Source organism: Furipterus horrens, unplaced genomic scaffold, assembly GCF_987537825.1.
Source record: "Furipterus horrens unplaced genomic scaffold, mFurHor1.1.pri manual_scaffold_4, whole genome shotgun sequence".
NCBI lineage: Eukaryota > Metazoa > Chordata > Mammalia > Chiroptera > Furipteridae > Furipterus > Furipterus horrens.
In genome coordinates this window covers 81,424,940-81,569,118 of record NW_028327174.1, presented here as the reverse complement: position 1 = coordinate 81,569,118, position 144,179 = coordinate 81,424,940, and the positions used below count along the sequence as shown (strand labels likewise).

The window sequence follows — 144,179 nt, the reverse complement described above, 5'->3', positions numbered from 1 at the left end:
ACATAGTCATTAACTCAAAAAGTAAATGTTTCTTCTCTTCTCCTCTAAAGCATATATTTTTCAAGTTGAAAGTGACATATAAATTATCTAGTCCAAACCTTAATTTGTAAATATGAAAACAGTGAAGTCAGAAATGTTAATGTTTTCAGTTAGAAAATTCCAAGGTCGGAACTGGAATCCAAATTTCCTGACATGCAATATATGTTCATTCTTGGAAACTATACTTAGGATATTAACAAATCCCCTAAGCTTGCAGAAACCCTATGAGTATGCTTGAAAGCAGTAGCTATGGTCTACTTTTTTTTACTCCTTTGGTTTCTCCCTTTCTTGAGCGGTTTTAAAGGTGAGATTTATTACCATTTGGTAGCCTCTGGCAGTGTGAGAGGAAGATGAGCTGCCATAGTAAAATGAAAAATGAAAAGTGTAATAACATGTAATGAAGTAAAATAAATGCTCTGCTCAACACCCAAATAAAACTATCACTGTTTGGGTGCTGAAGCCTGTTAGGCTGTGCTCAGAAGACAGCAAGTGGGACCAATGCAGTGCCACGTGATTGTGCTGTTATTTAAGTTTCTGAAGTTATGCATATCCATGAGTTGATGTAAAGAGTGAATGACAACACAATGTGCTTCTCATTATGACATTTAATCTTGGTTAAAGTCAGGTTAAAGCAAATACGTGAAGTAATGTTTGCATCTGCCTTGTAATTACATATGTATTTAAATAATACATCTGAACTAATTTATTATAGAGTTCATCAAAAAGTTACAAAATGCTCTCACAAGACAATAACTACAATATGCTCATTGAAAATTGAAAGTAGGTTATTTTATGGTCTTGGGTAGAAAAACCTTTCTTACTTAAAATTCTTAACATCAGAAATCGTAAGTCTTCTGTTAAGTTTTGACTTGTATAAGAGTTGAAATAGCTCTGACATCCCCCATTACCTGTGGAATGTAAAATTCAGCCATTCAGTGGCCGAATGACAGTGATAAAGTGCAAACTAATGATGTTGATTCTCTGCACTAACCCTGATGTGCCTGGCCTTTTCAAAACAGGGAGGCTAATGTCTAACAAGTCATGTAAAAGTCAGAGTGAATGAACCTTAAAGTAAATGCAACATAACATCCTTTGCATTTCAGCTTTCCTTGAAATATCATCACTTTAAGTTCAGTGTCAAAGCCAAAAGGCCATGATTCTGGGTGAGATTTGAATTGTGTGTTAACTTAAGCAGAAAACAATCCAGTAAAAAGAAGGTTGAATCACTTGCTGTCACTTGATAGTTTTAGCACTCAATTTTTATTTTAGTAATCAAGATGCTAGTATTGGATTCAAGATGGTTTCTTGAAATTAAAATTAAATGAGTTTCAGCCAAAAGCTAAAATAGCAATTTATAAAAATATAAATAGTTTCATCATAGAAAATGCTGGTAACGGGTGACTAACTTTCTAATTACTACTATGTACAGATATTTTTGCATATATTATATACAAGATGAGCATATGCAAACTTCTTTGTAAACATATGTTTTCACATTTTACTGACATGGCAACTAAAGTTCAGAAGAGTAAAAGAACTGTTCAAAGTTATTAACTCAGTAAGTGGTGTGTACTATAATAAAACCATAAATTTGTTCACAATTTTTTGTTTTACATATATAACAATTTCTGGTGAAAATGAGATGTTCTGTCGATAACTGTATTTGGAGCAGTAAAATAACAAGTTCAGTATTACACGATTGGTTGGCTGGTTTAACCTGCAGGCATCTCCTTTGTAATAGAATACTGGTCTGTATCACACTGCTAAATCTGGAAATAGGGGTTGGGGGCAGGGTGGACAAAGTAATCAGAGGTGATTTACTAGAGAAGAAAAAGTAAATGGGAAAAAATGACATATAAGATTAGCAAACCAGAATTTAGGCATTCTGAAGTTTAAGGCGTATCGCTGTTAAAAAATAAAACTAGTAGAAAAAGATTAAGACTTCAGAGAGAAAATAAAATGCTTCCTCAGCTTTGACTTAATCAGCCTTGGGGGTTTATAGTTGTGATTTGTGTCTCTGCTTTCTTTTAGAGGTGTCTTAAATATTTAAAGCCTTTGTGCATACTCGTTTAAACAGAAACTTCAGTAGAGAAAAGGTTAGGACTTGATTTTTCGATAATTGTAAGTTACAGTTTGTGGCCCATATTTTTTTCAAGCTTTAGTAATATACAATTGAAAAGTAAAAATATATATATTTATGGTGTACGATGTAATGTTTTGATATATATGTGCATTGTGAAATAATCACCATAATCAAGGTAATTAACATATGCATCATCTCACTCTTGTTTCCTTTATTGGTGTGTGAGAACATGGGATCTAATCTCAAAGCAAATTTTAAGCATGCAATTTTAATACAGTATCGTTAACTATAATCATGATGCTGTGCATTAACGCTCCAGAAGGCTCTGTCCCCACAGGAAAACGCGTCACGGAATTGCCTAGAAAACAGTTTGACTTAAATAAGTGCTAAATCTTGAGGCTCCTAGTCCTAACAATGAAATTTAACTAATTAAACAAACAAGCAAAACTAGGAATAAGAACTAAGAAGGTAATTGGTGTAATTTACAGGTATATATCAGCAGGGGCCAGCTAACGGTCAGAGAGATCATATAGATTCAGAATACGGTCTTCAATTTAATTGCAGGATGAGAGCCTCTTAAAAAGCTACCTTCCTCTTGCTACTTCTCTAATATAAAAAACAAAATTGCTTTCTTATTGTAATTATTTTGTACAATAAAATATGTAGTCTGAGTTGTATAAATATACACTTTCTTTTGGGGCCTCAATTAAGTAAAATAAAATAAATGTCTTTGTTACCTTTTGAATGTCACCGTCTGTGTGTTGCTATTTTTTAATACAATGTTTGAATATTTTAAAATGTCCATATATCAGTTTTTAGAAGACATATTTTAATAACTATTTTTATTGTTAAATGTCACTTGAAGTACCTTTATTTTCAATAAATTGGTTCTCATGCAAAATAAAATTCAGATTAAGGGTACAATATCTATGAGTCATGGAATAAGTATTTCTCTCTTAAGTGAACAATTATGGAGGCCAGGACACTCCAGGTTTGGATAATAAACTTATCCAATGTAGTGATGGTAATAAATTAACATTTCCTGGAAAGTTTCAACATCTCCATAACATGTTTTGTAATGTTTTCTAACACTTGATTAATGTTATTATTATTATTATTATTTAGAATTATAGATACTGGCATGGAGGGAATGTTTTTGTTTACAACATGATACACAAGTAAATGGACCAAGGTGTTTTGGTTTGGGTGGGGAGTGTTTATATTGTTTAGTTTAGTTTAAGTTTGTTTTGTTTTGTTTTCACCCAAGGAAAAAGAAACTGAAGAGATGCCATCCCAAATTGCATAGGAAAAAATCCAGAAATAATAAGAAGTGCCCTTCAAATGGAGGTGTGAGTGATCAACCCCAGCAGAATATATTTTCTTCCACTCTGACAGTAGTAGACAAAGTATTAGTGAAAAGAATCACACAGTTATACGAAGGTTGTTGATACCTCTTTGAGAAATAAAAACAAAACATACTTGTTCTTTCTTTCTTCACTTAATCATTTTCAGTTTGATGTATGTATAGGTTTTCAAACACATAGAAGTCCACTGGGAACCAGTTTCTACAGGTTATTTTCTAAAGGGAGAAAGATCTTGAGCTCAGCCTCTTTTAGGTAGACAATTATTCTTTCAAAGTTTAGGACAAACCTGTAGCACAAAATATTGTTATAGAAAAATTTTCTTAAAACAAAATTATTTCTAAATACATTTTTTATAACTGTCTATAGAGAACATCTGTCTTGTCAACTAAGAAGCCATGTTTAGAACATGTGTGGCGGAGTAATGACTCAGAGGAACGGAGCAACCCCCGGAGCAGGTGAAGTACAATGTGGTAGGTAGTACGTTTATCCAAGGGAAATACCACCCTACCAGAACAGAGTGGAACAACATAATCAATATGTACTTATGGAGGTGGCAGAAGAAAACATGTGTTAATCCTCGTAGAAGAATATAAAAGCAAAAGCTGACTTCCAGTCAAGATGGAGGCCTAGACAGACATGCTGCATCTCCTCCACGACTAAAAGGAATACAACTACCTCAAAACTAGAGAAAACCAGAAGTTCCAGAAAACTGAGCTGCATGGAAGTCCAACAAACAATGAGATAAAGAAGAAATACTCATCCACACAAGTAGGGGCAACAGGGCTGGGGCAGAGAAGACACAGTGTGATGGCGGCAGCAGTGGCAGTAGCAGTGACAGGTCAGCAGAAAGTACAGCCAGACATATTAAAATATCAGGAGGGACAGCTGAGGAGTGCTCCCAGCACCAGACCATCAGTTCACCGTCCCAGTGCCAGGGAAAATAGAGCCTCATCGCTTCTGACTGTACAAACCAGTGGGGTTTGGGGCGGAGGAGAACACTGACAGTCTCTCAGCAAAGTCTGCTTGTTTAAAGGGCCCCACAGTCCTAGAATGTCCACAGACCTACCCACTCTGGGAACAACAGCCAGGGCAACAGTTAGAGATGTGTCAGTCCCATACGGAAGTGAGAGAAGTGCCTGGAAAAAGGACTAGTGCTGAGCAAGTGGCATTGTTCCCTTTCAGACCCTTCACTCACATACAGCGCAACAACATGGTGAAACAGGTCACCCTATAGTAATTAATACCTAAGGCTTCGCCCCTTACAACATGACAGGAGTGACAGCTCTACCTAAGACACAGAGGCAAAAAAAAAACACAGGAGCCTGTCAAGATGAGGAGACAGAGAAGTATGGCCCCAAAGGGGGAACAGATCAAGGTTCCAGTGGGAGAACTAAGTGACGAGGAGATAGCCAACCTCACAGATGAGGAGATAGCCAACTTAACAGACACAGAGTTTAAAACACTGGTGATAAAGATGCTCACCAGCTTGACAGATATGCTTGAGTATGGCAAATGCATAAGGGAAGAAGTGAAGGCTATGCTAAATAAAATGAAGAATAATCTACACAAAACCAATGGTGGAGAGAAGGAAATCAGGGTTCATTCAAATCAATGATTTGGAACATAAGGAAGAAAAAACCAGTCAATCAGTACAGAAATGAGGAAACAAGAATTGAAAAAAATGAGGAGAGGCTTAGGAACCTCTGGGACAACTTTAAATGTGCCAACATCCTAACCATAAGGGTTTGCATCCTACAATCTCTCAAGCAAGAAGCATGGCCATGGATGTGAGTATAAGACAATAATCTTAGAGTTAGTGAATACATCGGAGCAATAGTAATCTTTATCAGTAGTGCTAGAGAAATTATAGAGATTGTTATGTGACATTTGTAGGAAATAATGTCTATATAATTGTATAAAGTTTAGCAATTTTTAAAGAAGCAAGCTATATCAAATCCAAGGCAATTCATATGGATATAGAAAAGCAAATGTGTAATAAATAATATTTGGTGAGCCATCTTTACAAATAGGACACAGATAGGACTTTAATCAAGTGGGTCTTGCTAGGTTCCTCCCAATCACACACTAGTTCATATTAAACTATAGTTATCTATGATGATATCTCCAATCCTGGTGCAGGTATTCTATTTAAATTATTTTAGGTGTTAAGGGGGGAGGTCAAAGGTTTTCTGAGTCTTTATTTCTTAGAAATGATCAGATTAAAGTAGCCAATATCTCAAAAGGCATATTTGAGGTGGCAAGCTCTGCCTCTCCTCAAAACTATCATCTGTATCCTGTGTTCATCATTCTCTTGTTCTCTAGTTTATATAAAGTTTTAAAATTATTATATGTTTTCACAGAGTATCTCATCTTAGTTGTTGCAATTTTAATAAGGAGAATATTGTGTTATATTTAATAATTTAGGATATTTATTTACTAAATAATATGCTATTTGACATTTATATACAGTGTTGCTATACTTTGTTCAATTTGATTATTGTTGTATATTTTATTACATAGGTACACAATTAATTCATCTGCTCTCCAATAAATTATCATGGGAGTTTTTTTTGTGGGGTTTTGCTATTGTGTGCAGTATTGTTACAAACATTCTTTTACATGACTCTATATATGCATATGTGATATAAATTTCTCTTGAGTAATATATGTAGAATTAATATTACTGTTTCACAGGGTATGTCAATGTCTAAACCTACAAAATAATACCATAATGATTTTAGCATTTCACACTTCCACTAGCAATGTATGAAAGATATAAATTGTATATTACTTCCAAAATAGGGTACATTCCAGCTTTTTAAAAATGTTGCTAATATAATGAGAGCACAATGATATCTTATAGTAGTTTTGAATTGCATTGCCTTGATGATGAATGAATTTCAAACATCTAATATATTCACTAGCCTATGTATTTTCTCTGCTATGAAATGCCTTCTCATATCTTTTCCCCTTGTGTTTCTTTTTTTTTTGAGTTGATGCTTTACTTTCTTCTTTTTAAGAAAGAGTTCTTTAGCTAGTGTTGATAAAAAAACAAAAACAATTTTGTCTGAGTTTAATGTTGATAACATATTTCTTTTTATAACTTACGTTTTCACTTGGGATTATTTTTTGAAGAGCCAATTTCTTAATTCTAATATTGTTAAATATCATCAGTAATGTTTGTGCCTAAAATATGTTCATCAATATGTTCTACTAAGATATTCACAGTTTTTTCTTTAATGTTGAAAATGTAATTTCTCTGGAGATGATTTTATTTTTGTGAATAGCCAGTTTTTCAGTTTCACTTACTGAATTATCCCACCTTTCTTACTGATGAGACAGGACATCTCTGATGTACCTCAAATCCTCTGGATGCATGAATCTAATTCTTGGTTCTCTGTTTTATTTCATTGACCAGTTTTCTATACCTGTGCCAGTTACATAATATCATTGTTATTATCATTTATACAAAGTCCTGATAATTGATATAAATAACCATACAATAAATTGTTTATTTATACAGTGAAATGTAACAACAGTCAAAATGAATGAATTACAAATATATGCAGTAACATGCATAAATTTTAACAATATATTATTAGTAGAAAAGTGCCCAATTATTACATATACTTTAAGTATTAGCATGATATACTTTTCAGTAAAATTTAAAGCAACTGCAAAACATAGCTTTTATGAATATGCATAACAATAAAAATAAATTAAAGAAAACTGCTCTTTCTCAGGTTTATGATTACAAAATTCATAGTTTTAATTTTCTACATTAAGATATTAAAAGATAAAAACAATATGGTTATTTCAGTTAGGCACAAGGAAAGCATTTGATAAAAATTTTAACCTATATTAATGACAAAATAAAAATCTCTTAGATATTCATTAATAAATGAGAATTCATTAATCTGATACAAGTGTTTTGAAAACAAAGTCAATGATTGTTGAGCTCCTGTTTTTCTTCTATCATCTACTCCAGACACAACACATCCACGCATTGATAATAAAATAACCTGGAACAGCAGCCAAACTGGCCGAGCAAGCTAAGCAATATCATGACATGGCAGCCTGCATGAAGTTTGTAACTGAGCAAGGAGTTGGATTATCCAATGAGAAGAGTGCTCTTCCCAGTTACTTATAAAAACTGTTGTAAGTAGTAGTAGGTCATTTTGGAGGGACATCTCAAGTACCAAGCAAAAGACAGAAGATGCTGAGCAAAAATGATAGATGACTTGTTACTACTGAGAGAAAATTGAGAGCAAGATTAGAGCACATCTGCAATGATGTACTACCATTTTGAAATTTTCGTGGTCCCAATGTTTCACAAGCAGAGAGCAAAGCCTTCTACTTGAAAATAAAAGGAGTTTACCATTCCTACTTGCTGAGGTTGCTCTTGGTACTAAGGGTGGAATTGTGTGTGGATTCATCAAAACAAGCACACCATGAATCTTTTCAAATCAGGAGAGAAAAAAAAAATAGTAATGGGCTTACCCTAGCAGACTGGGTCTTGTTCTTACCTTTCCTGTGTTCTGAGACCTGGACTCTAAGCCTGATCTCTTGCAAAGATGACTTATGAGGAAACCATTATTGAACTTGATGTAATAAGTAAAAAGTAATATTGAAACAACACTCTGACAATGTCCCCCGGCCAGGTGGTTCAGTTAGTTTGAGTGTCCTCCCAGACACCAAAAGATTGTGGGTTTGATTCCCAGTCAGGGCACATACCAAGGTTGCGGGTTCGATATCCAGTCAGGACATGTGTGTGTGGGGGGGAGGGTAAACAATTGATCTCTCTCTCTCTCTCTTTCTCTCTCTCTCAAAGCAATGGAAAAATGTCCTTAGGTGAGTTGTTTTTTGTTGTTTTTTTTAAAGCACACTAGCACTGCAATGACCAAGAGGTCATTGTAGATATCAGATGCAGAGGAGATGGAGCTAAAGCAGAAGAAAGAGGAGAAAATTAACCAGTCTTCCAACTTCTATCTGTCTCATTCCAAAATTTACACAATTTACCACTTTTCATTTAAGCTATCTCATAGATAGGTTTTGTTTATGGTCTCCATAGGTTTACGTTACTTCTATTTGAATTTCTATCTTTCCCATGTGAGTTTTATGTTTAATACTAGAAGAGTAGGGAGTTATCTGTTTTCAATTTGAAGTACTTGATATGGGAATGTAGACTTTTATACATTATAAATGTTTGGAATAGTATTTTTGGTAGTTTGTGGTTTCCCAAGATTCAGTGCTGAAACTGCTTTCGTGTCTAAACAAAGAAAATGACTTGGTGGGGGATAAAAGGGGTGATTGGTTCTAGTCAGAAGTATAGTTATTGTGGGTTCTTTACAGTTTTGAGTTTAAGGCTGTAGTAAAAATAGTTATCATGGTGGATGTTACCTATTCACCTAGTGTATCTTTGGAATAATACAATAAAACTCAATTTGCACACTTCTGACTCCAGCTGTAAAAGTGTTCCTTTAGAGAAAATTGCATCCCCGTTTGCTCTGGATAAGAGCGAAAATAGTTCACATTCCATAATTTTTAAAGTTACCTAATGTTTACTTTTGTTATTTTAGCTACACTAATTTTCATCTCAATATTTTAGGCAATCTAAGTACAAATGTATAAGGTGCAATAAAAAGTTATTTTCTGATTTCCATTACATGATATATATCCATTACACCAGTAAAACAAACAAAACATGTGGTTAACTTTTCTTAGGTGTTTTTCTTTTGTACTCTGCATGCATGATTGTAAAAGGAGTTTACAGAGAAATAATGTAAGATGATGGATAGGCTTTTTTAATGTAATTTTCAATACCACTCCAAGAATAATTGTTAAGAACATGTGTATTAAGTTAATATAAGTGAAATAACAGTTTCATGAATGGACTTAAAAAAATTACACCTCTCATCTCTTAATTCACTTTTACTTGACATCATAGCCAATATAATAAGGTGAACAGTTAGAAATATCAGGATTAGAAAAAAAGGAATAAAACTCTCATTACAGATGATATTACCATGTACACAGAAAACTCAAACCAATCTACAGTTATTAGAAAGTAGAAAAATATTTTAAAGGCTTTTTAAAGAATACAAAAGCCAATTGCTTTTTCAGACACCTCCAACAAATAAATAGAATGTGTAATTTAATATTTTTGTACAATAGTATTGGAAAATAGCTACTGCATTAGAGATAATGTTTAGTAAGTCCAGGCAGGCCTTTGACTATGAAAAGTTTACAGCAAGAAATATCAAAAAGAAGCCTACAAAAATGGAGAAATACTTCATATTCATTGATAGGAAGGCAAATTGATTTGTAGGTTTTAGTGTAACTTCAATAAAAATTAAATTTTTTTTCAGGAAACTAGATATATTTATTCCAACATTTACTTGGAAAAGTAAAGGTCCAAGAATAGCCTCAGCACTGAGATTATTTCTACCCTTCCTTCCCCAGAATTTAACCCTAGGAAGGGTGGAGGATCAATTAGCTAAAAAAGAAGACACTTGCATTTCTCTCCCTTGCTTATTCCACCTCCTCCAATTTCTTACCCCAGCACAGAAAAGTATTCTATTTCCCCCTTTTATTTTTTTCTGGTAAAACTTGCTCTTATGTCTTATTTTTTATACCATCTTGGTAGTATCTTGTCTTCCCATTGCTGAGGTAAGAAGTCTGAACCTTACAAAAAGTCATCATGGCAGAAGAAAAATAAAGGGAAAAGTTTATACTATATGAAAATTTTATCCCACTGCATAGGGAACAAAGTTCTTTTTATAATCACTTATTGTGTGCCACTATGCAGAGATCTTATGGCTGAAAATCACTAAACAAGCCCAACACTTTCATTTTCTAATGAGTTAATTGGGACCCTCAGTCAGAATGATTTTCCTGACTTCTTCAATTGATTTTGTATTGCCTCTTCTCCCCTGTTTTGCATTCCAGATTCCCAAGTGGTGTGTACAGGTATGTGTTTTCACGGCTAATTAGATGCAAAACAATAAAATAGATAAAAGAAAATATAAAATGACCCATGTTCCGACTCCATATTCTCTCTCTCCCTTCTGTTTTTCTCATCTCTATTAGCGATCTATGCCCCCAACCTCCAACAAACACATTGCTTGTCACCAAATTGCCTTCAAATCTTTAAACTATGGTTAATTCGATCTTATAATATGATATATTACTTTCTCAAACTAGAATAGTTTTTGTCAACACCCTGTATCTTAAAAATTCAAAGACAGTGCTAAAACAGCACATATATTTCTGCATCATTCACCATAGCTTATCCTAATACAACAGGAGATTTTGTTATATATTTAATTATAATATTACTTAAATTTATACTGTCAAATTAAAATAATAATACTCTTGAAATATGATAAAAGTTTAGTTAGATAACAATATGATTGATTTTGAGATAATAGGAAGTACTACAAAGCTTATAAATTATTTTAAATTAATATATCTATAAACAACAAATAAAGTGGATCTGATTTTACCATAATTACACTTATGACAAAGTATCTCTACTCGTATACATCCACATGTTTAGGAAATAATTGCTTTGTGAAAGCCTGATTATTAATTAGGGAATCACAGTGTAATGCCTTATAAACGTATGTTTCAATTTCTTCTTTTCTCATTTTGTCATGTCAATATTAATATGACAATAACCAGAAATAGTCACATAAAAAGCTGAGTGTAAGAGCCAAAGTCAGGTTAGTCTAAATCAATCAATATATCCTGATTTTTTAACAAAAATATGATTTCTGCTGCCTTGTATTTAAAAACATAAGTTAAAAATATTTGTCCATTGCTTTTTTACCTGTTGCCTTTCTCTTCTAATCATTAGATATCAAGGCTAGTTACTGTGATTTTCTGATTGCTCTTCTTAAAGTTGCAAGGGATAAAAGCACTTGACCTACATTTTCCTTTAGGTTCTTCCTTTTGTAACCTAAAAAAAGAAAAGAAATGAAAAAATAAAAGTTCACAGTTAGAACAATAATCTTTCCTGTACCACCTACACCTTTATTCTCAGGTGCAATCAACTGTGGCAGCATCTGAAGATGCTAATCAGACTCTGAAATTATTGATCCTAGAGAAAAGTACATGAATGGTTTTCTTTCCATTTCTTCAAATCTGTGGTTAGCTCCAAATAGAAAACTCAGTAACATCAATGACTCAAAACCTCCTACAAATTGATATTTTTAGTTATAGTACATTAAAAAAGTAAAAGGTATGATAAAATTTGTGTGAGACTATTAACATTTTTATGTTTGGTTTGAAGAGAGGTTCTGGTTTGAGGCAATGATGCACAACTGCTCTTTCCTATGAAGAACTAAGGAGATGCAGAGTGAAGGGGATTTGGCTATAAACACTCCCATGGTTCTCTTCTGGTTAGACACTTTGATATGTCATAGCTTAAGCCCTAAGAGTACCAACTAGTCTTTAGATTTACAAAAACAATAAGGATTCATGTTTGATCATGTATACAAGGATAATGTAGACATATTAGCATAATATATAGAGAATCCAGATAACTGAACTGAACAAAAGTTGAGTTCAAAAAGCTGAACTGAAAAAACAGGGGCACTTTCACATGCTATTGAATCATAAAGAGTTAATGTTTCTTTATTATAAAATGCCATCCAATCAATGAAATAATTTCATTTATAAAACTCAATGTAAACATTCTTGACTCGAATATCCTCCATAAAGGGAGAATAGTTATGATTTTTGAGATACCTGGAAATAAATATAAAAGAACTTATCCCTTATTTTATATAAAATAATAATATATAAATTAAAAAAATAAATAAAACAATAATATACAGCATCTGACACTGAAGTCTAAAATAGAAAAAAAAAACATAGAAATTCATAAAGTCCACCATTTGAAGTCAATTTATTTTGCTTCTTCATTTTCTCTGCACAAATCTGTGTTGCAATTGGTAGGGCTGTTACTATCTTTATGGCAGGAACTTAGTGGCATCCTTACAAGAAGGTTTATTTCTAGGCATTCTGAGTGCATGGCTTGCCAAGATGGTTGACCAAACAATAAAACTCTGGTAAATTACATCCACAATATGTTTAGCCATATAATTCTCTTGGTCTTCAGAAAGGAAAAATAAGTGCTTTCAGAACAGCTTTTCAAAAAGTTGCTTTCTTCAATATAGCATCATTTTACCCCAACACAGTATTGAAATAAAAGTTTATAAAGAGATTTTTAAATTTTCTTTATTCTCACAGTACCCTTCATGATCCTGGGATCTGTCTCTTGCTTCAACACAGTTTGGATGGAACAGACCTAGGGTCATGCTTTCTTTCCAAGTATCCTCCATCTTTTTTAGTCACCATCTTTGGAACCACCTCAGCGATCCTCAGCCTCCAAGATCAGCCAACATCGTTTTTTTTTTTTTGCCTTAAATCTTCAGTGCCAAACGACCATGACCTCCCAAGTTCATCAGAATTATTCCACCGAGGTGGAGGCCGCTGTCAACTGCCTGGTCCACCTGCATCTGCGGGCCTCCTACACCTATCTCTCTCTGGGCTTCTTTTTCCACCAGGACAATGTGGCTCCTCAGGGAGTGGGCTACATTTTTCTGAGAGTTGGCCAAGGAGAAGTGCAAGGGCGCCGAGCGTCCCTTAAAGCTGCAAAACCAGCGCGGTGGCTGCATTCTCTTCCAGGACGTGGTGAAACCTCCCCAAAATGAGTGGGGTAAAACCCAGGATGCCATGGAAGCTGCCTTGGCCTTGGAAAGAACATGAACCAGGCCCTTTTGGATCTTCATGCCCTGGGTTCTGCCCACATAACCCTCATCTCTGTGACTTCCTGAAGAACCATTTCCTGGATGAGGAGGTGAAGATCATCAAGAAGATGGGCGACCACCTGACTAACATCCGCAGGCTGGCCGGCCCCCAGGCTGGGATGGGCGAGTATCTCTTTGAAAGGCTCACCCTCAAGCACGACTAGGAAGGAAGCCTTTGGAACCCAGAAGCTTTTGAGGGGCCCCTCTGCATTTTCCTGGCATCTGCCTTTTGCCTGAGCCTCTCCCTGAAACGACTAGACACCCCCTTAACCACCCTGGAGCCCTCTCCCCTGCATTGGACCAAATGGAAACAATAAAGCTTTTTGCAGCAAATAAATAAATAAATAAATAAATAAATAAATTTTTCTTTATAGGGTCCTTTAGAGTTAAGATAGTATCTTATCTCTCTTCTTTTCATAAAGATAAAAAGAAAATGTAATATTTCCTGTACATAATTTTTATACCCCTGTGGCAGATATAAAGTTGCACCACTCCATACGCCTTTCAAGGTAACTTATTTTCTAGAAACAGAGAATGTAGCTGACAAATGGCTTCCAGCTATCTACTTCAGGATCTACTTCGGACGCAGTGAATCACTTCAGTCAGAGGTGGAACAACTCATACACCCACTACACACTCCTGAGCTCTTCACAGTGATAGCAAAGGCTTTTGTAGACCCACATCACAACTTCTCCATCTGTCTAATACAATGACTTTGTCCTTCTTTTCACAGGTATTAGTCACCAAAATAATTGCATCCTAAATAGTCTCAGCATCCACTTCAAAGGCACCCAAACAGAGAGAGTAGATACTAGAATTGGTCCAAGAATGTGGGCAATAAAATGGAATTTTAAGTTACTCACTGTCTTGTTAGATGAGGGTCCCATCACTTGTAGTGTTGAGGGGGAGGGGGCATAAATCATTCTTGACACATGGTAACACTCCAATTGTTACAACTTTTATCATGGTTGAGAGGGTATGGCAAACCTGTAGAAAGATACGCACTACTGAGTTTGAGTTTCGGATGATTATTTCTAAAGGCCATTGATACCCTACAGAAAGATAAAGAACAGCTGAGGATAAGTAACAGGCAATTGAAAAACAAGAGTGAAAACATGATGGTTTCTTTGGTTGTATTATAAAAGCTCTCATCTCCTACAGCAGAAGGAAAGAAAAAGTTGCAGGCTAGTCCAATGACTGAATTGTTGAGTAACTGAACTACAAAGAAAATTACATGCAAGATCAGGGCAAGTCTTCTCTGGCAAGGACAAAGGACAGGGCATTGGCTGGAAAAATGAGATATCAGATGCCCCCAAATGAGGAAGATGATGGTATCTGAGTGGATGTCCCTATGTATTTTCACTTGCTAGCATTCTCTCAAACTTCTGGACCTTAAGAAGTGCCCTGTCTTGCCATTACACAGATCACTATCTCCTATCACCATGCTAGAAGAAAATGTAAGTTGTCTATATTAAAATGTAATAGAGGACATGAAAATGGCCAATAGACATGAAAACTGTTTAGTGTCACTAATCATCAGACAGATACAAATTAAAACCACAATGAGGTATCACCTCACACCTACAAGAATGGCTACCAGCAATAAATTAACAAACAACAAGTTTTGGTGAGGATATGCAGAACAGGCAACCTTCATGCACTATTGGTGGGAATGAAGACTGGTGCAGCCACCGTGGAAAACAGTATGGAGTTTCCTCAAAAAATTAAAAACAGAACTGCCTTTTTACCCTAGATATCCTACTTCTGGATATATATACTAAGAACCCCAACACACCAATTTGAAAGAATATATGCACCCCTGTGTTTATAGGAGCATCATTTACAATAGCCAAGATCTAGAAAAAGCCTAGGTGCCCATGACTAAATAAGTGAGTAAGAAAGCTGTGATACATTTACACAGTGGAATATTACATGGCCATAAAAAGGAAGGAAATCTTATCTTTTGTGACAGCATGGACAGACCTGGAGGTAAAATGAGCTAGTCAGAAAAAGGCAAATACCATATGATCTCACTTATATGTGGAATCTAATGAATAAAATAAACTGACAAACAAAATAGAAACAGGGGCATGGATGAATGGAACAGACTGAGAGCTGTCAGAGGGGAAGGAGAGGAGGACTGGATGAAAGAAGGGAAAGGGATTAACCAAAGAATATATATGCATAACCCATAGATACTGACAACAGTGTGGTGAGGGCCAGAGGGAAGAGGAGGTGGGGGTTGGGTATGAGTGAGCAAGTGGTTCAAAATGGGGACACTTGTAATAGTGTTAACAAGAAAAGAAAGAGTACAAATAGTTTAAAAGACATAAAAAATAAAAATAACTGGGGTTAAGTTACAATGTTATCTTTCTAGAGCAGTACTAGGCCTCATACATCAAAAGCAGATGACATCACAAAGTAGCTGTGAAATCTAGCCCGCACATAATGGCAGCAGCCAATTGAATCAAGACAGGACTGAATTCTGAAAGTGCTTGATAAAAGTTATTAGAACATACAATTGTACAGGAAAAAATTTGGCAGTCAATTCTCAAGAGCCTAGATTTAACATACTGACAAGGACTGGGAAATGCTCATTTCTACTAGGAAGAATCTTAAGAGCATAAAAAAAGTGGTACCCGTACTGAAGAAACTTAAAAGGACAGAATTGCAATGGCAAATGGTGAATGAAGGGAATAAAAAGTTTAGAGAAGTGTCATTTGGAAATGGATATACAATATATGTCTTAAAAATCCTGCAGATGACTGTATTCCACAGAAAAAGCCAGAGAATGTACCACAAACCAAAGTGATAAGGAATGCAATGTTGAGAGAATCATCAGTATCACTACAAATTTTAGAAGTCGCTTCCTCTCTGGGCCAATGTTAACCATAGTGAGAGAGGCTACTATAGAGCTTGGATCTTTGATATCAATAAGGATTCTTTAACTCTTAGAAAGTAGAGGCCAAATGGTGTTTAAATACCAGAAAGTGAGGGGTTGCTATTATTGTAACAACCTGGAATTTGGGAATTGTAGCCAAGAAGCCTGAACAAACATGGCCAGAAGTAAACGTTTTTTGTGTGTGGGGCAAAATAGATGGGTACCTTTACCATCTGAGGAAATAAAAATGTATTACTAAGAATCTGATGGCATTTACCTCAATAGAATGTTATTATTCCTTGTCTTATTTTTTAAAACAAAACAAATTTTTATATTTGGAACTCTGAATGAAAATGTGTCCATGTCCCTTGGAAGGAAGGCTCTGAAACATCATGGCAAATATATATGTTAATAATTGTGGATTGAGCGTCGGCCTGCGAGCTAAGTGTCGCTGGTTCGATCTTCCAGTCAGGGCACATCAGAGAAGGAAAACTCTGATTCCAAAAAACCTCCGCTGCCTTGCGGCATACCTCTTCAGGGGAAAGGCTAAGGGAGTAAACTCCGACAGAAAATCCGGAGCCGGAGTCCCTAAGGTGGTTCGACGTTGTAGTCAACACCGGCAACTCCTGCGGCGCACCTGAAATCAAGCTGTATTGACTCCGTCTTTCCCTTGGACCCTTCAGCTGCGAAGAGAGGGGGGGTCTGCTGCATGGGCAACAGCAGACCCTCCATATCACCCTGCCCAGGCTCTGTAGCTTCAGCTTCACTGGAGAGGACACTCCAGCGTCATCGCAAGATGTCGATTCAACACGGGAGGAGACAGATACCGCGTCACTCCCGAGTCGGACTGCACAGCCATTCTCGGCGGTGCAGATAGACTCTTAAGAAGCTACACCATCGTCTCTCGAGACGGACGGCTGCCAACGATAATAAAATACCATTTATATGAACTGCAAATAAATGCTCATACATAGAATATATATATTCTTTTTTTTTTCCCCAGAAACAAAAACCACAAATGACATGGGTGGAAATAGGATTGGGGATAAAGAAAGAAGAGAAGAGAATAAATGAACAAATGGGCAAATAAATAAATAGATAATAATTTGCCAACTAAGTATATGCTGTCCTCTGTAAAAATTAGTTCATAATAAGGTCAATATAATTATAGCAGAGGGTATAAATGAACTATGTTTCCATTTATTCAAATGGAAACAAGAAAAAACAAAATGTTAAAATAAAGAAGTATAATATATATATTAGGCGCTGTTATGGACTGAATTGTGTCCCCCTCTCAAAATACATACATTGAAGCCCTAATCCTCAATGTGACAATACTTGGAGCCAGGACCTTTAAAGAAGTAATTAAGGTTAAATAAAATTATATGAGTGGGACCCATACTATAACAAAATACCATAAGCTATGTGCCTTTCAACCAGATTAATTTATTTTCCACATTTTGGGAGGCTGGGAGATCCAAGATCAAGGTGCCAGTAGTTTTGGTATATAGCATGCTTTCTGGTTCATAGATGATGTCTTCTCACTATGTCCTCACAAGTTGGAAGGGACCAGAGAGCTCTCCGGGACCTTGCTTTTAAGGGCCCTCATACCATTTGTTGAGGGCTCTGCCTTCGTGACCTATCACTTCCCTAAAATCCTTCCACCTAATGCCATCATCTTAGAGGTTAGTACTTCAACATATGAATTTAGGTCCAGAAACAAACATTCACTTTGTAAAAAATATATATGGCTGTTGCCCTTATAAAAAGAGAGACACCAGGGATGCATGCACACAGAGGCAAATCCATGTGAGGATACAGTGAAGGTAAGGTGGCCATCTGCAAGCCAGGGGAGAGACTGGAGAACTTCAAGCTTCTAGAACTGTGAGAAAATAAAGTTCTATTGTTTAAGCTGCTAGATCAGCAGCTTAGTTTGCAGCCTTAGCAAACTAATATGCTCACCATCAATTTGTGATGTTTCATAGGAAGAAGGAAGCCCATTGCCTTCATGGCATGAGCTGCTATTTCCTGAGGACCCAGGAGACATGGTATTATAGTTTGAAGAAATGTCCCACATGCTGGTTCTTCAGAGTGGAGTCAGAGCACTAAGACTGACAGCCAGGGCTGGTGGGCACAGAATGTTTTTTGAATCAAGAAATTAAAATAAAAATCAGGACTTCCAGTCAAGGTGAAGGTGAAAGTAGACGTGCTTTGCCCCCTTGCGCAACTACAAAAAGAATTACAAATAAATTTCAAAACAAATAATACCCAGGACCATCAGAAAAGTGAGCTCTATGGAAGTACTACAACCGAGGATTTAAAGAAGCCACACTTATCCAGATGGGTAGGGGCACAGTCATGGAGACAGGCAGAGAGGCAAGGAGATGTGGTGTGGTGTAGAGAGGCAGCGGAGGCATAATGGGCACAGGTAATGTCACATTTACATGTGGTGGATAAAAATTGGGAGGGATACCTTGGGACTGAGTGATCTCAGTGCTAGGCCAGATTCCACAGCCCAGGGTCTCAGTGCTGGGAAGATAAATCCCCATAACTTCTTATTTTAAAACCAGTGGGGTTGTGGTGGCAGAAGAAACTGCTGGATTTTCAGGAAACTGCTTAAAGGACCTACGTGGTCTTTGAATGTACACAAACCCACCCACTCTGGGTTTCAATACCAGGGCAACATCTGGAAGGGTGTCAATTGCATATAGGGTGTGGGTGAAGTGACTGGAAATAAGGCGAGAGCCAGCCAAACCTCAAGAAGCCAGGAAGCAACACAGTCCCCTCGCCAAGCCCTTCCCCAACACAGAACCAGAAAGTGGTGAAGTGTGTTGCCCTTCTGTCGTTATTACCCCACACAATTTACAGGTGCCTTTTTGACAATAGGTCACATTACTAAGACAGGGAGTCAATGCAGCTCTACCCAATAAACAGAAACAAATACAGGGAGGCTGCCAAACTGAGGAGACAAAAAATATGGTCCAAATGAAAGAATAGAACAAAGCCCCAGAAAAAGAACTAAACAAAATGGAGATAGCCAACCTATCAGATGCTGAAATCAAAACACTGGTGATCAGGATGCTCAGAGAACTTGTTAAGTATGGCAACAACATGAAGGAAGAAATAAAGTTTACAATAAATAAATAAAGAAAGAAAAACCTACAGAGAACCAACAGTAAAGGGAAGGAAGCTGGGATTCAGATTAACAATTTGGACATAAGAAAGAAATAAACATTCAACCAGAACAGAAAAAGAAACAAGATTTAAAAAAAATGAGGATAGCATAAGAAGACTCTAAGACATTTCCAAATCTGCCAACATCTGAATCATAGGAATGCCAGAAGGAGAGCAGGAAGAGCAAGAAATTGAAAACTTATTTGAAAAAATAATTAAAGAAAACTTTCTTAATTTGGTTAAGGAAATAGACATACAAGTCTAGGAAGCACAGAGAGTCCCCAAAAGTTGGACCCAAAGAGGACTACACCAAGACACATCATAATTAAAATGCCAAAGTGAGAGAGACTCTGGGTCCCTTGGAATGGATGAAGAAACTACTCAGACACTCTCCATCTGAGGAAGGAAGGGAGGGGGTTTGCTCTAGTGGAAAATAGTCCTCATTTCTGTATGAGCCAGGGTTTTTGTCCACTTTCCACATGTGGAAGTACTTAAGGAAATTATGCAGCCCTTCCCCAAATGGTAGGGAATGAAAGGGAAATGCAGATCAATAGAGGGTTGAAACATCCAGGTATTTTACACAAGGTCAAAAGCATTTCCTCTTACTTAATTGTTCTGTTCTTCACATTTTAATGACAAGGATTTGAGGCTTTACAGAGAAAAACAGAGCAGGTTCCCTTTTCCTTAAAAGCCACTTTGTATTTCTATTTTATCTTTTAAATCACCTGGAGGGTGGGATTCAGAGCAGGCCTGGAAGACAACCTGCTGGCTAAGGGCCCAGCTGGGGGCGGCTCCGCACAGTGGTGAGAGTCTTTTAAACCAAACCTGTCTGCTTCCCACATCTCCCCATGCAGGTCTGTTCCCGACACCAAAGGTTAAAGATAAAGAGAGAATCTTAAAAGCAAATGGAGAAAAGCAGAGAGTTACCTACAAAGAAGTTCCCATAAGACTCTCAATTGATTTTTTAAAAGAAACTTTGCAGGCAAGAAGGGACTGACAAGAAGTATTAAAAGTGATGAAAAGCAAGGACCTACAACCTAGATTATTCTATCCAGAATGGAAAGACAGATAAAGTGCTTCCAGATAAGGTAAAGCTAAAGGAGTTTATCATCATCAAGCCATTATTACATGAAATGTTAAAGGGCTTTATTTAAGAGAAAGAAGAAGATCAAAGCTACAAACATTAAAAAGGCAACAAATGCACAATTATCAACAACTGAATCTAAAAAACAAACTAAGCAAACTACCAGAACAGGAACAGAATCATAGATATGGAGATTCTTTGGAGAGTTATCAGCTGGGAGGGGGAAGGAGAAGAATGGGGGTAAAAGGTGCAGAGATTAAGAAGCATAATTGGTAGGTACAAAATAGACAGGGAAATATTAAGAATAGTATAGGAAAGGGAGAAGCCAAAAAACGTATATGCATGACCCATGGACATGAACTAAGGCCTGGGGTGGGGAGACTGCTGGTGGAAAGTGGGTTATATGGAAGAGGCAAATGGGGAAATACTGGGACAACTGTAATAACATAATCAATAAAATATACTTAAAAAAGAAAAAATAAATTAAAATAAAAATCAACTATGCAATTATTGGTAACATCTATGTCCCAAAGCATCAGGATATCTTTCAAAAAGGCAATAGACTTTGAACATTCTTTTCAAAAGCACCATGATCTTTAATTATTTTTTCCTTGAAATTGGAGAGATAAAAGGGTTTGCATTTTCCTCATGATAAAAACTCTATATATTACTTGCATACTATACTTTTCACTGTCCATATTTTTGCACCTTTTTCACCTGTATTATATTTTTTGCTGTATTTCTCTTGGCACGTTACTGTGTCATGCACAACACATTCTTTCTGAATTATTATCAATAATTATCAATTATTTCCAATTTTCTTGTCACTAACCTTACAGTAACATCTTGCTGTTCCTGCCTAGGGCCCTTCCTGGACTGAATCCGCAAACTGAGCTTTGTTTATGTTTTATTCCCACTTTACAATGAAAGCCTTGTATCTGGCATCAAAACATGTATGAAAGTAGAAACTCCAAAATAGTTTTTCTCAGAATAATTATTCATCATTCTGTGCATAAACATAGTTTTCAGAATAAGTAAAGGAGATTGACCAACAGCTACAGATGATCACCAGCTTTAGAAGGTATAGATTCAAGTAGATCGGGCTTTGGCACACAGTGGTAAAGACAAACATTTGTGCCTCTAATTCCTCTCCTCTGCTTCCATATAAGACTTAGCTGGACTAATGTTCTCCCACCTAAAACTAAATGTCTTCACCTCTCTTGCAGCTAAAAAGGCGATGTAAATAATTTCTGAGCAGCTAGGCCATGCCCATAAAAATTAAAGTTCACATCATCCTATGTCCCCTTTCCCCTTCCAAGGCTGAAATGTAAATGTGGTTGTCTGTGGATGAGGGTGATATTTTAGGGATGGCAGAGCAACAGAATTAAAAGTACCCAAGCATCTTACATAGTAGAGATGGCAAGCCAACCCTGAAAGATCAATCCAGAATACCAGGTAAAAGAAAGAAGTAATGGCCGAGACTTCCAGCCAAGATGGAGGCGTAGATAGACATGCTGTATCTCCCTCCGGAACTAAGAATAAATACAACTACGTCAAACTAGAAACAACCATAAGTTCCAGAAAATCAAACTTCATGGAAGTCCAACAAACAAAGCTATAAAGAAGAAATACTCATCCAGACAGATAAAAGGAGCAGAGCTGGGGTGGAGAGGACACGGTGTGGTAGTGGCAGCAGCGGCGGCAGCAGCAGGCTGGCAGAAAGCACAGTTACACATTTTAAAATGTCAGGAGGGAAACCTGGGGAGCATTCCCAGCTCCTTACCAGACTGCACAGCTCACTGTTCCAACACTGGAGAAAATCAAGCCTCATTGCTTTTGACTGTGCAAACCAGTGGGAGTTGGGCAGAGGCAGAAACTGCCAGTCTCTCAGCGGAGTCTGCTTGTTTAAAGGGCCCTCACAGTCCTAGAACATCCGCAGACACATCCACTCTGGGAACAACAGCCAGGGCAACAGCTAGAGGGGCACCAGTCCCATACAGAAGTGGGAGAAGTGCCTGGAAAAGGAGGGAGTGCTGGGCAAGTGGAATTGTTCTTTTTCAGACCCCTCCCCCACATATAGCTCCACAACATGGTGAAACAGGTCACCCTATACTGATGAATCGCTAAGGCTCCGCCCCTTACAACATAACAGAAGTGACAGCTCTACCTAAGACACAAAGGTAAACACACACAGGAGACTTCCGGCCAAGATGGAGTCCTAGACTGACATGCTCCATCTCCTTCCACAACTAAGAAGGAATACAACTACCACAAAACCAAAATTAACCAGAAGTTCCAGAAAATAAATGGAAGTCCAATGTATGAAGTTATAAAGAAGTGGTGCTCATCCGGATGGGTGAGAAGGGTGAAGACAGGGCAGAGAGGTCAAGCTGTGCTGGTGGTGGCAACAGTGGTGATGGCGGCAGGATGGCGGTAAGCACAAACACCCATATTTAGGGGTAGGCAAGAAACACCTGGAGAGCACCTCTGGCTGCAGACTGGACCCATCAGCTCGTGACTCCAATGCCGGGGAAGGCAGACCCCCATTGCCTTGGACTGTGAGGGCTAGGGGGTTGGAGATAGAGGAGGAGGCTCCCAGTCTCTCAGCGAAGAGGGAGTGGCAGGAATCCATCTTGGACCACTGCCCCCACACAAAATGCCACAGAGTGGTGAGAAGGGTTGCCAGCTAGTGACAAGAGCATGGGGCTCCATCCCCGATAGCGTAGGAGGTGTGACAGCCCTGCCCAGGAAACAAAGGTAAACACAAAAGTGTCAGGATGGCAGAGTTCATGATAGAGATTTCAGTAATGCAGCTGATAAGATAGCAAATATCTAAAATAACAAAACAACAGATAGGAAATCTTTCTGAGGCACAGTTCAGAGCTTTGGTTATACAAATGCTTACAGACCTAACAGCAGATCTTAAACAAGATGGGGAAGAAATGAAGGCTAGTCCTGCCTAATTGAACAAAAACACATGCAAAACTAGTGGTGAGGGAAAGAAAATCAGGGATCAAATCAACAAATCGGAACATAGGGAAGGAACAAACAGTCAGCCAGTGCAGAAACAGGAAACAAAAAGTGAGGAAAATGAGGAGAGGTTCAGAAACCTATGGGACAGCTATAAGCAGGCCAACATTTGAATCATAGGGTTGCTAAAAGGTGAAGAAGAAGAACCAGAAATTGAAAAATTATGTGAAAAAAATAATGAAACAGAACTTCCCTAACTTCGGGAAGGAAATAGACCTACAGATCCAGGAAGCATAGAGAGTTCCAAAAAAACTGGACCCAAGGAGAACTACACCAAGACACATTATAATCAAAATGTCAAAAATTAATGATAAAGAGAGAATCTTAAAAGCAGCAAGAGAGAAGAAGAGAATTACATACAAAGAGGTCCCAATAAGACTATCAGCTGATTTCTCAAAAGAAACTCTGCAGGCAAGAAGGAACTGGCAAGAAATATTCAAAGTAATGCAAAGCAAAAACCTACAAGCCACAACTACTCTATCCAGTGAAGCTGTCCTTCAGAATAGAAGGGCAGAGAAAGTGCTTCCAGGACAAAGTAAAACTGAAGGAATTCATCAGATCCAAACCACTGTTATATGAAACGTTAAAGGGATTTGTTTAGAAGAAAGAGGATCAAAACTATGAACATTAAATTGAAAACTATATCACAACAACCAACAACAGAAGCTAGGGAATCGAATGAAGACAAACTAAGTAGGCAATGAGAGTGGGAAAAGAATTATAGGTATGGGGAACATTTTGGAGAGAGGTCAGTGGGGAGGGGAAGTGGGGAAAGGAAGGGATATGGTACAGGAATTAAGAAGCATAGTAGGAGACTTCCAAACAAGATAGACACTTAGACGGACATGCTCAGTCTTCCTACAACGAGAAAGAAATACAACTACCTCAAAACAAAAGATAACCAGAAATTCCAGAAAGCAAAACTACATGGAAGCCCAATGTATGAAGTTATAAAGCAGCGGTGCTCATCTGGATGGGTAAGAGGGGTGAAATTGGAATCGGAATGGAAAGGCCAGGCTGAGCTGTCCGTGGTAGCCTCTGGAATAGCAGCAGGACTGCGAGAAATGCCAGGGGAGCAATCCCAGCACTTGTCGAGCCCCAGCAGCTCACGACACCAACGTGGGAAAAGGCAGCCCCCCCATTGCATCGGACGGTGAGGCCCAGAGGGTGGGAGGACGGATCCCGGTCTCCTAGTGGAGAATAATGGCAGGAATCCATCTTGGACCCCTGCCCCCACACAAAGTGCCACAGCGCCTCAAAAAATGTCGGGATCACCACTGGTCACAGGGTAGTGATGAGTACACAGGGCTCGGCCCCCCCCACAGCCTGCCCAGGAAGCAAAGCAAAACACAAATATGTCAAAATGAAGGAGACAACAATTGAAATCCCGGTGACGGAGCTCACCAGCCAGCAGATGAAGAAACTGACAGATGAATAAATAAGAAACCTTTCAGAGGCTCACTTCAGAGCTATTGTTATAAGGTGGCTTACAGAATTAACAAAAAATTTGGAAAAGGACAGGGAAGGAAAGAAAGCCACTCATACTGAAAAAACGAAAACACATATGAGTCAGGTGGTGAGGAAATAAAACCCAGAGATTAAATCAACAAACCAAAACATAGAGAAGGAACAAACAGTCAACCAGTGCAGAAAGAAGAAACAAAAAGAAAAGAAAGTGAGGAGAGGATCAGAAACCTCTGGGACAGCTATAAAAGATCAAACATTCAAATTATAGGATTTCCAGAGGGCAAAGAAGAAGAACTAGAAATTGAAAAATTATGTGAAAAAATAATGAAGTAGAACTTCCTGAACTTGGGGAAGGAAATAGACTTACAGGTCCAGGAAGCACAGAGAGTTCCAGAAAAACTGGACCCAGGGAGAACCACTCTAAGACACATTATAATCAAATTGTCAAAAATTAAAGATAAAGAGAGAATCTTAAAAGCAGCAAGAGAGGAGAAAAGAATCATGTACAAATGGGTCCCAATTATACTATCAGCTGACTTCTCAAGGGAGATCCTGCAGGCAAGAAGGACTGGCAAGAAATATTCAAAGTAATGAAAATCAAAAACCTACAACCATGAATACTCTATACAGCAAAACTGTCATTCAGAATAGAAGGGCAGAGAAAGTGCTTCCAGGACAAAGTAAAACTTAAGTTCATTAGATTTAAACCACTATTAAATGAGATGTTAAAGGGACTCATTTAGAAGAAGGATCAAAACTATGAACATTAAAATGAAAACTCATCACAACAACCAACAACAGAAGCTAGGGAATCAAAACAAAGGCGAACTAAATAGGCAACGAGAGTGGAAAAAGAACTATAGGTATGGGGAACATATTGGGGGGAGGTCAGCAGGGGGGAATGGAGGGAGATGGTACAGAAATTAAGAAGCATAGTAGGAGGGAATGGAGTAGACAGGAAGAGGTTGAGAAGAACTATATGCACAACCAATAGACATGGACTAAAAGGAGGGGACAGCTGGAGGGAGGGGTGCCACCAGGTGGAGGGGAGCAGAGGGAAGGGAAATTGGGACAACCGTAACAGCATAATTAATAAAACATATTTTTAAAAAATTAAAATTAAAAAAAAAGAAGCAGCATAGTAGGAGGGAATGGAGTAGACAGGGAGATGTTGAGAAGAACTATATGCACAACCACTGGGCATGGACTAAGGATGCGGGGAAAAGAAGAGGGAGGGGGATCACTGAGTGAAGGGGATCAAAGGGAAAAGAAATTGGGACAACTGTAGCAGCATAATCAATAAAGCATACTGGAAAAAGTAAAGGAGAAGTACTTTTTTAAGCTCCTGTCTGTTTCAGTTTCCTTTTACAGAACTTAGTCTTTATTTTATCATGCACTATGTAACTTCTAAATTGGTGTTTTAAGATTTATTTGGAAGCAATGACATTATGAAATTGCACATGTAAGCACCGTTTCACACTTGAACAGCAATGAGTGATGTCAATGGACATAATTGAGCACTGAACTAAAACTCCAGTTTTATTCACGCTTTGCGCGAACCTTTGTTTTATATCAAAACTGTCTACTTTTTCATCCCTTATATTTGTAGTTCCTAATACACACAGAGGAGGTATTGAATAAATATCTGTTAAAATTAGAGAATTACAACTGATTGTGTATTTATTTTATTGGTTTGACTTTTTGAAAGCTCGGAGTTAAAATGTGCTGCCCACCATTTATAATTGTAGAAGACCTTATGATATGAAATGGCATGCACACAGACTTCCTTCTCAGTGCCTTAATGGCAAGCAAGGGTCTGGTATAATGTTGGGGTGTAAACATGGATTTGTCTTTTAAGGAACAGTCCTGGGAGGTTCATTTAAGCTATTAAAGTTTCGAGCTTGTCATCTGTAAAATCAGGATAACACCACGCACTTCATGCTTTTGCAATGAAATCACATAAAGGAACTTAAATATCACAAGAGTTCAGTGTTTGTTGGTTCTGTTAATTATTGTTATGTGTCAAGTAGCATGTATTTCCTCTCTGCTTTACAAGAGTAAACATAAGATAGTAAAAGTGAGGATATTTTCCTGTTTGAGATTCATTCTCTCCACAGTATCATCTTCTTTGTCATAGACTATTAAAGGCATTGAAACCTTCATGGAAGATGATGTGCCACAGGATCTTGTCTACATGATATGCATCTATCCCAGTTCCTTATTTGTTACCTTACGTTTTTTCTCTCTGCTTGAACATAGTCAGAGTTTCTTAATAGAGTAAATGGAGTTTGTTCATATGTGTTCTATAGAATCTTCCCTCTCACAACTTCATTACTTTTTCCCAAATTAAAAAAAATATATATTACATTTGAATAAATTCATGGTTTTGCATTAGCATGACTGTATATTATTCTATATATGTGATCTCCTAATTCCATTAAATTTAAGCTGTTTCATGAACTTCAGAAAAGTAATCTCCTCTGAAAATGTATTTCTCTAGCTCTTTAAAAATGAGCATAATGATAACTAATAGAATCTTCAATCTTGTTCTTGATTGTGATGGTAACAGAGGAAGGTGTTTGTGATTCTAGAACTACTACTTCTCATAACAAGAAGCAGAATAGAGTTTAACCTTATTTACAAAAATATAAATTATAAAATGATGAAGACAAATGAATAAAATGACCACATCTATTCTACCTGAACATAATTAAAGTTCAGTTTCACAATAACCTCTGGAAAATGTAATCCTTTACGTTACCATAGTTTCTCACTTCAATTTTCTCTGCTCCTTGCTTTTCTTCCCTTAATTATCTGCATTATGATTGCAACACACTTGAACACTCCAGTAATCTGGACCAATATTTCTGTCTGTTTCATTTTGCTTAAATCCATCTACAGACTGTTGCAGGCCAGCAGAGTCACGTAAGCACTGTCACATGCTTTTCTGTTGCTAAGGGTAACACTACAGATGGCAAAAACTGGCTATTGTACGTCACATGTTACACACACAAACACATGATGGTTTGAAACAGCTTAAACTATTCAAGGGCGCTTTGCCTCTAAGTGTTACAATTTTATATGCCATGTGCTTACATGACCTTTAAAGTACTGTGCTGAATCCAGCTAAATAAAATAATTTTCTTCGTTATTATATGAAATAAATTAATTGCTTTTATGAGAAGGCTAACTCTCATTTCAAAAACATTAAAAATATAAAAATACATAAAATAAAAGGTCATGTATAAAAATACATGGTCAAGTTTATATTACATTTGAATTTCTAATTTCTATATCTCTGTATAGTCCTTTGTACAGGCTGTCTTTGTCCTAATTTTATTTCAAGTAAATGTGTTTCAAACTTGGGGATCCCACACATCATTTTAAAAATGCTATGTAAGATCTAGAAATAGTTATATATGAAAATATGAATATAATTAAGTAGATTAATTTATGATATAAATATATAAAAATACAAATAATGTAAAATTTTTTAGAGTTATTAAAAACATTTTTTTTTACAGACAAGTGATTCTCAGTGCTTGGCTTTGTTTATATTTTCTTCTTTCTGAACAGCTGTCAATCTTTTTAGTGAACAAAATTGAACAGATCATCCTGGAAAAATCTGAATGTGATTTTTCTGCCATGAAAGCTGAGTCTCAGGTAGTCTCTATGAACAAAGAGAATTGAAAAGCTGAAGTAATTATTTGTCTAATTAAAGTGAGAGTGATGGAGTGCATTACCTAATCTAACTCATTGAGGTTACTTGGTTTTCACGGTGCTATTGCAGATATGAATTAATAATACTATTAAAAATAGAATAATCTGAAACTTCAAAACATGTGGGGGCAAAAAATGATTTTGAATTTTGAGTAACACTTATCTATATCTATATTTACTCTGTGACTCCATTCTTTTCTGGTGAAGTTGAAAGATGGGTTTAATGCAGAAGCTGGTATCTGAATTCTTCTCATCCCACTGGTGGCAATATGATATTGGACCTCAGTTAACCTTGCTGAGTCTCAATTTCCTTGTATGTAAAACAATAAAAACAATAATACATGGGTTTGAAATATTTATATGTAAATATATTTTAAAATCATATACTTTTATATAAATATGTGTTATTGTTAAGTACCAGTTAACTGTTTTAAGAATTTACCAGAGATAGTGCCCTTTCAGAAAAATATGAGATCATATCAAAATGAAAAAAAAGAAACAAAAATAAACAAACGAGGAATTAACAACATTAACTAAGTTTTAAAATAAAAATATTGCCTAATAGCAGTATTTGAAATATTATCTAAATGTGTATATTTACTTGGTTTCTACATATAATTGAAGGACTTATATCAAAATATACCAAAAAAGGGCATTTAAAATAAGGGTAGAATACATTTTTAATTAATTATTTATTTATGAGGAATAATAATGTCATTCGAAATTGTCTTAGAGATATGCTTTTATTTTACTTTGTTTGCCCATGTACTATTTTCCATTAGAGTACTTTACTAAAGTTAAAAAAATTGAACTATTTAATGACATCCATTTTACTAATCAGTATGGGTTTGTTTCAGCTAATTAAATTACAAGTAATGGGGAAATAGATATGTATTTAAATAATCAATTTAGTTTGCAGGCATAAAATCATATAATGTTCTCAGGAGATCATTGTGGGAGACCGGTATGTATGGTACAGAGGGCTGTAGCCACTGTGTGAAGCTAGGACTGAAACACACCCATAAGCCTTAACCGGCTGGCAAATGTGCCCCACATACCATACTGCTGGTCCCACACTCTGAGGGGATTTAGCAGTAAAATAGAAATGCAATGTACTCTATGAAGCTAATGAAGGCTGCTTGCTCTGTGTAGCCCCAAAATCTTATCAGTAGGATATGAAAACAAAATGTTTAAGTAAAAAGAGACATCTGGATTTCTATGATATGCCTTGGCACCTCACAGTCTTGCTACCTGCCTCCCTATGCTGATTTATGCTTCCCTTTGTTATTACTCCCAACCATTTGGTGGAGGTCTGCATGCTTACCCTGTGCATTTCTGCATGTAACAAACTCAATAAAAACCCTCACTGAGAAAAGAGTGATTAGTGATCTCCTCTGAGAGACACGCACTCTTCTCTCTCTTCAGACAATTCATTTCTGAGTCAGTTCTTTCATTCACACTGAGGGAGCTGCGGGGCATGGAACCTCTCAGATCATCCAGCCCTGTCACATGCTGCACATATTATCAATCACATGTTATAAATAACACAATCTAAATAAGATTGTAAAGTATCTTGCTTCAAGATAAAACCTTTGATATAAGGAATAGAATTAAAGTTTGTATTTGTCAATGAATCACTGATTTACATTTTAGGATTGTTTTCCCTTAAAAATAATTTAGATAATTCTAACTTGCTTCTCTTATTTAGCTTCTTTGTTATTTTAAGTAATGTATTCATAATTCCTCTGAACTTCACTGTGTTTTCCTTAAGTGCTCTTGATTCTCTCGAAGGATATGAAATGCAGATTTTAGTTGGGGATGTTAGTTTAGTTTATCTAAACTTAGTGTAAACTGTGGCAGTTCAAAGATCTTAACACATTCTCTTCTTTGGGAATTACTTTTTAGAGATTGTTGCTTCTGCCAGTGACCCTCTGTCTTTTGCCTTCTGTGCCATCTTGGGTTAACTTAGATTTGAATCTAAGTCCCTTCAATAGTTTGCACAAGTAGTCCACTTGGACTTCATGGGCTTTAGTGCACTCATCTGGAGATTTTGGAGGAAACATTTTGAGGGCTGGCTCAGCTTAGTATGTCCCCCCTTTGTTACAGAAACAGGGGAGTCCAAAAACAAACCCCAGAGTTTGCGGCTGGGAGATAGGAAAAAGGAAGCAGCTTTCAGGATGCCCTTGCATGCCTGGGACTAGTGGCTGGAAACATTGTTGCACAAAGATCCGCTTTACTTCCTATGCTCAGGAGGATGGGAGGGATCTTGGACTGTGGGATGGTATGGAAGAAGCCTACAGAGCCTACGTAGGGTTCTGTGAATGGTCAGAACTGTTTGCAACACCCACTGCATGAGAGGACGCAGTCAGAGAGATAGATAAGCAGCTGCGGACATTTTAGGTCTGGCTCTCTCACTCTGGCTCTGGCTCTTGTGTGCTCTCTCCATGTGGCTTGGAGAAGGGGTCTCCAGGCTGCTTTAAGAAGAGGCTCTCACCATGCAGTTTTGAGAAGGAGAGGAGATCCGTGCAGATTACAGGAAGAAGGCAGTTTACAAGGAGGCTGAGAATCAAGGCGGTTCTGCATTGAGAGCTGGAGGGCACCACAGCACAGAAAGAACCTCCCCAATCACAATTAAGTGATTGGCAGCTACTGGTAAAACTGAACTGTGTCTAGGAAGTAGGGAAATGGTGTTTCTGATTTTCCTAAGACTGGCCAGGTCTGGGGTGGGGAGGCAGAACTATGTGTAAATAAACAACTTTTTTTTTCCACCAAACTCTGCTATTGAGAGTTATAATTCTGGCGGCGGGCAATCGGGCCCCTAACTAAACAGCCCGTGGGTTCTGTTTCAATCGGAGCAGCCCAGGGGTTCTGTTACACCTTCACCACATGCATTTTTTTTCCCTCTGGGCTCCTAGCTTGGCCCCTAAACTTCCTTTCTAGAATGCTTAACACTTCTTCCATTCTGAATAGAAATCCCTTTGGCCCCTAAACTCAAATTTGCATTCTTAAACCCACCAAGGAACTCAAAGATTGGGACCAAGGGTATATATGACTATATTCTTTCAAAAGAAGTATTTACATGGCATCCATATATAATTTTTGTTTTTTTAAGGATTTTATTTATTTACTTTTAGAGAGAGGAAAAGGGATGGAGAAAGAGGAGAGAAACATCAATGTGTGAGAGATACATTGATCTATTGTCTCTTGCATGCCCCCAACTGGGGACCCAGCTGCAATCCAGGGATGTGTCCTGACTGGGAATCAAACCGGTGACCTTTGACTTCAGAGGTTGGTGCTCAATAGACTGTGCCACATCAGCCAGACTGTGTCCATATTTTTAAACAGAAGGGAAGAAAGGAAGAAAGGAATGGTTATGGGTTGCATATATAAAGAAAATAAAATTATCAGCAATGTCTCCCAGATTCCACCAGGAGAGATTCATATGAGCTAGAGAAACCAGGTAAGGTTTATATCAAGTATGGCTCACAAGGAAAGATAAATTTTAGATGGAAAATAAAGAAAGGAGCTGTTAAGGAAGGATATCTTTACACACACTTGGTAAGTGTGAAAACATTGGTAATAAGGATGGTGATACTTATTGACAGGCTTAGACAGAGAATTAGAATTCCTGATTTTAAAGTGATGATTTTGTATGGGAATGAAGAACCATTTACAGTTTGGACAAATAAATGTCATATTAGCTATATTCCTCTTGAAATGGGAACACAGAATATATTAGAATTGGGAGAAGCTGGAGATAAACATACTGACTGCAAAACTATGGCTAAACAAATAAGCAAAGTACAAAGTCTCCAATATAAAAATTGACTAAGGCATGAGTTGGTAAAACAGGAGAAACTCAAAAGTTAAAATTTTTAGACTTCAGGTCAAGATGGAGGCATAGAATGACATGCTCTGTCTCCCTCCACAAATAAGAAGGACTACAACTACTGCAAAACCAAAAATAATAAGAAGTTCCAGAAAATAAAGCTACGTGGAAGTCCAGCGTATGAAGTCATAAACAAGTGGTGCTTGTCCGAATGGGTAGGAAGGGCGAAACCATGGCTGAGAAAGATCGAACTGTACTGGAGTCAGCAGCCATAGCAGCGAACAGCAGAACACGGAAGCAGACACCCAGATTTGGGGGGAGGAGAGAAACACCTGGGAGACGGCCCTTGTTGCAGACCAGACCCGTCGGCTCATAATTCCAACACCAGGGAAGGCAGACCCCATTGTCTCAGACTGTGGGGATGGGGAAGGCTCCCGGTTCCTCAGTGGAGAGTAACAGCAGGAATCCATCTTGGACTCTCGCCCCCATGCAAAGTGCCACAGTGTGGTGAGAAAGGTCCCCAGGTTGTAACGAGCACATAGGGCTCCGCCCAATATAGCGTAGGAGGTGTGACAGTGCCCTACCCAAGAAGGAAAGATAAGCAAAATGGCAGAATTAATGATTGTAATACCAATCACACAGCTAACAAAAAAAACAAATAAAGACCTTGATTGATGAACAAATAGTGAATCTTTCTGAGGCTCAGTTCAGAACTATAGTCATAAGGCATCTTACAGATCTAACAGTGGGGCTAAATCAAAATGGGGAAAGAATGAAGGCTAGCCCTGCTGAAATGAACAAAAATGCATACAAGACAAGTGGTGAGGAAGGGAAAGCCATGGATCAAATCAACAAATCAGAACACAGGGAGGGAACAAACAGTCAACCAGTGCAGAAAGAGAAAACAAAAAGGGAGGAATATGAGGAGAGGTTCAGAAACCTATGGGACAGCTATAAGTGAATGAACATTCAAATTATAGGATTGCCAAAGGGTGAAGAAGAAGAACTAGAAATTGAAAAATTATGTGAAAAAATAATGAAGTAGTACTTCCTGAACTTGGGGAAGGACATGAACTTACAGGTCCAGGAAGCACAGAGAGTTCCAGATAGGCTAAACCCAGGGAGGACCACACCAAGACACATTATCATCAAAATGTCAAAAATTAATGATAAAGAGAGAATCTTAAAAGCAGCAAGAGAGAAGAGAAGAATTATGTACAAAGGGGTCCTAATTAGACTATCAGAGGATTTCTCAAAGGAGACTTTACAGACAAGAAGGGACTGGCAAGAAATATTCAAAGTAATGAAAATCAAAAACCTACAGCCACGATTACTCTATCCAGCGAAGCTGTCATTCAGGATAATAGGGCAGAGAAAGTGTTTCCAGGACAAAGTAAAACTGAAGGAATTCATTAGATCCAAACCACTGTTATATGAGATGTTAAAGGGACTTGTTTAGAAGAAGGAGGATCAAAACTATGAACATTAAAATGAAAACTGTATCACAACAACCAACAGCAGAAGCTAGGGAATTGAAACAAAGGCAAACTAAGTAGGCAATGAAAGGGGAAAAAAAATTATAACTACGGGGAACATAATGGGGGGAGGTCAACGCGGAGGGGGGAGGGAAAAGGGAGGGAGACGATGCAGGAATTAAGAAGCATAGTAGGAGGAAGTGGAGTAGGCAGAAAGATGTTGAAAGAACTATATGCGCAGCCAATGGATATGGACTAAAAGGGGGGGACAACTGGAGGAAGGCGGGGAGCAGAGGGAAAAGAAATTGGGACAACTGTAACAGCATAATCAATAAAATAATATTTAAAAAAAATTTAGCTGTAGTTGATAAGCTAAAGTGATTGATGTATGTGGAAAGCTATTATTCCAAGACCTAGAATGCATAACTTGGGTGACTCCAGGAGGTCAACAAGCAAGTGAACCTTTCTACCCCAGGGGTCTGTAAGCCATCTGTGGAGATGATATCTGAGCCATTGTGTTCCAGAGAGGGAATGAAAGAATTGTTGATAAGCAGAAATACTAGGAAAATGCCAGACTGTAACTCTTATCTGGTTAACCTTTTATCGAAACCCCTTACCTACCCTTTTCCTCTTATAAAAAGGCCTGCTTGAAATGAGATGATAAAATGGATTTTAGGGTACATAACCTACCATCTTCTCAGATCATCAGCATCTGAATAAAGAGCACATAAAGATTCAATCCTTGTCTCTATTTATTGGTTCTGGTAGTGACAGCACAAATGCCAACTCTTCCAGTTTCAGTAACTCACACACAAAATATCATAAATGACCAGTCAACTTATGAAAAAAAATGCTTAACTTTATCAGTAATTACCATATATAGCATTGAGAATTAAAATATTATTTTAAGCTATAATATTAAGAACTATTTTAAAAATTATAACGTTAATTTATTTTAAAGGATGACAAAACAGATACTGCTGGAAGTAGTTTTGGAAAGAACATTGGCAAGATAATTATTAAAGTTTTGATAATTCATACCATTCAACTATTTCCACCTCTTGTCATTTGTCCTAGGAAATAATCAGAAATTCACATATATCCATATCAGTGTTATTTATAATAAAAATAAATCATTAATAAAATTAATACGCAAATGTGGTGATTAAATACCTAAATTTTGATGTATTTGTGAGAAAATAATATATAATTAAAAATCATGTTTTCAAAGGAAAGTGAGATGCCACTAAAAGCGTATATAAAAAATATGAATAGTTGTTTTTAACTAGCTCATAGAAATATCAAAAATTATTTTAAAAAATAATTTTAAAATTTTCTATTATCTTATTTTTTTAATAGTTGAAGAAAGAGCAATAAATTCTGCTTATAAAAGCTATTGCAATAGTTCAGTGCAGTATTATTGAACTAGGCTGGTAGCAACAAGACTACAGAAAGAGAGACATGAGAAACTTTTTTGAGTAAAAAGCTAACAAAATTCGGTAGCTTACTACATTAGATTTAGAGAAGAATGGGTCAGATTTAGCATCTGGATGAAGAGAAAAATAGTAGAGCTATGAATACAAAAGGAAAGTTACATGACTCTTTGGGGAAGAAGATGAAAAGTTCAGTGCTGGAAATGTTTGAAGAAAAATATTCATTATTCTATAGGAGAAATAAGACTAGAGCTTAGTGAAAATGTCAGGTCAGAAAATTCACAGAAGAAAAGAAGACAGAGAAAGAAAACAAGATAACTGGACCTAAGGTCCTAATAGTTCAAAGTTTGCTTTTTGCATTTTCAGTAACAGAGTTAATAGGATTTTTATTTAAAGTCAGTAACTAGAAGGTTAATGTTTTTTGACAGCTACATGTACACTCACTGGATGAGATTATAAAGCTATTTTATGTTAGTCTGGGCTTTGTGGATTTAGTGAGGAGACATGCTAGATATAATTTACATTACGAAGGTATTAGAGACAAGTCTTGTGATGTTGCTGGCTTACACTTCAGAAAAAAAAAGAGAGAATTTGATATTTTTAAAAAATTTCTTCATTGTGCTTCTTAATGGTTGCTTATTCAACTAGTTTGATTTTGATTAACTTATTTTAGAAACTAATATCTTATGACTGTACTTTACATCAAAGATATAAAGAATGTTAATTGGAGATAATTTGCTAACTACTGGATCAATGTAAGAAGGACTATAAAACCTACTCCTCAAATTTCCTTTCATAATAATTCATTAATCTTCATTGAAATAATTTTCAAGCAAGTATATGTAAAAATATCCAAGCTGTGTTAGGGATTTTGAAGAAAAATTATTTTGTTTAAATTTTTTTCCAGTGTAAATAGCATATCATTTATTAGCAGAATAGTTAAAAATAAAGACCTTTCTTCCTCCATTTTTATTGGAGACTGATAATGAGTTGCTCAATAAATTGAGTGAATGAATGTATGTTTTATCATCTCCATTATCTCAATAAAAGGTACATAACAAAGTTGTGAGATTTTTTGTTTAAATTTTTACAATTTGAAAGGCATGATAACAAAAGATCATATTCCCACCTCAAAATTCTAGGCTCTTGTCCTGAAATTTTATTTTTAAACTCATCACGCTTAAATAAAATATTTTTATAGTAAATAAATAGGTACCTGCCACCTAGATTCTACGATTTTACTATACTTACTGATAAGATAATTGTCAATCCATCCCACTATTCATTTATCATTTCATCTTAATTTATGATGCTTTTACAAATAACTCTTCTACATCAATACATTCCTCCAATGGTTAAGCATGCATAGCATTACCTAGAATTTAATATTTTACAGAATTACTTTTTCACTTGACATAAGATTTACATACAATGAAATGCAAAAGCATTAAGTGTATACTCAGTACGTTTAGGTAGTATTCATAGGACATAGGCTTGTGCAACCTGATTCCTATCAAGATCCAGAAGAGTACTGTAACCCCAGAAATTTCCTTTAGGCTCCTTCTCAGTCAATTCTTGTTCCCACCACCCCAGAAACAGCCACTATTTTTTTTTTTCATGGATTGCTTTTCCTGTTCTCTTATTTTATATAGAAGAAACAACATTGACTCTTTTGTGTAAGATTTCTTTCACACAGAACTATGTGTTTGAGATTCCATGTTGTTGCATTCCTTTTTGTTGCTGAGTTGCATTCCATTGCATCAATAAGCACAGTTTATTTATCCTTTCTCCTATTAGTGGGTATCTAGGTTGTTTCTAGTTTTGAGCCATTATAAATAAGCAGCTATGAACATTCTTGTTTTTCATTTTTGTATGTATGCATGTGTGAACATATGTTTTCATTTCTCCTGAATGAATTCTGGGCCACAGGGTAGGTAGATGTATGCATAATTTTATAAATATTGCCAGGCATTTTTCAAAGTGGTTGTACCACTTTCCACTTCCACCAATAATGTATGAGAGCTCAGCTTGCTCTTAATCCTCACCCACATTTGATACAGTCAGTTTGTGTAATGTTAGGTAGACATTCTGGTAGATGTTGACTTTTAAAATCACCAAAACAGTGTTACATTTCAGTTAAAAGGAATTCCAAAACACATGTAACCTAAACAAACAAATATTGTTTTTCCTCTTTCTTTAGGTCTCCATCTGCAGAATATCACAGCAGTATTAAAGATGCCTTCCTCTGAGAATCACAAAGAAGCATAGGATAAGAAGCTCTAGGTAAGGCTTCCCTTCCTTAGCTTCTAGACTCCATCAGGAGCAAGAGAGAGCCCCAAAGATCTGTGTGCTCTAAGTAGGACCATCTTTGTTTGGTCTCAACATCATCTGTGTCCAACAAAACAGGAGGACCCCAGAACTATGCAACCTTCTGGTGAAAGCATCCTTCTTCCCTTTCCCGAACACTATTCACAGCCTCACCTCTACTCTTTGCCTGGAGATGATCAAAAATTATTTTATTATGTGTAAAACATGGGATTACTTCTGTCACAAGTTGGTTAGGATGTTGTTCCACTGCTCTCCTGAGCTCACGTCCCCATGTGGCAGTGGGGCAATTCTAAGACATAGCACATATTTTCTTTGTTGGTTGGGTCCTGTCCCTAGTATCTGGCCTCCATGATGGCAGAGATAATCTCTCAGTGTTTGTTTACTGCCATACCCTCAGAGGCCTAGGCTTTTCTACACTTAGTACATGCTCATGTGTACTTATTGAATGAATAAATTTCTTTTGTCAAAGAAGCTTTATGTCCTGGAATGAAAAAAAAGTACCTTTGAATCTTACATATAAATGAGAAAAACTAAACATGCAAGTTATTAAGAAACCTACCTTAGATCACACAAGTTACTCAGCAGCAGTACTGACCCTCTGGCTAACTGAATCTTAGTTTCAAAGTCAGTGTCTGTAGAAATTCACCCTCCTACTTCATGTAGAGCTAACTCTTCTAACATGTTTCATATTCCAGCTTTTAATGGAAATTTCCAGGGATAATGATAATGTCAAAATGTTAAAACAAGATTTTTCTTGTCTTGACTTCCAGTCCACTCTGTTCAGTGTCCTATACTAGTTACTACCTTATTTAATCAGCTCAATAAACTTAATAAATAGGCATTATTAATACCACTCAGGTTAATACAGAAGAGGAAACAGAACCTGGGAAGGTTAATTAAGTTAGAACTTGAAGCTGGGAAATTCAGCTCCAGTCTGTGCTTTTAACTATTATACTATTCTCTACCCAGATACCAAAGACAGCTGTGTTGAAGAACTTCAAAAGGGATGTAACTAAAAACCATTTGTATGAATCTTTTTTTAAGTATATTTTATTGATTCCTACAGGAGTCTCAATTTTTTCCCCTTTGTTCCCCTCTGCCCAGTACCTCCCTTCTCTCCAGCAATTCCACCCCTCTTTGTTCATGTCCATGGATCGTGCGTATAAATTCTTTGGCTTCACCCTTTCCTATACTATTCTTAACTTCCCCCCTGTCTATTTTGTAACAACTGATTATGCTTCTTTATGCCTACAACATTTCCACATTCTCCCCCTTTTCCCTCCCAGCTGATAACCCTCCAAATTATCCCCATATCTATGATTCCATTTCTACTCTGGTTTGCTTAGTTGGATTTTGTTCTTATTTTTTAGATTCAGTCGTTGATAGTTGTGAATTTGTTGTCATTTTAGTGTTCATAATTTTGATCTTTTTTTTCTTAAGTAAGTCCCTTTGATATTTTATATAATAATGGCTTGGTGATGATGAGCTCCTTTAGCTTCACCTTGTCTGGGAAACACTTTCTCTGCCCTTCCATTCTAAATGATAGCTCTGCTGGATAGAGTGATCTTGGTTGTAGGTTTTTGCTTTTTTCATCACATTGAATACTTCTTGCCAGTCCCTTCTTGCCTGTAAAGTTTCTTTTGAGAAACCTGCTGACAGTCTTACAGGCACCCCTTTGTAGGTAACTCTCTGCCTTTCTCTTTCTGCTTTAAAGATTATCTCTTTATCTTTCACCTTTGGCATTTTAATTATGATGTGTCTTGGTGTGGTCCTCCACAGGTCTAGCTTTTTCGGGACTCTCTGTGCTTCCTGGACTTGTATGTCTATTTCTTTCACCAAATTTGGGAAGTTTTCCTTATTATTTTTTTCACACAGGCTTTCAATTTCTCACTCTTCCTCTTCTCTTTCTGGCACCCCTATCATTCGGATGTTGGTATATTTAAAGTTGTCCCAGAGATTTCCAAGCCTCTCCTCATTTTTTTCAATTCCTGTTTCCTTATTCTGTACTGGTTGACTGTTTTTTTCTTTCTTATGTTTCAGATCATTGATTTGAACCCTGGTTTCCTTCTCTTCACCATTCGTTTTGTGTGGATTATCCTTTGTTTCATTTAGTGTAGCCCTCACTTCTTGTCTTATGCATTTGCCATACTTAAGTATATCTGTCAAGCCTATGAACATCTTTATTACCAGTGTTTTGAACTCTACGTCTGTTAGGTTTGCTATCTCCTTGTCGCTTAGTTCTTCCACTGGAACCTTGATTCATTCCTTCTTTTGGGTCATATCTGTCTGTCTCCTGTGTTTGTTTGCCTCTGTGTCTTAGGTAGAGCTTTCAGACCTGTTACATTGGAGGGGGTGGAGCCTTAGGTATTCATCAGTAGGGGTGACTCATTTCACCAGAGCGTAGCACTGTGTGGGGGCGAGGAGTCTGAGGGGGAACAATGTCACTTGCTCAGCACTCGCCTCTTTTCCAGGCACTTCTCCTACTTACTGTATTGCACTGGCACCACTCTAGCTGTCGCCCTGGCTGTCATTCCCAGAGTGGGTGGGTCTTCAAACATTCCAGGACCTTGGGAGCCCTTTAAACAAGTGGACTCTACTGAGGAGCTCGCAGTTTTTTCCTCAACCCCAACCCCCAGTGGTTTGCACAGTCAGAAGCAATGAGGCTTTATTGTCCCTAGTGCTGGAACTGTGAGCTGTGTGGTCTGATCTTTTACTGGGAGTACTCCCCAAGTGTCCCTCTCAACTTTAAAATGTTTGACTGTGCTTTCCGCCAGCCTGACGCTGCTGCCACCACACCATGTCCTCTTCGCCCCTCCTACCTATCCAGATGAGTATTTCTCTTTTATATCTTTGTTTGTTGGACTTCCATGCAGCTTGATTTTCTGGAACTTCTCGTTGTCTCTAGTTTTGAGGTAGTTGTATTCCTTTTTAGTTGTGGATGGAGACACAGCATTGTCTCTCTAGACATCCATCTTAGCTGGAAGTCTCCAGTTGTATGAATCTTAAACACCCTTCCTCACCTGGGCACATAAATATAAAAGAATGAAGGGACTAGATATTGACTAGAAACTTACCCAGAGGAGTAGGGTGGGATATTACCTCTTCCTCTCAAGTCAGGACAGAGAGAAACTTCAGTGGGTGGCTCAGAAAACTTGATATCTGTCCTCTAAGATTAAGAAGTATAGTGGATTTATTCCAGACTCTCAGGTGTGAATCTAAATGGCAGATGTGGGCTGGGCAGTGGCTCCAAATGTTAGAGTAAAAGGATTTTGCCATCGAGTAAGGATCAACTTTTCCTCTCACTACTTATATGAACAAAGGATGTGTGAGTGTTTCTTAAGGGCCATGTGTAGGCTGCATGTAAAAGAGATAACCTTAGGCCTTAGCCAAAAGATAGTTTTAGAGCAGCAAAAGAACCTCAGCATTAAGCGGTAGATATTACTATATTTTAGGGGTTGCCAGATTAAGCAGGAAGCTAAAGGGGAGAAGAAAGAAGCATTTGCTCAGATTGAGAGAACAGTATGTGAACAAGGGAGCCTCTAAAGCAGTGGTTCTCAACCTTCCTAATGCCGCAACCCTTTAATACAATTCCTCATGCTGTGGTGACCCCCAACCATGAAATTATTTTTGTTGCTACTTCATAACTGTAATTTTGCTACTATTATAATTTGTAATGTAAATATCTGATATGCAGAATGTATTTTCAGTGTTACAAATTGAACATAATTAAAGCACAGTGATTAATCAAAAAACAATATGTAATTATATATGTGTTTTCCGATGGTCTTAGGCGACCCCTGTGAAAGGGTTTTTTGACCCCCAAAGCTAATAAGGAAGATGGTTTTCAGCTGTCAATACCTGGTATGTGCTTTAAGAATGAAGACAGGATATAAAAATACCAGCCAAGTAAGACCTGACTTTCCTCTCTCACCCTCTTGCTTTTGTCTGTTCCAACTCTGAGGAATCAAAGCAGTAATTAAAGAGTTGGAAGCCTACAACAAAAGGAGATTGGATATAACCTTAAATGAATCGACAGCTTTGATCAGCACACAAGACCAAAAGTTCTAAATTTTAATTACCTAAGAGTAAGGTGCACTGCCCACATTTTCACCTAGAGGCAAGAAAGAACCCCACAGAGGCAAAACCAAATATGCTGTCCGATTACATTAATGACACTCCCTTGTTCAATTTACTAGTTGTAGGAAGGACCTCCAATATTCAGGGATTACCAAGGTCATGATCCAGTCCTTTGTCCTCATCATGTGGTGGAGCTGTATCACAGCACGGAGGTTTCAGAGCAGATTCAGGTTTTGCTTACCTTTCTGCAATAAGTATTTAAGCTTTCTATTTTCTTCTATGATTCAAAGAGGGGATAATGCTCAGGCGTATGTGGACTGGCACCTTATTTCTAAAGTACTTTTTGGATTATGTATTCTTTGTGGTTAGGTTTTTTGTTTGTTTGTTTTTAAAGTAAAGCAGTTGTCAGCCTGTGCTTTAAGGAATTTTTCTCTATACAAATATTTGCTATCTTTAGAAAATAGAGGTAAAATTTATTACTGATGATTAGATATTAGATAATAAACATGATTTATTTCAAAATGTGTTTTATTTTATTTTTAAGTATATTTTATTATGTTGTTACTACAGTCCCAATTTTTCTCCCTTTGCTCCCCTCTGCCCAGTACCCCCCTTCCCTCCAGTAATTCCGGCCCCCTTAGTCCATGTCCATGGGTCGTGCATAAGTTCTTTGGTTTCACCCTTTCCTCTATTATTCTTAACATTCCTCTGTCTATTTTGTACCAACCAATTATGCTTTTTAGTCCCTGCACCATTTCCCCATTTATCCCCCTCCCCGCTCCCAGCTGATAACCCTCCAAATGATCCCCAGACCTATGATTCTGTTCCTATTCTGGTTTGCTTAGTTGGATTTTTTTTTTTTTTTTTTTTACTTTTTAGATTCAGTTGTTGATAGTTGTGAGTTTGTTGTCATCTTAATGTTCATAGTTTTGATCTTCTTTTTTTAAGTAAGTCCCTTTGACATTTCATATAATAATGCTTGGTGATGGTGAACTCCCTTAGCTTCACCTTGTCTGGGAAGCATTTCACCTGCCCTTCCATTCCAAAGGATAGCTTTGCTGGATAGAGTAATCCTGGTTTTAGGTTGCCTTTCATCACATTGAATACTGCTTGCCAGTCCATTCCTGCCTGCAAAGTGTCCTCTAAGAAATCAACTGATAGTCCTATAGGCAACTCTCTGCCTCTCTCTTATTGCCCCAAGGACTCTGTCTTTATCTTTCACCTTTGGCATCTCAGTCATGATGTGTCCTGGTGTGGTCCCCTCACCTGGGACCCTGCATGCTTCCTGGACCTGTATGCCCATCTCCTTCACAAAATTTGGGAAGTTTCCCTCATTTTTTTCAATTCTTGTTTCCTCATTCTGCACTGGTTGACTGTGTCTTTCTTCTTTATGTTCCAAATCATTGATTTGAACCCCAGTTTCCCTCCCTTCACTATTGGTTTGGTGTGGATTTTCTTTTATTTCACTTAGCATAACCTTCACTTCTCCTCTTATGCATTTGCCATATTTAAGCATATCTGTCAAGCCTGTAAGCATCTTTATCACCAATGTTTGGAATTCTTCATCTGTTAGGTTGTCTATCTTATCTGTTAGGTTGGCCATCTCCTTGTCGCTTAGTTCTCCCCACTGGAACCTTGATCCGTTTCCCCTTTTGGGCCATACTTCTTTCTCTGTCTCCTCATTCTGATAGGCTCTTATGTTTGTTTGCCTCTGTGTCTTAGGTAGAGCTGTCGCTCCTGTTATGTTGTAAGGGGTGGAACTTTAGGGACTCGTCAGTACAGGGTGACCTGTTTCACCACATTGTGGCGCTGTATGTGGGGAAGGGATCCGAGAAAAAACAATGCCTCCTTCCCAGCACTCGCTCCTTTTCCAGGCACCTCTCCCACTTCTGCACTGGACTGGCGCCCTTCTAGCTGCTGCCCTGGTTGTTGTTCCCAGAGTGGGTGGGTCTGCGGGGGTCCTAGGACCGTGGGGGCCCTTTAAACAAGCAAACTCTGCTAAGACCGGCAGTTTCTGCATCCACCCCAACCCACACTGGTCTGCACAGTCAGAAGCAATGAGGCTTGATTTTCCCCGGTGCTGGGCCTGTGTGCTGCAAGATCTGGTGAGGAGCTGGGAAGGCTCCCCAGGTTTCCCTTCTGACTTTTTAAAATGTGTGACAGCACTTTCTGCTGACCTGCCGCTGCTGCCGCAGCTGCCGCCACCACACCACATCCTCTCCACACTGGATTTGCCCCTCCTACCTGTCAGGATGAGTATTTCTTCTTTATATCTTTGTTTGATGGACTTCCATGTAGTTTGATTTTCTGGAAATTCTGGTTGTTTCTAATTTTGAGGTAGTTGTATTCCTTCTTAGTTGTGGAGGGAGACACAGCGTGTGTCTGTCTATGCCTCCATCTTAGCCAGAAGTCTCAAAATGTGTTTTAAATAAGACAATTTTGTCAACTAAATCTCACCGAAAGATTGTTATTATTTATTAAACTTACTTCTTTGTGTATAAAGTCTGAGTTAAGAAAATATAAAATATATGCAACATCTCCAAATTAGTCTCAAAAAGAAGTAAACCTTTGAAAGATGATAGAGAGCTAGACAGATAATAGAGGTACTCAGTTTTGATGGCCTCACATTGATAAAGGAAGGCCATTTAGAGTAGGATTGATTTGATTAACAAGAACTGCCAAGAGCTGGGGGAAAACCCTTAAAATTTATAACCTCCCATTACATATTAGGGCTGCTCTAGTTGATCTTCCATTTATCAGGGATTAAATATGTCTTAATCGCTACCCTATTTCTCTAACTCTCCCTGGGATGAAAAAGATCATGACCTGAATAAGCATTCTTTTCACATTGCATCTCTGTCAGGAATGTCAGTTCAGAGAGGAAGAGTGCCTGTACCCACAAGAATCTTTCACTGTGGGATTGAACAAGTTTAGCAAGGTTGGTGTTTGTTATATGGGTGCTAATAGGATACCTAGCATTTCTTTTTCATCTTCTCCACACAATCAGTGCATGCTATTCTCTATTTCTTATAAAAGTACATAGATAATACTGAATAACATAGTTTTCCTGTATAAGTGGGCCACAGAGAATTGCAATAGCTTGTTCAAAAATCACAGAAATAGTTTTAGAAAGCATTCAACAACTATCCCCAAAGAGCACAATCATTAGAAATCTGGATGTATCAATATTTAACTAGAAGAACAATGAGTGTGGTAGCTAGTTTGCAAAGATAACACAAAACATTTCCACCCGTCTCTCCCACCTGCTGCTGTTCCCTTAAAGAGATATGGATGTTCTGTCTCTCTCACTGAATCTGGTCTGGGCTTGTCATTGCTTTGACCTTCAGAGTGAGAAGAAGGGTACTCGAGGATTTGTGAATCCCAGTTTTAAAAGTCTGCCCTGCAACTTCTCTTCCTTGTCTTAGAACACTGAACGAAGCTTAGGCAGATCTGCTGGAGAGACGGAGCCATGCATTGGAACAAGAAGAAGCCAGACATCCAGTTCCAGCTGCCATTCAACTGTAACTGTGTGAAGAGTCCAAGCAAGACGAGTAGAGAAAGTGCATATCTGGGCTTCAGCAACCTCCATAATCTGAGCTATAACAAAATGCTTGTTGTTTTAAGCCACCACACTTCGGGTGGTTTGTTACACAGCAATAGGTAACTGAAACAACAAGGATCCCCTAAATCTTATCTCCTCTTGAATATATTAAATTTCAAGTTTTGTTTTGCTTTTTTTTTTTTAAGTCAAACATAAATGAATCTAACTCTGCTGAGTCCTTAAGTAGCAGTTACTTTTAAAATTTGCTCCTGACTTTTAACCTCACAAATGACATAGCATCCACTGAAAATAAAGCATATCACATGAAAAAATCTCATTCCCTATACACTATGACAAAATAGACTATGATATCTCCTTTTCCTCAGAAACAAGTGACTAAATTAAGTAACTAAATATCACTCCAGTACTCCTGATGCTATCAGACAAGGCCACATAGGAAACTAGTGCAGTGACAACAGACAGCCTAAGGAGCCATAGCCCCTTTTGAGACTCTGTGCCAGAATTTACATGATGATACTGTGTGGTTGCACTTTGTAAAGATTTCAAGCATACAGATTTGAGCTGGTATGATGTAAATACCAAGCCTCACTTTGTGATACAATTCCCACAAATAAATAAATATAACTCTTAAGAATGACGTGATTTCACTGGCTATGGTCCATTATTGCCACATGATGGAGCTACATTAGCTGGTAACCAGAGAGAATAATCTAGAATTATCTAGATTTCCAATTGTACAGTTTGTAAGGATTAAGACTTTTTACATAAAATGTCAGTACCTTGAGTATTTCACGCTATTTTGCCCAAGATGAAAGTGGAAATGAGTGAAGAGAAGAAGCAACTTTCAACACATTTTTTGAAAATTTAAGAGCTCTTTGTCTACAGAAGCAGCACAAATGTTTAAAAGCCTTTCTTGGATCCAAGAAATCTGAATGGACTCTAAACCTAGATCTGCTACTTACCAAATAAATGATGTCAAGTACCTTAATTAGCCTCTCTGTAACTACTTCAGTGATGAGATCCATTTATTCCATTTCTACTCATATATTTGCTCATTCACTAGTGAACTCTTTTGAGTGTCTACAATGAGCCAGGTACTGTGCAACGTGGGAACAAACATCAATACCTTATGACTGTTGGTAAATTAGGGCTGATAGCACCTTATAGGTAACAGAAATGTATGAAGTAAGCTCTAGAGTATAATTTAGGTCTAAACCTTAGTAATTTTGATTCCTTTTGATGTTCCAACACAAATTAAAATTCAAAATGAAAAGGCAAGCTACATATTAATTTTAGTTCTGCTATAATCCTGAGGCTATTAAGAGATCAACACAGTTTCAAAAAAGGCTGCTTGCATAGTTTTATAATATTCAGTGAAATGATCCATAAGCTACAATATAATCACTGTGCAAAGATATATTTCTCTTGCAAAACTGTGTTGACTTATAGAATTACCTCCACATCAGTGTTAAAAACCTGAATGGATGAATTTGAGCACTTTAATAATATTGAAATTCTTTGCACTTCACCTTTATATGCCAGAAAAATCACTTTTCATTCTTTTTATGGAATCTAAAGGAAAAAATATCTTAGGGATTTATGAGAGGTGGGAGGAATCTTTCAGAGGATTTGCCTTATTTTTAGGTTTTCATGGAGTCTGCAGACCACCTGCTTAAAAAATCTCAAAGGGCTTATTTAAAAAAAGCAAATTCAGAGGCTTACCCAGTCTTAGCAAATTAGAATTTTTGAGGCAAATCTTGGGAATCTTCATTATAATAAGCTCCTCAATTTGGGTTCTTACAAACCCCAAGCTTTGTGGATCACATATTCTAATCTTGATGCCCCACTTATTTTGCAGATGAAGAAACTGAGGTAATGAGAGGTTGACTTGTTAAGAAAGCCAATACATTTCTTTCTAAACATGAAAGCAACAGATCAAGAGAGGTAATTTTGAATAAGCTTTAAAGTGGAAAGAAAAATCAAAAGGTATGAAAAAGATAGAGGACATTTTTCACAGCCTGCTTTCTCCATGTTTAGCCCTGTGATGAGCATTTTCATTCCTTTCCATTCTCTTTAGAAAATTCAACTGTAATTTTAAATGCTGTTGACCTAAAGTCGACTTCAAATCATTTGACAAGTAAGACAAGTAATGTCACAATAACTCTATTCTCTCATCAAGTACCATCTTAGGGTGAGTACACAATCAAAACAGAGTCAAAGGAGAAAAAACACTTTGGTACAAACAACTGAATATATTTAAAGTCACCTGTCTCATGGATAAGCTAAGTGACAAAGCATGCACTTATTAGAACAATACTGACACTAATAGTTTTAGTTCATAATTATTTATCTCAAGATAAACTTTTTTAAAAAAGTGATTATATAATTGAGGAAAACACTTTATCTTTAAAACATTAATCTAAGAAATTACCATCTACAACAAACAAACATACTAGGCTCTCTTTTAGTCTGTACTATCCTTATTTTTGTTTTAAGAGGACGGTGATATGCACTTCACATACTAGATACACAACTTGTGTTTAAGCCATAAACATACTTTGTTGAAGGAGATTTTAAATAGGTACTAAATTTGTCTAAATTAAAACGTGTTTAATGTTCCTAATATACCTGTACTTACATTCCTACTATTAATTATTAATGGCTAGAGATATTTTGTAGCTACATGTGTGTATGTTTTACTATCTTGAATTTTTTTTCTAAGAAAATAGAATTTAAAAGTCTGATCCTTTATAAAACAATCTCCGGAGAATATGGTGCCGGTTATTTTTGATTCCTTATTCAAGGGGAATAAAGAAAATAGCAGCACATTTTAAAATTAGCTTGGGAATAGCTGTGAATTGGATAAAGAATGTAGGTGTTAGTAATATCAGTCTGTCTGAACTAGGGTTTCATGCAACGTTGCTGGTAGAAATTAATTTTTATTTGATGTTGAATTCTTGATGATGTTTTAACTTGTTCAGATTTGGAAGCTTATAAATGTGTATATATGGTGAAATGTTATTCAACTAAGTCTCATAATGCTCTAGGTATTTTACTGTTCTGAACAGGAGATCTCTTGAACATGTTGTTTCCTGTTCCCACAGGCTAATCCTCAAAGTGTACATTCATAACTGAACATTAGTCTACAATTTTGTAGTAAATCCTGTGACATTTACTGGTTAAACATGTATTATTTCCTATACAGCACTGCTTTTTTACTGATTTTTTTTTAGTGTAAAATGGAATTAAGGGCTTTTATGTCCTTTTTCTTAACTTAGAGATATGAAGAAATTTGTTAAGTAACATTACCAGTGGAAATAAAACTTGAAGTGCACTGTTGATGCATATGTACCTGCAAGAGCCAATGTAATGGTCTAATATACCCAGCATTATGCAGTCATGTAACTATTTTTTATTTAAGGACAAACTTACTTAGAAGTCTTTTATTCACCTCCCTGTAATCAAAGTGTATCATTGCATTTAAATAATAAAGCAACAGGTCAAATCTTTCTAGGGTGCTCAGTTATTTAACCATGAGATTTAACAACAGGTTACTCAAGATATTAAATCATGAACTTTAACTAAATATAGGATGATATTTGTCACAAATATGGCAAAAAATAATTCTGTTACAATCCTTATGGGAATGGATATTAATTCATGCTGGGAACATTTTCCCTACTTAGTGATATAAAATTACTGTTGATGAAGTTTTAAAGAAGTATTCTTATTACTTATATTTATTAAAAGGTGGCTATATTTCACACACTATGCTAGTACTTCAAAACATTTTTGTTTGTCTTAACTTAGCCATCTCACAGATAAAAAAAAAATTGTGCTAAAAAAAGTAAAAATAAGTAACTTACTGAGACAGGCATTATTGATATGAAACAAATCTAAAACTTGGATCTGAATGTGATTCTAAATTTTGTAAAAAATATATATATAACTTTAAACTAAAACCATTAACTAACAAGGTAACTAATTTGAAATATGAATATCAGTTCTTTATGTTTACATGTACATGGCCTGTCCAGAAAGTATCCAGAATGTGCTATGAAAAATAGAGAGATTTATTAAAGAAGATACAAGAAACATAGTACATAGGACAATGACACTTCAGTTCCTATCAAAGTAGGCACATTGAGGTCTTGCACAATTCTCCCAATTGCCATCAGCTGCCCTGTCATATTTTCCTTAATCTCACCAACAGTCTGAAATCTCTTCCCTTTCATAGGTGATTTTAGTTTTAGGAAAAGCCAGAAGCCACAGGGTGCCAAATCTGGGCTTTAAGAGGGCTGAGTCACCTGGATGATTCGATGTTTCACCAAAAACTCCCCATGAGTGGATGTGTTGTTGTGATGAAGCTACCAATCACCAGTTTCCCAGAGCTGCTGCCTTCTGAAGATTCTTAATAGTTTCCATGGAGGGATGTTCAAGCTAAACACAAAATTTAATGCAGATGCGTTGCTCTGCTCAGTCATTTTGAATATGAGGGCCACACAGTACACAAGCTCACTCAACAGCGTCTACTGCCCCCACTGACTAGTACTGTGAAGTCGTCATTGTAGATCAGGAAGACAAGAGAAAAATTAGTTTCATTGTTTGGATTTTAGATTGTGAAAGTCTGGCAGAGACTGTCATTTTCATCAAATATCCAGGTGTTCCCCTATATTTCAGAGACCCCACATGTTTAGCTGGTCGAAGATGGTGAATTACCATCAATTTATTGTGAGGGGAAGTGAAGTGATGGATCACTCTGCTTCAAAGCAGCCCAGGATATGTGGGGTCTCTTCACTTCATTCATTTTTTCTCTTCTGTAGCTGGAAACAAGTTGAAGAAGGTAGAGTTCCAAGATAGAAACAACCTAGATTCTTCTGTCATTACTCAAAACAAAGTTCTTGTAGAAAAGCCACCTGAGCTACACTAAGTGTAATATAAATGAAAAATGAAACTTTTATGTTGAATCTCTATAATGGTGTGTGTGTGTGTGGAAGGGGGTAGGTTGTTTGTTGCAAAGCTGGCATCCCTTCATTAAAAATGGTACTATTATCATTTATTTTAGTCCACATCCCTGGGGAAAGTTTTTACACCTTACTGATTATAACTACCTTCCTAGTCTTTAGATTATATTACTACTGCTGCATGATTCCTTTACATTTTTGTTAAACAGCAGGTATATCTCAGCCATCTATTCCTGATGATTGATGCAAAGTGGCTTCCTCTCCCCATAAATTTCCATGCTCTTCCTCAGAAATCCCAGAAAGAAATGGAGCTATGATAATATTAAATAGGGTTTTATGTTACGCTTTAGCTACAGAGTTTAGCATCCTGTCATTTAGGATTTTTGATTTATATATGTGCTCTGAAAAGTAGTATTCTCCCTTTATCTCAGTTTTTCTTCCCCCAAAACATCAAAAGATGAGAGATGAACTCTTCTTTGAGAGTACAATTTAAAATATTTCCTAGTCTAACACATTTAATGTCATGATCATTATAATATTTTTTGTAATTGACCCCAGCAGCTACACAAAGATTTTCCATCTTGATTTGGTATGACCATAAGAAAGGCTCTAACCATCTACATCTAGAGAGCAGCGTTTCACAACCTTTTTGACACCAGGGACTGGTTTCATAGAAGACAATTTTTCCACAGATGGAGGGGTGTGTGGTTTCAGGATGATTCAAAGGCATTACATTTATTGTGCATTTTATTTCTATTATTATTACATTATAATATATAATGAAATAATTACTGTATACAGCTCACTGTTATGTAATGCAGAATTGGTGGGAGCCCTGAGCTTGTTTTCTGCAACTAGGCAGTCCCATCTTGGGGTGATGGGAGACAGTGACATCTGAAGTGTGTTGCTTATATCCGGTCTACTCTGCTGCTCACCTTCTGCTGTGCAGTCCCGTCCCTAACACGCCACGGACCAATACTGAGTAAGGGATAGTATTTGCTTTTATACCAAATTTCAGCTGGAGGTAAAGTAGATAAAAAAAGAATAGAAACCGGTCCTTCAAAATGGGTAGAACATAGATTTTTATTGTGCTTACTTCACCATTTCAGAATTCTGTTTCTCCATAAGAGCTAAGAAAAAGCCAGTAATTGTTAAAACTCACCTTTTTATAATTGGAAATTAACCAAAGGGTTGCAATAATCCAGAGTTTCTATTCTAGAAAAATGGCAGAATTTTAGTTAGAAAACAATGAGCTTTAGTTTTTAACTTGCCCTCTTCCCAGCTCCACAGTAGCTTTGAAAACCAGCAGCCTGACAAACTCTAGAAGCTGACAGACCAGGTGTGGAGCACCTCAGAAATACTCATTCTTAGAAAACAGTCACTATTTGACTTTCCTCTTAGCCCCTGGAAAAGCCCCATTTATAAGAGATGCAGGAGAGACCTTAACATGTATAAAACTAGGGCTGCTCTAGTTGGTCTTTACTTAAGTAAGATGATGTCTTAAACTCTACCCTATTCTTCTTCCTCTCTCTAGGATGAAGAAGATCATGACTTGGGAAGGGTCTCATTTACATCATATCTCTGTCATGTATGTAAATTCTGAGAAGAAGAGTGCCTGTACCCATGAAATATATCATCTGAGATATATTAAAATACAACTAGAGTCATCTTGCTATGTCTTATGCAGGTTATGTAATTGTCACTGTAGCTTTAATCTGTCTGTGAGCATCTAATCTCTGATTTTCCCAGATCTGAACCAATCTTGAACCCTGAAACACTCATTGGAGATTAATTTAGATGAGTGATTCTCAGTCATGGCTGCACAGTAGAATGAGCTGAGAAGCAAAAGGTACTAATCAGAGGCTATAGAAATGAGCCCTTCCATCTCATTCTAATGTGTTTCCTGCTCCTTCTAAGCATTGGGAATGAGTGGCTTAGACTACTCATGGCATCTAATGGGAACAGAGATTAATTTTACAAACACTTTGGATTGAAACTTATGAATAATGAGAGATACTCACAATGTCCAAAACAGTATATTGCTTTAAAGAAAATCCTTGATTTAATAATATGTATTTACCAGAGAAATGCTTGGAAAAAAAAAAGAATTCAAATAAAATGTTACTTCCTATTTCTTTCTCATTAATATTTCCTACTATAATTTGTCAAATTGTATAGTTTTTCATTTTTGTTTTTTTGTATCTTATTTCTCTGAGTAATGTATACACAGAAATTAATATAGTATTAATGTTCCTTAGGACATCTGATTTGTGGACAAAATAAACATTGTGAAACTAAGAAAAGCACCATCATTTTCCCTTTCTGAAAAATACCTTCTCATAAGTAAAGTTTTGGAAAAAATTGTGTTTATAACTTGGGAACAGCTTATATGTGTGGAAATATCTGCACAGTATTAGATAATGAAATAATGCTGATTTCTACTGTAAACCACATCATTTTATCTTCTTTTTATAGAAAATACTTCAGTTAAAAAAAAACAAAACAAAAACTGACAGCTCTAGCTGGTGTGGCTCAGTTGGTTGGGCATCATCCTGCAAACTGACAGGTTGCTGGTTGTAGGTTTGGTCCCTGACTGGGGTAAGTACAGAAGGCAATTGATTGATATTTCTCTCATACTTTGATGTTTCTTTCCCTCTCTCCCTCCCTTCACCTCTTTCTAAATAAAATTAAATATATTAAAAAAAATTTTAAAACTGACAAAAATTGCTTTAGTGTTATATATAATGTAAAGTGTAAAGCAGATATTTATTAAAATAATATTATGCAAGTTCTATGTTAAATGATATAGGGAACTGCAAAGTTTTCATTTAACTGTCCTAATTTATATTAGGCAATTTATGTGGAAACTTAAAAAAAAATTTTTAATAGAAGCATGAATTATAAAATGCAATTTAAGAGTCGTCGTCATCGTCGTCGTCGGCAGCCATCCGTCTCGAGAGACGATGGTGTAGCTTCTTAAGAGTCTATCTGCACCGCCGAGAATGGCTGTGCAGTCCGACTCGGGAGTGACACGGTATCTGTCTCCTCCCGTGTTGAATCGACATCTTGCGATGACGCTGGAGTGTCCTCTCCAGTGAAGCTGAAGCTACAGAGCCTGGGCAGGGTGATATGGAGGGTCTGCTGTTGCCCATGCAGCAGGCCCCCCCTCTCTTCGCAGCTGAAGGGTCCAAGGGAAAGACGGAGTCAATACAGCTTGGCTTCAGGTGCGCCGCAGGAGTTGCCGGTGTTGACTACAACGTCAAACCGCCTTAGGGACTCCGGCTCCGGATTTTCTGTCGGGGTTTACTCCCTTAGCCTTTCCCCTGAAGAGGTATGCCGCAAGGCAGCGGAGGTTTTTTGGAGTCAGAGTTTTCCTTCTCTGAATTTAAGAGTACAGTTTATAATAGAAAATTACTCTGGCCATAGCTGAACATTAAATTGGGAAACCTACAAACTAAAACATATTGAACAAAAATAACTCTAAATATCTCAAATCTTAATGCCAGGCTCTATTTAATCCTTAAGAGTTATGAAATTAACATTTTTATTTGTTTAACATTTGATTAAGTGTCAGGAGTATTTTCTGGCTATAAAATGCCAACAGTTTTATAGTCAGCAATATAAATAGAGTTCACTGTTTTGAAGAAGTCATTTTAGAAAAATAAGTTCATCTCTCAGAATCATTAAAATTAATTAAAATTTAAATATTATCACATTATGGTGAGATTGTCCTCTTAACCATGTGAGAATACTTCCACTGTGTGTGTGTGTGTGTATAATGTTTAAGTTTATTTACATATTATTATTCTGTCCTTTCTTCATAAAGTTATACATATTTTTGGAAACAAATGTCTTTCTATCTGATTTTGTACTCACAATTTCAATTGATAACTATCTATGTCATATGCAGAATTGTCAGCAATATAGTTTCTAAATACAGTTCTGAAACCATTATTTTCAAGATTCTATCATGAAGCAGAGCAGGAGAATGGGACAATATTTATTAATTGTATTATGAATTTCCAAAGAAATTTATATATTGTTATCTAAATTATCATATTCTAAATATACTTTAGGGAATTTATAATTTGTGGCCTCTTGACATATCTCAAAAATATAAAGCCCCTTCTATAAAATGTGTTTTTTAAAAAACATGTTTATAGAATTGCTCTAGTATCTGAATTCTAAGAAAGACAGAAAAAAAAAGTTGTTTTGCATAGATAATTTTCACTTCCATCAAATATAAAGGTATTATATCTCGACCCTAAGGTTCTAAAGGACTGGGACTTATTTATCTATCAGTCTCTCAGTCTGTCTATCAATCCATCTATTCTTGTATCATCTGTTAGTCTCAGTATCCATTATGGCTTAGAGTTGTCCCCAAAGTGCTTAAGGCAGGAAGAAGGGAGGAGACAAAAAAAAAGGAAAAGAAGATAAAACAGAGGGAAGGAACAAACATAGGATGGAAGAAGAGAAAAGAAAGGAGGAAGGGAGAAAGGGAAAGAGGGAGGGATGAAGGGAGGAAAGAAGGAAAGAGGGCACTTAATTATATCTCCACTTGTATCTATGCTTCCCCCAGGCTTAAAAGATCATTCTTACTCATTTACAACTCTCGGTATCTCATTCACTGCTAAAGGTCAGAGTCAAATTTGACTAATTCTATGATTCCTTTGACCATTCTCAAGTGCATGTAATTGCTTTTTGCACACCTACTCTGAGCTTAGCTCACTGTAGACTTCATTCCTATGCAACCTCTGCAAGCTAACAGCAACTTCAGGTTCTCAACCTCTATAAAGCCAACATTCCTAAGAGAGGGAGAAGGAAAGAGAAAATACTTCTGACAGCATCTATATCAAACCCTAGAAAGAACACCAGTTGGCTAGAATGGTGATTTTCAACCTTTTTCATCTCATGGCACGCATAAAATAATTATTAAAATTCTGTGGCATTATGATTGCGGGAGAGGGGGTGGGATGGGTGGGGGAGAGAAATTAGGGGAAAAGGGGACAACTGTAATTGAAAAACCAAAATAAAAAAAAATAATAAAAACATTAAAAGGGAAAAAAAAATTCTGTGGCACACCAAAAAATATGCTTTTTGCCCATCGGACCAAAAAAAAAAAAGGTATAATTTTCATTTAATCATACTGGAAAGCTATTGTTGTGTTGGCTGTTGTCTTTTTTTTTTTTTTTTAAATTTCACAATCTAAGGGAAAAGAGGTCAGTGCCCCTGGCTAAATAGTCAGGTATTACACATTTTAAACATTCTTGAATTGTGGTTGAAAATCGCTGGAATAGAGGACTGGAATATTTTTTTATTTTGTGTTGGTCTGGATCAGCTCTGTGTGCATGTGTTGGAAGGGGCAGGGTGGGGGGATATAGGGGTCCTTAATGGTCAACTTTACCAGAATCATATGTTTTAAGAAATGGGAACTTCTGTTAAAGGATTTTATACTGGTTAGAGGAGAAAAATATTATATATGATATATATATATATGATATATATATATATATCTTTGCTTAAAAACAACTCAATGAGGGATACATAGAAGGCAATTAATAAATGACATTAATATATGAATAAAGTAATGAATTTGTAATCCTATAAATGATTTGTTTCATCATATCAAGAATATACAGTCCTGGCCCATGTGGTTCGCTGGTTCAATTCTCATTCAAGGCACATGACTGAGTTGTGGGTTCAGTCCCCAATTAGAACATGTCCAAGAGGCAATTGATCAATGTATCTCTCACATTGACGTTTCTTTCCCTCTCTTTTCCCCACTTTTTTCCTCTCTCTTAAAAAAATAAAGAATATACAAAGCTGAAAAAGAAGGCATGTCTTAAAAGACAGTAAACCATAAGACCGAACATTTTGATCCATATAAAAATTTTAATTTAGTTTCACATAAGTGTCTTATAATAGGATATGAACGTTAAACTAATTTTACCTAGCTATAGCTTTCTTAATCCTTTCTAACATTTGATTGAACTTTTTGAACTTATATACAGTAAATTTGTCTAGAAGCATGATTTGTATTTTAAAAGAAATGTGTACCAGATTTGTTGGTTCAGGTTACAGCTTAATTAAAATTAAAAAAAGAAAAAGATTTATAAAATTAAAAAGAGTAACAGCACAATTTGACAAAGTCAATATTGCTCAATTTTACATCTATATTAAATTTACTACAGTAATATTTTTTCTTCATTTGGTCAATCACTTGAAATGCAATATTATGCAATATAAATTGTATAAACATGGAAAACCACTCTATGGATAGAATTGTTTTGCTTTTATCTGTGTTCATTTGATCAGTGTGCATATTTTGATTATACAAAGTATACTATAAGCAGTAACTATCTGAACAATGACTTTTAACTCAAGTTATTAAAGAATGGCCTGATTTTCAAAATGAAACTTATTTTTGTCAATCTTTTGAGGTTGTATCAAGAAAGATGTTATCTTTCAATGTGTTTCCAATTCCTCTGCTTATTTCCAGCATCTGTATATAGACACAACACATTTGGCTTCTGAAAAACACTGGGTTAAGATGCTAGCTGTGGGTTTTAAAAATATACTTGGAAAGCATGGCTACAAATACTTATGGCAAAAAGTACTAGATAGTATTGTTAGTAAGTCCATCTTTTTCAGGGATATTGGATTTGGCAACAAAATTGTAACATATCTGCCCCTCACCCTGTGCCCCTATCTAATTATCAATCACTTAATTTGTTTTCACCAAACATCATTCGCAGAGCTCTATTTCTAATAGACAAATATGTACTTCTACCAGAGTGACATCTATGTATTTGTAGTTTTGTATATGGAAAACGATGTTGAGAATTTGAGATCTGTTCACTTTCCAATACTGACTTAAAGGCTGGTAATGAAGTTGGATTTTATAATACCCACGTTGCTATCCACAAATACCTGCATATAATATCACACTCAGTGTCCAGTTTTAAGCAGTAACAATGTTGGCGATGGGTTCATAAAATTACTCTAGCTTCTGGATTGAAAACACAAGGCTAGGAACACAGAGCATGCAGCGATTTCTTTTGAAATTGGGTAGGGCGATGAGAATTACAGATGTAAATTTAGGAAATTTTAGATATCATGATATTAACACAGTAAAAGAAACAAATTCACAGAATCCAAATCTGCTTAATACTGTTATGTTGATGAGTGAAACTGTCTTTTTAACACAGTCCTAGTCTATTTTCATTTCCAGGCAGATGCCCACAATATAAAACATTGCTTTCAATTCCAGGAACCAAGGTAACTACATTTAAGGGTAAAAATATGATCAGATGCTTGCTGTTTCATTATTATGGATTTATGTCCTCTGGTGAATAAAAATAGGTTGGAAGTCATAATTCCTACCAGTTTTGTAAATGAGTTTCCACACTAAACCAGTGTAGAATAAATCTTCTCTTAAAGTTTATTCTAGGGGTGACCCCTTTGTTTTTATGTTTTGGTGCTGCTTGGCGTTATTATTCAGCTGTAGATTGTTCATGTCACTTACTTTGTATTCTAAACTAACTTTATTATTTCCACTAAAATTAGTCTAAAATTTAGCAAGATGAGGATTTCTTTCAAATTTTAAAATATGAGGACATTAAGGAATTCTTCCTCAAAACTTACCTTCCCTACTGCGACCCAGACCAATCACTGTAATAACTAGAGAAACCTCTAACTTAGAAATAAACATTCAAATGTAGTTAAACTATTTTGCTGGTATGACTGATGAATATAAAAGCATTACTTAGTGGCAGATAAATTACCTTCATTTTAAGGAATGGTCCATATATTGCTAGGCAACCAAGATACATAAATCTGGACCAATGTGTTAACTCACTGAGCTAGCAGAAATGTAACTCTGAAATAAGCCAATACTACACAGAGAGTATTAAGATCAACTTTTATTGTGATATTCCTGGGTTTTTGTATTTTTCTTCCCATCTCAAATAATAAAAATCTAGGCAATTCAGGTATTAATCTTTTTCTTATGAATAGAAGGATTAATATTTACTGTTTAGAACAACAGATATTCTTTGTCAGACTGAACACTCCAGTATTTGAAAAATTTGGGTTTCATGGAGTAGCTAGTAGTACTACACCTGGAAACAAAGATACATAGTTTCCTGTTTTTGAGTTATGAACGAAAGATAAATCTTGATAGTTTTTAAAAGTGGTTCCAGGTTGAGAATATAATAAAAAAGAATTAGCTGTATCTAATTTATATCCAGGTTGTAAGCTTGAAAAATAAGTTAACTATACTGAGATCACATTCTCTGAGGCATACTTCCTGTTTTAAAGAATAATCTTAATGTGTCAATGTAGTTTTTTCTATGTGTCTAACAAAATTATCAGTTAGTTTAGGCTAGGAGAATCTGGCAAACTGGTTCTTATTGAAAGGCAAATGGTAAATGTAGATACTTAAAAAAAGTTTGTTGGCACAAATGAAAAACATCAAGAACAACTTATAAAATGGTGTTAAATTCATTTGAATTAATTAACCTTTATTTAACAACTACTGTATGTCAATACTGTTAGAGACAATGGAAATATAAATTAATGTTATGTCTTTTATTTTCTTCTTTTGTTGTTGTTGAGCTAAATTATCTCTCTATTAGGAAAGCACCAACACCTCATTCTTAGAAATTACTGGAATTTTATTTGCCTCAGGCTTATGACTTGCAATCAAAGACATTGTGCAAAGAAAGCAAAGGTTAAGTACACTGTAGGGAGAAGGAGACAATACACATTAGTAACACAATATCAGGTTGACAAAAAAGACAGTCAACGCACTATATAGATTGCAATTTTCAACAAAATGGTACTTTTTTAAAATCAGGAGCAAACAAAATAAGCAATGTTTACAGTAGAAATAAATCTTATGCAATTAAAAAAAGCATTTCTGAAATCATAGTGCATAAAATGGAAAAATGTCTATGCAGGTGAAGTCTACTGTACATTCATCACCTATTAAAGTTGCTTACATGTACCACAGTGTTAAAAAATAAATAAATAAAACAAATAAAAATGTTTAAGATTGTTTGATAAAAAATAAAATAACCAGTGACTTTTAATGTCTTATGGTTACTAGTGCTACAAAAAGACAAAAATATTTTCATCTGAACAGGTAAAAAACCAGGCACAATCAAACCATTACCAAATGAGACCCATCCATAGTAATATACTATTCTTCCACATATTTTCCATCAAAAGCTTCATTTTGTTTCTTTTAATCTTTGAATTTTTGAGGCTCATTTGGTTACAATATGTTATAAATATTTGTGTGTCTGTATGTGTGTTTTTCTTTTTTACACCATGATTTCATATGTTTGTCTGGCACTATCCTAAAGCTGGTTTATAGATAATGGTGATATAGAAAGAACCCAGTACCCATATGACAAATAAACACATTGGGTGGAAATGAAAGAGGGGAGGAAGGAATTCAGTTCTACCAAGAACAAATGTTCATTTTCACCCTATTCTTCATTGCTGTTGAAATCACACACCAGATTTGACTAATCCTCAATTTGGCCTTTTTCTTGCCTTTTTCATTGTCCCAACCTTTCACATCTCTTTCACCAAGCTTGAGTTTCACCTTAACAGATTTTCCCTTCAACTCTGATTCTTCATCTTCTTCCACCTCCTCTTCATTGCTTTCATCCTCACTCTTCCTCTTTGACAATTTTCTGCCATGACGATGGAGTCCAAGTTGAGCGTCTGAGCATTATGGCAGAGACCCTGACATCTTTCTCCAGGTCTCCCAGGTGCCAGTATTTATGATTACAATTTTTTTCCTTAATTCTTAGAATTCTTGTAACTCTTTCTTTGAAGGTAACTGAATGAAGACTTCACTGAGTTGTCACCCTGCATGGTTTTCTTCTATTTCCAGTTGAGGATTACTGGGCACCTTCTCCACCTTACACCTATCTTTGTAGTTTATCACAGTATTGATGATAGCATTTATCTGCTTTGTCAGTTGCAGGGGCAAGGGTTTGGTAACAGTTTCTCAGAGGGAGGGTGGCCTCTTCTCTTTTTAGCTTTAGCTTTTCCACATCTTCTTTTGCAGGATATTTATCCACATTTCTTTTTTTTTTTTTTCACTTAAACCATACTTCCTCTTCCATTTTTTCCAAATTGTCATCTTTAATGGCCTCAGCCCCAAGAGTCCTGCTGCTCAGCAGAGGGAATTCCACAAAGAATCTCCTGCAAGGAACAGCAGGCTAGTAGCCTTCAAGAGTAGGTTGTTTTGAAGACCTCTAGCAATAAGTCCTCTCAGAGTCATCAGGAGATTCACTTATTGCTGATCTCTTTCTTACTTTCAAGGTGCTCCAGCCAGGTAGACACAGCGGGTAATGAGCCAACATTTAAAATGTGATGTGATAAATGCAAAAGGAAAAGTTTTCAATGAAATTCCAGAAGTGAGAGGGGGATTGGATAACTCTGTGGCCTCTGGGAGGGCTTCACAGAATATAAATATAAGAAAGTTTTAAAGTACAGGCAGAGTTTACTAGGGGGTAAAGTTTTGATAGTATTTTAGGCATGGAAAACAGTCATGCACAAACATTCAGAAGCATGAAATTTAGTTTGGTTTTGAAGAAGCTATAAGAGGTTCCACATTATTGAATCAAAAGCAGTTTAGTCCTTGGAAAAGTGAGATTGTTGAATTTAGGAAAAAAGCAAGATATGGAAGAAGAACATGAGTGGTAGAGGCCAAGGCTCAAGTTAGGAAAGGACTTGTAGTCACTGGAGGGGGGATAATGCGCTGGAGGTCACAAAGAGACATTAAATGTATATTCCAGAAATAGCAGGTTGATATCAGCATGGAATATTTGGTTTATAAATGCATAGTCTTATATAATTTTAAGGCAAAGAAGAAATTACACAATCAAAATTATAGAATGCTCAAAACATGAGACTCATTGACCTAAAGTTTAGTGAATATTGGTTTTTTAGTTTCAGAGGAGTGAAATGTTTATTTTATTTCCTCTATGGAAATTTTACTTACATTTGGCTGCCCAGGGTAATCAGTGTATTGTACTCCAATTGCGTTTTTATCTCTCCTTCTCTTACAAGTTGATGATATATATTTTTAAGCAAGGACCATGTCTTACATTGAATACTGCTATATACTATACTGTCTGAGTTATGGGGTTCAATAACTTTTTAAAAATTGAATAAATGAAAGAATAAAAGTATGGAGTAGTTGGACCTGTCTCCTTATGTTCTTTCAAAAAGTATGCTTAGAGAGATCCAAGATGGCGGAAGATGCATAAGCCTAATATCTCATTACCTGAGTGATTGTCTATAGGTATAGGCCTCACTTAATCCTGTCTGCATCGTTGCCTCCTGAGACTCAACAGTTTGGCTGAACTAAGTGGTTGGGTTGGTGAAGTATGGCATGGTCTTCGGGCTTCACTTTAAAACTGATTTATCTTTTCTATCCTAATGGCTTGGACAGAAAGGGCCCAGAGGTCTGAGGGAGGAAACTTAAAATATTCCCCTCAGCCCAAACTAAGTATAGTGGGCAAAAGGGACGACTGTAACAGCATAATCAATAAAATATACTTAAAAAAAAAAGTATGCTCAGAATTCAACCAAGTAGTAATTCTTTATTCAGTGCCAAAACTCTGATGTTTTTCTATCTATTACTTATGTTACTACATTGTTTTTATAGGTAGGCAAAGAATCAATGTTTGTAAATTTTAAAATATTGTTATGAAAATAAGTGAGATTTGATATAAAAGTATTTACTACATTAGCATTCTGATATTTATTTATTTAGGTAGGTAGTAGAGAAAGAAGTAGAGTTTTTGTTAATATAGAAGTGAATTCACATAATTCAGTTTATACATGTAGGCATATATCCATGGTGTATGTTCTGGCAGGAAAAAAATGTGCCAGCACTAGTAAAGGGGAAATGAGAACAAACCAAGTATGCAGAGGTCTGTTTTCATTAAAAGGGAGAAGATGCTTACCCTGTTATTTCCATAAAACCTACAAAAATTGTTCCCCTCTCAAAAAGTGGCCCAAAGCCCAGAATTTGATATTCCTGCTGAGAGGGCAGACTAATAATTTACCCAATATATAGCATCACAAAGGATATTTTATTTTTCAATGGAAAATAGCAAAATAGTTAGACTTTAACTTTTAACTTCCATATTTGATCAAAAATAAGAAAGAGAAAGTCAATGATAATTTTCCTATCATTATTCTTGCTTTTTCTTTATACATTGTGATGGTATTTTTGTCTTTCTAGCAAAAGCTTAAAACTGAAAATGAAAGAATAAAAAATAAACAAAAATCTAAACACAATATAGGGGACCTCCATTTTAATAAAAATTGAACTTTTTAGAAAAAAGCCTAGCATTTCCTATCTGTTCATATAATCATTTGTTTATTTACCCCACACATTTTTATTAAGCTCTTATTGTGAGTCCTACATTGCTTTACATATTTAAGAAATATCATCAGACCCTGACTGGTGAAGCTCAGTTATGTTGGGTGTCATCCAACAAGGCAAAGGGTCATTGGTTTAATTCTGGGTTGGGGTACATGCCTAGGTTGCGGATTCCTCTCAGTAGGGGCATATGCAAGGGGCAGCTGATCCATGTAACACATCAATGTTTCTTTCCCTCTCTTTCTCCCTCCCTCTGAAAGTAAATAAATAAAATATTTAAAAAAAAGATATATCATCAGGCAACACAAAGAATTTTAGCTTTATGTGTTTAAAAAAATAAACATAAATAATGAAATAATTATAGTTTATTAGAATGTAATAACTGCTGTGGCATAACAATACTTAGATCAGAGTAAGAAGACTTGAAAGTGTCAGAGCTGAGGAGTAGGATGCAATTTATGATTTTATTCGTGTGGAATCTAATGAACAAACTGAAATAACAAGAAAAATGGGGACAGACTCATAGATAGAGAGCAGGAGGGAGAGGAGGTTAGTAGGTTGAGGGACTGAGCAAAAAGGAAAAAGGACTCATGGACATGGACAACAGTGCGGTGATTGCTGGGGGGAGGGGAGTATAAGGAGATTAATGGCAATGGAAAAAATAGAATAAAGATTATATTTTTAAAAAGGAGAGTACAGTCAAGGATACTTGAGCAGTGTTGGAGATAAGGGCAGTGATTTGCAGATATATGGAGTAAAAGTGTTCCAGGCAGGAGGAAAATCCATTGCAAAGACCATATTAAGAGTAAAGCATGCCTGGAGGATTTGAAAACATAGTGGAAGCCAAACTGGCAGGAGCTGAGTGAACAAAGGGGAAAAACAAGGGGGAATTGCATGTAAACTTGTGCAGTGTGCTTGCTGAAGTTTGGAGAGCATATCGTAGATGACCTTATAGATCATTTTATGGAATATAACTCTACCCTGAATAAAATGGGGAGCCATTACAGTTTTTAAGCATGTGAGTGACAAGATATGATTTCCATTTTCAAAGTATTATTTTGGTTGCTATTAGAAATAGTGTGTAGAGGGACAACTCCAGAATTAGGTCACCTTGTTAGGAGGCCATTGGAATAAAATAGGTGCAAGATAGATGGTGGTTCATACCAGGGAGATGGAAGGAGAAGAGATAGAAGTAGCCTATTTCTGCTTCTTTTTGAAGGCTTATTAATATTTAAACCTGATTTGATTTTTTTTTCTTATAAAACCTGAGCTAGATTGAGATGACAGTGTAAAATAGTCATGTCGTCAGCAGCCGTCCGTCTCGAGAGACGATGGTGTAGCTTCTTAAGAGTCTATCTGCACCGCCGAGAATGGCTGTGCAGTCCGACTCGGGAGTGACACGGTATCTGTCTCCTCCCGTGTTGAATCGACATCTTGCGATGACGCTGGAGTGTCCTCTCCAGTGGAGCTGAAGCTACAGAGCCTGGGCAGGGTGATATGGAGGGTCTGCTGTTGCCCATGCAGCAGACCCCCCCTCTCTTCGCAGCTGAAGGGTCCAAGGGAAAGACGGAGTCGATACAGCTTGGCTTCAGGTGCGCCGCAGGAGTTGCCGGTGTTGACTACAACGTCAAACCGCCTTAGGGACTCCGGCTCCGGATTTTCTGTCAGGGTTTACTCCCTTAGCCTTTCCCCTGAAGAGGTATGCCGCAAGGCAGTGGAGGTTTTTTGGAGTCAGAGTTTTCCTTCTCTGATGTGCCCTGACTGGAAGATCGAACCGGCGACACTTAGCTCGCAGGCCGACGCTCAATCCACTGAGCCAAAATAGTCATGTAATGCTAAAATATTCCCTCAAAATGTTGCATATACTCTACTTTGTGGGTTGTGAGTAGCTTGAGCATGAGGTACAAATTTTTTTTCATTCTGTCTTAACATTACAAAATACTCAGTATATATTTTTGAATTAAGTTTCTTAAATCAAGATTTGGAAAAGTTTTATGAAAATTTCCAAATTTGTTTAGTTATCTTGTTTATTAATTCTTCTGTGATTATAATATGAATTTATTGATATGTTTAAGGACAACACATACTCATAAATATTTTAATAAAACAATATAATTACAAAAGTTAATTCACTTAATTCTTTTATCAATCATAATATAATTATGGTGAGAGAATTTAATATTCTTTGTATTCTTGATGCAAATATTCACTCAAGAGACACTAACAGTGAAAGAGAAATGTGGAAAAGAAAAAGAAAAAAAAGTGGAATATTAGTTTAAGACTAATCTTGCCCCATGAAAGAGATGTGAGTTTAACTTAATAAGATATTCCTGGGAACAATTAATACAGTATGCTTGGATATAATTCTTCTCATAAACACATGGAAATCAGTGCAATAAATTATAACTACCTTTGGTATTTACAATTTTTAAAGTTTATGTTAATGTATAGTACACAATGAACAGAAATGTTTAATAACCTCTATAATTCAACCTACATAGTAAGACAAAGCAAATGACATAGCTCCCAAATCTGACAACAAATTGAAAACATGTGCCCTGTTTTTACCTTCTACATGAGAGAAATATGCATTTTAGCATTGATCTTGGAGAAGACATATTGTCCTAAAGTAAAAAATATTTGACACAAATTGTGATTTAAATTTATGAAGTGAAAATTAAGTAAACTATGATAGCCTATTTTTCTTTTTTGTTATTTTAATCTAAAGCCCATAATATTGGTGAAAGTAACTAATCAAGAAATTGAAGGAGGTAAGGAATTATGCAGAAAGAACTTTGGCATAACATATCTACTCAGTAGAGAAGCGACGATTTTTGTTTGCATTAATGGGATAACCACATTTTGCCTATATAAGTTAGGCTAACATGTGCCTTTACATTAATATTTAAATTTCAATGTGATTAGAACAAGAATTTTTATAGTTAAAAAATAAACACAAAACTAATAACTATAAATGAGAGATTAAAGATATTTAGGCCATGGGACAAAATGATTGGTGATAGGTGTTTGTAGAACTTCATGTAACATAAGTAGTTCAATTTAAAGATACTTTTGAAACTTCTGGTCAAGGTGGAGGCATAGCTAGACACATTTTGCCTCCTTGTGCAACAACAAAATGGAATTACAACTAAATTTCAAAACAACACCCAAAACTGTTAGAAAATCAAATTGTATGGAAGTCCAACAACCAAGGATTTAAAGAAGTCACATTCATCCACATGGGTATGAGGGGTGGAGACACAGAGATGGGGTGGAGAGGCAAGGACACACGTGTGGCATGGAGAGGTGGCAGTGGAGGCAGAACAGGCACAGGCGGTCCAACGTTCACAAGTGGTACATAAAACTCAGGAGGGATACCTTGGGGTTGAGTGATCCCAGTCCCAGTCCATACCTCATAGCCCAGGGATCCAGCACCAGGAAGATAAATCTTCATAACTTCTAGCTGTAAAAACCAGTAGAGGTGGGGTGGCCAAAGAAACTGCTGAATTTTCAGGAAACTTTGCTTAAAGGGCTCACATGATCTTAAAACATATGCAAACCGTGCTACTGTGGGATTTAACACCAGGCCAACAGCTAGAAGGGTGCCAGTTGCATATGGGGAGTGGGGAAAGTGACTAGAAATTGAGCAAATGCTGGACAAATTCCCAGAAGTCAGGCAGTGTCATAGGCCCCTCTCCAAGTCTTCCCATTACATAGAGTCACAAAGCAGTGAAGTGGGTTGCCCCATCCTGGCAATTACCTAATGCTCCACCCCACATAATTTACAGGTGCCTTTTACAGGGAGTCAAAGCAGCTCTACTTAATACACAGAAAGAAACACAGGGAGGCTGCCAAATTGAGGAAACAAAGAAATATAAGCCAAAAGAAACAATAGAAATAAACCCCAGAAAAAGAACTAAACAAAATGGAGATAGTCAACCTATCAAATGTAGAGTACAAAACACTGTAATCAGGATGCTCAAAGAACTCATTGAGTACAGCAACAACATGAAGGAAGAAATGAAGTTTACACTGCATGAAATAAAGGAAAATCTACAAGGAACAAACAGTGAAGGGAAGGAAGCTAGGATTCAAATTAATGATTTGGAACATAAGAAAGAAATAAGCATTTAATGAAAACAGAAAGAAGAAACAAGAATTCAAAAAATGAGAAGACTCTGGGACATCTCCAAACATGCCAACATCCAAATCTTACACATGCCAGAAGGGGAAGAGGGAGAGCAAGAAATTGAGAACTTATTTGAAAAAATAATGAAAGAAAACTTTCTTAATTTGGCAAAGGAAATAGACATACAAGTCCAGGAGCACAGAGAGTCCCAAACAAGTTGGACCCACAGAGAACTACACCAAGAGACATCATAATTATTTTTTAAAAGATTTTATTTATTTATTTTTAGAGAGACAGGAAAGGAGGGAGAAAGAGAGGTAGAAACATCAATGTGTGAGAGAAGCAATTGGCTGTCTCTCACATGCCCCCAACTCCGGGCCTGGCCCACAACCTAGGCATGTGCCCTGACCAGGTATCAACCAGCAACCTTTCAGCTCATAGGCTGGCTCTCAATCCACTGAGCCACACCAGCCAGAGCAACACGTCATAACTAAAATGCCAAAGGTAAAAGATAAAGAGAGAATCTTAAAAGCAGTAAGAGAAAAGCAGAGTTATGTACAAAGGAGTTTCCATAAGATTAGCAGTTGATTTCTTATAAGAAAGTTTGCAGGCAAGAAGAGACTGGCAAGGTGTATTTAAAAGTGTTGAAAAGCAAGGACCTACACCCTAGATTATTTTATTCAGCAAAGCTATCATTTAGAATGGAAGGGCAGATAAAGCGCTTCCCACACAAGGTAAAGCTAAAGGAGTTTACCATCACCAAGCCATTATTACATGAAATGTTAAACAAACATATTTAAGAAAAAGATCAAAACTATGAACAGTAAAATGACAACAAACTCACAACTGTCAACAAATGAATCTAAAAAAACAAACAAACAAAGCAAACAACCAGAATAGGAACAGAATCATAGGTACTGGGGTCATTTGGAGGGTTATTAGCTGGGAGGGGGAAGGGAGAGAAATGGGGAAATGGTACAGGGATTAAGAAGCATAATTGGTTGGTACAAAATAGACAAGGGGATGTTAAGAATAGTATAGGAAATGGAGAAGCCAAAGAACTTATATGCATGACCCATGGACATGAACTAAGCAGGGGAGATTGCTGGAAGGAAGTGGGGTACCTGGCAGGGGGGGACAAAGGGGGAAAAATTGGGATAACTGTAAGGACATATCAATAAAGTATACTTAGAAATAGAACAGAGGTCAGTAAAAAAAAAAAAAGAAAGTACCTTTGAAGTATCTGCTCTTTTAAAATGCAAGTTCATTGGATAATTTTATATTTTTTCTTCTAAAAATTCACTTTTAACAGCCTTCTTAGTACAGATAGTAATGTGTTACAAATCACAAAACTATTTTAACAGCATCAGTTTGTGAGATTTTAAAATTTTATTTATTTATTTTGCCAGTCAAAATTTGAAAGCAAAAAAAAAACAAAAAACAAAAAACTGAAATGTTTGGTATAAAGATATTTTATTATTCAATACCTAGTGGAAAATAATTCAAGTAGAACCACATGGAAATGTTTCAAAATTCTTAACTCTCTCAAAACAATGGATATAATGACTCTGAAATAGCTTTTGGTTTTTTGGAGGAGGTTAAGGTACAACTCTATTCAGTTGTCATGAATCTGTGTTCATCCAAAACCAGTTGCCTCTACCATGCCAAGGAAGTTTTGACCCCAAGGAGATCAAAGTGGTATATCTGAGGTGCACTGGTGGGGAAGGTGGTGCCACATCTGCCCTGTCCCCCAAGATGGACTTTCTGGGCCTCTCAAAAATGTTTGTGATGATATTGTCAAAGCAATCCATGATTGGAAGGGTTTGAGGATGACCATGAAAATGACCATTCAGAATAGACGGGCCCAGAATGAGATAGTGCTTTCTGCCTCTCCCTGATCATCAAAGCCCTCAAAGAACCACCACAAGACAGAAAGAAGCAAAAAGATTTGAGTTTAATGGAAATATCACTTTTGATGGGATTGTCAACAGATGCAGCACCCATCTTTAGCTAGAGAATTCTCTGGGCTGCAATGTTGATGGCTGCCACCCTCATGACATCATAGATGACATTAATGGTAGTGTAATGGAATGCCAGGCTAGTTCAGAACCACAAAGGAAAATATTTCAATTAAAGATCATTTTACAAACAAAAAAGAACACTTTGAAATAAAATCTGAAATACTCATTGATTCCACTTTATTTTGAAAAGTATTTACTGAACATCTACATCGTTAGCAAGTCAATTCATTAAGTTTAAGTGACCTTGTACCCTTATCTGTAATAATACTTTTATCTAAAAATAGGTCAGGTTAGTTCAGGACATCATCTTTGTCAGATAACCTTGCCTTATAACTTCCCATCTTCACGGAGACTGAAAATCATCCACAAAAGATATCCTCAGAAATTTGGGTCTGTATTTCTCTAATTGCATAGAACATGTTTTATGCTTGTAGATATTTTTATATCTCAGAGAGCCCACAGTTCTGCTTGCCAGCATGAAATTTGTTTCACAAATTTTTCAGCAGCTGGTATGATAATAAGCCAGTTCTTATGTGAATTAGTAATCTTTCTAATCAATTTTTAACACAAAATTTAAATTTTTAAATTTTTTGAGTAAATTATGTCTTAAATGATAAAATGCTTTATCAAATCTCTTTATTTGGCCTACTTCCTATTATATTAGGTTTCTCATTTTAAGAAATATTTCTAAAAAGCAGAAAAAAGTTTTCTGCTAGAACTATAGTTTTTAAAGGTGTGATATATCAGAAGTTACATTTTATTCTTCCTTTTAAATAATATTATTATAAATAATATCTTTAGTAATTAAATATAGTGAGGTTGGAAAGCCACTTTAAATGTACTATATTTACATCAATCATTTCTTTAGAAAGACAAACCAGCAAAACATAAAACTGCTACTTTTGGTTCTGCAGCTAATTATTCCTTTAAATTGCCTGAGTCAACTTTTTTCATATCACAAACTAAGCAACTATTAGATGTATTCCGTCACTTACAGACTGTAAGTTACTTTATTATTACTCCATGAAATGTCCATTCTTTTGATAGTAAAGGATAATACTTATTACTGATGGGCTTACAGTTCTGTATTTATTTTTATATAGACATACTTTTCCAATTTTATGCCTTGGTGTTCTCAGGAAGAAGAGAAAAGTTGTACTTAACCTTTACCACTAAACAGAGAATAAAGTTTATTGTTATATTTATATTTTATCTGAACACTATATATCTTTCTGTAAAAGCACAATTGGTTGTGCCTTTGACTTTAGATATTTCTAAAGAAATAGAGAAAACTTTTGACTTTAAAATTTCAAATATAAAGCAAGATTTATCTAGGATTTAATATTATAAACATTTCAAATATGCATTGGCCATATGGTAAAACACCAATATTCTAAGTTAAAGAATATAGGAACATTTTTCCTCATCAATTTAAATAAGTAAGTGAATCTTTAATATTGAAATATGAGGTTTTAAAAAAGGTCATGGATTTGGCTGGTATTTTTGATAGGTTTTTAAAAATAAAGATTTAATCTATTTATGTTTTGAGAGGGGGAAAAAGAGAGAGAAAGAGGAGAGAAACATTGATGGGTTGTCTCTCATATGACACCACAACAAGGGATGAAGCCACAACCCAGGCATATGCCCTGACTAGGAATCAAACCGATGACCTTTCACTTTGTAAGACAATGCCCAACAAACTGAGACACACTGGTCAGGGCTTGATAGGTTTAAAAAAAAAAATCTGCACTTTGACTTTGTAGACTTGGATATGGAGTAATATATAGCTTGTTGCAGAGCAGAGTATGTTAAAGTTGAAAACCAAACCAAATCAGTATTTAATTATTGCCATTATCATTTGTTTTGCCTTTTATTTCCAGATTCCAAGTCTGCTTCTTGTTAAAATGTTTCTTTCTTAACCCACTGAAATCTTGAATTTAGAATAAAATTTTCATAACCTACGTTCTCAATTATATTTATTGATTAAATAAAATAGACTGAGAATGATTTTGTTTCTTGTCATTGCACCAACAATACATTAGTTATTTTTAATTGTCCTTTAATATTATTTGTGTTGTTCTGGTATATAAAAATGTGTTTTTTTCCAGTTTATTGAGGCCAATATCGCTAATGAACAGAGATGCAAAAATTCTCAACAAAATACTAGCAAACAATACATTGGCACAAGAAAGGATCATACACCATAATCAAGTGTGAATTATTTCTGGAATGCAAAAATATTTCAATGTATGCAAATCCATAAAAGTGATACACTATATTGATAGGGGAAGGATAAAAATCATGTGACATCTCAATAGATGCAGAAAGGTGTTTGACAAAATTCAACATTGCTCATGTTAAAAATGTTCATCACATTAAGTATATAAAAATATATATCTACATCGGCCTGCGAGCCAAGTGTCACTGGTTCGATTCCCAGTCAGTGCACATGGCTAGGTTGCACGCCAGGTCCCCAGTTGGGGGCACAAGTGAGAGGCAACCACACAGTAATGTTTCTCTCCCTCTCTTTCTCCTTTCCCCTCTCTCCAAAAATAAACAAACAAACAAACAAATAAATTATTTAAAATATCTATCTATCTATCTATCTATCTAACATAATAGAAGTCATATATAACAAACCAAGAGCTCACATCATATTCAACAGTAAAACGCTGAAAGCTTTTCCTCTAAGATTGGGAAAAGGACAAAGACGTGCTCTCTTGCCACTCCTAGTCAATATAACACTAGAAATTTAGGCCAGGGCAATTAGTCAAGAAACAGAAATTAAAAAGGCATCCAAATAGGAAGGAAAATGTTAATTGTCTGTTGTTAGGTGACATAATCTTATATATAGAAAACCCTAATGATTCACACACACACACACACACACACACACACACATTAGAACTAATAGTTAAATTCTATAAAGTTGCTGGATACAAAATCAGACAAAAATCAGTTACATACACTAAAAATGAACTGTCCAAATATGAAATAAGGAAAATAATCCCAATGATAATGGCATCAAAATAATAAAATACTTAGGAATAAATTTAACTAAGGAGGCGAAAGATATGTGCACTGAAACCTTGAAGATACTGATTAAAGAAATTAAAGAAGGCATAAATAAATGCAGATCTAAGGCTTCACCCCTTAGAATGTAACAGAAGCGACAGCTCTACCCTAAGAAACAGAGGCAAACAAACACAGGAGCCTGTCAAGATAAGGAGACAGAGAAGTATGGCCTAACAGGGGAAACAGATCAAGGTTCCAGTGGGAGAACTAAGTGATGAGGAGATAGCCAACCTAACAGATGCAGAGTTCAAAACACTGGTGATAAAGATGCTCACAGGCTTGACAGATATGCTTAAGTATGGCAAACACATAATGGAAGAAGTGAAGGCTATGATAAATGAAACGAAGGAAAATCCACACAAAAACAATGGTGAAGGGAAGGAAACTGGGGTTCAAATAAATGATCTGGAACATAACGAAGAAAAAAACGGTCAACCAGTACAGAATGAGGACACAAGAATTGGAAAAATGAGGAGAAGCTTAGGAATCTCTGGGACAACTTTAAATGTGCCAACATCTAAACAATAGGGGTACCAGAGGGAGAAGAGGAAGAGCAAGAAATTGAAATGTGTGTGAGAAAATAATGAAGGAAAATGGACGTGTAGGTCCAGGAAGCATGTCTCAAGGAGGACCACACCAAGACACATCATAATTAAAATGCCAAATGTTCAAGATAAAGAGAGAATCTTAAAAGCAGTAAGAGAAAAGCAGAGCGTTACCCACAAAGGGGTGCCTATTAGACAACCAGCTGATTTGTCAAAAGAAACTTTGCAGGCAAGAAGTGACTAGCAAGAAGTATTCAAGGTGATGAAAAGCAAGGACCTACAACCAAGATTACTCTACCCAGCAAAGCTATCATTTAGAATGGAAGGGGAGAGAAAGTGCTTCCCAGACAAGGTAAAGCTAAAGGAGTTCATCATCACCAAGGAATTATTATGTGAAATGTCAAAGGGACTTACTTAAGATAAAGAAGATCAAAATTATGAACATTAAAATGACAACAAACTTACAACTATCAACAACTGAATCTAAAAAATAAAAACAAAATCCAACTAAGCAAATCAGAATAGGAACAGAATCATAGGTATGGGGATCATTTGGAGGGTTATCAGCTGAGAGGGGGAAGGGGGAGAAATGGGGAAATGGTGCAGGGACTAAGAAGCACAATTGGCTGGTACAAAATAGACAGGGGGATGTTAAGAATAATATAGGGAAGGGTGAAGCCAAAGAACTTATATGCATGACCCATGGACATGAACTAAGGGGTGTGGGATTGCTGGACAGAAGGGAAGTACTGGGCAGAGGGGAGCAAAGGGGAAAAATAAATAAATAGAAATAAATAAATAAATGCAAATATATTCTATGTTCATGGATTGGAATTTGGAATTGATATTGTTAAAATGTTTATACTACACAATGCATTCTTTAAGATAAACTGTTGTTTTTGGCACTTAGAAAAATTGATGCAGAATACTAGTTTAAAAGCTACTTACATCCTGCAAACATTTTTTTAGAGGAAAAGAGGTCCATGCTCTAGAAGCCTACAGATCCTATCCCAGGCACCATGATATTTATTTTCTACAGCAAGACTTAATACAAATGACATGACTAATAAATTGCCTTTTATATTATTGATGATTCAGGAACTAGGCGAAGCCATACCTACAAATGCAAGGTTTTTAAAACATGCCATTGGGCAAGACTGGAATTGCCAAGGACTGAGAAGTTGAGGTACCTGGGGGACAACGAGATATGGAAATACACAGCTGTGAAACTAGAATGAAGACTAGCTACAGAAATATTCTAGATTGTTTAAGTGACTGGGTTGTATTAGATTATTGTTTATAATATGCAGTCCTTTCCCCAACATATAGGAGAAATATTATTCCCTGCCCCATTATACAGGGTTTGGTCAAGTGACTTGCTTTGGTTCATAGAATGTGGGCAGTTGATACAAGTGAGCCAGTCCAAATTCTGCCTCTTGCCAGGAAAAACACACCTTGTAACTTAATGGTCTAAAGGGGGCGAGTGATGTCTGAAACAGGCTTGAATGAAGCTTAGAACCAATAGAGGCAGACCAATCTAAATAAGGTAATTTCTGACCACCTGTGAGAAATGCTCACAATAAAACACCAGGACACAGGACTTGAGCAGCAAAGCAAGGTGTTTATTCAAGAGTCTGCAGAGTCGGGCGCACCACCAGCCAGGAGAATGTGTGCATAAAGTAGACAAAGAAAACTGGTTTTATATATTAATACGGTTAACTCCCCTCCCTAACGCGATTAGCTCCCCTTCCCCTTTCTTTCTCCCCCATTTCTCCATTACTGGTTAATCCAGGTTCACAATCTAATGCGGTTAACTACTTAACTAAGGGTGTGATTACTAAGGGTAATCTACTTATAGGTCTATCTCCAACTTATCTGCAAAGTTACCTAGATATCTCTTCCCATTTCTCTGTGTTTGGTGATGATAATTTCCTCTGTTTGATCCCAGAGATATGTGTGAGGAGATGTGGAATGTCATTTCCTGGCCCCTTTTCCATGATTTATCTGTTTATTATCTCCTCTAGATGACTTTGTTCTTCAGGAAGGCCAAACCATGAAGATATGCTGGTGAAAGCGACAGCATCTCTGAGCTACCAGTATTAACTCCTTTGAAGGGCAGGGTTGATGGTAGTGATGTTACAGAACTGGATTTACTAATAGCAATGGGAATAATAAGGCCCCAGAATAATAGAGGCCAGGTGATAGCCTCAGCCATCAGAAGCCAGGTGGTACAATTATCTTAATGAGCTGCAAGGTTAGAATGAAATCCTGGAGAGCCTGATGGGCAAAGATTCAATAATTGAATCTAAATAACAAACTAAGCAAACAAGTACAACAGGAACAGAATCATAGATATGGAGATCATTTGGAGAGTTATCCATTGCGAGGGGGAAGGATGAGAATGGGGAAAAAGATATAGGGATTAAGAAGTACAAATTGATAGGTACAAAATAGGGGATTTAAGAATGGTATAGGAAAAGGAGTAGCCAAAGAACTTATATTCATGACCTGTGGATGTGAACTAAGGAGGCGGGATAGCTGGAGGGAATGGCAGTACCAGTTGGAAGGGGGCAAGTTGGGACAAGTATAATAGCATAATCAATAAAATATATTTTAAACAACTTAAATTTTTTAAGACTGTATTATTTCTTCCTTACATTTTGGTAGAATTCAGTGAACTCTATGGCCTATAAGTGTTTGGGAATGGGAAGGTCAGTTTAACTGATGTAGAATTGTTCAGATGTTCTATTTCCTCTTACGTTCATTTCAGGAAGTTTTGTTTTATGGAACTTTTCTATTTCCCGTAAGTCATCAAACTTAGGGGCATAAATGTTGTTCATATATTCTCTACTATTTTTTTGATGCCTGTAGGATCTTAAGTGATGTCCTCTTTTTCATTTCTAATATTGTTAATTTGCATTTTTTCCTTATTTTCTCTATCAGTATTGCTAGGGGCTTATCAATTATATTAACCTTTTCAAATAACCATCTTTTGGATTTCTTCATCTCCTGTGTTTGCCTATTTTCTAGTCTATTGACTTCTGTTCTTATTTTTGTTTTTCCTTCTTTCTACTCAAGATAAAATTTAACATCTTAACCATTTTTTAAGATTTTATTTTTAGAGAGAGGGGAATGGAGGGAGAAATATCAGTGTGAGAGAGAACCATTAACTGGTTGCCTCATGCACATGCCCTGACTAGGGACTGAACCCACACCCCAGGCATGCATCCTGACTGAGATATCAACTCACAACCCAGGCATGTGCCCTGACTGGGAATCGAATCAGCAACATTTTGCTTTGGGGGACAATGCCCAAACCACTGAACCAGACAGTCAATCAAAATCCACCTTAACCATTTTTAAGTGCATAATTCAGAAGCATTATGTATATTCACATTGTTGTGAAACAGATCTCCAGAACTTTGTCATCTTGCAAATCCGAATCTCTGTACCCATTAAACAACAATTCCCCCTTCCTCCTATCCCCACTCTTTGGTAACCACTATTCTACTTTCTGTTTCTATGAATTTGACTACTTTAGCTACCTCATATAAGTGGAATCATACAGTATTCGTCTTTTTGCGACTGCTTATTTCACTTAGCATAAAATCCTCAAGGTTTGTCCATGTTATTGCATGTGACAGGATTTTCTTCCTTTTTAGATAGAATAATATTCCGTTCATCTGTCCATGAACATGTGGGTTGTTTCTATTCCTTGGCTATGATAAATGAACACAAGTGTTCATATGTGCTATAAATATGTGTATACAAATATCTCTTTGAGATCCTCCTATCAATTCTTTTGGATATATACCCAGAAGTGGGATTGCTGGATCATATGGTAGTTGTATTCTCAATATTTTGAAGAACCTCCATACAGTTTTCCATACAGGCTGCACCATTTTGCAATCTCAACAACCATGCATAAAGGTTCCAATTTTTCCACGTCCTCATTCACACTTTTTTTAAAAAATAGTAACCATCCTAATGGATATGAGGCAATATCTTGTGGGTTTTATTTGCATTTTTCTGATGACTAGTGATGTTGAGAATCTTCTCAAGTGTTTGTTAGACATTTGTATATCATCTTTGGAGAAAAGTCTATTCAAGTCCTTTGTTTCATCAGGTTATTTGATACTTTGCTACTGAGTTGTAGTTCTTTATATATTCTGGATACCTTATCATATATATGATTCACAAATATTACTTACATGTCACATGTTACCTTTTTATTCTGCTTATCCTTTGATGCACAAAAGTTGGATGTATTCCTATTGGTCTATATATGGTTCTTGTGCCTGTGTTTTTGGACTCATTATAAAGAAATATTTGCCAAGTCCAATGACCCTCCATATCACCCTGCCCAGGCTCTGTAGCTTCAGCTTCACTGGAGAGGACACTCCAGCTTCATCGCAAGATGTCGATTCAACACGGGAGGAGACAGATACCGTGTCACTCCCGAGTCGGACTGCACAGCCATTCTCGGTGGTGCAGATAGACTCTTAAGAAGCTACACCATCGTCTCTCGAGACGGATGGCTGCCGATGATGATGATGAATGTCTTGATGATTTTCCCCATGTTTCCTTCTAGGACAGTTATAATTTTAGGTCTTATGTTTAGGTCTTTAATCCATTTTGAGTTACTCTTGTATATGATGTAAGAAAAGGCCCAAAGTCATTCTTTTGCATATGGATATCTAGTTTTCCCAACACTATTTGTTTAAGAGATTGTTCTTTCCCCATTGAGTCATCATGGCACCTTTATTGAAGATCATTTGATTATATAGGTGAGGGCTTTTAATTTTTTAATAGCCTTTATTTTTTAGAGCAGTTTTAAGTTGACAGCAAAACTGAGCAGAAAGAATAGTTTCTGTATACCCCCTGCTCCCTCCACATGGTAATATGCTTTTTAAAATTTCCTTGTGTAAATTTAGATTACTGATTTTAAATCTTTTTTTTTTTTTTTTTTACAAATACATGCATTTAAAGCTATGGGTCTCCCTCTAACCATTTAAAGCTATGGGTTTCCCTCTAAACACTACTTCAGCTGCATCTCATAAGTTGTTACGTTGTATTTTCACTATCTTTTAGTTGAAACTATTTTTAGATATTAATTTTTTTCAATTGACTTTTAGAGAGAGAGGAAGGGAGAGAGAAACATGAACCGGCTGTTGCACTCATCCATGGTTGATTCCTGTATGCCCCTGACAGGAACGGAACACACGACCGTGGTGCGCTGGGATGACGCTCCAACCAGCCAACCAAACAACCAGGCTAGGGCTAGTTGAAACTATTTTTAAAGTTCCACTGATGTCTTCTTTGACACAAAGGTTTAGAATTTTATTGCTTAGTGGATTTTTTGGTTTTTTATTTCTATTTAATTCTATTGTGGTTAATGACCATACTCTTATTAATTTCAAGCCTCTTAAATTTGAGCCTTGCTTCACAAATTTGATTTTGTTATGGTGTATTATTACGGTGGGCTGGTTTGGCTCAGTGGATTGAGCGTCGGCCTGCGAGCTAAGTGTCGCTGGTTCGATCTTCCAGTCAGGGCACATCAGAGAAGGAAAACTCTGACTCCAAAAAACCTCCGCTGCCTTGCGGCATACCTCTTCAGGGGAAAGGCTAAGGGAGTAAACCCCGACAGAAAATCCGGAGCCGGAGTCCCTAAGGCGGTTTGACGTTGTAGTCAACACAGGCAACTCCTGCGGCGCACCTGAAGCCAAGCTGTATTGACTCCGTCTTTCCCTTGGACCCTTCAGCTGCGAAGAGAGGGGGGGTCTGCTGCATGGGCAACAGCAGACCCTCCATATCACCCTGCCCAGGCTCTGTAGCTTCAGCTCCACTGGAGAGGACACTCCAGCGTCATCGCAAGATGTCGATTCAACACGGGAGGAGACAGATACCGTGTCACTCCCGAGTCGGACTGCACAGCCATTCTCGGCGGTGCAGATAGACTCTTAAGAAGCTACACCATCATCATCATCTCTCGAGACGGACGGCTGCCGATACCGATACCGATACCGATCTCCTGCTGGTTTGAGAGTCATTGGCTTTGTTGTCCCTTTACACACCCCATATGTATATGATAATAATAATAATTATAGGTTTAAGCCACTGAGTTTGGGAATCATTTGTTTTTACAACCTTATTGTGACATAACTGACTGATACAGTGCTCCTTATTTTGTTTTTGAATTAGTACTATTTTTCAATTGAATCTCCTCAGTCTCTCCCAGTTCATCCTGTCAATGCTAGTTTTTTGACTTCTTACTTTTATCATACCTTTCATAATCAGAAATTGGCAGAACTGTGCAGATGGATGGAAAGGGGTCATTAAATGGTAATCCCTGGCATTATCAAATAAAGAGAGAATCTAAACGATGAAAAGAAAAGCAGAAGTTAGTAATCTATTCAGCTGGGCGGGAGATACAATGCTTAAGGATTACTCATAAGAGAAGTATGTGCAAATAACTAAAAGATTACAAAATGACAATTAAGCTCAGTGTAAGGGCATGTGAGGCAATGGAAGAGAAAAATTGCTGGTAAAGCTTTCATTACACAATATATCCTCTTCTGACTCACTTTGAATTCTCATGTTTTACACATATCCCCAAATTCTTTATAGGCATAACATTAAAGTGACTCAATCATTAAATATGATTGAGCACTGCTTTTCCTTGAAAAAATATGCCATTATGTTTCCTTCTTCCTTTAATTTCTGCAAATTAGTTTTAGTCCAAAAAAGCACCAATACTTATGCTTTATTAAATTTAAAAAGCCCTGAAATCAATTTCTAAATCCCTAAATATTGTTATTTTCAAAGGAAATATTATTCTCCTGGCTATATTTCCTACAACAAACAAAACTATTCTAAGTTATTATGTATTTGACAGAACTGATAAATGTAATTAGATTATGGTATACCAACTTTAAATTAGAATTGTCCTATCTTTATTACAGAGTAGTTTAAATAATTTTTTTCTATGTAAAAACCCAGAACATTTAAACTCTGTTACATTTAGAACTTTTATTATAAGGTACTCAGTACCATTATAACAGAACTACTGTGTACCCAAAAGAGATGTCTTTAAAAACACATTCAGCTTCCAGCTTCCTAGCACTTTAATTGTCTTTTAAATTCTCTGTTCTGGTTAAAGGCAATATCAATTGCCTGATTAATCAAGCATTGGCTAATAGTAAGTCCTTACTCTCTTTTAGGAAACTAAATCTAATTAACCACAAATCCTTTAGAATTGTCCTTATAGGTGTTTCTCAGAGATGTTCTTTCTTTTTTCTAACTTATTAAAAAATTTTTCTTTTAAAAAAATTGTTCTATTACAGTTGTCCCAGTTTTCCCGTTGTTCTCCCGTCCCGCTCAACCCCCACAGTTAATCCCCACCATGTTGTCCAAGACTATGGGTCTTTTATACCTTTCCTTGACTAGACCCTTCCCTCCTCTCCCCGCTTATTCTTCTCTTCCCTCATTTCTGGTCACTGTCAGCCTGTTCCTTGTTTCCTTTTATGATATTGTGCTATCTCAGACCTTTAGCACCTCTTCTCAAAACCCCACAAATGCTTGGCATTCAGCAAATATTCACTGCAGAAAATAAATGAATGATTACACTTTCCCCCAAAACTTATGCTTTTCCATTTTTATTGGCATTAAGCCATAAATCTTGAGCACTGTGATCTAGCAGATCCCCAGGAAATTACTTAATTAGCTTTGTAATCTCATCTCTTACTATATCAAACACATAACTCATTTCCTTTTCTAGAGTAAAATTCAGTCTCACAAATGCATATTAATATCGTTCTCTTAAACTAAAATATAATAATCTGAAATATCTTTCCCTAAATTATCTATTTGGAAAAATTCCATTTTTTTTTCAAGCCCCATTCCAATTCTAGCATAATAGTAAGAACACAGATTTTGAAGCCAGGTTTCTGGAAAATGTTATTCAGTTTCCTATAAAACCAATCATAAACCTACCATACGGCACAGGAATGCTACTTCTAGGAGTTTACCCAAGAGAAATAAAAATATATGTCATTGGAAAGAAGTGTGAAAATGTTTTATAGCAAATGTATTCATAATAACCAAAACTGGAAACAGCTCAGATATTGATCAACAGGAGTACAGATAATCATTACATAATTATATGCTTATAACAGAATACTACTCATTAATAGAAAGGAATAAACTACTTCTACAACATGGATTATTTTTAAAAGTATTATCCCGAGTGAAAGAAACCATAATAACAGAGCACTAATGTATGATTTCATATATATGAAGTTTTAGAGAAGTAAAAACTGAGCAAAATGCAGTGTTAAAATATAATTCGAGTGAAAAATAGTGCTTGTTGTAAGAAACAGATTTTTGGGTGGTTAGTTGTGCAGCAACGCTGACTAACACAAACATAGCTAGGAAACAGATTTTTAAGTATAAAATAATATTATGCAGAAGTCTAGGTTTGACATTTGTCTGAATAAAGAATAATTTCTGGAAAAAATCTAAAATGGCTAAAGAGGAAGTATAAAACATAAATAGGAAGAGTTTGTAAAGGCTCTTGGAAAAAAACTATGAAAGAATTACCTCTGAAAGATAAGTTGGCCCAAATGGTTTCACAAGCTAATTCATTTTAATCTTTCAAAGAAGAGATAATACCAAGAAGATATATACACAGTATCCAACAATTTAGTAAAACATACAATCTTTCTAATTTATTTTGTAAAATCAGCATAGCCATAAAAACAATACCCAACAAAAATATCACATTCAAAAAAGAAACTCACTTGAAAAAACTCAATTTTGGGTGGAAATGCTATGTACTGGATTGGGTGTTGTCAGTTTTACATCACCATTACTTCCCTCTCAGGTGGGCTTGACATTTCCAATAATCTGACTCTTAGGGTTTACCAATAAGAGGAACACATGTGTTGGAAGACAGAAGTAAAGTGGAAGCCACTGCTCTCAGGAGCTCACAGAGCTAGATGCAATGGCTTCTTGGAATTTTCTGAGAGATGGCAATCTCTATCTGCTTTATTGCTTGAGGCTGAAGTCTTTAGTGAACACTTCTGATTCTTTGGCAGTAGTGTTCTATACCTTTACTCCCTGCCCCCATTTTTTTTTCACTTTTAAACTTACATTACCTATGCCAAATATCTTATTCCTGTAAATATCTATAATGGTTCTGCTCTGCTGATCAAATCAAGACTAATAAAAATGTTCATACCACAGTGGTTCTAGAGCAAGAGAATATTAAGGAACGTGGTCTGAAATTTAGTTATGTTTAAAGGCTTTAGTGAAACCATTGAAACAGATAAAAGAGATTCTGATGGTGTCTCCAGTATTAACAGAGAGTAAGGAACAATTGCAGCATTGAGTATGAGAAGTATGAGTTATCCTAAAGCAATAAGGGCTACAAATTTATAATATTTAAACCCTAAATATCAATATTTGATATAGATTTCAATTGTTTCTGCCCCTTATTTAGTTGCTCATGAATGATGTAGCCCCTTTCTCACTACAATAAACTTCCTCACTTTACTTCTCATTCTCTCACTGTGAGTAACTTTGCCTTTGTTTATTTGGGGGTTTCTTATAGAACAGTCATTGTCACAATGATTTGTTTAATTTACAGTGTTGTCACTTGAAGGCTGGGACATTCTCTGTAGCAGATTGTTACAATGCAACTTTACTGACTTACCTTTCCTGTTAGGGGGTATTTGAGGGCATCAAGAAATCTTTCCCAGATGTGTCATGATTTTGTATGTGCTTTCCGGTGGAGGAATATTGGATTTGTGAGGGGGCAGGTGGCATAGCTGCATGTGGGGGCTGTGAAAGACAGAACATAGGTACTTATTTAATAGTTATTCAACTGCACAGAAATTATACCCTTAATAGCTTTTGGCTTGATATTAGCACCTGCTGTTAAAGAAGAAACAAGCAACCAGAAAAAAAGATTAACTGTAGGATTGGGAGAACTGTGGGCACTAGATTCTCTGACTTAGCAGATGCATGCACTCCAAACTTCAACTGTGAGTACTAGTAATTCACAGAACCTTAAGAGATCATGTAAGGAGGCACAGCGAACTTCTTAGTGATGATATTTGTAGACAGATGACCTAACAGTCAAAAGATATTATAGTGGCAGCATGGTTTGTATGGCAACAGGAGAAAGCTTTAACTAGGCCCTACTCAGTGTTTGCACAAACCAAGCTATAGCTGAACCTTCATTTGGAAGAAGGGAGCCAATATAATCAATTTTCCAATCCCTCACAGATTGGGAATCCCAGTGCATGGCCACAGACTCCTTTGGCTGCTGCCTTGTGAGTTGTTTAGAACACAATGCATCACTTTATTTCAAGGGCCATCCAGCATCCTTGGTGATATGCCATCCAACCCTGGTACTATAGTGGCTGCTCTTCCTATGCACTCAATCTGCTGCATTTACTAGAGCTCATACCCAGGCTAAGGCATCAGCTCCCTGATTGCCAGGGATGTCAGCATTCGCTTTCATCAACCGCTTCCCCTAGGCCCTCTTTCCTTGCCTCTTTCTTTCTCCTAAGCTCCAAGGACCCTTCTTTTGCTCCTATAACTTATTTCCTGAGCTCGTTTCTTCTACAGCTCACTTCTTCTACCTCTGTGACTTTCTAAATACATTTTCTCTTATAATTTGAGTCTTGGCTCTGAATTCTTTCTTAGCTAGAACTCAAGAACCAAGGCTGCTGAATAGAGGTCCTGTCTGACTTCACCAGTCTAACACCTAGTGCTGTTTTGCCGCTAACAGAAGTTAGTGGTGAAGTGGCACCAGTTGTTAACCCCCAGAGCTAGACCAAAGCTCCGCAGTTCAGCAACCTTGGTTCTTGAGTTTGGCTAAGAGAAGAATTCATAGCCGAGAACCCAAATTATAAGAGAAAATTTATTTAGGAAGTCACAGAGGTAGAAAGAAGTGAGTTAGCTGGGCTGGGTGGACTCAGAACACAAGTACAGAGACAAAAGAAGGGCCCTTGGAGCTTATGAAAAATAAAGTAGAGGTAATGCACTTGAGGGAAGGAGAGGGGAAAAGGCTCCCGGACGGAGGACCAATGATTCAACTAACTGACTCACACTGGCCAGGGCTCTATGACATCCTTTTAAAAATAATAACTAGAATTCTGACTGATAATATCATACCAGGACATATATTTTTAGGAATTTCATGCGAGCTAAGTGTCGCTGGTTCGATCTTCCAGACAGGGCACATCAGAGAAGGAAAACTCTGACTCCAAAAAACCTCCGCTGCCTTGCGGCATACCTCTTCAGGGGAAAGGCTAAGGGAGTAAACCCCGACAGAAAATCCGGAGCCGGAGTCCCTAAGGCGGTTCGACGTTGTAGTCAACACCGGCAACTCCTGCGGTGCACCTGAAGCCAAGCTGTATTGACTCCGTCTTTCCCTTGGACCCTTCAGCTGCAAAGAGAGGGGGGGTCTGCTGCATGGGCAACAGCAGACCCTCCATATCACCCTGCCCAGGCTCTGTAGCTTCAGCTTCACTGGAGAGGACACTCCAGCATCATCGCAAGATGTCGATTCAACACGGGAGGAGACAGATACCATGTCACTCCCAAGTCGGACTGCACAGCCATTCTCGGCGGTGCAGATAGACTCTTAAGAAGCTACACCATCGTCTCTTGAGACGGACGGCTGCCGACGACGAATACATTAATATATATTTATATTAATAATATATTAAAGTAATATATCTATTTACTTTAAGCCAAAGAAAACAACTCTTCCCCACATAGAGATTGGTGGCCAATTGGGGATTTCCCCCTCTGATGCCTCTTTCCCAAGACCGATTCCTTAAGTCTCCAGGCTGGCTCACCAATTGTCCTCAACCTTGGAGTTCCTCAGCTGAAATCTGAAACAGGCAAAAGAAAGACTGAAGGGACAGACCATTCCAGATTATTGTATGGCAGTTTCAATAAGCAAGGGAACTTCTGTAAGAGGCTTGTCTTGGGCAGCAGCAACCTGAGAATAACTCCGCACCCACCTGCCAGAATCTTGTAAGTTTATACTGAGGTCTTAATGAGGTTCAGTCATGTATACAGTCCAGATAGTCTCAACAACATCTTGTTTCTCAAGGCTGCATCCTTTAAATGGCTCCAGCTATGGGAAAGGTGGGCAGAATGTACCTTCCAAGGATAGAAAAGTGGGGTAAAGAGCCTCTGGTTGCCTGGGTCCAGCTTGAGGCAACAGGCAATCATGTCCTCTTGACTCCTTCCAGCTCCAAGTTCCTGGAAACCAACATAGAATGTATTTTCATACCATACTTTGTAGGGATTCTTCTGTTAAATCATATTTTTAGCTACTTAAAAAATTTTTTTTCCTCTCATGCCCCTTTTTTTTTTAATAGTGCCTACTTTCACTGGGAGAAGTTTCTTCTACTCCATGTGATCTTTATGAAACCATGAATCTCATTTCCAGAGCCATGTAAGTTTGTTCAGGTATAAGAGCATGACATAGCATAACCAAGTTTTCCCTGGGAAGTATGTATAGAAGACAAAAACAAAAACAAAACAGGCAAAACACACATTTTATCATTTTTTTTATCGTTTTAAATCTAGTTGAAGTAGAATTATGAAATCATATGAGTCTTTAAAGTCTATGCTGCATATTTAAAGATTTAAAACCCATAATTAATAAGCTTAACCCAACAAATAAAATATACACACTCTTGAGTCCAATATAAAAGATTTAAAAAAAATTGAACAACCACCAGTTCACAAAGACCTCTCAACAATTCCAAGGGAATTGGTATTATAAAGATCAAGTTATCTAAAGGCCTGGTACCTTGGTTGGTTATGTGATCCACGGCAATCTTTCCAGGGAAGGAATGAAGGTTGTTTTCCTGAAAGATGGCTAGAAGGGACCTTAAGGCACAATGGAAAACCTGAAGGACTTGGAAAAGACAGGTGTTTACAGGCAAGGCTGAATGCCAGGTATGTGGCTCAGCTTCTGTGCCCTGAAGGGCAGACTGAAGGTCACCCTAAATGTTCCTTGTGTAAGTTCCAGCAAAGCAGAACTAGAGATCATAGTGATCATTTGCTGCTCCTGTTGTGTTTATGCAAACGAACAGGATAAATTAAAAATGAACTTAATGCAGTCCCTTTAATGACAAGGAGGGTAATCTTAGGGAGAAAAATCATTATTCAAGAAAAATCACAACGATCAGTGGTAGACTATAAAGTAGTGCAGCTAACTGTCTTTAAAGTTTATTTTCATTTAAAATATGTTTTCATTTGAAAGTTAAAATATGTCTGTGGTATCATCCAAGATATTTAATTTACAGGCAAGAAGAATGTCAAATGCTTTGCAACTGGATGTCTTTCCAATAAGACAGTCTTACAGATTTAGAGACTTGTTTGTGGGTTATGTTACATAAATTAACATGTGTTTTCTGTTTTCCAAGGGCATAAGCCTATGATCTCATTACCTGAGTGATTGTCTGTACATATAGGCCTCACTTAATCCTGTCTGCATCGCTGCCTCCTGAGACTTAACCATTTGGCAGAACTAAGTGGCTGGGTTGGTGAAGTATGGGGTGGTCTGTGGACTTCACTTTAAAACTGGTTCCTCTTTTCTATTGTAATGGCTTGGACAGAAAGAGTCCAGAGGTCTGAGAGGGGGGAAACCTAAAATATTTCCCTCAGCCCAAACTAAGTATAAGGGGCAAAAGTGTTTTGGACAGGTGAGATGTACCTGGCACACTTTCCTCCAAAGAAGCCCTTTTTTTTCCCCTAATGTGGGACATTGAAATATTAATACTGGTCTTTTGTCATCTAGTGGTTATGGATTGATATCTTTAACCCTGTTGCCAAATCTGTTGCCTCCAGAATACAACAAGGATGCCAGCCTGTTAAGCCAAGCACGCCGTTGCCTGGGGACAGCCAACTGACCTGGAGTCTGCATGATCCTTCCCCACGTGGGAAGGCCACCCTCCCCTTCACAGCCCCACTCTTATTAGGGATTTCTGGACCCAAGGGTAGGTAGGACGATGACCATATCCAGCTTGAAGCAGTTAGAGGAGCTTGAGACCTTTGCCCATTGTCCTTTATAAGATTATAAAGTGTCTTAAGTCTGAGAGGGAGGGATTATTTTTTTATTGTTAAAATAATTAGTTAATTATTTATTTAAAAAAAGAAGAAGAAGAATATATGAAAGGGTGAAGCAGGAGAGCTTGTACGTATGACCCATGGGCATAGGCTCGGGGGGGCGATTGCTGGGGGAGGGGGGTGCTGGGTAGAGGGGAGCAAAGGGGAAAAAATTGGAACTATTGTAACAATATAATCAATAAAATATACTTTAAAAAAGATCAAGTTATCTGACTAAATGTCAGCATAAATGATCAGTAGTAAAAATAAAATAGAAATATGTTTATTAATTATGCAAGTAAGAATTAAAATTATTTAAAGTTGCTCTTAATTAAAGAATTATAATAAAATCTGTAGTTTGCAACTAAAGCTGTACTTATAAAGCAAATTATAAACAAAGTAGTTTACAGATGAAAATATAACAGTAGTTGTTCAAATTCAAAAGCTAGAAAAAGACATGTAGAAGAAATATAAGTAACATGAGAAAAGAAACTTACAAAAAAACCAAAAATATGTCACCAACAATAACAAAAGTTGATACTTTGAAAAAAGCATTAGGCAAATGCTTAGCAAAACTGATTAAAATAGAGAGAGTAAAGGTTGAAATAAACAACATGATGGAGAAATACATATATTTACAAGTGTAATCTAGAATTTAAAATTCAAAAAAGTAGTACTAACAATTTATTGCAACACACTAAAAATTAGATGAAATGAACAATTTAAAAGAAATGAATTATCAAAATTTACTCAATGAGAAATTGTTAAATTAATAGAAAAAGTAAAATAACAATAACATATCTCTATTTATCACCTACTTCCTACTTTCCTTACTTTCCCAAGCAAGTAATAAATAATTTTTATCTTATGAAAGAGTATTTGAGAGACTAGATTAGTAATGTAAATCATGGATTTTCATTTACAATGCTAGAATAACTGAAAAGAAAAAACTTTACAAGGGAAACAAATAAATCACTGATAAATTTCATTTATGTATATAGATTCTAAAAAACTCAAAGTATAAAAAAGTTGAATACATCAACTTATATAAAGGATAGTAATAGTATATTATAGTCAAGTAGCATTTATTCTAGGAATGCAAATATTGTTGAACAGAAAAATCTGTGAATATAAATTTTATAAAACAAATTGAAGTTTAAAAGCCATAAGCTCATCTTTATAGAATAAGACAAGCATTTGCTATATATGTTCTCTCTCTTCCTCAAACATGCCAAGTGAACTTCTCTTGGGGTCTTTTCATTGATGACCCCTCATACTGGAACACACCCACCTTCCAATATCTATAACAATAGCTCATGCAAGTCCTTCAAGACATTGTTCCAGTAAAATCTCAGTAAGACTTATCCAGACCACTTTATTTAAAATTGTAGTCCACTCTCCTCTCCCTGATCATCCCACCCTTCCTTAGCATTTTATATTCTGTAGCATTTGTCACTTTCTAATATATCATATGATTTAATTATTATGTTTATTGTGATTGTTTGCTTTCTCTTACTGCACCCCACTAGATTATAAATATTATGAGGGAAATGATCTTTGTCTGTTTTGGTTACTGTTGTATCTCAAGCACCTAGCAGCGTGCCTGTTTTTTGTAAGTGCCCAATAAATATTTGTTGAATAAAATAATTCATGATTTAAAAATGTAAATTAGAAATGAAAAGAAATTTCTTTAGTATAATAAATATGCCCCCAAAAGCCCACTTTAGTATGAAGAATGGTTTTCAGTTATCACAAATAGTTCAGCTGTACCAGTTGAAGAAATATGGAAAAATTTTTATACAGTCTTATAAAGATACCTGTGCCGTGAGTCTCACAAGAGCCTTTTTATTGCTAGTTCAGTCATCCTGGCTCACTTCTGGGACACTGGTCCTCACTATAATTAGTTTCTAGTTAATAAAATTATATAACCAATTATAGTTTTTGGTTAATAAAATTAAATATTGTTAATATCACCATTATTTGAATCAAACACACAAAAAATACATAAGCAAATGATATCACCCAAGGAGAGTACGGAGAGAAAAAAAAAAACACAAGGACCAAGAATAGAGCCCTAAAGCCATCAACACTTAGAAAAAGGAGAATATAAAGAAGATAGCTAAAGAGTTACTAAATATGTCAGAGGAAAACTGTAAGCATTTACTTTTATAAACGTCAAAAGAAAAAGAACCTTTTGTCATGCTTTCCTCAAATGATTGATGAAATTGTTGAAACAATACTATTGGGAGTTTGTAAACCATTCTGAATGATTTGATTGCTTTGACATTTGTCAATTTAGTTAGCTCATTCTCTAACTACAAAGAGGTCAGATAATCTAGTTACTTACTTCACTTCTACCTCTCAGTTCTTCATCAGTCATGAATATATAGGCTGAGTAGAATATTCACTAGCTATTTTTGGATTGTTCAGACTTTGGTGTCATAAAAATTTTGAAACTATATATCAGATAACATTTGGTATGGTGGATATTATAACGAAAATTTTGTTAGAATAAAAAATAATTTTCATAATATACTGGATATATAACAATATAGGAAAATGAATTAATATAATCTCATGATGGGAGTGATGTCAATATTTTCCTTTAGTATTTTGCTTTAAAATCCCTTTTTTTTTCTTTTTTTTTTTTTGGTAAATTGTTAAATATTTTTCTGAACTCTGGTGCTACATCTTCAGGAATTTTTGCATAATATTGTCATTTTGAGGGATTTGGTGCTTAAAAGGAGGTCTTAAGTTCACAAAGTGGTTTAGATAGGGGCATGTTATTTTTCTTACAGTATCTAACAGATGCCTCTGACTGTGAACTCAGACAACCAAAGTCTCAGTGTTTTCTTTTGCAATTGTGGCTAATAACTTACTTAAAACACAGGGTTGGTGTAAGGATTAAGAAAAATAAGGCATATAAATTATTCCACACATACTTAACATGGAATCGATACTTGCTAATAATGTAAAAAATACACTGTGGTAAAAAAGACCAGTCTTCTTTTTCTTGCAGGTCGAAATCTTCCAAATTCTGCGTTTCTTTTGTGTGCTACCTCCTCCTCCCACATCAAAACCATGTGGTCATTTTTCCATTGTGTGACAGGAAAAGCACTCAATAACCATTAGCTAAAAGATAGTAATTGAACATTAAACTTTTGAAGGGCCTTTATGGTTAAAATTTCATAATGGATATATTTTACCTCTGTGACTGGAGTTGTCAAACTCTCCTTCTGGGATCTTTCCACCCACACTCCTTATTTTCAAAGGTGTCTAGCCTTTCTGTTAATTCTCAGTTTTCCTCCTGTTAAAAATCTACACCTTCACAAGGTAGCATGAAAAAACATGAACTCTGAAACCTGCCAGATCTGGGTTCAAATCTCCATTCTGTCATTTAAATAGCTGTATGACTTTCTGCAATTTTTTCCCCTGAGTATCACCTCTGTATAATCTCTAAATTAGGGGGCAAAAAAAAAAAAAAAAAGCCCCCCCAAACAAAAACCCTCATTAATTAATTAAGAATATTAAATAAGCCATTTTAAAACCCAGGGACTTAGTGGGAAGCTCAATAGCTGCTTTATCTTATTTCTCCTCATTGGCATCAAGACATAAATTAATATTCATTATTTTTAAGGGTGCCACTCCACAAATACTTTGTGACATGGGACTTTGTGCATGCGTTTGAGATAGGTATTAAACATCAGTGAAAGACTGAGGGGGATATACTTGCAGGCAAGTAGGCCTTCTCAATACTACTGCAAAACATTTCTGCAAGCATGCAGAAAACTTTGTTTTCCATAGAAAATCTTAATCCTGATTACGGAGGGGCATACCTCTACTTATTTTCTTAAATTCTTCTTGTTATAGGTATTGTTGTTATTGGTATTGTTTGCACTATATCTAAACTTCAATATATATAAAATGCTATATATCAATATAAATATTTTCCTATCACCAATGTGTAAAGTAAAAAGCAAATTATGCATGATGTCCTGTAAGAGGTTTATTGTAACTGTTATTATTTTCCTCTGGGGCATCTATTAGAGTATTTTTACCCACGTCAAGGCAAGGGCATCCAGGGGACCAAATCTAATTTAATTAAAAAACAAAACAAAACTTATTTTAAAAGTGAGATTGGAAGAGACTGAGAAAAACCTCTCTTGGCTGCCTTGAAAGCTAAGGATTAGTAACAGTGTTCTGATCTGAAATTTAGGTCTTATGATTTCTTTCCAGGAGATTTTTCACTGCATAAAAAAACCTGTCTGCAATGGCCTTATTATTTAATTCAGTCTTAATTGGATGCAAACCGTTCAAGTCACTGAACCTTTCTGCTATAATATGTTTTAGGTTCATCATGCATTCCTTTCAAAATCTGAAGGTTTCAAAGGACATAGAATTTAATTGCTGGATCATATGCCATATTTAGAGGAAGAGTCAGCCATTTTCAAAATGAGGCTAAGCTTTGTGTTCAGTGATGTATATTTTAGGAATTCTCCACGTGGGTTAATTATGGTTCTGTCTCGATTGCTACTAGAGGTAAGTCAGCCTTAAGACCTTGTAATGAGACCCTCTGGAGAAGAGTTGAAAGCTAAGAGACCAACATAAGGTGAGGACCAGCTCCAGAAACAACCTATCCTAACCTGGCCAGATCACTGAGCACTATCAGGCCATGGTTTGCTGGAGGAACAAATGCGCGCCCGGAGCGCTCTTCTTCTGCAAGAGATGTAAATGGCTGGCTTAGAGAGAAAGCTAGGAAAAGGACTCTTGGAGTCCTACTCTTCTAACCCCATTACCGACTCGCAGAGAATATTTAGAGACTGAGAGGTAGGACCATTTCTACTGTTATCCTGGATGAGACAAAGGCGGGGTCGGGCAGCTGGTGCCTATCCTTTGGAGTGGATTGGGAGGACCTAATGGCAGGGGGATTTGTTTTGTTTGGCTTTGGGGCGGGCTTCCCTGGTCCTCCCAGCCCCTGCGGGCCCAGCCTGAGAGCTGGGAGGATGCGACGCGGCAGCCGCAGCGGCCAATGCGTCAAGGGGCTGCGGGGCTGGGAGGTGTGGCGCCCAGCCCTAGACCTGGCTCCCCTCCCCCGCCGCCCGCAGTCTCCCCCGCTCCCCTCAGCCTGCCTACTGCCGCCGCACAAGCGGGCCGGGCACGTGGGCGCCTCCGTCACACCCTCACTCACACACACCCGAGCTGCATCTCGTGCTCCGTCCCAGGCCGACACACAGGCGCAGGCTTGCCGCTCCGTGCGAGCCCGCAGGGCAGCGACCCTTCAACCCACCCACGGGAGCCGCCCTTGGCGAGCAGCTGCTTCTCTCCAGACTGCTCCTTCACGGCCTCCATCGCAGCCACTTGGACGCGACCCTTTGGCCACCGCTACTGCTGTCAGGCGTGGAAGCGGCAAGAGGAGCCGGCCAGGCACGCGAACGGTAACGACTCGCTCCTGCCGCGGAGGGCACGGCTTAGGTAGGGTGGGGCTCACCGCCGCCACCCTGGGGGCCCGGGGATGGGGTACGCGAGCGGAATCGATGTCTCGATCCCGGGAAGGACTCAGACTGTGTCCTGAGGTAGGGGCCGGGAGGGAGACTCCAGAAAGTCCGGCTGAGCGGGAGACCCTCCGGGCTCTGCGTCCTGCACCAGTGCGCCGCCCGGGGGTGAGGGAAGCGAGAAGCGGCGCGTGGGGGGAAGCACAGGGGTCGGAATGTGCCGCCATCCCTCTTCCCACTCGTCGTGGAAATTGCCCGCAGCATCCCCGAAAGACTGGTCGTTCGTTTCCAAGTCAAGTCCGGGTAGGCTGAAGGGTGGGGTCCGACCGGGGCAAGTCCGAGAGGAAAGTTGGGAGGGTCGAGACGGAGCGAGGAGCTTCTGGGGTTCTAGGTAAGTTGGAAGCCCATCCTTCCGCGGGTGGGAGATGGGGCGGGCAGAGGAGCAGTCTCGTTCCTCATTTGCTTCTGGGTGCTTTTGCATATACTCTGGGCGACCACCGAAGGCGGTGTGTTTCCACGTGACCCCAATTCCCTTCAGCCTGAGGCATCCTGCGATAAATGTTTCTAAAGTGGGCCTCTGGGTGCACGAGGCACGTGGCCGCCGGAGAAAGCACAGCCCGTGTGTTCCTGCGCACCCAGGCGTTTGAGAGAGTGGCGGTGAGGTTGGTGTCGCTGGGGTTTTAAGGAGACGGTGTGGGTAACTGAAAACCCAGACCATTTCTTCGTTTCATTCACGGGGCTGATCTCTCCGTGGCTTGAGCAGGGCACGATTTTGAGTACTGTATAGGAGAGCCTTTCTGTCCTTACATGAAGACACACCAGCCTTATAAATATGAATGAATCAAAACGCCCGAGACGTCCCCGAGACAGCTGTCACCCACTTGGTCACTGAGGTCTCGGGCGCCGGAATTCTTTGCCTTTAAGCAGAGAAACGGCGTTTGCGCGCGTTGGCGGAGAACGGAGCCCGAGGCTCGCGCTCTCCAGTGTCTAGCTCTCTTTGCCCCTCTCTTCCTTTCCCTCAGTGGGAAAAGCTAGAGTAAGACTGGGCGGGGTCCGCACTCGTGCGTGGTGACGCCAGCAGTGTTTGGGTGCTTATGCAAATAACATTGCGACCGTTTCTCCATGTCCGGCCGTTTTTCTTCCAGGTCTTAAAGGTAATCTCAGTCTTACACTGAACCATTTGCGTGGTTCACTACGCAGAGACCGAGAGGACTGAAGGGTTTGCTTTATGTACTTTATTTGGGCTCCTTATCACCCAGTTTTTAAAGCTGTTTCATAGCTGTGAGTGACTGGTGCTTTCCCGGGATCTCGGGAACAGTGTGTATGCTTTGGAAAATTTAATTTCTAATGAAGCAACTCCACCCACCTCCTTACCTCACGCAGCCCCATTTCTGCAAGATCGATGCTGATGTAGACTGACTTGTCTTCAGCGCTTAGTACTGGGCTTGACTTGTAATCGGTACTTAACAAGTACTTGATAGACTGAATTTCCCTTGAAAGATACGGGCGTTTCTCATTAGATTCAGTGTTTGACCATCAGAGTCTTTTTTATTTTTGCGAGAGTGTCATTTCTATCTACATGATTAATAATACATGTATATATATTTTTGGAAGAAATATTCAATATATCACCCCACCAAATTTTAAATAGAATTCACTGCATTTCCCCCCAAACGAAGCATTCACTGTATATTTTTTTTGGGGGGGGGGGAGAAAATAACACTGTTGTGAATGGAGGACAATCTCTTACTATTGACACTTCTTTTCTGATTGCAGTTATATACTTAATTCAGGAATTACTTTATTCTTCTAATATGTGTAACTTAAGATATGGTACTTTAATGGCATTAATAAAAGCTTTTATACATGTTTCTAGGAAAGGAGTGCTCTATCATCCAGCTGCTAAAGTAAATAAGAAAAACTGCCTTTGCTCAGCCTGCCATAACAAAATACCATGAATTGGGTGGTTTAAAAACAATACACATTTACTTCTCACAGTTCTGTAGGCTGGGAAGTCCAAGATCAAGGCACCAGCACATTCTAGGTGTCTATGGAGAGCCGCCTCCCTGGTTCATAGATGGTGCTTTTTCATTGTGTTCTCCCGTCGTGGAAGGGTCTAGTTAGCTTTCTGGGGTTCCTTTTATTACTTTTCAAAGGCCCTAACTCCTAACCACATGGGGTTAGAATTTCAACATGTGAACTTGGGGAGAGGACAGAAACTTTCAAACCACAGCAAATAGTAAAAAAATTTTTAATTGATTAATAGCTATTCTAAATACCAATAATCGGATGAGATGCCTTTTTGATTATTGAACATTGAAATAAGTAGAAATAATTACTAAAACCTAAAATCTACATTTATAATTTATTTACCTGATGATCACAGTTCAAATTTTACTGTGTGCATGTTAGAAAATATACTCGCCCTATCATAAAATAAAACTTGTGTATTAATAGGCAATAAATCTGCATTCTTTTGAACTCGGGTTGTCCTCCAAGTTATTAAAAAATCATTGACCTAGAATGATAGACCTGAAAGATACCTTGTTGATTATCAAACACTCTGAAAAGTTAATTATCAATTTTTTTAAAAAAGGACTTTAACTCCTATTACTTCATACATATGCGTGATTGGATATAATAATATATTCCTATTCAGAGAGATTTTAAAATAGTTTCTGAGCAGGCGGCTTTATTAACAAAAATCATGGGCAGAGTCTGATGCATGAAAACATTTAAGGTTACATGGCAGAAATTTTTAGATTTATTTCTGATTTTCCTTATAAAGCAAGTCCCGTGTATTCTACTAGACACATTTAGTAAATGATGTTAATAAATTTATCTGCTTAAATCTTAACTTTGACCAATAATGATTATCTCATATTTTTTGCTGAAAAGTAAATTCTATGTACAGGAATGCAGGATAATTTTAAAGAAATGCACAGTATCACTTGATATGTGATAGAGCTGTTTTCAGTCTTAAAGGTCACTTTATTTCTTTGTAATTAGAGCTGTAAGGTATCCTTTCAAATAAGATTAATTGATTATTATCTTGGAGTGAATGTTTAGCCTGGGAGCTCTTCCCCTTTCAGATTGGCAAAGGTCAAAATGATTACTCACCGTTTTGAAGAGGGCAGAGGGAAACAGGCACTCCTATACATTTCTTGAGGTAGTGCAAATTGAGATAACTTTTTTTAAAGTATATTTTATTGATTATGTTGTTACAGTAGTTCCAGTTTTTTCCCCTTTGCTCCCCTCTGCCCAGTACCCACTTTCCCTCCAGCAGTCCCAACCCCCTTAGTTCATGTCCATGGGTTATGCATATAAGTTCTTTGGCTTCACCCTTTCCTATGTTATTCTTAATTTCCCCTTGTCTATTTTGTACCAACCGATTATGCTTATTGATCCCTGCACCGTATCCCTGCCCCAGCTGATAACCCTCCAAATGATCCCCATACCTATGATTCTGTTCCTATTCTGGTTTGCTTAGTTGGATTTTGTTTTTAATTTTTAGATTCCGTTATTGTTAGTTGTGAGTTTGTTGTCATTTTAGTGTTCATAGTTTTGATCTTCTTTTTCTTAAGAAAGTCCCTTTGACATTTCATAGAACAATGCTTGGTGATGATGAACTCCTTTAGCTTTATGTTGTCTGGAAAGCACTTCATCTGCCCTTCCATTCCAAATGATAGCCTTGCTGGATAGAGGAATCCTGGTGGCAGGTTGCCTTTCATCATATTGAATACTGCTTGCCAGTCCCTGCCTGCCTGCAGAGTGTCCTCTGAGAAATCAGCTGATAGTCTTATAGGCACCCCCCTGTAGGCAACTGTCCACCTCTCTCTTGCTGCCCCCAGGACTCTATCTTTATCTTTCACCTTCAACATCTCAATCATGATGCTTCCTGGTGTGGGCCCCTCTGGGTCCAGCTCACTCAGGACCCTCCTCCATGCTTCATCTCCTTCGCAAAATTTGGGAAGTTTTTCTCATTTTTTCCCCAATTCTTCCTTCCTCATTCTGCACTGGTTGAACCCTGGTTTCCATCCCTCGACCATTGGTTTTGTGTGGATTTTCCTTTGTTTCACTTAGCATAGCCTTCACTTCTTCTCTTATGCGTTTGCCGTACTTAAGCATATCTGTCAAGCCTGTGGGCATCTTTATCACCAGTGTTTCGAATTCTGCATCTGTTAGATTGTCTTATTTCCTCATCTGTGAGGTTGGCTATCTCCTCGTCACTTAGTTCTCCCACTGGAACCTTAATTTATTCCCCCTTTTGGGCCATACTTCTCTGTCTTCTCATTCTGACAGGCTCCTGTGTTTGTTTGCTTCCACATCCCAGGTAGAGCTGTCGCTCCTGTTATCTTGTAAGGAGCAAAGCATTAGGGATTCATCAGTACAGGGAAACCTGTTTCACCACATTGTGGCGCTGTATGTGGGGGAGGGGGTCTGAGAGGGAGCAATGCTGCTTGCTTAGCACTTGCCCCTTTTTCAGGCCCTTCTCCCACTTCCGTATGGGACTGGTGCCTCTCTAGCTGTTGCTCTGGTCGTCGTTCCCAGACTGGCTGGGTCTGCAGATGTTCTCGGACCATTGGGGCCCTTTAAACAAGAGGACTCTGTTGAGAGACTGGTAGTTTTTGCCTCAACCCCACCCCCACTAGTCTGCACAGTCAGAAGCAATGAGGCTTGATTTTCCCTGATGCTGGGACGGTGAACTGCAAGGTCCAGTAAGGAGCTGGGAGCACTCCTCAGGTGTCCCTCCCGACTTTAAAACATGTGACTGATCTTTCTGTTGGACTGCTGCTGCCACCACACCACGTCCTCTCCACCCCGGCTCCGACCCTCCTACCTGTCTGGATGGGTATATCTTCTTTATATATTTGTTTTCTGGACTTCCATGCAGTTTGATTTTCTGGAACTTCTGGTTGTTTCTAGTTTTGAGGTAGTTGTATTCCTTCTTACTTGTGGAGGGAGATGCAGAGTGTGTGTCTATGTCTCCATCATGGCTGGAAGTCCCCAGTTGGGGGTGTGAGTGAGTGGCAACCGCACTGTGATGTTTCTCTCCCTCTCTTTTTTCCTTTCCCCTCTTTAAAAATAAATAAATAAATAAACAAAACAAAATAAATTATTTAAAAAAAATAGCATGGGTAGGTGATGAAAAACCACATTAGCTTGAATATACATCGTCGTTGGCAGCCGTCCGTCTCGAGAGACGATGGTGTAGCTTCTTAAGAGTCTATCTGCACCTCCGAGAATGGCTGTGCAGTCCGACTCGGGAGTGACACGGTATCTGTCTCCTCCCGTGTTAAATCGACATCTTGTGATGACACTGGAGTGTCCTCTCCAGTGAAGCTGAAGCTACAGAGCCTGGGCAGGGTGATATGGAGGGTCTGCTGTTGCCCATGCAGCAGACCCCCCCCCTCTTCGCAGCTGAAGGGTCCAAGGGAAAGACGGAGTCAATACAGCTTGGCTTCAGGTGCGCCGCAGGAGTTGCCTGTGTTGACTACAACGTCAAACCGCCTTAGGGACTCCGGCTCCGGATTTTCTGTTGGGGTTTACTCCCTTAGCCTTTCCCCTGAAGAGGTATGCCGCAAGGCAGCGGAGGTTTTTTGGAGTCAGAGTTTTCCTTCTCTGATGTGCCCTGACTGGAAGATCGAACCAGCGACACTTAGCTCGCAGGCCGACGCTCAATCCACTGAGCCAAACCAGCCAGGGACGCTTGAATATACATACTAGCTTGAATATACACGTATCTCTGGAGAATTTTGTTTTCTTATGGGGAGGTATGTGTAGGACTAGCTATACTGTGGGGAAAGGATGAGAAGATATTTTTCACTCTATGCCCTTTAATACCATGTTACTGTACCACTTATTCAAAATATTCTAAAGTACACATGAGAGAACAATATTCAGGCATTAGATACTGCCAAATGAGATGATTAAAGTAGAAAGGTGGGTATTTTGGCTCCATGATTGTAGTCTGAGTTTACAGGAAAGTTTCCTCTTTCAACATTCTTAATAATAAAATTACATTAGAGCAGCAGATGGGATCTTGTGTACACTTTAGTCATTTCTCTGCAAATGTAACATCTATCAGAATATTGACATTGATAGAGTCAAGTTCCTGAACTGTTCCATCACTATGAGGATCCCTCTGTTGCTCCAACCCCTCAACTCCTGGTAACCAGTAATCTATTCTTTATGTTTATTATTTTATCATTTCAAGAATGTTATATAAATGGAGCCATACAATATGCAGCGTTTTAAAATGAGCCTTTTCCACTCAGCATAATTGTCTGTAGATTTCATCCAAGATATGTGTATCAGTAATTTGTTTTTATTTCTAAGTAGTACTCCATTGATTTATCAGAATTTGTTTAAGCATTTACCTACTGAGTGACATCTGGTTTGTTTCCAGTTTAGGGTTATTATGAATAAAGCTGCTTTGGGCACTCACAGTTTTTTTTTTTTTTTTTAATTTATTTTTTAATTGTTCTATTACAGTTATCCTATGGGTCATTTATACTTGTTCATTGTCTAGCCCCTTCCCCTTCTTGCCCCCTCTTCTCCCTCTCTTCCCTCCCCTCTGGTCACTGTCAGTCTGTTCCTTGTTTCCATGCCTCTGGTTCTATTTTGCTCTTTGTTTGTTTTGTTCACCTACAGGTTTTATGGAAAACAAGTTTTCATGTCTCCAGAATAAATGCCCAGGTGTGCAATTGCTGGGTTATATGGTAATGGCATGCAGAGTTTTCTTGAGATCTCTGCCATTTTACATTCTCATCACTAATGTGTGAATAATTCAGTTTCTCTCTTTGCTAGAATTTGGTTGTTGCTGTATTTTAATAATTTCAATAGGTATATGACATCTCACTGTAGTTTTAATTAGCATTTTGCTAATGGCTAAAAACATCAAACCTCATTTCATGTACTCATTTGCTATCTAGACATATTCAGTGAAATGACCCTTTATGTTCTTTGTTCATTTTCTAAATTAGTTTTAATTGCTGAGTTTTATGTGTTATTTAAAGATCCTAAATACTTTTTTCTTCGATATGTGGTCCACAAATATTTTCTCTCAATCTTTAGCTTATTATTTCATCCTTTTAATAAGTTCTTTCACAGAGAAAAAGTTTTTAATTTCAAAGCCCAGATATCAATTTTTGCTTAAATGAATTCTGCTTTTGGTGCCATGTCTAAGAACTGTTTGCTTATCTCTAACTCTCAAAGGTTTTCCTCAGTCTTATGGAAATTCCCCTGTAGGTAACTAAATGCTTTGCTCTTGTTGCTTTTAAGATTGTCTTTTTATCTTTAACCTTTGGCATTTTAATTATGTATCTTGGAATGGACCTCTTTACATCCATCTTGCTTGGTACTCTGTGCTTCCTGCATTTCCGTGTCTACTTCCTTCATCAAATTAAAGAAGTTATCTTTCATTATTTTTTTCAAATAGATTTCCAATTTCTTGTTCTTTCTCTTCTTCTGGCACACATATGATGCCAATGTTGGAACACTTGAAGTTGTTCCATAGGTGGTTTACACTATTCTCATTTTTTAAATTCTTTCTTCTTCTTTTTCTGAATGGTTGTTTTTTGCTTCCTTATGCTCCAAATCATTTATTTGATTCTTGGCTTCACCCACTCTACTGTTGTTTTTTCTGTAAATTGTTCTTTATCTCAATTATTGTATCTTTTGTTTCTGACTGGATCTTTTTATGCTGTTGAGGTCCTCACTAAGTTCCTTGAGCATTCTTATAACCAGTGTTTTGATCTCTGCATCTGATAGATTGCTTATCTCCATTTTGCTTTGTCCCCCCCCCCCCCCCGCCCTGGAGTTTTGATCTGTTCTTTCATTTGGACCTTATTTTTTGTCTCTTCATTTTGGCAGCCTTCCTGCATTTGTTTCTATGTATCAGGTAGGGCTGCTATGACTCCCTGTCTTGGTAGCATGGCCTAATGTAGTAGGTGTACAGTAGGGTTCAGTGGCACAGCCTCCTGTATCACCCAAGTGGGGTACTTGAGGTGTACACTTAGTGTGGCCTAGTATATGCTCCTCTTGTAGTTGAGCCTTGATTACAGTTGGCAGATCAATGGGAGGGCTTTACCCAGGCCAGTTAGCTGCAAGGACTAGCTATGACCACTGACCACCAACTTCCGCCCTCTGTGGAGGATCAGCAATGCAGGGTCAGGGTGGTGATGTCACAATGTGGCCTGTAGCTGTCAACTGGGTGTGCACAAAGAGGAGAGGACAATGTAACCATGGAGGTAGAGATTGAAGTGATGTGGTAGCAGGTGAAGGAATGCCAGCCCGACTCAAAAACTAGAACAGGCAAGGATCATACTCTCTTCAGAGTCTCCTGAGTGCAGACCTACTAACACCTTCATTTTGATTCATTGAAACTGATTTTTTATTTTTAGAATTTAATCTTTATTGTGTTTTTTCCATGACCATTTAGTTCCCTTATATTCCCCTCCCCCCAGCAACTACCACACTGTTGTCCATTTCCATGAGTCCTTTTTCCTTTTTGCTCAATCCTTCCATTCCCTTATTCCCCCTGCCCCCAACTAGCTGTCATCCTGCTCAGCAACCACGAGTCTGTCCCAATTTTTCTTGTTATTTCAGATTATTCATTAGATTCCACATATGAGTGAAATCATATGATATTTGTCTTTCTCTACTGGCTTATTTCACTTAGCATAATTCTCTCCAGGTCCATCCATTTCTGTGGCAAAGGGTAAAAATTTCTTCTTTTTTACTGCCTAGTAGTATTCCATTGTGTAAATGTCCTGTAGTTGTTTTACCCACTTATCTACTGTTGGACACTTGGGCTGCTTCCAAATCATGGTGATTGTAAATAATGCTTCAATGAACATAGGGGTGTTTATGTTCTTTCAAATTAGTGTTTTGGGTTCCTTTGGATATATTCCCATAAGTGCAAACAATGGGTCAAAAGACAGACTTTTAAAAAAATTTTTGAGGTACCTCCATACTGCTTTCCACAGTGGCTGCACCAATCTGTGTTCCCATTAACAGTGCACTAGTGTTCCCCATTCTCTACAGCCTCACCAGCACTTGTTATTTGTTGCTTTATTGATGAGAGCTGTTCTCATAGGTATGATGTGACATCTCATTGTGGTTATGTTATTTTTTTAAGTATATTTTATTGCTTATGTTGTTTCAATAGTTCCAATTTTTTCCCCTTTGCTCCCCTCTGCCTAGTACCCCCCTTCCCTCCAGCAATCCCGTCCCCCCTAGTTCATGTCCATGGATCATGCATATATGTTTTTTGGCTTCACACTTTCCTGTATTATTCCTTTAAAAAAATCAATTAATTAATTATTTTTTAAAACAATAAAAAATAACAATTCTCCCCTCTCAGACTTAAGACACTTTATAATCTTATGAAGGACAATGGGCGAAGGTCTCATGCTCCTCTAGCTGCTTCAAGCTGGACATGGTCATTGTCCTACCTATCCTTGGGTCCAGGAACCCCTAATAAATGTGTGGGTGTGGAGGGGAGGATGGCCTTCCCACATGGGAAAGGATCATGCAGACTCCAGGTCAGTTGGCTGTCCTCGAACAATGGTGTGCTTGGTTTACCAGGCTGGCATCCTTGTTGTATTCTGGGGACAACAGATTTGGAAACAGGGTTAAAAGACATCATTCAATCCATAACCACCAGATGACAAAAGGCTGGTATTAATTTTTAATGTCCCACATTAGGGGGAAAAAAGGCTTCTTTGGAGGAAGGTGTGCAAAGCACTTCACACCTGTCCAAAACCTTTTTATCCACTATACTTAGTTTGGGCTGAGGGAAATATTTTAGATTTTCCCCCCTCTCAGGCCTCTGGGCTCTTTCTGTCCAAGCCATTATGATAGAAAAGAGAAACCAGTTTTAAAGTGAAACCCACAGACCACCCCATGCTTCACCAACCCAGTCACTTAGTTCAGCCAAACCATTGAGTCTCAGGAGGCAGCGCTGCAGACAGGATTAAGCGAGGCCTATATGTACAGACAATAACTCAGGGAATGAGATCATAGGCTTATGCCCTATGAAAACAGAACACACACTTTGATTTATGCAATATAACCTAAAAACCAGTCTCTATATCTGCAAAACTGTCTTATTGGAAAGACATCCAGTTGCAAGGCATTTGACATTTTTCTTGCCTATAAATTAAGCATCTTTGATGATGTCACAGACCTAGTTTAACTTTTAAATGAAAATAAACTTTAAGTGAAAAGAAACTTTAAAGACAATTAGCTGCACTACTTTATAGTCTACCACTGAGCATTGTGATTTTCCTTGAATCATGGTTTTTCTCCTTAAGATTACCCTCCTTGTCATTAAAGGGACTATATTAAGTCCAGTTTTAATTTATCCAGTTTGTTTGCATAAACACAAGAGCAAGAAATGATCACATATGATCTTTACATCTGCTTTGCATGAACTTACACAAGGAACCTTTATAGAGTGACTTTCAGTCTGCCCTTCAGGGCACAGAAGCTGAGCCACATACCTGCCATTCATCCTTGCCTATAAACACCTGTCTTTTCAAAGTCCTTTGGGTTTTCCATTGTGCCTTCAGGTCCTTTCTAGCCATCTTTTAGGAAAGCAACCTTTGTTCCTTTCCTGGAAAGATTGCCATGGACAGCACTACCCAACCAAGGTACCAGGCCTTTTATCTCGTGGACTTTTATTACCTTTGAAAGTCGATCCCAGTTCCTCAGGGCTTTTTGGTAACAACCAGAGCCCAAGCATGCCTCCTATAGGCATGACATTCCAGTCAAAGTTGTGGTCAACAAAACCTCTATTAACAACTGGTCTTATTAGTTTTATGCAATGAACCTTGTGTCATTACTTACTTCTTCAGAATGCCAAATTCTGGAGAGATCAGGTAGGGAGAAAAATATACAGTGTAAAGGAAAATCCTTGTCCTTCTAATATTCACTAAAATTGCATTTCCATACTTTACATTTTTTTTGTTCACTTTCCTACAGGGGAGTTTTCTTTTGGTGGGGGGTCGGTTTGCTGGCTCATTTATTAATTTATTTTGCTTTAATTTTTTTCCCCCCACTAAAAATTTTTGTTTGTTTTTCTATTACAGTTGTCCCACTTTTTCCCCTATTGCTTCCCCGCACCCTGCCCACCCCTTCTCTCACAGTCATCCACACCCAGTTGTCTATGCCCATGGGTGATTTATACATGTTCTTTTACTAGATCCTTCCCCTTCTCACCTTGTTCTCTCCCTTCCCCCTCCTCCCTTGTCACTGTTAGTATACACCTTGTTTACATACCTCTGGTTCAGTTTTGCTCATTTGTTTGTGTTGTTCATTAGTCTCCTGTATTAGGTGATATCACATAGTATTTTTCTTTCATTGCCTGGCTTATTTTGCTAAGCATAATTCTCTCTAGTTCCATCCATGCTGTTGCAAATGGTAGAAGTTCCTTCTTTCTTTCTGCTACATAGTACTCCATTGTGTAAATGTACCACAGTTTTTTGATCCACTCATCTACTGATGGGCACTTAGGTTGTTTCCAGCAGGCTATTATAAATAGTGCTGCTATGAACATAGGGGTGCATAGGTTCTTTTGAATTGGTGTTTCAGGATTCTTCAGATATAATCCTAGCAATGGAATTGCTGGTTAAAAAGGCAGTTCTGAGTCTTCCGGCAAAGGTGGAGGCAAAGACAGACATGTTGCGTTTCCCTCCACAACTAAGAAGGAATACAACTACCTGAAAACTAGAAACAACCAGCAGTTCCAGAAAATAAAACTGCATGAAAGTCCAGCAAACAGAGATATAAAGAAGAAATACTCAGTCGGGTAGGAGGGGCAGAGCCAGGGCAGAGAGTATGCGGTGTGGTGGTGGCAGCAGCAGCAGCAGCAGTGGCAGGCTGGCAGAAAGTGCAGTCACACGCTTAAAAAAGTCAGGAGGGACACCTGGAGAGTGTTCCCAGCTCCTCACTGGACCTCGCAGTCCATGGTCCCAGCACCATGGTCCCAGCACCAGGGAAATCAAGCCTCATTGCTTCTGACTGTGCAAACTGGTGGGGCAAAAACTGGCAGTCTCAGCAGAGTCCTCTTGTTTAAAGGGACCCCATGGACCTAGAACATCTGCAGACTCAGCCACTCTGGGAAAAATGGCCAGGGCAGCAGCTAGAAGGGTGCCCGTCCGGTGCGGAAGTGAGAGAGGTGCCCGGAAAAGGGGCGAGTGCTGTGCAAGCAGCATTGTTTCTTCTCAGACTCTCCCTGGCATCCAGCGCCACAGCGTGGTGAAGCAGGCCACCTGTTACTCGCGAATCCCTAAGGCTCCACCCCTTACAATGAAATAGGAGTGACAGCTCTGCCTGGGACATGGAAGCAAGCACACACAGGAAGCTTCTGGCCAATACGGAGGTCTAGACTGATACGCTCCATCTCCGTTCACAACTAAGAAGGAATACAACTACCACATAAACAGAAATAACAAGAAGTTCCAGAAAATAAGTTGAAGTCCCACGTATGAAGTTATAAAGAAGTGGTGCTTGTCTGGACAGGTAGGAGGGGTGAAGCTGGGGTGGAGAGGTCAAGCTGTGCTGTGTGCAGTGGCAGCAGCAGTGATAGCAGCAGGACAGCGGTAAGCAGAGACACCCATATTTAAGGGGAGGCGAAAGCGCCTGGGGAGCACCCCTTGCTGCAGACCAGACCCTTCAGCTTGTGATTCCAACAGTAGTTACAGCCTATGCATAATGCCTTTGGAATTGTTTGAGTTGCCAACTTTTATTGTTTTCCTCCTTGACCTTCATACTCCAGGGAGCAGAAAGCTAACAGATGTAGAAAATGTTTTCATAGTTGCAGGCAATTATTTTCTCTTCCCTCTACTCATACTCTGCAATTTGACTGTGTTGCTTCTTCCATCAAGAAATGGAGTTTATCCACTCTTGGATCAGCATGGCCTTAGTGGTGTGACTTCCTTTGGCCAGTAAGTCATTAGAAAATGTGTCACACAGGCTTTACTAGCACGTTGTTGGGCTTCTTTTGGCTAGAGCTGGAACTTGAAGTTTACAATGTGAACAAGTTGGAGCCAGCATTTTGGAGAGAATCCATGTGGGAGAACCAAAGTGCTCTCTGACTGAAAGCCTCTCTCTGGCCAGAATGTGAGTGAGACCATCTTAGACCAGCCTCCCCAACTTGAGCTGACAAATGACTAAAGTGCAGAAGTGACCCAAGTCAAGACTGGCAAAACAAATGACCCTCTAAGCCTAGTTCAACTCGTTAACCCACAGAATCATGACCAAATAATATTTTTGTATGTTAAGCTACTAAGTTTTGAAGTATTTTGTTATGCAGCAACAGAACACTTGCACTATATAAAGAGTGGTGTTAAAACAACTAAACCATGTAGCATTGGCTGTGGATTTACATTATCCTTAATATAATAATATGTGACAAACCAGTTATAATATAATAGAACCATAAGAGGGATGTTAATCATAGTAATAAAAGAAAACATGTTGAGTGCTCTAAATGTGCTGGCATTTACTAAATTCCATCGTATTTTATAAGCATATTATTTTTTCTTATTTTACAAATGAAGATAGTAAAGCACAGTTAAATAACTTAACCGAAGTCATTAAAACCATTAAGTTACAGAGCTAGGGTTTAAACTCAGTCTGTTTCTAGAACCTAGATATAAATGTTTGGCACCATTACATTTCTCTTCAGAATAAGAAATATTAATTCCTACAAGATTTCATTAAAGCCCTGGCTGATATGGCTCAGTTGATTGAAAGCTGGCCTGCAAATCAAATGATCACTGGTTCGATGCCCAGTCAAGGCACAAGCCTAGGTTGCAGGCCAGGTTCCCAGTTAGGGATGTGCAAGAGGCAACCACACATTGATGTTTCTCTCCCTTTCTTTCTCCATCCCTTCTCCTCTCTCTAAAAATAAATAAATGAAATATTAAAAAAAAAAAATCTCAAAATTAAACACAAAAGATTACATGAAAACATGAAGAGACAGAGGTCCCTTTTCTGTTTTACATTTAGATAGTATCCTAAATTTGTTCTTACTATGAAAGAAGAGGACATTCTCACACTTTCATTTCTTTCTATCCCATTTCAGTTCCTGATTTTGCGCAAGTATTATGTTCTAGAACCCCCCGCGATAGGTGAAAATCCACAAAGTAGGAACCTTACATTTATTTTAGTATTTATATATATTTTGAGGCTTTATAAACCCTTCCTCCACACTTATAAGCCATTCCCAGTCCCGTATTAACCTTTCCCACTCCCTTATTAACCTTTTCCACACTTTTATAAACACTACTTATGTTCTTAAACATATTCTACACTCTTAAACCTACGTAACTTTAACAACATACGTATATAGTACTGCAAAATCCCGCGATAAATAATTAAATGTAATATTTTTAAAAATCCCGCAATAAGTGAATCGTGATATAGAGAGGGACTACTGTTGAGTTTTAATTTATATATTTTCTTCTCAAAATAATTTCTAAGATTTTAAAGCTTATTTTCTTGTTTAAATTAATGTTTACTTTGATTATCTAACATGGCTTCTTTTTTACTGAGATCTTTACTTTGTTTTCTCTCTGTTTTTAAAATTTTATGATCAGGTAGCTCCTACCTCTCCCTTTCCAGTAAGGTTCATCAGATCTCTCATGGATAAAAATATTTGCCTGGGGCCTTTATATTTGGGGTACAAAGTGGTTGAGTATGAAAATTGGGGATTGGTTTTTTTCCGCTTAGTTTTAATAGAGGTTATTGAATATCCCGAAAAGTCTTTTTATTTTCCCTTTGTACTTTTGCTTGAAATCCATATGGATCTTTATCCCAGTAATTTCTCAGTATTGACCCTTCTGCAGTAGTTTTATTATTCGAAAATACAACTCTTAAGTAAAACCTCTGTTATTTTATCATTTAGTATTTTGTTTTATTAATTCTGTTTTCTTACCTTCGTATATCAATTTTAAGTTTGTTGGATCCCTTTTATCTAACTTGAGTATTCACTAGCTTTTTCTCCCTATTACTGTAAAATATTTGTCTCTTGTTTTTGAGAAATTTCCTTAAGGCTTCCCCTCCATATCTCTGGATGTGGTTGCAGTAGAATTTATTCTAGTTTTACTTCTTTCTAATATGCCTTTTATTCCTATAATGTATTTTCCCATTTCTTACCTTTAGGCAGTATACATCTGCCTAACTTTTTTTCTGTTAATCTTCCATATGTTTTCCTTAAGCTTTTCTTTAAGGGGAGCTCTTTTATCTTTTTATTTTTCATTTGTTGAATATCTGAGGTTTGTTTGTTCATTCGTTCGTTTATTTTTTTAAAAATAGTAACGTCTTTGAAATTCTGGAGCACTCTGTCCTGATATACATTCTACATTTGTATGATTATGTTTCTTCCCCTGTCAACTACTACCCCTTCATTTCCCTGTTTCTGTGTAAAATTCTTTTAATCTTAGTAATTAGTCATCTTTGAATGGGGAGAGTTGTATCTTGTCATACTATATGATAATAAAATTAGTGGCATAAAAATGGAGCATAAGTGGAGTGAGCTTGGGGACTACACACCTTTAATTCTGATTTTTCTCTGGAACAGTGGCTATCTAATTTTCAGTAGAGTCAGTAAGTATTTTCAGGCTGAGCAGTCCATACAAAGTGACTCTGCTGTTGCAGCACAAATTAGGCATAGAAAATATGTAAATGTGTGTGCATGGCTCTGTTCCAGTAACATTTTATTTACAGAATCTGATAGTGGCTAGTATTTGACTCATGGGCAATATTTTGTTGACTGCTGCTCTTGAGTATCTGTTGCTTAATTATAGATAGGAGGCCTTTACTGGATAATGATGAAAGTGGCTAATGCAATCCCTAGGTGCAGTTGATGATAACTTTTCCCGCAGTTGAATCTGTCACTGAAATGGATTGTGGTAACTTGGCAGAGGCTGTGCAGTTACTTGATACTGGTTATATGACCTGTGTGACCTATGAGAGTATCAATACTGTATCACCTCTTTCTCACTTTCTTCCTGGACATTACTGGTTCCCAGAATTGTATTAATAGTAATACAATTTTGACAATAGTCAACTTCACTTTTCTTTTTTTTTAAATTTATGTTTATGGCCTACTTTAATGGACTAAACTTTTGGCATTCATAAAAAACAATTTTTAAAAAAATTCAGGTCTTGAAAATTTGAAATTAATTAGGCTTACAAACTGTTGTCTCATATAAGTGTTTATGAATTCATTTAGAAACTCATATATTTACTTTGGCTCTATGCAGTGACTATATAAGAAAGGAATGTTGCTCTGGCCAGGCTGCTCAGTTTGTTGGAGCATTGTCCTGTAAACCAAAAGGCTGCAGGTTTGAGTCTCAGTCAGGGTATATACCTAGGTTGTGGCACTTTTTGGAGGCAACCAATTGATGTTTTTCTCTCACATCGAAGTTCCTCTCTCTCACTACCTCTCTCTCTAAATAAACATATTCTCTAGTGGGGATTTAAAAAACAAAACAAAACTCATTCTCTGGAGCATTTAAAAAAGAAAAAAAGAAAAATCTCTGGCTCAGTAGGGCTTTAGGGTAAAAAAAGTAAGTAAACTGGTAATAGTGCAAAATTCTTATAGTTGTCATACAGTATTATTTTGTATTACTTCCTTCAGTTCATTTGATTGGCAAGTTTAAACATACATTGAGAATGTTAGATGGATTGGTAAGATAAAATTATTCTCCAGGCAGAGTTTATCATCTAGTAAAGAAAAGAGATACTTCCTCTGCCCCCCACCCCCACCCCAGACTTAACATGCTTTTGTGGAAATTTCAGTGTTAAACTGCAACCCTACCCTATATTTTCCAATAACCACTGCAGACAAGAGCAGAGGTAGGAAAAGATAATAAATAGAGGTAGAAAAGAGAGCTTAAGTTATTTTACTTGTAATGTTATCAATATACAATCACTTTTTAAAAAACTTAAATAGACTTTCGGCCAAGATGGAGGCATAGGTAGGCAAGCTGTGTCTCCCTTCACAACTAAGAAGGAATACATCTACCTCAAAAATAAAAATCAGAAGTTACAGAAAATCGAACTGGAAGGAAGTCCAATTAAGTAAAGAAGAGATACTCATCTAGACAGGTAGGAGTCGTGGAGGTGAGGTGGTGACACCGGCAGTGGCTCTGGGACTGCGACATTAATGGTGGTAACACTGGTGGAACTGGTGTGGGAATGCCCGCAGTGGCACCAATGTCAGCAGCACCCACGCCAGCAGCAGCAGTGGTGAGGGCAGCAGTGGCAGTGCAGTGGCTGGACCAGCCCATGGAAAGTGCAGTCACACATTGGAAAATCCAGGAAGGAAACCTGGGGAACTATCCCAGCCCTGGACCAGACAGGGCAGCTCATGTTCCACCATTGGGGGAAAATAAAGTCACATTGCTTCTGACTGTGAAAACCAGTGGGAGTTGCGGTGGCGGAGGGAGCTCGTGGTCCCTCAACAGAGTCCCTTTGTTTGGTGGAAAAAGGGTGAGTGCTGAGCAGAGGGCAGTTTCCTCTCAGACCCCTCCCCCACATATAGCAGCACAACCTGAAGAAACAGGTCACCCCTTCACTGAAGAATACCTGAAGCTCCATCCCTTATAATGTAACAGGTGTGACAGCCCTACCCAAGACTCAGAGCCAAACATAGGAGGCTCTCAAGTTGAGGAGACAGAGAAGTATGGCCCAAAAGTCAACGCAACAAATTTTCTGGCAAACAGGAAAGTGGTATATTAGAATAGGAATAATTATATGCCACTCTCAGTTTCCAATGGGAAAACTAAGCAATGAGGGGCTAGCCAACCTAACAAATGAAGAGCTCAAAACACTGGTGATAAGGATGCTCACAGACCTGACAGACAAGTTTAAGTATGACAGTGATGAAATGGAGGCTATACTAAGTGAAACGAAGGAAAATGCACATGATACCAGTGTTGAAGGGAAGGAAACCAGGGTTCAAATCAATGATTTGGAACAAAAGAAAGAAATAAACAGTCAACCAATACAGAAGGAGGAAACAAGAATTGAAAAAAATGAGGAGAAGCTTAGGAACATCTGGGAAAACTTTAAATGTGCCAATATCCAATTCATAGGGGTGCCAGGAGGAGAAAAGGAAGAGCAAGAAATTGAAAGCTTATGTGAAAAAATAATGAAGGGAAAATTCCCTAATTTAGTGAAGAAAATAGACATACAAGCTAGGAAGCACAGAGAGTCCCAAACAAGCTAGACCAAGGAGAACCACACCCAGACACATCATAATTAAAATGCAAAAGGTTAAAGAGACAGAATCTTAAAAGGAGCAAGAGAAAAGCAGAGAGTTACCTATAAAGGGGTGCCTATAAGATTATCATCAGATTTCTCAAAAGAAACTTTGCAGACAAGAAAGGGCTGGCAAGGAGTTTTCTAAGTGATGAAAAGCAAGATCCTACAACCAAGATTACTCTATCCAGTAAAGCTATCATTTAGAATGGAAGAGCAGATAAGTGCTCCCCAGAAAAGGTAAAGCTAGAGGAGTTCATTATCATCAAGCAATTATTACATGAAATGTTAAAGGTTCTTACTTAAGAAAACGAAGATCAAAACTATGAACATTAAAATGACAGCAAACTCACAACTATCAATAACAGAATATAAAAAATAAAAGCAAAAACAAATTAAGGAAACAACCAGAGTAAAAACAGAATTATAGCTGTGGAGATCATTTGGAAGGTTATCAGCTGGGAGGGGGAAGGGAGATAAATGGGGAAATGGGGAAGGTATTAAGAATCATAATTGTTAGGCTCAAAACAGACAGGGGATGTTAAGAATAGTACAGGAAAGGGTAAAACCAAAGAACTTATATGCATGACTCATGGACATAAACTAAGGGGGTGCGGTTGCTGGAGGGTAGGCTGTAAATGAGTGAAGGGGAGCAAAGATAAAAAAAATTGGGACAATTCTAATAGCATAATCAATAAAATATACTAAAAAAAAAAAATAGAAAAGGGACCCTAAATGAATGAAAATAAATATTTAATATCAGTTTTTAATATGTTTAATTTTATAAGAATTGCCTAGTTTTGCATTATACAATCCACACATATAGTTATATATAATTTAGGCATTTGTAATATAAAGTTGCATTTAAATTTTGTTTACATTAGGTGTTGATTTTTTTTTTTATAGAAAATATGAACTTTGGGTAGTCTAATAGGAATTTTAAGTATAGACTTTGCCAAAGGTCAATCTATGTAAGGTGGTATTATGATTCATTGGATATGTCAATAATATGTCACAGTGTCTAAAGGTATTATATTCATTCTGATTTTTTTGTTTGTACATTGTTTCCTTCAAAGCTAGAAATGGATAAAAGAAATAAAAAAATTTCTGAGATAATGGTGGAAGTTCATGAGTAACACTGTCTTTTAAGTTTTCTTTATGAAATGGTGGGTGTCTTTACTGTAATTGTATCTAAACTTTGATACATTCCTTAGCTTTCCATGTGTATGAAAAAAAGCAAAAAAAATAACAGACTAATGTTTACTGAGGAAACAGACTAAGAGTGATATAACTACTAGAAGTTCTACAACTGCCAAGTAACACTGTAAGGACACAACTCAAGTTTGTCAGATTAAAACCAACACTCTTATCCATGTGTTAGTTAAATTACTATGCCAATAACTTATCTTTAGATAACTTGTAATAAATGTAGACCTTTAGATAATTCATGTCTTTCAAATCACAATTTATTATTGCCAGATTGTTTTCTTCCTGCAAAATAATTTAGAAGATTAGCTTATTTCAGTTTTTCAATGGTTATATTTATTCATTTAGTCAACTAATATTTATTGAGCTCTAGGGAGGAATAATGCAGATTAAACAGGCAGATTCCCTAACCTCATAAAATTATTTCCATATCAAAACCTTGCTCGTCAATTTAAGGTAGTCACCATGAGAAGTTTTGTTCTTATTCTAGAGATGTGTCTATTATTTAAAATATAATTATTAATGATTTTCTTTCAGCATTTCCTTCATAGTCTTGTAAATGAGTATTTGCTTTTAGGATATATATTCTAGGTTAGGACACAACTAAACAGCTAAACCTAAAGGCAAAAATAAAGTTACATGATCAAGTTAAAGAGCTTTTTTTTCATTTGGGTTATTCACCTCTCTGCTTTATTCATTAAGATTATAAATTAAAGTGTGATGGGCTGCTTCTCTGACTTCTAATATAAATGTAACAGCACTTCCATCAAAGAAATTATTTTTTTCTAGCAACAGCTGGAAGAATTCTTAGGATATCATTTCTAAAACCTTCTGATCCAGCTTTGAAGAGAAGCACCCACGTTTAGTGACCTTAAAAAACTGACAGTCTCATTGGTTTGTAGATAAACCTTGTATACTTACTTACTTGGTCCATGTCTGAATAGAGTAAAGAATATGAGATATAACAGAAAACAAACAAACACTGGCCTGATGGCAATGTTTTTCTTGAATTGTTTGAGAGAATGTTCACACAAATACCGTGATTTTGTTTTTTACCACTTCTTGCATCTGTTTATGCTGTTCCTTGTGTTTGCTGTGGTTTCACTCTTTTTCTGTCCAACTCTAATGCCATTTTCATCCAACATTCCTGATATTTATTGTAATGTTGCTCGGTCATTTAAATTATGCAATATAGTATAATTATATTAGAGATATGCCTTTCTCTCTTACATATAAGCAACTTAAAGCAGATATTGTATGTTTCATTAATATTTATATTAAGATCTCATTACAATTACTATCAAGAGAGCGAATAGATGAATAAATGAACAGAAGAGATTCTATTTAAGACAGATTTACAGGGATGGCATGATATTCTGTATGTAATTCCATAAGTAGTAACATGAGGGCTGTACTTCAGTCAGAAGGAAAAAAGAAAGAATTAAGAGAAAGGGTCACAAAAATTTAATTATTAATGAACAGAGTGTACATATGCATTGGAGTATGTCAGATCAAAGTGGAATTTTGGGAGACGAAAGAAGTTAGCTAAAAAAAATGTGTGTGAAGCTCATGTGTACTTTACAATCCTTACACTTACAGAAACGTTAAGCTCTAAAAGGCCAACAATCATATGTTTAATACTCTGTAGTAAGAAGTTCAATCATAAAAATTATTAAATAAGGTCTTTTTTATTTTTAATATTTTCATCCTTAAATATAATCATTTTTCAACTTAAAATTTTACAGATACCTACAAAATATTGGACATGCAGATCCAGGATCCGTAAAACTTTACACCTCGAATCAAGGATTTATTTGATATCCTCTTCTATCTTTTCTTCATATCAATTATACTATTTTCTAAAAGAATTAACAAATTTTCCATAAGAGAATTAAAAAAAATAATATTACCCACACTTTCCAATGCCTAAGAATAGCAAGGTAGTAAAAAGAGAATTAGATGATGACGTTATTGAATCTGTCAAAGACCTTCTTTCCAATGAAGACTCAGTTGATGATGCTTTTAAGAAAAGTGAATTAATTGTTGATGTCCAAGAAGAGAAAGATACAGATGCTGAAGAAGTATCTGAAGTCGAAGATGAAAGACCAGCTTGGAACAGTAAGCTACAATACATCCTGGCCCAAGTTGGATTTTCTGTAGGTTTAGGGAATGTGTGGCGATTCCCATACCTATGTCAGAAGAATGGGGGTGGTAAGTTTTTTGTTCTTCTTCTTCTTTTTTAAGTTCTACCTTGCTGAGTAAATTCCAATTGATTATCTCAAATAGCTGCTTTTGTTGTTGTTGGAGTATCATCCTTTATAAACTATAAATTCCATTATAAAGCTAGAGAGACTCTTGTTGAAAGTGAATTTAACTGTTTTCAGAATAGGTCCCCATAGAAGCAGATGGCTTACTATGAATACGCAAGGTTTGCTTTAAGAGTAATACACTCTCAGATTCTTTCTGTGGATGCTATTAAATATCTATAAATTATTGACTTTTCAAACAAATGTTGCATCCCTTGTGCCCCTCAGTTATTCTTTTTGGAGAAAAACTTAAAGTTTGTGGTATAAGACAATATTGGTGAAGAAAGATAATTTTCTCTCTATTATTTACATATCTGAATTTTAAGTTGTTTAACTTCGTAAAAGCAAAAACTACATATAATGTAGACTGAATATAGTCTTCAAATGTTGACCAGAACTTTGTAGATTCCAATGGAAGGGACTTAATTGGATAATTAATATAATACCAGATTCTTCAGCCTTAGATATCATACATATTTGTTTCTCACTTCTATAGTATTTGGGGATGTCTTATTTTAAAGAAAACTTTAAAGAAATAAGAATCCTTATATTTAAACAAAAATATCTACATCAACATAATATTATAGTTTGTTGTATTTTTATGTATAATTATCAAGGGTTATTTAGTGAACATTTCTTAAAAATCAAGGGAAAAACAAAAACAACACAAGAGGAATAGATTGTTCATGTAAGACATAGCTTTATAGTACACCAAAGTCAAACAGAATGGTTTGAAGCTTTATTATTTACATATATAGAAGCTGTGAAAACAAGTATGGTTAAAAATTAATTATTCTATATGCCTCATTTCAGTAACCCAAAGGATAGAAAAAGTATTTTGATATTTGATTCCAGTTTGTGATAGTTTTGTTGACTAGACAAAAATATGTTTTTATTTTAATTTATTTTATTTTATTTTTTATTGTTTATGTTATTACAGTTCTCCCAATTTTTCTCCCTTTCCCCCTCCCTCCCCAGCCTACCTCCCATTCCCACAGTAAATCCCTACACCATTGTTCATATCCATGGGTCATGCATATGTTATATATGATTTTATTTTAGATGTAATTGCAATCTACACATCAAGTGAAATAACATAACCATTCAGTGTAGAATTTCTTCTTAGCCACTAAGAGATGAAAAGATAAGGTATTATGGTGATAAAATATGTTCATAATCTTGCTTAGTTAATTCAACCAGGCACAGAGTAAACAGATTTGAAAAAATTAGCCTGTTTGACAAATCTTTCTAAGATATAGGAATCAATACATGAAGTCGGTGATGCACTACACATCATTCCACTGAAACTGTGAGTTCCTTATCTGGTTGGTAACATTCCATATAAATTATTTATCAAATCAACATAAGCAGCTATGTACTACACTGCTTTTTGTTTCTCACAGATAATTGCATTTGCCAAGACAGGCAGAAGATGAAATCTGATTTTCAGACTCCCTGCTTCATGAGCCTTAACTGCCCATCCTGTTAAGAAAGAAGGCTGTCTTGGTTGAAAAGTCAGGTTGCTTTCCATTTAATGCAATTTTTGTCTTGATGGAGAGCTCTAAAGAATTGCATCTTTAGTAATTATCAAAAGTGGCTCTCCTTTCTAATTTTCATGTAAAAGTAATCAAAATGCCCTTTCTAGTATTGTCTCCTTTCTTCTAATCACAAATACTAGAGTATGATATAACAAAACAGTAGTGGAATTTTATCCTTTCAAGATGACTGTTAGAGTACAAAAGATTGTACTCAATGTGCAGAATAGTGTTGAGCCTTCTATGTGTCCCAATAGCATCTGCTGGCTGCTGAGTTAAAGAGCCTCGGGCTACCTAATTCTTACTTATTCATCATTTGTGAGGCACTTTATGAATAATAGAAGTAAAACACAAAACCTAATATAAATCAATTTGTCTGAAGATATTATGCTTAAAGCACAATAATAAGTGGTATAATATAGAAGCTACCAGCTCAGTATTTGAAGTCAATTTGACTATGAAGCCTGGCTCTTTTGAATACTAGCCACATGATCTTTTACAAGTTAACTTACTTCTTCTGGCTTCTTTCCCATACCTATAAAATGATGATCATAATGGGACCCCACTGGATTATTGTAAGGAATAAATGAGTAACTTAACTACATGTAATAGGCTTAAAAATGTGCCTGGCAATTGGTAAATTCTCAGTTATATTTTAACCATGACTATTTTTAATATGGAGGCTAATTAGATTAATCTGAGTTAGAGAAAAAGCTAAATATCTAAGAGCTTGTCATGCATATGAGAGTGGACCCCCCAAAACCAGAATTATATTCTGAAGTGTGGGCCCTTTATAATACAGGCTTCCTCCACTAAATTAGTGTTTTAGGAACGCATGAGTGTACCAGCTGGCATTGTTGTGAGAGGCTGCGTTTGGCTTCAGTGAATTTTTCGTTTTTTAAGACTCAACGCATTTGCCATTTCATGATGGGTGATTTATGTGCACACCTGCCCACACAGCACTGAGTGTTCAGCAGTTTTTGACCAAGAATGGCATGACCCCCATGCCCCACCCTCCATATTTGCCAGATCTCACCAGAGCAACTGTTTTTGTTTGTTTGCTTGTTTGCTTGGGTGAAAAAAGTTCTTAAAAGAAAACTTTGCTGTGTGGAAGAGGTGAAACAAAAAATAGCAGAACACCAAAAGACATCAAAATAGATGAGTTCAAAAACTGTCCTGAGCAGTGGAAAAAAGTCATGATAGGTGTATTGCATCAAATAGAGAGTACAGGTATTCCCCGTATAACACAGTAGTTCTATAACACGGTTTCACTCTAACATGGTTAGAGAATTGGGAAAGACTCCCGTATAATATGCAGTTAGGGAAATCCCTATACAGTACCTAATGTAATAAAAGCTTTTAAGAGCAAAAGATAACTCGTTTAAAATTTTTGAGTGTGTATGTCATATCAGTTTACTCTAAAAAGTGTAAAGAAAGGCCTAGACTTAGCTGAACAGTTAGTCATATTTCTTAAATGAAGATCCTTGCACTGAAAGGAACACAAAGTTTAAGAGAGAACTTCCAAAGTGCTTAGCACCATATAATGAAATTTATAAAGCTCTCTCAGCTAAAAACAAGCATCTAAAGTTATAGATATTTTGCAAAAAGTAGAGCACAGAAATCAAGATAATGCTGAAGAAAATTCAGAGGATGAGGATATCTTGTCAAAAGAAAATGTAATCAGTTAGTGGAGCTTAGTAGTGATGGCAAAGGAAACATTACTTAATTCATATTAATATATAATACTTTTGATGAAATTACTTTAATAATGATATTTCTCTTAATTATAAAAGTATAACAGTATATATTTTTTAATTTTGGAACCTAAACCCCTTTTCGTACTTTTTCTTTGTTTTGTATAACATGGATTTACATAACACGGCATTTGTTAGGAACCTAACAACTGTGTTATATAAGGGTTACCTGTACTTTGAAGGTGACTGAAGTTTAAACATGTAAGAACAAATACATAATTTTTATAACTAAATTTCATTTTTTGGGTGCCCCCTCATACATAAGTGAGGAAAGATTCGCAGTGAGTCCAGTGTTAATTCTTTTTTTCCTAGTCATTCACCCGCACATAAATCCATTCACATTATAGGATTCTATGCAGGTGTTGAAATGCCCTTTCAATCCTTTGGAAAACATTTGTAGGCTGTTAGTGCTTGAATGTTACAAATCATTTTAGAATTAGAAATTTGGTAGTTTTGTTTTATCAGCTCATTCATCCATACTTTTAAATTGCATACCCCTTTGCAGAATCAACTAAATCTAAAAGACTGAAAGTCAGGCATAAGACAGGATTTTCTACTGACCACCATATTCGGGAAAATTCTTACATATGGTCATTATTTCAGCAATAGATGGATAGTGAGATAATTTGAACAAAAATTTATTAATTTTTATTCAACAGAATACACAGGCAATTTGAATAGCTTTCAAAATCTATTCAATACCACTTAACACTTTTAAAAAATGGGAATATATAATAAATGGCCTATTTAAAAAGAGAATTAATGCCATTGATTAGATAATAACCCACTTGACAGTATCTGGTTGGTCAAAACTCCAGTAAGAAATTTGAATATAGATCTTAGAGGTTATTTAAAGAATGATTCATATGTATGTATACACATACATATATATTCTCATGTAGAAATTTGTTTAGATTTTATATTTAACTTTTATCAATTTAAAACCTAATATTAACATTATCAAACTAATACATTGAAACAAAATCCTCAAGCAAGGATATGTTTATTGATTTTTTAGAAAGAGCGGAAAAGCAAAGGAGAGAGAGACAGAAACTTTGATGTGAGACAAACATTGATCAGTTGCCTCTTGTATTCAACCCTGAATGGGGATTGGATCCACAAGCTTTTTGTGTATGGGAGGATGCTCCAACCACCTGAACCACCTGACAGAGCATCAGACTAGTACATTTTAAAATCAGTATTCATATATCTTAACTTGAGATTTAGCTGTAGTAATTTTTTTTTTAAAGCATGGAAATTTTACTACAAGGATAATGATACATATTTTATAGTAGATATGGAATATCTTTGTTTTTTTTTCAATCTCACTACCCCATCACGGAGATTTGGAAAACAAAAAATTACTTGTTTCCTGAAGTATACTTTTTATATGAAGTATATATGGGAACAATGACATTTGTCTGTGATAGAGGTTATTTTATTTTTAATTTTTTTTAGTTGAGGCAGACATTTTTCTTCCCTGTTATTTAGGGGGAAAAGTCAGTTTTTTTTACCATACACTCTCATTCATTATAATTTATCAGATTTGCAATACATGATTGAGATGAGTTTGAATAAAATTTAGTAAATGAATTTATAAACATTGCATGAATAAGATTTCCATGAGTTTGTGAACCCTACTCGAGGAAATAATTATTAAGAAATAAATTATTTTTATGGAAAATTAAGTTGTTTACTCTCAGTAAAATGAAACCAAAGCTATTCATTGATATTTTTATTTTTATTGTAATTTTTTGTTATCAGAAACTCTTTGTAGCAATTTGAAGTTTCAAATACTAGAAAGTTTAAAGTAATGAAATTGCATTTTCCTTAAAGTCCCTTATACAATGTAGAAGTTCAGATATCATCTTCTATGAGATAATCAGAATTAGCATATTCTCTATTCTGACTATTGAAAATATAATGTATTTTATTGGTTCTTGTCTCTGTAGGTGCATATCTTTTGCCATATTTAATACTGCTTATGGTAATAGGTATTCCACTTTTTTTCCTGGAACTTTCTGTGGGTCAAAGAATTCGGCGAGGAAGCATCGGTGTGTGGAATTACATAAGCCCTAAGTTGGGTGGAATTGGATTTGCAAGTTGTGTAGTAAGTTTCCTGATACGGTGTATGTTATTGCTATATAACTTTTACAGGGTTTGTAATTATATAGTTTGTGTTTAAATAAAACTTTTCAATGTGTATTTCTACTCAACTCTTTAATAATCTTTTTAAAGAATCAGTTCAGGATCTTGCACTAATATACAGAACAAGCAGAACTATATTAATGTTATTCAGTCTTGTTAATGCATGTTCTTAAGACCTGTAAGAGACTTCTTTTTTCTTTCTTTTTTAGAAAAGATAATGTGTTTTAAATAAAAATAAAATGAATAGGATTTTTAAAATGCTAATTGAGTCTTATACATATCATCTCATTGTTTCAAAAGAAGGGGCATGAGTTTTAATGTAATGTAATCATGTTACTTTATTTTGCAGGTGTGCTTTTTTGTTGCTCTCTACTACAATGTCATCATTGGCTGGAGTTTGTTTTATTTTTCTCAGTCTTTTCAGCAACCTCTACCTTGGGATCAGTGTCCTTTGGTGAAAAATACTTCACATACTTGTAAGATATGGACAAGACTTTTATTCAAGTGTATTTTATTGATTATATTGTTACAGTAGTTCCAATTTTTTCCCCTTTGCTCCCCTCTGCCCAGCACCACTCCTCCCCAAGCAATCCCACCCTCCTCCCCCAGTCCATGCCCATGGTGGACAAGATGTTTTAATATTTAATGATAATTAAGTTGGTAAAACAATGAACTTTTAAGATTTTTTAAAATAATGTGGAAAACATTTTCAAAATCAGTATCATAACTTTCATCACTTTTAGGATTGGCATACTCAGAGAGAATTTTGGCACCATCTAAGTTTACTAGTTCTTCTCAACTTATTTAAGTATAGTTGGTGTACAATATTAATTAATTATATTAGTTTAGGTGTAAAATATAGTGATACTCCTTACAATGTGGTCACCCCACTAATTCTATAATCATCTATTACCATGCAAACTTATCAAACTATCATTAACTATATTCCCCTTTTCAAGTTACTTCATTGTGTCCCGTGATATTAGGGTAAAATAAACCTTCAGCTGTTAACTTTGACAGTCTAATTTTGTACATCTTTCTTGATGCCTTACATCTTTTATTAAAATAAAACAAAGGACAAAAAAGAATTTAGATTGAAGTAATTGCTGTTATGTCTTTGGTTTTGTTTCCTGGTTTTTCTAGCATTTATTTTTATATCCTAGTGTATAAATAAAGAACATTTCCCTATAGTGATACCTACTAAATAGAGCATCCAGTTCACATATATAATCTAAAATTTTCTAGTAACCACATTTTAAAAAAGTTAAATAGGTGAATATTTTATATAATTCTGTATATCCAAAATTTTAACATTTCAACATATAATTAATGTAAAAATTAATAATGTAATAATTTGTTATTACTTTTCTCATACTTATTCTCCAAAATTCCTTCTGTATTTTATATTACAGCATATGTCGTTTTGGGTTAGCTCATTGCAAAAGTTGCATATGTTCACCTGCAAGCATATTTGACAGCTCTGCCCCAGGAAAATAATTCTGGAAGTGGAAGGGACTATAAATTTGATGTGTTTTAACTACTTTGATAAAAAGCTCACATATTCATATTCATAAACGTGTAATCAAAAATATCAAAGAGGATACATGTCTTGATATTTCACATTTTTGCAATTGAGTTTTTATTGTGAATTTAAATGCTTCTGTAGAATAGTAATACTTTTCTAGGAAATGTTGAGAACTGATTTACAGGCTTACTGGAAAAAAATTCCCTCATTGCTCTTTATAGTCTGAAATGATTATTACCTTCCTTTCTGCAGTTGTAGAGCCAGAATGTGAAAAAAGTTCCGCCACCACCTATTACTGGTACAGAGAAGCACTGAATATTTCCAGTTCCATTTCTGAAAGTGGGGGATTAAACTGGAAGATGACCGTCTGCTTGCTGGCTTCCTGGGTCATGGTTTGTTTGGCTATGATCAAAGGCATTCAGTCTTCTGGAAAAGTTAGTATGTTAGAACCCTTCCTGATTCTGCAGCCTCTGTGGGCAAACTGCAGTAGCAGGTGTTTACATTAAGGAAAGGACAAAAGTAAAGATATAAGTGCTTTATAGTGAAGTGTAATTTATAAACTTTTCTTATTTCATCAAGATTTTTGAATTTTTTTGTCAGTACATATTTTCTTTTGCTATTTTTTTCAGTTTACCCTGATGTTTTAGTTCTCTGACTACCAATCATTTCCAAACATGGAAATTGGGGGAAGCGGTAGAATGAAGAGTTTGTTTGTTGTATTTGTCTTATATCATTTATTTTTCTGTCCTGTGGTTGTTCTAAGGAGTAGTTGCATAAAAGATTTTAATATGATCTCTAATGTGGTTTCTTAAAGCTCTGAATATCATTAGGTGCTTATGATAATCTCAACAAGGAACTCAGAGTAAATGTAAAAGACAAAAGGGCACGCCTGCCAGGGCAAATGGAAAATTTTAAATGGCTGTGGTTGAAAAAGACAGTAAATGAATTCTAGAAACCTTTATTTATTTATTTTTTAAGAATGCATTAGGAAAGTAATTGCTATTCACTCTTTTTCTTTCATATTGCATTTTTTTTCATTGTTACTGTCATTGTTTTAATGCTTTTACATCTCTTGGCTAGACTATTGCAAGAATTTATTATTGGTTCTTCTACTCTCTGCCTTTAATCCATCTCTACTATATTTTCTTTCCAAAGCATAGATCTGATTTTATATCTTTACAGGCTAATATATTACTACTTACCATTATATACTAATAGAAGTGGAGGTAATAGTAGTAGTAATAATATATGATGTTGGTGAGGATGACTCTGACAGTGATCAGAGCAAGAACAATAAAAGAAGCTAATATTTATTATGTTTATTATTATTTTGTTTGCTGTAGGCACTATGATAGGTACTTTATTTACTTTATCCTATTTAATTCTAAAGAAAACTTCGGGAAGTAATTAGTAATCTCAGGCCTGCTTTACAGATATAAAACAAGTTTGAGAAACTTTTAAAACAATTTCCTATAGAAATTTTTATTTTTATTATTTTTTTCCACTTTTTAATTTTTATTCTATTACAGTTGTCCCATCTTTCCCCCATTGCTCTCTTTCCTGCCCCGCCCACTTCTCCCCTGAATACCTTTTAATCTTGTCTGAATGTTAATGTTTTATATGATCAAATAAGTTCAATTAATTGATTCAATTTGATGTTTTCTACCACTCGGATGCATTATAGTAATATTAAAAGTAAAGGAATAGATTCTTAAATCACATCTAACCATATTTATATGCTTCCTAAGATAATGCCATTTGGTAGTAAGAGAAACGTGTGGTCAACCAGAGAAGTCCAAAAACCTTTGTGCTCAAGTCTTACTGCCATACTTTGTTTTTTCTTAGTCTGAATGTGTCTTATCGCTATTTAAAGAAATACTCATCTTTTTTTTGTTGCAGAATTTTGCAATTGTTTTTCTTATGTCACATAATTTAGAAGAATGTTATACAACTTATATACTACATACAATTTATTATTTCAATGGGAAGCTTCAGTGGCTTTTGGGCAGCATTTGAAGAAATAATTTAGTAGACACAGATGAGAAGAAAGCTGCAACAATGAGTTAAATATAATAGGAAAATGTTTATTAGGGATAAATATAAAGCTCTGTGTTTGCCAAACCAAAAAGCCTGCAAATAAATAATCATACAAGTACAGTATAGAGAAACATGATTTAAGGTAATAATGGTAGTGTATGAAAAGCTGTTTAGAGGATTTAGCATTTAAGGAAGAATATGAATCAATTTGTGTTATGCTTTGCACACGCACATACACATCACAGAGGACTGATTGGAAACTTCATGAATTCAAATGGGTATGGCATTGTCAGTCTCCTTTGGGCCAGTAGGCATACCTCAGTTGAACCATGACTACAATACTGGATTTTACTGAACATTTTATTTCCCCCTTTATTGTGGAGAAGAGAAATCTCAGCCCTGTGAAAACAATATTCAAATAGTCGAATAAAAGGAAGAATAAGGCTTACTCTATATGGATAAAGAGAACAGAACTATGGTCAGATAGTTCTGTTGGAGTTCTGGTGGAGAGGAGGTAAATCTTCAAAGAAAGGAAGGCCTTTTTGGAGGCAAAACTGGTAACAATGAAATTTGTCCTCCTGGTGGGAGTGAGCTCAGCATTATTGGAGGTGGGCAAACAGAGGTTGCATGTCCTTTTGCTACAGCCTCTGTTAAGGGGATGCCTGCCTCGGGGGTGAAGGGAGAGCTGGCAGGGAGAATCTGGAGATAAGGTGACCAGAAAGCCATTATAATAGTGACACATCACTGAGGATGGGAACAAAGGGACACATGCTTAAGGAGAATAAATAATTGTTCAGAATTAAATAACTGATAAATGGCAGAGCTAGAACTAGGTTACGGAGTCCTCAAAGAGAATGACTTTCTGAAAGTGTGTTTATAATAAGCATTTTAATTTTAAGAAAACAACAACAAAGTGATTTCATGTTGTATGTTCTTCATTGGTTGAGTTCAATGAAAATATTTTTATACAATGTTTTAGTTGATAAACTCATCTCTTACTGGAAAGCATCTCAATTGTCAAGGCCCAGAGTGTCTTAAAATTAGCCAAAGAAACATATTTCATTGTTTTATTTCCCAGTTCCTAAAAGTGTGTATTTTCTGGACAATGTAGTCATTCATCAGTTCATTTAATACACATATATTGAGTACCTACTGTGTGCCAGGCACTGACCTTGTTCTGGAGATATAGCAATGAACAAAGCAGACAAAATGCCTGCCCTCATGAAATGTCTATACTAGTAGCAGAGGAAGACACTAAACAAATTTGTAAAATAATTTCATTTAGCTGTGCATAAAATAAAGTGTGGTAAGGAGAAAGTATAGCATTTTATACAAAGTCAGGTAGATTACCCATTTTAAAAACAATATACAATTATTTTGGAATAAGATTAAACCCATATGATTAAATGTAAAGAATTTGAGTTACAAAAAAGTACAGAAACCTCTCTAAAGAACTGACTTAAGATTCATCTTAAATCTCAGAATTTTGGGGGGAGGCACTTATCTATTTATTTTATTAAATATATTGAGGTGACATTGGTTAATAAGGTCATATAGGTTTCGAGTGTACATTTATATGATACAGGATTTGTATAATGCATTATGTGCTCACCACCCAAAAGCAAATCATCTTCTGTCACCATGTATTTGGTGCCCTTTACCCTTTACTACTACCCCACCCCCTTTCCCTCTGGTGACCACCATGCTGTTGTCTGTGTCTCTGAGTTTCAGTTTTCTAGCCCACTTATGAGTGAAATCATATGGTTCTTAGCTTTCTCTGATAGACTTATTTCATTTAGCATAATATTCTCAAGGCCCATCCATGTTATTGCAAATAGTAGTAGTATTTCATCTTTTCTTATGGCTGAGTAGTATTTCATAGTATATAAGTACTATATTATCTCTATCTAATTACCTAGCAAAGGACATTTTGGTTGTCTCCATGTCTTGGAGAATTTAATAATTAATTTTTTTGATTTTTTTAACCTGCTCACAGAAGAATAAAATAAGGATGTGACCTACTTAATACTACTTAAGTGTTTAAAATTTTGGCTGTTATTTTTCTTCATATTACATTAAATGTACAATTTTTTTTTCCTTTTTAGGAAGCTATGCTAGAGTCTTGATTGAATTCAGATCAGTGCCTTTAAGAACTCAAATACTTGTGGAGTTAATAAATAATTAATAATATAATTAGTATGTAATTTAAAAAATACTGCACAATAAAGATGAGTTTATTTTTAAGAGAATGTATGCAGAAAGGAAAACTTCCTATAAATTCTGTACAATATTTCTGAGTATCTACTATATGCCAGGAACTGATAAGTATATGCAAAGATGAATAGGCCACAGTTTTATCCTAATGGAACCTATACTTTAATGGGTGAGAGAGGTAATTACAGTGGAAAAAGTACAGTAATAGAGGCATATGAAAAATGCATGATAGCATAGAGGTAGCCACTAAAATTAACATGGATTTGGGAGAAGTTTTCAGAGAGGAGTTAACCTTTTTCATCTCATGACACACATAAACTAATTACTAAAAATTATGTAGCATATCAAAAATATATATTTTGGCAGTCTGACCAAAAAATAGGTGCAATTTTGATTCATTTGCATGGGACAGCTATTGTGTTGGCTGTCTATTAATATTATTATTATTTTAAATTTCACAATATAAGGGCAAAGAGGTCAGTACCCCTAACTAAACAGTCAGGTATTAAGTGTTTAAAAAAATTCTTGCAGCACACCAGTTGAAAATCGCTGAGCTGGAATAAGTGTTTGAAGAGGAACTCACCAGGAAGTTCAGAGAATACACTGGATGCATGGGAAAGAGCATGTACAAAGCCTAAAGATGGCTGAGTACCCCTTTGTGACTTTACATACAATTTGCGCAGCCCTTGGGAGATGAAACTTCTAAGTTGGCTGCAGATATTAGAGTGTCTGTGGGCACCGTTAGAATGTTGTCTGTTACCTAACAAACAATGTAGAACATTTGAGGATCTTTAGCAGTTCAATGACACCATCAGATTTTTAGTTTAAAAAAAAGTCATTCTGGTAGTTGTGTGGGTGAGGGATTTCAGGGATGAAGGGAGAGCTGGCAGGGAGAATCTGGAGATAAGGTGACCAGAAAGCCATTATGATAATGACACATCACTGAGGATGGGAACAAAGGGACAGATGTGAGATTTCTGTGATAGAATCAATAGGATTGGTTGATGCGTTTGTTATGGGACATGTGTGAGAGGACATATTAAGGGTATGATTAGCCTGGACAAATAAAAGAATCATTTCTTTTAGTCTCTAATTTGAAGTTATATTAAAAATATGATGGGAGTATGTCATTTATTGGGAAAATCGTTATTGATCTATTCAGATTATTTCAATGTGTAGCCTTCATTTTTAAAGTAAGTGGAATTAATGAAAATAAGTCATTTAAAAGGCAGGTAATTTGAGTTCTGTTTTAAAAAAAAGATAAACTTTTGCCAAAAGTGAATTCTTGCTTCTGGCTAGCATCAAGGTTTGTGAATGAAGAAGAATCATAAAAAGAATAGGTTTAATTCAAGTGAGATCAAGCCTACTTAAATAGATACATAGTAGACTGACAAATTTAAAGGATGCTGAAAGTAGACAAGAATAATTATAAAATATACTCCATCTGAAGGCATTCTGATGAAAGCAATGTGGGTGATTTGAAGTAATCAAGGAATTATACCAATTTAAAATGATTGAAAAATTATACTTTATTATAACTAAATTAAAATATAATTATTTTAATTAAAATATGAAATTTTAAGTATGTTGAAATTTTATTCATAGTTTTTCTGTAGGGTATTCCAGATGCATTTAAATATAAGTACAATTAAATGTAATTAACAAAAAGTGAATAAAATAATTTCGAAATAATTTAAAAAACAATGAAAAATAAATGCAAATAAAAGTGGATAGAACTATAGAAATATAGAAATGTAAATTATGATGTTGACTTATATGTTGTCTATAGTTATTGGATTTATTATCTCTTACCTGCCCTAAGCCATCCTTTGCTATGACTGTTTCTCCATTCTTCCCACCTTCCCTCCATTCCTTCCTTCCACAGCCTTTGTTAGGTGTTTGTGGTATAGCAGTGAACATGAGAGAAAAGGCCCTTGCCCTTAGAGGGCTTGAATTCCGGTAGGGGAGACTGGAAATTAACAATCAAATGCATAAAAAACAATTTCAGCAATGCTGAGTGCTGTCAACAAATCAAAATGTCATGGAGGGTTCATCGGGCTTAGCGGAGGGCAGTTAGGAATATTGGATGGAAAAAAGCATAGTCTTATTTTGGTTGGTGTGGAGAGACTTCCTGGAAAAGATAAAGATGAGATGTAAATAACAAGCAGAAAAGTCCTGAACAGATGAGGGAGGTGAGTGCATCCCTGAGCTGCCGTGAAGCTGAAGAGCTTGGTCTGTGGACAGGTAACAAGGGCCTTCGGGGCTAGAGCTCAGCTGAGGAGAGGGAGGCGGGGTAGGCGGGCAGGGCTCTGCTGTAGGCTTCGCAGGTCAGAGGGAGCAACTGGAATTTTATCCAGCTGTGTTCAAAATCTTTGGTGTACGTGAAGCAGGGAATGAGCTAGTTCATGTTATCTCTGATTAGCCTGGAAACCAGTTAGGAAACTTAAAAATAGTGCAGGACTACTTCTGAACCTTTGACTTTAGCCACTGGGCGGATGGTGGGCCATTTACTGAGGCAGAGATGAGTGGGGACCGCTCTGGCGGAAATTGCGAAGTTCCCTTCTGGACCTGAAAAATTTCAGGGACCTAATAGGCTTCCACATGGAGATGTCAAGGAGGCAGCATAGGGAAATTCTTCTATGAAAAACATTTGCTTTATTTAATGGTAAAAACTGCTGAAGCAGAAAAGTCAAACCTTTACATGGTTATTCGGTTATTTGTTGAAGTTCTGTAGGAGACTTAACAGGGACCACTCTCAGTTCCAGAAGCTATAGAGAATCATAATGAAAGTCTGGTCAGTGGAAAATAAAGGACTTGTTTTTTCTACCTAAAGCAATAAAAGTAGGAATTTGTTAGGAAGTTGGTACCCATTTATTTCCCTTAAATATTGCTTGCTTTTATGAACTATAAGAAATCACCACTATTCAAGTTGCATCATACCTCTGGACTATTTTAAAGGAGATTAAATAAGAAATATTTCTAACTTTTTAGGACATCTCAAATAGGATCTTATGTCATTAAATCAAGACTAATAAGCCATATTAAGATGGCTATACAATAATATAATATAATTATATTATTAATCATATAAAAACAGTAACTGTCAAAGTATAGAACAGAAAAATCTGAATTATAAAAAAATGTTGTTAGTGTATCTCACCTATTTTTATTTTTATTTGCAGGTTATGTATTTTAGTTCTCTGTTTCCATATGTGGTACTTATATGCTTCCTAATCAGAGCACTCCTTTTAAATGGTTCAATTGATGGCATCCGCCACATGTTTACCCCTAAGGTATGTACTGTATTTCTATCTAAGGCTTGTAATCATGAAAGCATTATATTTGTTGTTAAAATGTTCCCACAGTTTGAATTAAGGGGTGATCCTTCCAACATATATACACTAGATTGTTAAACTATAGCTGGTATGTTATCTAGCCTAGATAAACCAGAGATTTTATATATTTATTATTATATTAATCTCTTTCCAATTTTAAATGCCCCATTTTAGTTCTAGCATAAGGTTATCGCTATCTAAACTTCAAAAATTCCTCTTTAATATTCAATTAATTTCTAATTTTTGCACTTGTAAATTTTATAACTTTTTAGTCTTTACTCTTCTTCCTCCTTTATTTCAATGGTTCTTAACATTTTGTGTCACAGACTCCTTAAAAAATAATAGGATCTTCTTACCAGAAAAACATAATGAACATACTAGTTTACTTAGAATGTCAGGAAGTGGACAGATCACCTAAAATCCATGGACCCAGGTTAAATCCCATTTCAGAAAAAATCTGTCTTGTTTGTTTTGTGATTTTGTTCCTTCTAGAATGATATTTCCATAGTGAGTTTGGGAAGTTCTGTAACTTTTATAACTATACATACATTTTAGGAAAGTTCTTACTTGGTTTCATAAAAGGCATAAACTTATGCTCTGTCATTCAATTTAGAGGTGAACTCAATGCTGGGTACATTGAACCCAATTAATCAATTCTTGTGGACCTGTTAATTTGACAGTAAACAAAACCAAGTTTTGCGGCATGTATTTATTTGCTTATTCACTAACATGGAGTTAATACCTCACTATTACTTTGCTAACACTGTCATAGGCAGACACTGAGTTATGAAAATATAATTTCAAAAAGCATGGTCATAATGTGAGATTTGGGTAGAAGATATAACTAGCTTCCTAAGAATTCGTCGTCACTCCTGGCAGCTGTCTTGACACTGTGTAAAAGAGGCTGTGTTCTTTGGGTATCTGGTTCCAACTTGGTATACTTCTCTAATAGCAAAAATATTGACATTGGTATCTGGTGTTCTTGAGTAGTTCAAAAGTCCTATTTAACATTTAGCATTGTTGGAACACTTCAGTGAATAGCTAGTTATGATTCATAAGTTTTAGCTACATTATAATATATAATATAAATCATCTTCAAATGAGGCATATTTAATGACCAAAATTATTTATGTTTCTAATATTGAAAAAGATAAGTGTTCTGTATTTAAAACAGCTAGTTTTGGTATGAATTTCTGGCATGTCAGTTTTTCTAAACTGGCAATTTGAGACATAATTCTAAGTGTTTGATATAAATAGATATTTTAGAATTTAAACCCGCTTTATTTCTAAATTGGTAATTGTTTGAGACATAATTCTAAGTTTTTTATTTAAATAGGTATTTTAGAATTTAAACCTTTTGCTGTGACACTTTTACATGGTCCCTATATTAAAAATTGCAGCATGATTAACATTTTAAGCCAGGACTAGGGATCACTATTAAAATATAGTTAATTATTTCTTCAGTTCATGTGATAGTTAATATAATAACAATGTTGTTGATTGCTTTTAATTTACATTGTTTATATAAAGGAGAGAATACCTAAACACACAAACTATTCCCCAAGCCATGAACAGAAACAGTTACTGAATTGGAAGTACAGCAATCTGAATTATGTCCTCTGTAAACAGGTGCTTTCTGCCACCTAGTGGGTAAAGTAGAGATAGACAGTTAATTCTATATAGTAGTAAGATAGTGGTAGTCAGTAGGTAATATGCATGTCTTAGTTAATTGTACATAAATTATAAATATAATTATTATGTTTATTAAAATTTTAAAACATTTCAATAATAAGTAAAATTAATTGAACAATAAATCCTAATGTTTGAGAATACCATGGATTTTGTAATCTACCTGTGTTCACATTTCAGTTCGACCCCAGAAATACTCTGTAACTTTAGGTGGGTTACTAAACTTTTCTAAAATTTAGGTCATAGTAGCAACCATTTTATGGATTGTGAAGATTAAATTAGATAATCTATATAAAGTGTTTAGCAATGTGCATGCCACTGTAGTCCACATGTTAGTGATTGTTGAGCACTTAAAGTGGTAGGCAATATAGTTAAGTTGTACATCTAATTACTCCCATCAATTGAGTTCAGGAAGCAAAAACTGAGAGAGGGCAGGCCACTCACCCTAGATTGCACTATTTTAATTTAGTTATTAAGTGGCAGAAAGAATCAGGATCTGAAACTGTGGAATTCATGTTCTTACCTGTGTTTGACATTGCTCCCAGAAAAGGCGCTTTGATAATTGTCTAAAAAGTAAAGCAATTACATGAAATTTATGTTCAGCATAGATTCAGAACTTTGAAAATTTGGATCTGAAAATGTCTTAGAGATGATATACCCTTTTAGTTGCATTTCTCTAATTTTCAAAAAAAAGACTTTCAGGAAATCCTTTTTGAACGAATGGATAACATGAATAAATAATATATATGCAAATATGCAAAGCACAAATAGTTTATAATGATCTGTTTTGGCTATTAGACTTCTACCAGAAAACACAAAACATAGAGTATTAGTTAAGTAATTATTAAACTTTTAATTATAATTGATCTATTTTGCTTTGGAAAGAAAGCAAATACATATACAGGAAATAATTGAAAATAATTTATCTTTGAAATAGTCCTGAGGAGATTTGTATTAAAGATATTTAAAAATCCTCATAGGTACAAAATTTCCATGTAAGTAAAATCTTCATCTAACAGCTTGATAGTCAAAGCTTCTTATTCATATGCCTTGTTTCATTTTCAAATGAAAAATTTGTTTCTACTTAAGAACAGATTATCTCCCTGATTTAAATAACCTCTAGGTGCATAAACATTATTATGATATATTTAAACAATACAACTAATTCCATGTAGATTTTTCTGAAATATTTTGCAGCTGACTTCTATTATGTTTAATTTTAAACAGCTTGAAATAATGCTGGAACCCAAGGTCTGGAGAGAAGCTGCTACTCAGGTGTTCTTTGCCTTAGGTCTGGGATTTGGTGGTGTCATTGCCTTTTCAAGCTACAACAAAAGAGACAACAACTGCCACTTCGACGCCGTGCTGGTGTCTTTCATCAATTTTTTTACTTCTGTCTTGGCAACATTGGTGGTATTTGCTGTTCTGGGCTTCAAAGCAAATGTCATAAGTGAAAAATGCATTGCAGAGTATGTATGTTAATTTCCTTTAGCTTTTGATGGCATAATTATATAAAATAATATACCCCCCCAAACTCTTGTGTTCATTAACATGTTGTTCTGTTTTTCAGAAATTTGAAAATGATTGTAGCATTTTTGAAAATGGGCAACATTAGTCAGGATATTATTCCCCATCACATCAACTTATCAGCTGTTACTGCAGAAGATTATCACTTAGTTTATGACATCATTCAGAAAGTGAAAGAGGAAGAGTTTCCTGCTCTTCATCTCAATTCCTGTCAAATTGAAGATGAACTAAATAAAGTGAGTAGGCTATGTTCACTTAAAATATGCATTCTAAAAAAGACTTTTTGTTTTAGGAAAATGATGTTTAAAATGCCTGTTAAGCTCTTAAAATTTACATTCTTTATTTCATAGAACAACTTAAACCATAAAGGTATGCTTTATTTTAAAAAGCAATTTCATTGATTAATCCACAGTAATTTAAAATATGAATATAAATTAAGTGATTTCCATCATATAAAGTGAAATGAGTCTGATACCTTTCCTGGTATAATATTTAATATAAAAATTGTATTGTGATTATTACATATTGTGTGATTATTTTGAACACGTGAATGCTATTTGGCCATTTTAAGTATTGAGTGAAACAAGTTATGATTAAGTTGTTTTTCTTAGCCAGTGTAAACATAAAATAGGCAAACATTAATAAATATTCTTTATTACTTGTTACCTCCTCCCTAGATTGCCAAAAATAAAATATAATAGAGAAGTTAGTCATTAATTGCTTGCTTTAAAACAGCTAACTATACTTGAGACTAAACATAAAGAATCATGTGTAAGAAATTATGGGTAAAGCCATCATTAATATAAGAATCTTGAATTCTGTAAGGGTACTATCTTACCTTAAAAGTTTTCTTTTTTTTTTTTCCTTCTGGTATTATCTGTTGTTTTTATGAGATGATACAATCAACTTGAAGTTAGTTGAAAGGCAGTTTCTTAGGAGGCCACAAAATACCTGCATGTTTATTTCCAGTCACTCCCTGGCATACAGAGTCCTTCTTTGTAACTGATGTACATAGCCAACACTCAACATTGTTCTGTGCTCATGTTGCTATTTGTATATTTTACAGGCTGTCCAGGGAACTGGGTTAGCTTTTATTGCCTTTACAGAGGCAATGACACATTTCCCTGCATCTCCCTTCTGGTCGGTGATGTTCTTCCTCATGCTGGTAAATCTTGGGCTTGGCAGCATGTTTGGAACTATTGAAGGGATCATCACGCCTATTGTGGACACTTTCAAAGTGAGGAAAGAAATTCTTACTGGTGAGTATTTATGTATTTGATTTTTCATTGACTGATACAGGCCATTTTACTCTTGGTAAGAGATCAGGAGTGGAAATAGGAAAGTGTTCTATTTTGGGTTTTATTAATGTCTGCTTATTAATATGCATTGCTATTATTTGTTATTTTATTTATATAATTATCTGATCCAAATGATAAATTTAATATAGATTATTAATTATTAGTGATTATTATATTGCTTTTTATTATAGTGATGTCATCAAGAATTACTGGCACTAAATAGTTATAGAATGTTCACATAGAGATTTGTATACAACTCAAATAATTAATTCTAACAAGGTAGTTCAGCTCCAATATTCCTTTTCCAAAAAGGGCATAGCTGAAATTGATAAATCTAAACTTCTTATATAAAATAGCAATTGTGGTCCACTAGTAGTTAATATCTTGAGGTAGGAAAGAAAATAAAACAACTTATTAATACTGATAAATTCAATCTGCAAGCATTTATTAAAGTACCAGTTTTGTACTGCATTTGAGGGACATAAAAATATAAGAGAAATTATAAAAAAGATCCAAAGGTATAGGAGAGCCGCAATTCCAAAAATAATAGTACTGATAATCAAAAACAAGTCAGGTAGATAAAAGACTTGTTGTATCATGTAATATACTGATAGATAGCATAATGGAGATTTTACATATTATATGAATTAAGAAGAAACAAAGGTCCTCTAGATATGATTTCACTCGCAGTGAAAGAGAGAGAAGTTGAATTGGAAAGGGGAAGGGCCTTCTCAGAGGTCGGAGGATAGCATATAAATAGAGATAAAGAGAGCAGTAAGAAAGCTGTTTAGACCAGAGTGGGAAAGCAGTGTCTGAAGTGATGCAAAAATAAACTGGAGAAAGAAATATGAAGGTGATCTTGAATGCTGGGCAGTAGTTTACAAGCTTCCCAAGGCTGTTTTTAGTTCCGAAAGATTAAGTAATAATTTATATGTAAATAACTCTCGAATATATACCTTTATCACTTACTGCTCTGTGAAGTGTCTGTGTGTGTAAAACAATTTCAGCAGTTTGTTAAATATTGAGACTAAATGTCCTCAGCTCAGCTGAATACAAATGAGAAACTTCTTCCCCTTCTCCCAAAACGCAGTCTCTACTTCTTCAGTTTCTATTTCATTTAAGGCTAGCAATACCCTGTCTGATGTGCAGACTAAATAACAGTCATCTTTGCTCCCTTCCTCATCTTTGCCGTATATTCAAATCCCCCTGAGATAAGAGGGCTTGCAAAATTAAGGGAAAGGTCACAGTAGAGAGGGAAAAATACACAAGGTAGAGTTTGCTGCCTCCCACTGGGAGACCTATTTGGTCAGAGCAAAGGGGAATTACTCTCTTTCCCATTACCTGTCTTTGGGATCAAACCTATACTTCAAGTTACATTTTACTCTGATGAAATGTACCTCCATCAACTTTGTCAGACATGCTTTTGTCTTCTGATAGTACTGTAGGACTAGATAAGTGAATTACTCATTATCTTTTCGTTTCCTATCACCAGTAAAACTCTTACTGTCTATACCTTCTAAACACACTTTCTTCATGTTCACCTTATACTGTGATATAATTAGGAGACAGTGAAAGTGACATAGGTTATGGTTCATATTCAAGCTCCATGACTTTCATCCTGAGACTTTAAATACAATATATTGTGACAAGCATTTAGATATTTCAATAGGGCAAAGACTCCAAGGGTAGTAGTACACAGCACTTTTCCTTTTTTACTTATATGTTTATCTGTTTATGTATAATGTAACTCATAGCATAGTGCTTAAGAGATGAAGGTAATGGCTTAATTTGACCCATATTTATTGAGAGTGTTAGGGAAACCCTATCTTCAAACCCTTCTTTTGCTTTTACTCACCTCTGCTAAAAGGTGGTTGAGAACTAGAGCATAGTCATCTTTTATTTTTGATGGCTTCTCTACCAATGTGCATGAGAAAATAAATTGTCAAATAAAACTGTGGGAATGTTATATGAATCCTACTGCAGAAACTCCTTTTCAATGGTTCTTCTTAGTTATTTGGATAATCAGATTGCCCAACCTTCTCATAACTGTATTGCCAACTAATCTGTTTAGGCAATATCAAGATATAGATTTGGGTTGGTGCTAAGGAAGGGTCTGATTAGATTTTTTCAGTTATGCTTTAAAAATAACCATATTTCAATCAAATATAAAATATATATTTTATCACAAGCTTATTATAAGCTACATTACTCTCATTATTAATACAAAATTCAGTATAGCTTCCAAAACAATAAAATTTTATTAAAAGTAGAAATGACCTATGAATATTTGCTGCCTGAAAAGGTCACTTTGCTATTAATAAAGAGAAGAAGGGTATGGAGATTTACACTTTTTAAATCTTCTCAGTTTTGCCTCATTTATTAATTATGCATGGTAAGTAAGTTTGAACAGACTATGGGAGATGAGTTGAGTTAATGTCTTGCAATGAATTTACATTAAATATGGGCTAAATCCAAGTAACTCTCAATTATGTCATATTCTACAGTATCGGGAAAGGTATTACCTATTGATATCATGGACAGGTTATAAAAGTGAAAGCAAAATTATTGTTTGAATATAATAATTCATAATATAGTTTAAAATACTTGATTCTGAATAAGGGTTTCATTTGTCATTTATCCCTTTTTTCCAGTTATCTGTTGTCTTCTGGCATTTTGTATTGGCCTGATGTTTGTGCAACATTCTGGAAATTACTTTGTTACAATGTTTGATGATTATTCTGCTACGCTGCCTCTTCTAATTGTAGTCATTTTGGAGAATATTGCTGTATCCTTCGTCTATGGCATAGATAAGTAAGTGTATTTTCATCTCTATTTTGTAAACACCAGTTGTCATTATCAACTAATATTTCATTTAGAAAAGGAGGGAAATGGCTAGAGGGAAAATGCTACAAAATCAAATCTTTTGAAGGCTTTTATTTATTTAACCATTTTAATAAAGTATATCCTCCTATTAGGAAATTAGAATTATGTAGATGGTAATATAGTCTAGGATTCTGGAGCTTTGATTTAATTCTTGTTATCAAATAGTAACTTCCAAGATTTAGTGAGTATTGGCTATGTCCCATGAACCTTGTTCTGAGTTATTGTTGTCATCTACGTTTCACAGATGAGGAAACTCAGCCTTGGTTTTCTTATTAATTTCTTTCTTATTGTTATCCTATTATAGTTGTCCCATTTTTCCCCTGTTGCTCTCCACTGCCCCCCCCTCCCCCGCTCCCTCCATCAATCTCCATTCTGTTGTCCGTGTCCATGGACCATTTACATTAGTTCCTTGACTAGACCCTTTCCTTTCTTTCCCCCCTTCTTCTCCCCCCTCCCCTTTGGTCACTGTCAGTCTGTCTGTTGGGAAACTCAGGCTTAGTGAGACACCAAGTGACTTGCTCATCTCACCAGCACAGAGGCAGACCTGGGATTCACAGCCATTTCCGCTTAACTCCAAATCCTATGATCCTAATTGCTTTGCTAACCTGTTTTATTAGAGGAATTTTTTTTTTTATGCTACATAATGCCTTATGGAACAGGCCAGTTTTGGGAAACTATATATCTTACTCATATATATATATATATATATATATATATATACATATATATATATATATATATATATATACACATATCTGGCATTTTCTATGCACAGACTTTATATTGAGTTATTACTTGAACTTACTAGATCAGTGGTTCTCAACCTGTGGGTTGCGACCCCTTTGGGGGTCGAATGATCCTTTCACAGGGGTCGCCTAAGACTATTGGAAAACACATATATAATTACATATTGTTTTTGTGATAAATCACTATGCTTTAATTATGTTCAATTTTCAACAATGAAAATATATCCTGCATATCAGATATTTACATTATGATTCATAACAGTAGCAAAATTACAGTTATGAAGTAGCAACAAAAATAATTTTATGGTTGCGGGTCACCACAACATGAGGAACTGTATTAAAGGGTCGCAGCATTAGGAAGATTGAGAACCACTGTACTAGATGCTTTAAACCTCTGAACTGTATAACTGCTTACTGTGAAAAGTATATATTTGCTGTGAGATGAAGTATTAGAGTAATCTCAGAAGAAAAAAGTCCCTGGGGTCTTTATCTAATACTTTTTAAAGTTGTTGTCTTTAGTGAGCATATATAGACTAAGGCAATAAGATCATCAATCTTATTAGAGGTCTATGTAAACAGGAATGAGTGTGTTGAATGAAGAGGAGAGTCCTCTTAAACAATACAGAGAGATACATACTTGGTATTGAATGAGCTTTGTGACAAAGTTTAGAGATTGTTGTTTTTATTACCGTCAAAACCTCCAGATAAAGAAGAGTAGGGGAACTTCCATTTTGTAATCATATACTAGATAGCAATAGTAGTAATGGCTGTCTGATATGCATTAATTCTTAATCCTCTTAAAAATATTCTGTGGTAACTAATAGCAACCATGTCACACATGGAAAATTGGTATACTTGTACAGGAGGACTTAATATGTTAGCTGTAGAACCAGGACTTGAACTTAGACCTTCATTTCAAAGCTAGCCATCTCTACACTCTTATCAAGCTATCCCCATGTTCTAACCTGCAACATATTGGAATTTGATACGTATTGCAAATACTGTGTTCAGAGTAGAAAGTTATCAGTAGAAGACTTTTCAGTAATTGGCTCAATAGAGCTTTTGCTATATGAAAATTATAGTACATAATTAACTGGTTCCCTTTTACTCTATTTATGCTTTTAATTTATAACTCATCTTCCAATATGACTTTTGGTTCAGTATAAAATGTCATGTGGTATCATGTCTAACCCCCTGTCAAATCATTGATCTAATATACATTTATAAGGTTTTGCATAAACTTGAGAAATAATTCATTTTATTTTATATAGGTTTATGGAAGACCTCAGAGATATGCTGGGCTTTGCTCCCAACAGATATTACTACTATATGTGGAAATATATTTCTCCTCTAATGCTATTATCACTGCTAATAGCTAGTGTTGTAAATATGGGATTAAGCCCTCCTGGCTATAATGCATGGATTGAAGATAAGGTAAAATACAAAATAAGGACATTTTTGTCTTTTACTTTCTTCACAGTATATTTTGATGTTTAGTGAATGGTGTTGCTTTTATATAAGGATCATGAAATTTATATTTTGTTTGATCTCAAACATGTATGTTTTTTTATATACTGTAGATTTTTAAAATACATATGAAATACTAACTTAGTTCTCATTAAAGTAGCTTTATTCATGTCACCATGGATGAACCAGTAATTATTCAGCCTTTAGAGAACATCTTGCTTAAACAATCAGAAATATTTTTCCTATATAAATTTATTAAATTGTATCACAGATACTTTATAACAATGAAAACATGCATTAGTCATGTAGACATAATTTAAATAACTATTGAAGTAAAGTTTTGTTATAATTATTTTATATTAGCAATGACTATTTCAATTGTATTGTCAAGCTGCATTACCAAGGTAGTAATGCAACCGAAAGGTATATATGAGCCATTATAAAATTAGAATGCATGTTTTTCAGAGCTACCTCTGACCTTTATTCTATGGACAATAATTCTATATAATAACAACTAAGTTAATGACTGGGGCATAAACAAGTTTGTTATCTCTTACCAAAACCCTTGGGCCCAGAAGTGCTTCAAGATTTAGATTTTAGATTTTAGAAAGTTAATATGACATATGTAACAGGTATCTATTGCTTAATAACAAACTACCCCACAATGTCATGATTGAAAGCAATGCTGATTTTATTTCTAGGACTATGAGTGAGCTGGGTGATTCTTCTCTTAGTCTTACCTGAGCTAACTCAAGTACTTGGTTAAATTTGGAGAGCCAGTGTCTATAATTTTTCATTCTTGGCTTTCTTCCAAGCAATATGGACTCAGCAGCGTTCTATGAAACAGAATCAGAAATTGTAAGGCCTTTGAGGGCTAGCCTTGGAGGTGCTTAATGTCACTGCCACATCATTCTATTGGACATAGCAAGTCACAAGACCAGCCCAGATTCTTTGTTTACAAGTTGGAGACATATTTTTCCCATACTTGCAGGAAAAAATAGGTTATTAATCCATATTTCTCACTTTAACAGGCATCTGAGGAATTTCTGAGATATCCAACCTGGGGAATGGTTGTCTGTATCTCTCTGATGGTCCTAGCAATACTCCCTGTCCCGGTTGTCTTCATCATTCGTCACTGCAACCTTATAGACGATAGTTCCGGTAATTTAGCCTCTGTGACCTATAAGAGAGGAAGGGTCCTAAAGGAGTCGGTAAACTTAGAGGGAGATGATGCAAGCCTCATTCATGGGAAGATACCAAGCGAGATGTCGTCTCCAAATTTTGGTAAAAATATTTATCGGAAACAGAGTGGATCACCAACTCTGGATACTGCTCCCAATGGACGATATGGGATAGGGTATTTGATGGCAGATATGCCAGATATGCCAGAATCTGACTTGTAGCTGGGGGAAAAATCAGTGGGTTTTACTTGGTTCATTTTTATTGGTGAATGTTGGTTCCATGAAAGGAAGCTTTAGGCTTCACTTATCAGAGGGTGATCTCAGGTGTTCCATGGCTATGATCGTTAGCCCTAGGAGTATGTAAATTCAGCTGGAGTATTCCTTTGGATTCTTTGGTTTACATTTGCACAGGCACAGTTACAGAGAAAGCTTACAATGGCCAAGGTTCATGCTTATCAGAATTTTTAAAAATACTTTTGATGTTTTTTTCCAAGTATTTCTATCTCTAAAAAACAAACAAACAGGAGTTACCTCAGTTTCTAATAATTTCTGGATGTAATAGTATTTGTAATTCAAAAATGGTATACTTTAAAATGCATAAGTTTGCCCTCAGGGTAACTCCCAGGATTACAATGAACAATTCTATAAGTTGGTGCCTCTTAGCACATTTCCATGAATATATTGTGTAGATAGGCTGTACTTATTTTGGTAGCATTGATACCTTGTTAGACAAATAGTTGAAGTAACTGCAAAATATTTTCTTATGTAATAGTTGTATAGAGAAATAGTATCAAAGAATAAGAAGGCACTAATGTTGGGATGAAAGATGAAATCAGAGGTGACTAAGGATCATGTGCGTGATGGCTGTATATTTTGTGTAAAATATATGTATGAAAACGACCTAAATATGAGTCACTCAGCATTTTTAAGAATTATGCAGATTCTGCATTTTTCTATGCCGTGTGCCTAAAATCCTACTTGATATTTATTGTGAATTCAAGATTACTCATAGTATATTTATATAATATACTTGTAATGTATATAGGTGAATAATGGTACTCTAAGTACTGATTTGAAAACTTGAAGCAAGATGGTATTTTATTTCATATATTTCTGTTTTGCTTCTGTTTTATGCAAATATAAATCCTTTTTTAAGTGATTGTTAAAATTGTATGACATTTCATTTTAAGCTACAAATAAAGTTAAAAAATGATATTTATTTTCCACATTGATTTTTTCCTGTATCACCTGAACTGGATTACTTTTCATTTCAGTCACTTAGGCATTTCGTAATAATTAACCATCACATTCCAGGTGGGATTAATATATTGACTAACAGAGTTGCAACCATTTAGAGACAATGGCAAAACGGAGTATTATGGTTAAATGCTGTTTTAATGTAGTCCCACAATTCTTGAAAATATTCTTGTAGTCTCCCAGGGAACCACATATAAAGTTGACAGCTTGCTGGTTAGTATTGTCTCTTAAGTGTAAAAAGTTATGATTTTTATGAAACTGTTGTATGTATGAAATTGGATGAAGCAGGAGAGCTCCACTAAGTGCCAGCTCATTAAAAGGCTTTTGTTTATAGCTGTCCTACCACTATATTAATTAGATTTTAAAAATAATGATAGATAAAGCAGCAAAATAGGGGAGGTGGTGCCCACACCATATCCATTGATTTATTTTGACCAAATATTTTTGGTTTACTATAAACATATATTACAGACTGCATCACATCATTTAAAATGCAATTCCACTGATGATTAAAATTTTTAGTCTTTAGTTTTACATATTCAATATATTTTGTATCATTAAAATATTTTATAAATTTTTTATATATTTTAAAATATTTTATAGGTAGGCAATGTATGCACATTATACAAAACTCAAAGATTATAATAATTTAGTGTAAATTTCCCTCCTAAAATTTCTCCTAGCCACCTAGTTCCTACCTTTGAAGGCCACCATTACCACTTTATTATGTATCCTTCTGGAGATGCTCTATATATGCACATTACATAACTGACAGCATTCAGTATACTTTCTTCTGAATCTTATTTATTTCAATGAAAAATTTATTTTGGACAGTGTTTCATATGAAGGCACATAGATCTACTTCATTATTTCAGAAATTGAAGTAATATAAATTTTATTTATCTTTGTGTTGAAGCAATGTTTTTATGAGCTACCCCAGTATTTAAAAGTTTTTAGCAAATACATTACCTGCCAGCCTTTAGCTTATCGTGATAGTTTGCCAAATAGCACCATTTTCTTTGTTCCTTCTTGCCATGAGGGCTCTTAATGACAGTTGGAATACCCTTCCACTAGGGACTAGGTCTCCATCTTTTTATTCAAAGTGATATGAAGAATGTAGGGATCCTATTTTTGAGAAGGAAGAACATGCAAACTGTTTCTAGTGCCCTCACTTGGCTGGCAGATGAGGAAACTAGGCCACAGAAGTTAAAGCTAAATAAACAAGGTCTCCTTTTTGTTTTTTCCACTAGTCAGTTCTTCAGCTATTCATTCATTTATTCATTTGCTCCTACTTTCAACATCTCTTCACCAAGAATCTACCTTAGTCATAAGCCATCACACTGTTGTAAGTAGAATATGAACTGTTCATCTTTTCCTCAGTTTCTCCCCTTCGTCAGGGACATCCCTTACCTGCCCTTGCCAGGCACTGTAGTATTTTATCAATGAATGGCAGCATGAAGTATTCTTCTTTGTAGTCTAAAAATTAAAATTACTTGTTTTTGTATTACTTACTACATCTGTAAACTGGTCTAAACTTGCACCTAGACATACAACATAACCAAGTATTGTGTATCTTTTAATGGAAGGCAGGCTGGGAAGTGAGACGGGGCAGGCCTCATAGAGTGTTCAGAGTGCAACAAAAGGACAGTGGAGAAATTCAACTACTAGGTGATAGAGTCATAATAAGGGAGTCTAATATATTGGTGCGATGAAGTCTTAGGATGTACTTTTATGAGAGTGTATTTGCATTTTCATGTATCTGTGCTTATAGGCATTTTTAAGGCAGAAGTTACTTTTTTCACCCAATCTTCAAATGGGTCTGTGGTTGCAGAAAGTTTAAGATCAAGATGCAGTGCTTACTAATTATAATTATGCTTTTGAGTTGCCTGTGCCCTTTTTAAAGACATATTTTTAATATACTGAATCTGAATCCTTTTGGAATGAATGCAAAACATGAATATTTTGTTTCAAACATATTGTAATGTGCATTTTTAGTTAGGTACCATGTGTATGAAGAAGATGAGAAGAAGTGCAAGTAAAATATGAACCCTAATTGTCCTCAGAAAGAGTAAAAATGAAGGTGCAATAACTGTGACAATGAGTGAAAATAATTTGGTGGCTAGAAGCTGGAATTTATAATAAATTCTTTGAAAGTGAAATATCTTTCTCCTTTTGATTTTGTTTTGGTCATTTTGTTTCCTGAACACTCCCAAAGAGATTCATATTTATCTTGATTGAACATGAATAAAATCAATAGCAGTTACATGGATTTTTTCCATAAACTTTAGTTGTAAATTTTTTGAGCCGTCAGGTTTTGACGAAAAAGGGAAAAACCATAAAACTTCAGAAAACTCTTGGAAATATTAAAGATAACACTTTCCAGAAGCTGTCCATTACCAAGCATAGCATACTTTTACCTTCATAACTTAGGACTGAAGTAAAATGTTCCATATGTTATTTTGCTTAACATAACTGACTCCAAAATTGGCTGATTTTCTAGTTTTCCCAACATGCCTTCCCACCTAAAACATTGCTTTAAGAAGCCTATAATGCAGAGGTAAAAAGAGAAAAGGAACTGGGACATTATCTTGTCCTACATTCAGTGTCTTTTAGCTTTTACTAATGCTTAACACACCAACCACAGTGATTCCTGGCACCACCATCAATACACAGGGAGGCATGGTACTACACCGCCACCACTGGGACAAACAACAAAATAAAACAAAAACACACCTGATTTACATGAACAGCAAGAAATGTGCTATGTGGTGCCTACACAGTGACATATATGGTGCCGTGTAAATAAAAGGAACCGAGCCCTGTAGAGCAATGCTGGTATCCTAGCTGCTTCTCTTTTTCCACTGATGTTCTTTGCAGGGCATATCAAGTTACAAAATAAGGAAGAGATTGACATATTTCTAAGAATACAATTTTCTCAAAAAAATCATTAAAGGTGTTGCAAAAGTATTTCATGGTTCTTTAAAGGAATGCTTATAAAAAGTACCCACCCCTAAAAAAAACATGATATGTCAATGTACCCCAATATGAGAAGACTGAGTAAACCTTAACGCTTGCAAACATGGTAGCAGTGGAGGCATTCATTTCATCTGCTCCTGACTAGCAGCTACCCACAAGTGAACGAGGTCCAGCAAATCACAGATGCGGGTGCCTGGCCTCTATTAATTCCCCTAGCGAACTTTCTTTTATCAGTAATACTCCTTTTTACCCCTTAATTTTAAGGTTTGCTTTATTTTGGGTAAATATTAAAAAGATCAAAATGGGATATTTGAGGTTAGATCAATAACTGGTAGAATTGAACAATGAAGACAGTCATTCTGAGCAAGAGGGGATGTGGATGGTCTGGTCTCTGCAAAATGAAGCGAGTAGAAGTTTATTCATTGTATGCTTTCGTAATACACTTTTGGGTAGAATCATTTTAATTAGGCCTTTTTGTAAATAATTGTATAAGAGATTTAATTATCTTAACTCTTTTTTTGAGTTGCTGTATAAAGGAGCACAATATTGACATAGAATACCAACCAACAAGTTATTTGAGATAGAAACATCTACTCCATTTTTTTTTAGCCAAGTGAGAGTACTAATAAACTGATTCTAGGACTATGATTCAGTAGAATAAATATAATTATTTAC

General features: G+C 36.3%; 1 protein-coding gene and 2 pseudogenes across 1 annotated transcript; 2 read left to right on the top strand and 1 right to left on the bottom strand.

Moving 5' to 3' along the window:
* The first annotated feature begins 12,938 nt into the window (after positions 1 to 12,938).
* LOC150012292 (ferritin light chain-like) lies at positions 12,939 to 13,470 on the top strand (annotated as a pseudogene).
* A 46,349-nt stretch (positions 13,471 to 59,819) lies between these two features.
* LOC150012291 (SWI/SNF-related matrix-associated actin-dependent regulator of chromatin subfamily A member 2 pseudogene) lies at positions 59,820 to 91,442 on the bottom strand (annotated as a pseudogene).
* A 22,091-nt stretch (positions 91,443 to 113,533) lies between these two features.
* On the top strand, positions 113,534 to 140,355 carry SLC6A15 (solute carrier family 6 member 15). The gene is made up of 11 exons (XM_090275669.1): positions 113,534 to 113,837; positions 119,174 to 119,331; positions 119,719 to 119,845; positions 121,147 to 121,328; positions 128,328 to 128,438; positions 131,397 to 131,638; positions 131,740 to 131,932; positions 132,763 to 132,955; positions 135,646 to 135,805; positions 137,895 to 138,057; positions 139,122 to 140,355. Exons 1-11 carry the CDS (start codon positions 113,549 to 113,551, stop codon positions 139,491 to 139,493), a joined length of 2,190 nt encoding a protein of 729 aa, XP_090131795.1. The 5' UTR covers positions 113,534 to 113,548; the 3' UTR covers positions 139,494 to 140,355.
* The last annotated feature ends 3,824 nt before the right edge of the window (positions 140,356 to 144,179 follow it).

Coding starts and splice junctions, on each gene's coding strand:
- SLC6A15 (XM_090275669.1), top strand. CDS start 113,549: ATGCCTAAGAATAGCAAGGTAGTAAAAAGAGAATTAGATGATGACGTT. Junction 113,838..119,173: donor ATGTCAGAAGAATGGGGGTG/GTAAGTTTTTTG, acceptor TTGTCTCTGTAG/GTGCATATCTTTTGCCATAT. Junction 131,933..132,762: donor TTGAAGATGAACTAAATAAA/GTGAGTAGGCTA, acceptor TATATTTTACAG/GCTGTCCAGGGAACTGGGTT.